At 44.1% G+C, this 121,896-nt stretch overlaps 1 protein-coding gene across 1 annotated transcript; it reads left to right on the top strand.

Annotated features, from left to right (window-relative positions):
- Window positions 1-18,103: 18,103 nt before the first annotated feature.
- PLTP (phospholipid transfer protein) lies at window positions 18,104-80,769 on the top strand. The gene is made up of 16 exons (XM_077251688.1): window positions 18,104-18,406; window positions 48,050-48,174; window positions 51,000-51,099; window positions 51,743-51,871; window positions 51,966-52,121; window positions 53,735-53,798; window positions 67,321-67,384; window positions 67,514-67,605; window positions 70,129-70,305; window positions 70,637-70,696; window positions 73,196-73,360; window positions 76,486-76,553; window positions 79,673-79,715; window positions 79,791-79,854; window positions 79,941-80,017; window positions 80,103-80,769. The coding sequence occupies exons 2-16, from the start codon at window positions 48,063-48,065 to the stop codon at window positions 80,223-80,225; spliced, it is 1,494 nt and encodes a 497-aa protein (XP_077107803.1). The 5' UTR covers window positions 18,104-18,406; window positions 48,050-48,062; the 3' UTR covers window positions 80,226-80,769.
- The last annotated feature ends 41,127 nt before the right edge of the window (window positions 80,770-121,896 follow it).

Raw genomic sequence — 121,896 nt, 5'->3', positions numbered from 1 at the left:
GCAATATTCTTTCTGCAGCCTCTTGCTTTCAGTCATCGGGCATTGGGGAAGTGCAGTGAGCGCTTACAGAATCCATTTACTGTGAGTGCAACTGTAAGCACTCTCCGGAGCATTGATTGACAGCTCTGCATACATATACACTACAGAACAGACTGTTAATAAAAGTGCCAGGGAGAGATTTTAGCCATGCTCACTGTAGTGAGTGATGACTGTAAGGCTATGTGCACACGTTGCGGATTCGGCTTAGGAATTTCTGGTGCGGATTCTGTCTCTCCTGGCAGAAAACGCACCTGCGGTTTTTTGTGCGGTTCCACATTTTTTTGTGCGTTTTTACCCCTGCGGTTTTCTATAATGGAATGAATTTCAAGAAAATGGGGGGCACCACAAATGCAAAACTATTGGGGCTCACCATGGACTGAGAAACTGGATAATGGTTAGAAGGAGCAAAAAGATCATGTCCATATGTGTGGGAGCAAATTCCATTCTATAATGGAATGGGTACAAAAACGCTGCAGATTCACAAAAAAAGAATTGACATGCTATTTCTTTTAAACCACAGCGTTTCCGCAGCGGATTTTCCGCAAAGTGTGCACATCATTTTTTTTTTCTCATTGATTTACATTGTACTGTATATCAATTGCGGATCTGCAGCGTTTCTGCACTGCAAAAAACGCTGCGGATCCGCAGAGAATCCACAACATGTGCACATACCCAAACTGCTTCCTGCACCAGAAAATGATTGTAACTGAACGGCCGCAGGGAGGAATAAAACCTCATTTTCTCCCTTTAGCTGCTGCTCCAATATGTCAGCTAAACAGGATTTAAACTTACCTTCAGATTACCGCTATATTTCTGTACATGACAAGTTCCGTTTAAAAGAGTTATCACAGGAAAACAACTTCTATCCATATGTTCTATCAGTATTTCAGGATGTCATAGAGGGGGAGTGCCAACATTGGACCTACCTTCAATAAACCACAACAGATAGCTGCTCTATAGCAGTTGCTCTCCAGTTCTGGAGAACATGAATGGTCATTGCTTTACACAACCTTTTATCTGTATAGCTGCCATGCAATACTGAGAAATGCAAGATTCTACATAAAAAAAAACAAAATAACATCTACAGAATAGGATAAATAGAACGAAGCAACAGCATGTGTGAAAAAGACTTGGGTATACAAATAGATCACAGACTGCACATGAGTCAACAGTGATGCAACAACAAAAAAGGCAAACACCATTCTAGGATGTATTAAGAGAAGCATAGAGTAGAATAGATTACGTGAAGTAATTATCCCCCTCTACTCCTCCTTTGTCAGGCCTCATCTGGAATATTGTGTCCACTTCTGGGCACCACTTTATAAAAAAGACATTGAAAAACTGGAGCAAGTTCAGAGAAGTGCTATCAGGGTGGTGAGTGGACTGCAAACTATGTCTGTCTCTATGAGATGGTTTAGTGAATCCTGCATTGAGCAAGGGGTTGGACACGATGACCCTTGAGGTCTCTTTCAACTCTAACATTCTACAGTATGATTCTATGAATACTGCATTTTCTGCCACAAATCAGTTGCTGCCAGGGGTTGTCAGGAACAGGATATGATCAGTTAGCGGCACCATTGTGAAAAGTGGTTGTCACTGATGAGCCAATGTCATTACTGTAATTTGTAAGGTAAATAGTGAAGATAAAATAGGAATAAAATGTTTATTGACAAGAACAAAAAAAATTGTAATGCTTTATTAATACGTATGACCAGCTGTTTATCTCAAGGTACTTAGAATTTGGGTTACAAAGTCAAGTTGAGGCTAGATGATCCTTCTTATTATTAACGCTATTGGAATTTTTCGGCTTTGCCCTTCCTGCAATATTGAGACATGAGTTTAATGCAGGTCATGAATGCACTGTGGGTCATGAAAAGGTGCAAGGTCATAAAAAAATGATGCCACATGTCAGCAGTACTCAATGTCTAGCCCTAGATGAGAACTTAAAAAAATTCTTAAATCAGACATCTTAGTAGTATCACATGTTACACTGTGATTATGCAGTCAGAAACATGAACTCTTTGGTACAGTATATTAATCATACTGCTAAAAAAAAAAAAGGGCATACACGAACAGATGTTTCACCAACAATCAATCTGTACTTGGAAGCCTCACCGTAGCAGTAACCTGTTCTAATTCTCCCCATTTATATGAAATATTGCCAGTATCTTTTGAGTAACGACTGACATCTTTCATAGGAAGGCTGATTAGCCACATTAGATGCTTGTATGGTCTACCGGCAGACCTTCTTTGCTATTGCTGGAATGATGAATAGAATATTCATTATTTTTTGGCCAGTGCAATCTACTTTAACATGTAAATACTTATATAACATGATGTGCTGTGAGTGACAAAGTGAATTTAAAAAAAATGATAAATCATGATGCTCACAGAGAAGATAGAGTGAACCCAGGTGAAGATGCTCCTGCATAGAGAGATAGGCTGATGGGTTGCTATGTTTAGTTACAGTATGTACATGTTCAATGTCCTTCCCATGTTGCATAATACAAGCAAATGTAAGAAATCTGCTTCTTTCTCCACTTATTAGCCACTTCTTTCCCTTCCCTCATACCTCCTTAAATCACTGTTCACTCCAAAAACAACAGCTAAAATCCATCTTGGTCAAAGCATGATCTTCTGCCAGTACAAATGAGGAGTCCGGTTCACCATTCTCTTAAACTCAATGGAGTTGTGTGGAGGACTGAGGAGCATACAGAACAGTGAGAGGTCTGGTAGACACAGTCAGATCAACCTACAGCATTAGGCTACTTTCACACATCAGGTTCTCAGCGTCAGGCTCAATCCGGCTAATTTTCACAAAACCTTAACCAGCGAATGTTGCCGGCGGATCCGGTTTTCTTCCCATAGACTTGTATTAGTGCCGGATTGCGCCTGATGACCTTGCGTTTCGTCTGGTTTTCGCCGGATCCGGCAAATCTACCATTTCCGGTTTCTTGAAAAAAACGTCCATTGCAACATTTTTTGTCTCGGGCGAAACAGCTGGAAGCGCCGGATCCAGCGCTTCCGGCTGTTTGCTAGAATGGAAGTCTATGGAAGCCGGAAGGTGCTGAATCCGGAAAATGACGGATTCCGGAGCCGGATTCCATTTTTTTAAACTGAGCATGCTCCAAAAAATTTTTTATCCAATAATATAGATATGTTAGCCGGATCCGTCGAAAAAACGGATCCATCACAAAAGTTTTTCACAATCTGCGCTGGATCCAGTTTTTCCAACATTCGCCGGATTGTGCCTGATGCAAAAAACCTGATGTGTGAAAGTAGCCTAAGTGTCACGATCTCCACTCTGTTCCTGTCTGATATGTTACTTTGTGTAGGAGTTGTGCTGGGTTTATGCTGCATAATCTGTGTTCACTTTCCTTGATTAGTCTTCTACTTAAGCATGCTAGCGCCTTCACTCTGTGTCATTCGTAAACACTTGCTGCTGCCTGTGTAAGTCTGATCCCTCTGTGCTCTGCGCCTGACCCAGCCTGACTTTATTCCCTTCCTGGATTTGACTCTTTGCTTGTGACCTGACTTCTCTTTTTCCTGCTCCCTGTAGACTTTATTTGCCTTTTTGTTTTTCCTGACCCCGGCTAGTGAATTGGATTTCGTCTCTGACTAGCCCCTGTTATACTGCGCCATTTCCTGGACCTGACCTCGGATCATTTGACCTCCCTTTACTAATCCAGTAAATAGTATTATATTACTATCTGTTATTGTAGTCTTTTTCTCCATTTTTGGGACTTATTAATACTATAGTGACTCGCATCACATTTAGGGTTTTTTATTGCAGTGCTGGAGTGGTGTTACTAATGTAAGGTCCCTGCTCTTACCAGCTGCCATTGTCACTTTTTATCAGCACCGCTGCAGTCGATCTGCAGCCGTTTGTGACCTGACGGATGGTTCCAGTGTTTGCTGGAGTGAGCCGGAGGTCACGTCTCAATGTAAGTCTATGAGAGACTCGTTCTGGCTCTCATAGACTTGCATTAAGAGCTCGTGACCGTTACCTCTGACTTCTGCACAGGACTAAAATGAGCGAATGTTGATTATAACATTAGGTCCAGGGATATTACATTACAGTAGTAGCACCACTCCAGCGCTGAAATAAAAAAAAATGCTGGAGTGGTGCTTTAAGCAAATGTATTTTACTTCAGTGCTGGATTCATGGCATGTGTGGGGGACAAATGACTGACCCTATTCGCTTTGTCCATGATGAATGCAGTAGCAGGACCCCATATGGCCTGTATCACTCTACTGTGCAGAGACATGGGTGTACTACACTTGTATAAGAATGGTATTTTAAAAGGAACGTCATCAGAAACTGACCTAGTATTTAATGCAGATTTTTAACAAAAATGCACTGTTTATAATAAAAATGCAACTTTTTTTTAGTTTCCATATTAGTGCATATGTAAAAAAAATATTGTAAATCTTGCAGTGTTCACATTAGCCACTAGACTGGTTCTACGCTAGGCGAAGATCATTGTGAAAGGAGGAGGAAAGTTATGACCATCATCTATTGTGAATGATGGATCCTGTACTATATACTATAAAGAGAGGCATTAACATTGATTGTAATCCTGCCTGTGATGATAGTGAGACTGCTGAAAAAAAACTTTTCAGTACAGAACAAGAAGTTTGAGGCTTTAGTAGGCAGTGAGACCAGTTTGTTAATTGGAATATTTCTGATTTTATTTTAAATATGGTTTCCTATTTTATGGTCATTGGCCTACTTTAGGTGATAATTGTAATATCCTCAGATGCTTTGCAGTCATTCAGACTTAGTGTTTGTTTAGAGCACTGCATAGTACAAATAAACAGGCTGTGCAACTTGTCCTTTATTTGGGAGGTTGGGAATGGTCAGGGCTGTCAGAGGATATTGCAGCCTAATTTTGGGGCTCAATACGATCTTTTAATAATTTTGCACCATCATTTAAAGGGGTTGACTCATAAAAAATGAGACACAAACAGGTAATGCCTAAAAATAACAAAGTATGAACTATGGTACTTATCTGTTGAAGCCGCTGTGCATTTTGTTAAGTTATATTTCAGTTTTTCTTTTTTATTAAATTTGCAAAAAATTCTACACTTTTTTTTTTTTCAGTCAAGATTGGGTGCAGAGTGCACATTAATGTGAAAAAAATGAACTTTTTTGAATTTACCAAATGGCTGCAATGAAGCAAAGAGTGAAAAATTTAAAGGGGTCTGAATACTTTCCGTACCCACTGTAATCTACCTCTGTTCCCTAGTAAATCAGAGTACAACATAAAAAAGTGCCATTAGACACTATGTTCAGCATCATCATTCAATCACTAGATAATTGCTGTGAATGTTATGTGGGTAGATCCAAACATGTGATCAGTCACATGCAGGCTGCTCTTTAAGGCGTTTAAAGAAAATAATGGTAGTTTCATTTTTGTGCACACATCAGCTTTTTCTAGAAATAAAAGATAAGGACATTTCAGAGAATGTCATTTGCACTGTATTAAGGTTACTAAAGTTGAAAAGAAAAGGAACACTACTGGAAATAGGGGTGATTACTGCTCATCGTGAAGGTATGCAAAGTGTAAGAGTCATGTCGGTCTGGTAGTCGGGGACAGGTATATCTCGCCCAGGTATTTGTCCTGTGTGAATTAGGCCGCTCAGTATCTTCAGGATACCGAGGGGTTAATAAGTGCAGGAATAAAGGCTGACCAGCTGGAGGTTTCAGGTGGCAGCCTGGGGCACACAGAATGCCTGTCTGTGTGAGACAAACGTGAGTGAAAGCTCTGCTCATGATCTGTGTAATGTTAGCTGGGAGGGAGAAGCCCCCCCAGTTGTTAGATAGCAACGTATTTGTTTAGTTAGCGCCGGACAGGCTAGGATTTATTTTTATGTTTTGTTTTCTGTATTTGCTTTCACTTTAATAAACCTGACCTGAGGTCAGTTAACTTGGAAACCTGCTGTCGCCTCAGAGTTCAATGCACAAACCACGTGACCTTTGACCCCAGCAAAAGCGATCCCGGAGTGTTTTGTCACATTGTGGTGGAGAACGCGGGCATCGCGTGGCACAGGCGACAGTATGGAAGACGTGGTGAAAGCCCTAGTACAGTCCACTGCCGTACAGCAGCAGGCCACTGCCGCACAGCATGAAGCTAATCGCTTGATGGCCGCACAGCTGAAGGAGTTATTGGACATGACGGTTGCAGACCGCCAGCTTCTCCAACAGGTGGCGCAGCGCCTGGTGAGCATGCCTGAGGTAGACCCGGAAGCAGAGTCCAGAAGGATCCATGTGAGTCGGTACTGGCAAAAGTTGACTGCAGAAGATGACGTCGAAGCATACCTGACAACGTTTGAGCGGACGGCGCTGAGGGAGAAGTGGCCGAAGGCACGATGGGCCGATTTGATTGCTCCGTTTCTCTCCGGCGGGGCCCAAAAAGCTTACCATGACTTGGACCCGGAAGTCGCTCAGGACTTTGAGAAGCTGAAAGTTGAGATCCTGGCCCGGCTAGGTGTGACGACGGCTGTCCGTGCGCAGAGGGTACACCAGTGGACATACCAGCCTGATAAACCGCCGCGGTCTCAGATGTTCGACCTGATCTACTTGACAAAGAAATGGCTGCAACCCGAGGTACTGACAACCCCAGAAATAATCCAGCGGGTTGTCCTGGACAAGTACCTGAGAGTGCTACCTCCAGCGCTGAAAAGGTGGGTAAGCCAAGGAAATCCCACGACAGCGGATCAACTTGTGGAGTTGGTCGAGCGTTATTCCGTGGCAGAAGGACTTCCCGACGAAACCACTAGCACCCGGTCTGTGCCTTCTCCTCGTGGAACCGGTAAGACTGTTCCAGCGACTGCGGGTGAAGGAAAATCGCCAAAAACTGTGGGGGAGGAACCCGGGACTGCTCGCACTCCGAGACCGAGAGTATGGGACGGTGGTCTCAGTAGGGGGCCTGTTAGGTGTTTCCGTTGCCGTGAGAAGGGCCATGTTTCTGCGAACTGTCCTGTTACCACTGAACCCATGCAGTGCGATGTTATAGACTCTAAGAAACGCATGTCTTTGGTTACACGGCTGGTGAATGTGAATGCGGGCCAAAATGATATAGCAAAACACCTGTGTGAATTATCTGTTGATGGGAAAAGTGTTGTGGCGTTACTAGACTCTGGAAGTGTGGTGACTCTGGTGAAAGCTAGTCTGGTGGCACTTCCGTCTGGTTCGTCTGACAAATTCTCTGTAACGTGTGTGCATGGTGACACCTGCTCGTACCTAACAGCAGTCATACCGATTTCCACTCCCTATGGGTCTGTGCAACACAAAGTGGGACTCGTTCCCGCATTGTTACATGATATAATCCTGGGTAGGGATTTCCCCCATTTCTGGCAGTTATGGGAGAATCAGTTTCTCCTTCACGGTAGCTGTGAACCTTCCCCCATGCCATCTGGAGGTCCTGAGTTCCTAGACGGGACCCCACAGGAAGATGTTGCTGGGGAGGTTATTGAATCTAACCTTCAGTTCCCCTTCTCAGTTATGGCGGGGGAAACTGAGGAAACTCAGCGAGAGGCGGAGGCAGACAGCCATCCAGCACCCTGCCTACCCGATTTGGGAGTCCAGTTGGATGACTTCCACAGCGAGCAAATGAGAGATCCTACCCTGACTCCGGCTAGGAAAAATGTAAAAATGATAGATGGGGTACCCGTAGAACCTGACACTAGGCTAGCGTACCCGTACATGGTTCTTGAAAATGATTTACTCTACCAGGTAGAGAAAAAAGGGGAAGATATTGTGCAACAGTTAGTGGTACCCAAACCTTATCGGCGGAAGGTACTGGACCTGGCCCACGGACATATAATGGGGGGACATCTGGGGGTACAGAAAACCACAGAAAGGATATCGCATTGTTTTGTGTGGCCCAGAATACATAATGATGTGCGTAATTATTGTGAGTCCTGTCCAGAGTGCCAAGTCTCTGCGCCTAAAACTCGGTTCTGTAGCCCTTTGGTACCCCTCCCTATCATTGGGGTCCCTTTTGAGAGAATTGGGATGGATCTGGTTGGGCCCCTTCCCCGGTCCGCACGTGGGCACCAACATATCCTCGTCATCATGGACTATGCCACTCGTTAACCCAGAAGCCATCCCTTTGCGTAACACTGCTACCAAAACGATCGCCAAAGAGTTGGTACAAGTGTTTAGTCGGGTGGGAATTCCAAAACAGATACTCACCGACCAGGGGACTCCCTTTATGTCAAGGGTGATAAAGGAGCTCTGCAGGCTCTTACAAATAGACCAGTTGCGTACGTCTGTCTATCACCCTCACACAGATGGGTTGGTTGAGCGGTTCAATAAAACCTTAAAACAGATGCTCCGGAAGGCGATAGACAAAGATGGGAAGAACTGGGATTACTTGTTACCCTATTTGCTGTTTGCATTAGGGAAGTTCCCCAGTCTTCCACAGGGTTCTCGCCTTTCGAGCTATTACACGCCCGTCGAACCCCTTGGACTGTTGGACGTCGCAAAAGAAACCTGGGAAGGTCAAGTCACTCCCTTTAAAACGTTGATAGACCATGTAACGCAAATGCAGGACCGTATTGCTGCTGTCATGCCCGTTGTTAGGGAACATATGTTACAGGCCCAGGGAGCCCAGAGGCTAAGTTATGATAGAGGCGCCAAGGTCCGTACGTTTGCACCCGGGGATAGGGTGTTGATCCTAATCCCTATGGTGGATAGTAAATTTCTGGCAAAATGGCAGGGCCCCTTTGAGGTCATGGAACGAGTTGGAGAAGTGAACTATAAAGTGCACCGGCCTGGTAAGAGAAAGCCAGAACAGATTTATCATGTGAATCTGATAAAACCCTGGAAAGACCGCGCTGCCCTAACAGCGGATCTGCCCCGTCCGGTTTGCTTACCTACCGTACCGGAGGTGCAGATTGCCGAGACTCTCTGTGAACGACAAAAATCTGAGGTTAAGCAGTTTTTGTTACAGAACCAACAGTTTTTCTCGGAAAAACCTGGCCAGACTAGGCTAGTGAAACATGAGATTGTCACAGAGCCTGGTGTCACAGTTCATGTGAAGCCATACCGGATTCCGGAAGCACGCCGTGAAGCCGTCTCCCGGGAGGTGAAGGCAATGTTGGACTTAGGAGTCATTGAAGAGTCGCACAGCGCCTGGTCCAGTCCAATCGTGTTGATACCTAAGCCGGATGGCTCTATACGGTTTTGCAATGACTTTAGGAAACTGAATGCGGTTTCTAAATTTGATGCCTACCCTATGCCCCGGGTCGATGAGTTGATCGATCGGCTGGGTAAAGCCCGATACATTACGACCCTGGACCTAACAAAGGGGTACTGGCAGATCCCTCTGGCCGAGGCGGCCAGAGAGAAGACGGCATTTGCTACACCGGAAGGGCTGTTCCAGTATATCTACATGCCGTTTGGACTTCACGGAGCCCCAGCAACGTTCCAGAGATTGATGGATCGAGTCTTGAGGCCCCACAGGCAGTACGCTTCTGCCTACCTAGACGACATCATAATTTACAGCGTGGACTGGGAAGCTCACCTCCGGAAGGTACAGGCGGTGATTGATGACCTGAGAGACGCAGGCTTAACGGCGAATCCCAAGAAATGTCACATCGGCCTTGAAGAAGCCCGATACTTGGGCTACGTGATTGGCAGAGGAGTGGTTAAACCCCAGATCGACAAAATACAGGCAATTCAGGGCTGGCCGCAACCAGTGAACAAGAAACAAGTTCAAGCTTTCCTGGGCATTGCCGGCTATTATCGCCGGTTCATACCCAACTTTGCGGCCATGGCTACCCCCTTGACGGATCTTACCAAAGGAAGGGATTCCGTCATGGTAAAATGGACCTCAGCGGCTGTAGAGGCCTTCCACAGTCTGAAACGGGCTTTGTGCTCTCAGCCCGTACTAGTGACTCCTGATTTCAGCAGCGAGTTTGTGGTGCAAACTGATGCTTCTGATACTGGTGTCGGAGCTGTACTTTCCCAGGTAAGGGACGGAGTCGAACACCCGGTCCTCTACCTCAGTCGGAAACTGAATGTACATGAGCAGAGGTATGCCGTGATTGAAAAAGAGTGCCTAGCCATTAAATGGGCTCTCGACTCCCTCAAATATTACCTGGCAGGTAGGAAGTTTAGGCTGGTCACGGACCATGCCCCTCTCAAGTGGATGCATCTCCACAAGGACCGTAATAGTCGGGTAACCCGGTGGTTCCTTGCCCTGCAGGCTTACTCTTTCACGGTGGAGCACCGCCCCGGGGTGCAGATGGGGAACGCTGATGCCCTGTCCCGAGTACACTGTTTGGAGAGTATTCTTGCTCGACCTGAGTGGTCTGAGCAGGGGGGGAGGATATGTAAGAGTCATGTCGGTCTGGTAGTCGGGGGCAGGTATATCTCGCCCAGGTATTTGTCCTATGTGAATTAGGCCGCTCAGTATCTTCAGGATACCGAGGGGTTAATAAGTGCAGGAATAAAGGCTGACCAGCTGGAGGTTTCAGGTGGCAGCCTGGGGCACACAGAATGCCTGTCTGTGTGAGACAAACGTGAGTGAGAGCTCTGCTCATGATCTGTGTAATGTTAGCTGGGAGGGAGAAGCCCCCCCAGTTGTTAGATAGCAACGTATTTGTTTAGTTAGCGCCGGACAGGCTAGGATTTATTTTTATGTTTTGTTTTCTGTATTTGCTTTCACTTTAATAAACCTGACCTGAGGTCAGTTAACTTGGAAACCTGCTGTTGCCTCAGAGTTCAATGCACAAACCACGTGACCTTTGACCCCAGCAAAGGCGATCCCGGAGTGTTTTGTCACAAAAGTCACAGCATGGCAGCAGGTGAACCATAATATGGATCCATACTACGAACCCACTATAGACCATGTACTGCTATATGCATCCATGCACTACTTATTCACTGCTCAAAAAAATAAAGGGAACACTTAAACAACACATTGTAACTCCAAGTCAATCACACTTCTGTGAAATCAACCTGTCCAGTTATGAATCTACACTGATTGTGAATTCATTTCTCCTGCTGTTGTGCAAATGGAACAGACAACAGGTAGAAATGATAGGTAATTAGCATTACAAGCCCTATAAAGGTGTGGTTCTGCAGGGGATGACTGAAGACCATTTCTCTGTTCTCATCCTTTTTGACTGTTGTTTTGGTCACTTTTGCATTTTGTCATTGCTCTCATCTCTACAGGTACAGTAGCATGAGGAGGTGTCCACTGTACAACCTACAGAAGTGGCTCATCCAGGATGGCACATCAATGTGAGCTGTGGCAAGAAGGGTAGCTGTGTGTGTCAGCACGGTGTCCAAATCATGGAGCAGATACCAAGAGAAAGGCCAGTACACTAGGTGACATGGAGGGGGCCGTAATAAGGCAACAACCCAGCAGCCAGACCACTACCTCCTCCTTTTTGCCAAGAGAAATAGGAGGAGCAGTGCGAGAACCCTGCAAAATGATCTCCTGCAAGTCACTAACAACCATGTGTCTGCTTAAACTGTCAGAAACAGACTCCATGAGGGTGGTATGAGGACCTAACGTCCACAAGTGGTTGTTGTGATTACAGCCCAACACTGTGCAGGACGATTGGCATTTGCCAGAGAACATCCAAGATTGGCAGATTCAACATTGGTGCCATGTGCTCTTCACAGATGAGAACAGGTTCACACTGAGCACGTGACAGACGTGACAGAGTCTGGAGATGCCGTGGAGCACGTCCTGCTGCCTGCAACATCCTTCAGCATGACTAGTTTGGCAGTGGGTCAGTAATGGTGTGGGGTGGCATTTCTTTGGAGGGCCGCACAGCCCTCCATGTACTAGCCACAGGTAACCTAATTGCCATTGTGTTTCGGGATGAGATCCTCAGACCCATTGTGAGATCATATGCAAGTGCACTGGGTCCTGGGCTCCTTCTGATGCATGACAATGCTAGACTTCAAGTGGCTGAAGTGTGTCAGCAGTTCTTGCAATATGAAGGTATTGATGCTGTGGCTGGCCTGCCCTTCCAATGACCTGAATAGAATCGACTGCATCTCGGACATCATGTCTCGCTCCATACACGAACGCCACGTTGCACCACAGACTGTCCAGTAGGTGACCGATGCTTTAATCCTGGTCTGTGAGGAAATCCCTCAGGAGAACACCCGCCGCCTCATCAAGACCATGCCCAGGCATTGTAGGAAGATCATACATCATTTACTTGAGTTATTTCCACTGGAGTTGGATCAGCCTGTAGCTTCATTTTCCACTTTGATTTTGAGTATCATTCCAAATCCAGACCTCTATGGGATATTAGTTGTGATTTACATTGATCATTTTTATGTTTTATTATTCTCAACACATTCCACTATGTAATAAATAAAGATTTGCAACTGGAATACTGAAGTCAGTGATATCTAGGATGTGGTATTTTAGTGTTCCCTTTATTTTTTGAGCAGTGTACATTGTCCCGGGCATGAAACCTTGCAGATACAAGAAGCAGAAATAGCTGTTTGCTAGACCTGGTGCTAATGTACTAGTTGTGAGAACGAATCACACATCATGGGCCTGTGAGCCACATGCAAAACAGAAAAATGACTGAGCACAGTAAACCCACTAACAAATCATTTAAATAATAATGACAATTGAATTTTTATTTATTTTTAACTAAACTGTACATGTGAAGATAAGAAACTTTGAAGTTGATCTTACAAGGGAAAATGCTTCTTTCTTCACTTATCAGTTACTTCTTCCTGCACTGATCATTCTCTCTCAAAAGCTGCAATAATGTGTCTACAAATCTGTCTTTAATGAGGGTATGTGCACACGATGTCCTTAGGGTACCGTCTCACAGTGGCACTTTGGTCGCTACAACGGTACGATCCGTGACGTTCCAGCGATATAGTTACGATATCGCTGTGTCTGACACGCAGCAGCGATCAGGGACCCCGCTGAGAATCGTACGTCATAGCAGATCGTTTGAAACTTTCTTTTGTCGTCAAGTGTCCCGCTGTGGCGGCATGATCACATCGTGTAACAAAGGTGTGCACGATATGACATGCCCGTACGACTGTCCCGTACGACTTCTACATCGCAAATACATCATGGAATTATCGCTCCAGCGCCGTGCATTGCGAAGTGTGACCGCAGTCTACGACGCTGGAGCGATAATGGAGCGACGCTGGAGCGTCACGGATCGTGCCGTCGTAGCGACCAAAGTGCCACTGTGAGACGGTACCTTTATTCCGACAGCAGAGTCATCAGTTGGTTTCATGGGCAAAGCCACTTCAGGAAAAAGCCAGTACATCACACTCCAGCGAGCCCTTCATTTGGATTGGCTTGGTCAAGACCAGTCTTAATGAATTTAATGAATAAAGTTTTTATCTGGCTGCAAAAAAAATGTTTTTTTTTCATCCAAACACCATCCTTTTTTATACATCGGCAGTTATTAAAATTCACAGGACCAAGCACAGTTTCCTATGTTAATCATAGAATCATAGAATGTTAGAGTTGGAAGGGACGTCCAGGGTCATCATGTCGCACCCCCTGCTCAATGCAGATTCACTAAACCATCTCAGACAGATCTCTGTCCAGCCTCTGTTTGAAGACTTCCATTGAAGGAGAACTTACCACCTCTCTTGGAAGCCTGTTTCACTCATTGATCACCCTCACTGTCAAAAAGTTTTTTCTAATGTCTAATCTGTATCTTCTCCCTTTAAGTTTCATTCCATTGCTTCTTGTAGCCAAGCCACTGTATAAACGACCTGGGAGACTGCATGGCACTCTGGGGCCTGGGCTAGTTACTTTACTTTGCTGTCTTAAGCCCTTGAGCCCCACTAACTCACAGCCAGAACTACTTACATTGTATGGCTGCAGCAGAGGAGGCCGGCCGCGTCTGACCTCAGTGATGCCAGGCACTGCCAATCCACCCTCTGTTCTCTGTTCCTAACTTGTTGGCATGCCCTGGGCCTTTGTTGCGCATTATATGCAAAAGTTGAGGACCTGAAAGTGATGAGGTGTGCGTCCGCCCACTCAGCCATCCAACCAGGGCCGGACTGGGACCAAAAAGCAGCCCTGGCACAAAAAAAATTCACCAGCCCACATACAATGAATTACATACACTTCATATATGATGTACACCGCACACATGCTGGACAACACAACCGCATTATATACACATCAAATAGTCACACAGACACACACATACATGTACACAGCACACATGCTGGACAACACAGACTCATTACATACACATCATATAGTCACACAGACACACACATGATACATGTACACAGCACACATGGTGGACAACACAGGCTCATTACGTACACATTACTCATTATTACACACACACATGTATTACACACAAACACACAAGTATTACACACACGCAAACACTACAGATACCACACACACATTACACACACTAGATACCGCACACACATTACACACACACACTACAGATACCGCACACACATTACACACACACTACAGATACCGCACACACATCACACACACACTACAGATACCGCACACACATTACACACACACTACAGATACCGCACACACATCATACACACACACACTACAGATACCGCACACACATTACACACACACTAAAGATACCGCACACACATTACACACACACTACAGATACCGCACACACATCACACACACACTACAGATACCGCACACACAAGTATTACACTACAGATACCGCACAGACATTACACACACACTACAGATACCGCACACACATCACACACACACACTACAGATACCGCACACACAAGTATTACACTACAGATACCGCACACACATCACACACACTACAGATACCGCACACACATCACACACACTACAGATACCGCACACACATTACACACACTACAGATACCGCACACACATTACACACACACTACTGATACCGCACACACACTACAGATACCGCACACACATTACACACACACACTACTGATACCGCACACACATCACACACACACACTACAGATACCTCACACACATTACACACACACACTACAGATACCGCACACACAAGTATTACACTACAGATACCGCACACACATCACACACACTACAGATACCGCACACACATTACACACACACTACTGATACCGCACACACACACTACAGATACCGCACACACATTACACACACACTACAGATACCGCACACACATCACACACACACTACAGATAACTCACACACATTACACACACACTACAGATACTGCACACACATCACACACACTACAGATACCGCACACACATCACACACACACACTACAGATACCGCACACACAAGTATTACACTACAGATACCGCACACACATTACACACACACACACTACAGATACCGCACACACATCACACACACTACAGATACCGCACACACATTACACACACACACACTACAGATACCGCACACACATTACACACACACTACAGATACCATACACTCATGTTTTACACACTCACAGACTACACACACACACACTTCTGTGGTGCAGAGCAGGCCGATGTCCATGCACGGCTCTTCAGGTTCTCCTGCTCACAGCAGCTCTGTCCCGGCACCTCCCCCGGGCTCTCCTTCTCTGCCAAATGAAAGCAGAGATCAGAGCAGGAGATAATGTCACCGCGCTGACTGTGTGCTTCCAGTGGGAGCTAGGGAAGCAGTTCCACCGGCAGGTATTACCGTTCATCTTGCGTGCTGCTGTTCTCTGACACTGGTACTTGCCACTCAGCCAGCATGCGCCGATCGAGCGGCCCACTACAAACACCGGCCCTTCTGGCATTTGCCCGAAGTGCCCGATGCTCAGTCCGGCCCTGCATCCAAACTTCCATTCTCTCCACCCTCTGGACCACCTATTCGCTACTCTTCTTGTGCCCCCTCCCAACTTGTGCAATGTGAAGTTGGAGGCCTGCTGCCTGCCTGCAAAGTACTAAGTACTACTAAGTCTAACCCTACTCACTGCTGCCTGCAATAAGGTGCAGTTGCCTGTCTTAAAGGAGATATTCTAGTAACCCAATACTTATCCCCTATACTCATCATATGGGACAATTATTAGGGCAAGTTCACATGGTGGATCTTCAAGCAGAAGCTTGGAGCGGACAGCCACGCCGACATTCTGCTGAATAACCACGGCGGCCTCTTTCTTCATGCCCCTTCATGCCTCCCATTTATCTTTATGGGAGACAGGAAGAGAAAGGAAATGTCTGCACCAAAATTCTGTCTTGTGAGCTGGCCTTTACAATCAAGTGGCTGCATGCTCAATCAGTTTATGTCACCCCTTCTATCATAAAATAATAAACAGAAACTGTTCTTCTAATAGACTGATACATCCAGAAGAGATCCATTTTTCAGCAGTCACCTCATTATCATACCATGAAGGATTACAATGAGAGATAACAAAATCCACCATTCACAGTAGTTAATGTCACAGCTCACCTCTTCCCCCTTCCTGCACAATGACATCTGCATGTCACTAAACATGAGAATATGTATAGAAAACTCTCCCAAGGAAATAGAGTCCCCTATAATGTCTTGTAATATACAGTATATATACATGTATATGTCCAATGTCCATATCTCCAAACATGCAAGAGAGCATCTTCCATAAATGTACAGAAATCAGAATACAATAATGTTCAATCAGAAGTACAGATTATAAAAAAAATCACAATCTGGTTTCAATTAGTCTAAAAAATCTATGTGACACATTCCCTTAAAGAAAAATAAAGAAAAATATACCTAAGAAGAGTACAGGAAGTTGTAAGAAAAGTTTAACAGGTTAGAGTGGAGTAGGTCCCTGACAAGAGCCTACCTTGTTGACAACTTGGCTATAACAAAAACTGTTGGCTATGTATGTGATCTGGTGTTTGATGGGAACTATTAATGTGTGATTGGTGAGGACATGGTGCAAAAGTGGAGTTTTTCCAAGAGTGGGACATGGGACTGTGAAAGGTTCACAGGGTGGAGGCGGAGCTAGGATGGAGCCTGGGTCAGGGTGGAGTCTCAAGGGGGCCCGAAAATATTGCCAGTGTGGGGTACTGAAATTCCTGATGGCAGCCCTGCCTGGATCCCATGACTTTTCGGAACCAAACATTATATCTCCAGAGAATTGTACAGCTAACTGACTTTTTTGTTGTGGTAGGGACTCTAAAATGCAGCAATTTCCTTGGGAAAGCAGTATGCGAAACGCGCGTTGGGGTGCAATAATCTCTTATGTGGTTCAGGTAATTATTTATTATAATAATGATCATGATTTGTCTGATATAGTATCACCTACAGATGTGCATATCTTCACTTACATTGTAAATTATTGGATTGATTATGTATTATTACTATTTATTGATTATTATTAATTATTACTACTTTTGTACTGCTCATCATGATTTATGTATCATTGATTATATGCACTGTTACTCTATTGTACTCCTATAGATTCTTTGTATTTTCCTGGCATATATGTGTTTGAATGTGATATAATGTTTTTTCAACAGTTCTAAAAAAAATAGTATATTTTTACTATCCCGAAGTGTGGTACATCATTTTTAGAATTTATGCTTTATTTGTACACACTAATCTGACTGTTTTGTGAATCAGTGATCCAATATTACAGACATCTAAAATAGGTGTAATGGTCCCTTTACATTGACCGACCGGCGGCATTAAACGAATGCTGATCAGTAATCCTTTACCGATCGGCGGCTGTGTAAACGATGCGTACAGAACGATGTATAATAGATGTGTAACAGATAGCTCAGTGCGCACTCTGCCATAGTACTTGGCAGTATGAGTCCTGTTCACACAGGACAATGCATTGCCGAGAAAGATGATCTTTGGCGCTACACAAAAGGTCATTTCACCCAATGAATGAGCGTTTTGCCTGTTAACAACCTGTTTACACAGAAAGACTATCGTGAAACGGGCACCCTTAACAACCCCTGTTCACGATTATCATTCAGTGTAAATGTAGCTTGATCCCGAGTGTCGTGGTCACCAAGAAATCTGGATAAGAAATCACATGCCATTGTGTGTGTGTTATCCTAGCTCCCAGCTGGGCTTCCATTGTGTGTTGCTATGTCTTTCTTTTGTGTGCAGTTTGAGCGACTCCTGCGGCTTTTTGCTGTATGCTTGCAATAATGTCTTCATGTGGTGTTTTTTCCTGTCCAAGTCTCTATTAGAAGATGATTTGCTGCCCCGGGGTCTGCTCCATGTCCAGCTGTGTGGTCTGTGGGAAGGAGGAGGGACTATGCGGTGTGTGTATGAATGTGTATGAGGGTCTGTATATAAGCCTCTGCAGGCAGTGTTCTGCTCGAGTCCCAGTGCAGGAACTGCGCAATCAAGAGAACCCAAGTGAGCGCAGGGGCTAGGTGAGTGTGCACAGGGGGCTGGAATGGGGTCTCCATGACATGGCTGTTCTTTCTGTCATCTCCCAACACTTCTCTATCTGGCCATCACTTGTCATGACAGAAATGAATGCAGCTTACTGTAATCATTCACTTTTCAAGAACCTGATGTCAAATCTAAATGTTAACATCCATAAATACTGATATTTTCACTAAAATGAGTCATTGCACCAAAGTGAGGGTTTGCCTGTGGGGTTACGGTATACATAGATGGGGGTTACATAGATTCCTTTACTATATCCAAATATATAACCATATAGATTGATAACATGTTCTGTTACATTAATGCAATATATATGCAGTGTTAAATCCCCTCGCAATCCCAACAAAGCCCTCTTTTTCCCAAATTACTTTGAAGTCACCCATCTTTTTTATTTAATTAATATGCTTTCTTATATAGCGCCATCCTATTCCACAGATATTGTCACGCATGCAACAGTTCTCCTTTATCCCTACACATTATGCATTTGTACTGATTTATTAAGATTTGTATTAAGACAAAACAGGCAAAACCACCCGTAGTTTCCTATTACCTTTGCTATATCAGTTCACTGTCATTATTTTGCTTTATAGGACATGGATGTCACGGTTTTGGTTACTAGATGATTGTGGAATCGACAGGACGCTATAAAATGATCTGTCTTTAGCCACGTTAACACATTCAGTATCTTACATCAGTATTTGTAAGCCAAAAAGAAGAAAGTATAATAGAAACACGTCACCACTTCTGTATTTATCACCCACTCCTGGTTTTGGCTTACAAATACTGATGTAAAATACTGACTGAATACTGAATGTGTGAACGTGGCCTTTGACTTACCCCCCAGGATCTACTATACACCAGCTCTGTATTCATTAATGCTAATGATCTATTATTCAGCCTGGTGAAAATGCCTCCTCTGGGAGCACATAAATAAAGCACTATTATCCGGGCGATGGACAGGTTCTCGTTTTCTAATCTACTTTTTAGACAGAGAGGTCCCGGATATGAGATTGTTTTTTGCTTATATCTTGCTCATTAATGAAGGATATGTTTGTTCATAGTGAGGGGATTTAATTTTTTCTCCTCGTCCCAAATGGCCATCATGTGTGGATTGGTGATCCGAGGATTTATTCTGATTAGATGGGAGTGGGAATGACTTATGCTTCTAAGGCTCTGTTCACACTTCCTCTACGTCATTCCGTTTGTTCTGTTTGTATTAATGAATTCCATTATGAGTTAGCCTTTAGAACAGATTCTGCATAGTAGGCTTTTTCTTCAATTCTAAAAAAGAACATGTAACAGACATACCACCATAATAATCAATGGGATCTTTCTGCTTCCGTTCTTGGCAGTTATGCAATAAATCCATGTGAACATTGGCTAAAATAAAAAAAATTGACTTTTGTCTTGTGGCATATTTGTCAAAATTGGAGGAGAATGGTCTAACCTAGATGGATTCATGTCTTTTTTTCAGCCTTTATTCTACTTTGCAAGCACTAGAAACAAATTTTTCATGCAGCCACACTAACACTCTTTTTGCTTAGGTATTTAATAAACCATGGCCCGACTCATTATTGCCCTTGCTCCTCTTTTTTTTGTCTAGTTTTGTGTCTCTTTTTGTTTGCACCCAATTCACTATTCTATTTGCGTCTTTTTTTCAGTCTATTTTATTTGTGCTTTGTGTTTCCCGTTTTGTGACGGAGTTTAGTGATTCCAGATGTTTTTGCCTGATTTCGACTTTCTAAAAATCTTGTAAGATTTGTCGCAACTCCAATCACCCCTGTTGTATTTTTAAGTATGCCAGTTTCTTAGGCGCCAATTTGCACAATATGCGACAACTAAAACCACAAGACAAAAAAGTAAAATGACTTTAAAAAATACAACGCACAAATGATGAATCTGGGCTCATTATTTTTTGCAAAGAATAATTGTAACATACGACATGGCAGATATATAATACCTCCATTGACATAGAGAAAATTCTTCACCCAGCACACATCACCAGACAGGAGTGTAGGTTGGTTCAAAGAAATAAGATACAAGATTGAACATACCCTGTAATTTCTAGACATGACTTGTGCTTTTCTAGGAATCCCAGTTCAGCATTCCAGACCAGTATCTGTTACTATATGGTGACTGTGGAATATTATGTATCAGAGTAGTACCGGCATTGGTAATAAGCACTATAGTCATGTAATTGTTCCCCTATAAAGATGTGGCCACATTGCATTCAAATTCATACACTGTAGAAGCATACATGAAAATTATGTCATAGACAGCCATGTGTTTTCACATCTTGCCGTAGGAGAGCGTTTGCCCAAGGCTTGTAATTCCAGAAAGCATCTGTAGATTCCATAGATTGTCAAAAGTCTTGCAAAAATATTTTCAGAATTTCCATAAGCAAGTATTTGTACAACCCATTATTGCTCTTTCTTTTTTATGACGAGTCCCACACTCTCTTGGCGACCTTCTTCTATAATGAGAACGTGTGTTGTCATCTGAAGGTCTAGGACATTGGTTTGTAGACGTTAGGCGCGTACAGCAGATATTTTATCTTTCCTGAGTTAAGGTACCTTCACACTAAACGATATCGCTAGCGATCCGTGACGTTGCAGCGTCCTGGCTAGCGATATCGTTGTGTTTGACACGCAGCAGCGATCAGGATCCTGCTGTGATATCGCTGGTCGTTGATTAAAGTTCAGAACTTTATTTGGTCGTCAGACCGGCATGTATCGTCGTGTTTGACACCAAAAGCAACGATACCAGCGATGTTTTACACTGGTAACCAGGGTAAACATCGGGTTACTAAGCGCAGGGCCGCGCTTAGTAACCCGATGTTTACCCTGGTTACCAGTGTAAAATGTAAAAAAAACAAACTACATACTCACCTTCGCGTCCCCCGGCGTCCGCTTCCCACACTGACTGAGCGCTGTAAAGTGAAAGTGAAAGTACAGCACAGCGGTGACTTCACCACTCTGCTGTTAGGGCCGGCGCTCAGTCAGTGCAGGAAGCGGACGCCGGGGGACACGAATGTAAGTATGTACTGTTTGTTTTTTTTACTTTTTTCGCTGGTAACCAGGGTAAACATCGGGTTACTAAGCGCGGCCCTGCGCTTAGTAACCCGATGTTTACCCTGGTTACCCGGGGACCTCGGCATCGTTGGTCGCTGGAGAGCGGTCTGTGTGACAGCTCTCCAGCGATCAAACAGCGACGCTGCAGCGATCGGCATCGTTGTCGCTATCGCTGCAGCGTCGCTTAATGTGAAGGTACCTTTACACTTCTGACAACAGTATTACACTCATGTTATGTATATTCACCACAGAACCTGCTTTGTGGGATTGCAAATGGAATTTGAAGTTCAAACTTGTGTTTTAAGAAGGCAAATTTTAAACCAGATGGTTTATGCCAATGACTGGCTTACTGATAGACAAAGCCTGTGACAGATTGGCAGAGGTTTAGGGGGACGTAGTGGAAAATTGTAGAACATGAGGTGAGATTTAGGTCGGTCATGAAACATCTGCTGCTCTGCTCCCCTTCCATTCTGATTTTTTTGTGAACTTCATAAGTAAAGATAATCTGACACCTGATTAATGCTGCCTGAACTATAAACAGCAAGAATTAGAGCTCAGCTCCTTCATTTCAGGCACCTATGATTTACTCTGAAATCCTTTTTAAAAAACATTGAAAACTTGTGAGGGAGGATGTGATGCAACTAGCACGGATAGTCCAAGAGGCAGAATCCAAGTGTTCTTTCCCTGCCCCATTTCCCCTGACTGACATATGTGTGCATAGGGAGGAACCTGTTATTCCAAAGAACAATTCAACTAGGATGAGTATTCTATGAGGCCGGTCCCTACTGGTTCCTTATTCCTACCCTACTCACCTAGCTTAATAGCTTTGTGTTTATATAGGAAGTGGCATGCCATTCCCAGGAATGATATAACTAAGATGAGTAGTCCAAAAGACCAGTCGATGGTGACTTTTCCCTGCTCCACAAGGGAGAAACCAGTTATTCAAGTGGACCAGGGCAAGGAGAAGCCAAGGTGGAACTGCTCTTGGGCTAGACATCCTAGTCGGATGGTCCACTGGCAGATTTTATATGTGTGTTTTTAGCTGAAATAATGGAGCTGTTCAGCTGTCTGGTTCCCTATAATTTTAATTATAATAGTAGATAGCAACTTACAGTGGGGAAATAAGTATTTGATCCCTTGCTGATTTTGTAAGTTTGCCCACTGACAAAGACATGAACAGTCTATAATTTTAAGGGTAGGTTAATTTTAACCCCTTCCCGACATGTGACGGAATAGTACGTCACATGTCGGGACCCCCGCTTTGATGTGCGCTCCGGCGGTGAGCGCACATCAAAGTCGCGACATGTCAGCTGTTTTTTACAGCTGACATGTGCGCGCAATAGCGGCGGGTGAAATCGCGATCACCCGCCGCTATTAACTAGTTAAATGCCGCTGTCAAACGCAGACAGCGGCATTTAACTACCGCATCCGGCCGTGCGGCCGGATATGAGCGCATCGCCGACCCCTGTCACATGATCGGGGGTCGGCGATGCTCCTCCATTGTAACCATAGAGGTCCTTGAGACCTCTATGGTTACTGATTGCCGGTGGCTGTGAGCGCCCCCCTGTGGTCGGCGCTCACAGCACACCTGCATTTTAGCTACATAACAGCGATCTGATGATCGCTGTTATGTAGCAGAGCCGATCGGGCTGTGCCTGCTTCTAGCCTCCCATGGAGGCTATAGAAGCATGGCAAAAGTAAAAAAAAAAAGTTTTTAAAAATGTGAAAAAAATAAAAAAAACATAAAAGTTTAAATCACCCCCCTTTCGCCCCAATCAAAATAAATCAATAAAAAAAACAAAAAACCTACACATATTTGGTATCGCCGCGTTCAGAATCGCCCGATCTATCAATTAAAAAAAAGCATTAACCTGATCGCTAAATGGCGTAATGAGAAAAAAATTCGAAACGCCAGATTTACGTTTTTTTGGTCGCCACGACATTGCATTAAAATGCAATAACGGGCGATCAAAAGAACGTATCTACACCAAAATGCTATCATTAAAAACGCCAGCTCGGCATGCAAAAAATAAGCCCTCACCTGACCCCAGATCACGAAAAATGGAGACGCTACGAGTATCGGAAAATGGCGCAATTTTGTTTTGTTTTGTTTTTTGCAAAGTTTGGAATTTTTTTTCACCACTTAGGTGAAAAATAACCTAGTCATGTTAGGTGTCTATGAACTCGTAGTGACCTGGAGAATCATAATGGCAGGTCAGTTTTAGCATTTAGTGAACCTAGCAAAATAGGCAAGCAAAAAACAAGTGTGGGATTGCACTTTTTTTGCAATTTCACTGCACTTGGAATTTTTTTCCCGTTTTCTAGTACACGACATGCTAAAACCAATGATGTCGTTCAAAAGTACAACTCGTCCCGCAAAAAATAAGCCCTCACATGGCCAAATTGACGGAAAAATAAAAAAGTTATGGCTCTGGGAAGGAGGGGAGCGAAAAACGAAAACGGAAAAACGGAAAAAGCTCCGGGGGTGAAGGGGTTAACATTGAGAGTGTGAGACAGTGACCCCTGTTACAGCTAGGGGGCACTGCTTGTTCTCCCCAGGATGCGCACAGAGGCGTAGTGAGGCCATGAGGGGGCGTTACAGTTGCAAGTGTGGCTGTGATTACAATTGTTAAAAGCCCTGTAGTATAGAGAGGTTTTAGAATTGAGTCTGAGGAGTCTCAGGTGTGTCAGGGCCAGAGTGAGGCCTGACAACCCACAGCATACACAGTGGTGCTGCTGTCCATGATGACTGGTCACTGATGTGGACAGGTCTTGTGCCTGGAGGTGAACCGGAGGTAGATTGTCCTGTGCTCGAAGGAAGGACTGGCGTGTGTCACAGCTGCAGACAGGAGGATGTCAAGGTCTGTGTACGGCTGTGAGTAGAGACTGTGATACAGCAGTGCAGGACACTCATGGAACTAGTCAGAGGAGGACTACCATGTGTAGGGACTGCAATCTAAAGGATGCTGTAATGAACTGGTGTGAACTGAACACTGAAGTTATGTGCATTGAAGTTATATGCTTGGAACCTTTTCTGTGTGAAGATAAAGCATTAAAGAGACTTTTATGTTTGAACTTTGTGCTCTTCAATGTTACCGGTGCCTCACAAGAGATAGAATATCAAAAATAAAATCCAGAAAATCACATTGTATAAATTATATACATTTATTTGCATTTTGCAGTGAGAAATAAGTATTTGATCCCTCTGGCAAATAAGACTTAATACTTATTATTATTATTATTTGTTTATATAGCACCATTAATTCCATGGTGCTGTACATGAGAAGGGGTTACATCAAAATACAAATATCACTTACAGTAAACAAACTAACAATGACAGACTGATACAGAGGGAGAGGACTCTGCCCTTGCGGGCTTACATTCTACAGGATTATGGGGAAGGAGACAGTAGGTCGGAGTTGCAGTAGCTCCGATGGTGTTGAGATGGCCGTGTGGTCATTTCAGGTTGTAAGCTTTCTTGAAGAGGTGGGTTTTCAGGTTTCTTTTGAAGGATCCAAATGTGGTGGATAACCGGACGTGTTGTGTCACAGAATTCCAGAGGATCCGGGGGTATTCTGGAGAAGTCATCGAGGCGATCAGGTGAGGAGCAAATAAGCGTGGAGGAGAGAAGGGGGTCTTGGGAGGACCGGAGATTACGTGAGGGAAGATATTGCGAGATTAGTTTGGAAATATACGGAGGAGAAAGGTTATGGATGGCTTTGTAGGTCAGTGTTAGTAGTTTAAACTGGATACGCTGGGAAATTGGGAGCCAGTGAAGGGATTTGCAAAGAGGGGAAAAAGGAGTGTAGCGAGCAGAGAGATTAATTAGTCGGGCAGAAGAGTTAAGGACGAAATGGAGGGGTGCGAGAGTGTTAGAAGGTAGGCTGTTGTGAACTCCATTTTCAGGCTCCCTCTTGTGGTCACAGATGGTATTGTGTGACTTTGGTTTTTTGGCTCCCCCTGGTGGTTTGGTTTATTATCCTGCGGGTCTGGCTGGATCAGCTGCCTCGTTATTCACCAGGGAGGCTCCTATTTAGCTCTGCTTCACTTCCACTTGTTGCCGCCTGTCAATGTATTCAGTGCTATTCTGATTACTCCTGATTATCTCGTTTTCTGCCTCTTCAGGATAAGCTAAGTTCTGTTTGAATATTTTTTGCTCATCTGCCTGCAATATGATTTCTGTGTATGATGAGTCTAGTCCAGCTTGCTAATATGTGATTTCTTTTTGCTGGTAAGCTCTGGGGTACGGAGTTGATTTCCCTGCACCGTTAGTTGGTGCGGGGGCTCGAGCAATCTCTGCGTGGATATTTTGAATAGGGTTTTTTTATTGACCGCACAGTTCCCTTCCTATTTTCTGCTATCTAGTATTAGTGGGCCTCATTTGCTAAATCTGATTTCATCTCTGCGTTTGTGCTTTCCCCTTAACTCACCGTTAATATTTGTGGGGGGCTATTCTATATCTTTGGGGTCATTCCACTGAGGCAAGAGAGGACTTTCTTTCCCTCCAGGAATAGTCAGTTTCTCAGGCCGTGAAGAGACGTCTAGGATTTTTTAGGTAACGTTCCACGGCTGCCTATAGTTGTTTGCGGATAGGATCAGGTTGCGGTCAATCTAGTTACCACTTTCCCAGAGCTAGTAGTCTGTTCAGTGACTTAGCTAGTCCGACCTGCGATCCTTGCCACTAGGATCATAACAGTACAGCCGGCCCGGTAAAGTGTTAATTGCATGGCAGAAGCAGGAGAAAAGAAGCTTGGAGATATATATTTTTTTTTTTGCTGCCGTGTGTCTAGCTGCTGTGTGTCTGGCTTCTCTCCTCCTCTTAATCTTGGTGTGGCTCTGAGTTCAGCTGCTGATATGGATATCCAGAGTTTAGCCTCCAGTGTAGATCATCTTGCTGCAAGGGTACAAAGTATTCAGGATTTTGTTGTGCACAGTCCTATGTCAGAGCCTAGAATACCTATTCCGGAGTTGTTTTCTGGAGATAGATCTAGGTTCCTGAATTTTAAGAACAATTGCAAGTTGTTTCTTTCTTTGAAACCTCGTTCCTCTGGGGATTCTGTTCAGCAAGTTAAGATTATTATTTCTTTCTTGCGTGGCGATCCTCAAGATTGGGCTTTCGCATTCCAGGGGATCCTGCATTGCTCAGTGTGGATGCATTTTTTCTGGCCCTTGGATTGCTCTATGAGGAACCTAATCTTGAGAACCAGGCTGAAAAAGCGTTGTTGGCCCTCTCTCAGGGGCAAGATGATGCAGAGGTGTACTGCCAGAAATTTCGGAAATGGTCGGTGCTTACTCAATGGAATGAGTGTGCCCTGGCTGCAAATTTCAGAAAAGCTCTTTCTGAAGCCATTAAGAATGTCATGGTGGGGTTCCCTATGCCTGCAGGTCTGAATGAGTCAATGACTCTGGCCATTCAGATTGATCGGCGTTTGCGGGAGCGCAAACCTGCGCTCCATTTGGCGGTGTCTTCTGAACAGACACCTGAGTCTATGCAATGTGATAGAATTCTGACCAGAAGTGAACGGCAAAATTATAGACGGCAAAATGGGTTGTGCTTTTACTGTGGTGACTCAGCTCATGTTATCTCAGCATGCTCTAAGCGCACAAAAAAGATTGATAAATCTGTCACCATCGGTACTTTACAGCCTAAGTTTATTTTGTCTGTTACCCTGATTTGTTCCCTGTCATCTTACCCGGTTATGGCTTTTGTGGATTCAGGTGCTGCCCTGAGTCTGATGGATTTGTCATTTGCCAGGCGCTGTGGTTTTGTTTTGGAGCCTTTAAAATTCCCTATTCCACTAAGGGGAATTGATGCTACACCATTGGCTACGAATAAACCTCAGTACTGGACACAAGTGACCATGTGCATGACTCCTGTTCATCAGGAGGTGATTCGCTTTCTTGTATTGCATAATTTGCATGATGTTGTCGTGTTGGGCCTGCCATGGTTGCAGACTCATAATCCAGTCCTGGATTGGAAAGCAATGTCTGTGTCAAGTTGGGGTTGTCAGGGAATTCATGGCGACGCTCCTGTGGTGTCAATTGCTTCATCCACTCCTTCTGAGGTCCCTGCGTTTTTGTCAGATTACCAGGATGTATTTGATGAGCCCAAACTCAGTTCTCTACCTCCTCATAGGGATTGTGATTGTGCTATAAATTTGATTCCTGGTAGTAAGTTTCCTAAGGGACGACTTTTCAATTTGTCAGTGCCGGAGCATGCTGCTATGCGGAGTTATATAAAGGAGTCTTTGGAGAAAGGACTTATTCGCCCCTCCTCCTCCCCTCTTGGTGCGGGGTTCTTTTTTGTGGCTAAGAAGGATAGTTCCTTGAGACCTTGTATTGATTATCGCCTTCTAAACAAAATCACGGTCAAATTTCAGTATCCTTTGCCATTGTTATCTGATCTGTTTGCTCGCATTAGGGGGTCTAGTTGGTTCACCAAGATAGATCTTCGTGGTGCGTATAACCTTGTGCGTATTAAGCAGGGTGATGAATGGAAAACTGCATTTAATACGCCCGAAGGCCATTTTGAGTACTTGGTGATGCCTTTTGGACTTTCTAACGCTCCTTCTGTCTTTCAGTCCTTTATGCACGACATCTTCCGCGAATATCTGGATAAATTTATGATTGTGTATCTGGATGATATTCTGGTTTTTTCGGATGATTGGGAGTCCCATGTTAAGCAAGTCAGGATGGTGTTTCAGGTCCTGCGTGCCAATGCTTTATTTGTGAAGGGCTCAAAAAATGTATTTTTGGAGTCCAGAAGGTCTCTTTTTTGGGTTTCATTTTTTCTCCTTCTGTTATTGAGATGGACCCAGTCAAGGTTCAGGATATTCATGACTGGACTCAGCCTACATCTATTAAGAGTCTTCAGAAGTTCTTGGGTTTTGCTAATTTTTACCGTCGCTTCATCGCTAATTTTTCTGGTGTTGTTAAGCCATTGACGGATTTGACCAAGAAGGGTTCTGATGTTACTAATTGGTCTCCTGCGGCTGTGGAGGACTTTCGGGAGCTGAAGCGCCGGTTTTCTTCGGCTCCGGTCTTATGTCAGCCAGACGTCTCCCTTCCTTTCCAGGTCGAGGTTGATGCTTCTGAGATTGGAGCGGGGGCTGTTTTGTCGCAGAGAAGCTCTGATGGCTCTGTGATGAAGCCATGTGCTTTCTTTTCAAGAAAGTTTTCGCCTGCCGAGCGGAATTATGATGTTGGTAATCGGGAGTTGTTGGCTATGAAGTGGGCATTTGAGGAGTGGCGACATTGGCTCGAGGGAGCTAAGCATCGTGTGGTGGTCTTGACTGATCACAAGAATTTGATTTATCTCGAGTCGGCCAAGCGGCTGAATCCTAGACAGGCTCGTTGGTCGTTGTTTTTCTCTCGTTTTGATTTCGTCGTCTCATACCTGCCTGGTTCGAAGAATGTGAAGGCTGATGCTCTTTCTAGGAGTTTTGTGCCTGACTCTCCTGGTGATTCAGAGCCAGCTGGTATCCTCAGAGAAGGGGTAATTTTGTCTGCCATCTCCCCAGATTTGCGACGAGTGCTGCAGGAGTTTCAGGAGGATAGACCTGACCGTTGTCCACCGGAGAGACTGTTTATCCCGGATAGATGGACCAGCAGAGTTATTTCCGAGGTTCATTCTTCGGTGTTGGCAGGCCATCCTGGGATTTTTGGTACCAGAGATTTGGTGGCTAGGTCCTTCTGGTGGCCTTCCTTGTCGCGGGATGTGCGTTCCTTTGTGCAGTCTTGTGGAATTTGTGCTCGGGCTAAGCCTTGCTGTTCTCGTGCCAGTGGCTTGTTGTTGCCTTTGCCTGTCCCGAAGAGGCCTTGGACGCACATTTCCATGGATTTTATTTCAGATCTCCCTGTCTCTCAGAGAATGTCGGTCATTTGGGTGGTGTGTGATCGTTTTTCTAAAATGGTCCATTTGGTGCCCTTGCCTAAGTTGCCTTCCTCCTCCGAGTTGGTTCCTCTGTTTTTTCAAAATGTGGTTCGTTTGCACGGGATCCCTGAAAATATTGTTTCCGACAGAGGATCCCAGTTTGTGTCTAGATTTTGGCGGACCTTTTGTGCTAAGATGGGCATTAATTTGTCTTTTTCGTCGGCCTTCCATCCTCAGACGAATGGCCAAACCGAGCGCACTAATCAGACTTTGGAAACCTATTTAAGATGTTTTGTTTCTGCTGATCAGGACGACTGGGTGACTTTTTTGCCATTGGCTGAGTTTGCCCTTAATAATCGGGCTAGTTCTGCTACTTTGGTTTCTCCTTTTTTTTGTAATTCAGGGTTTCATCCTCGTTTTTCCTCGGGTTAGGTGGAGCCTTCTGACTGTCCTGGAGTGGATGTTGTGGTGGATAGGTTGCATCAGATTTGGAATCATGTGGTGGACAATTTGAAGCTGTCACAAGAGAAGGCTCAGCGCTTTGCCAACCGCCGTCGCTGTGTGGGTCCCCGACTTCGCGTTGGGGATTTGGTGTGGTTGTCTTCTCGCTTTGTTCCTATGAAGGTCTCCTCTCCTAAGTTTAAGCCTCGGTTTATCGGTCCTTATAAGATTTTGGAAGTCCTTAACCCTGTGTCATTTCGTTTGGACCTCCCGGCATCATTTGCTATTCATAATGTGTTCCATCGGTCGTTGTTGCGGAGGTATGTGGTGCCTGTGGTTCCTTCGGTTGAGCCTCCTGCCCCTGTGCTGGTTGAGGGAGAATTGGAATACGTGGTGGAGAAGATCTTGGATTCTCGTATTTCTAGACGGAGGCTTCAGTATTTGGTTAAGTGGAAAGGCTATGGTCAGGAGGATAATTCCTGGGTTGTCGCCTCTGATGTTCATGCGGCCGATTTGGTTCGTGCCTTCCATGTGGCTCACCCTGATCGCCCTGGGGGTTTTGATGAGGGTTCGGTGACCCCTCCTCAAGGGGGGGGTACTGTTGTGAACTCCGTTTTCAGGCTCCCTCTTGTGGTCACAGATGGTATTGTGTGACTTTGGTTTTTTGGCTCCCCCTGGTGGTTTGGTTTATTATCCTGCGGGTCTGGCTGGATCAGCTGCCTCGTTATTCACCAGGGAGGCTCCTATTTAGCTCTGCTTCACTTCCACTTGTTGCCGGCTGTCAATGTATTCAGTGCTATTCTGATTACTCCTGATTATCTCGTTTTCTGCCTCTTCAGGATAAGCTAAGTTCTGTTTGAATATTTTTTGCTCATCTGCCTGCAATATGATTTCTGTGTATGATGAGTCTAGTCCAGCTTGCTAATATGTGATTTCTTTTTGCTGGTAAGCTCTGGGGTACGGAGTTGCTTTCCCCGCACCGTTAGTTGGTGCGGGGGCTCGAGCAATCTCTGCGTGGATATTTTGAATAGGGTTTTTTTATTGACCGCACAGTTCCCTTCCTATTTTCTGCTATCTAGTATTAGCGGGCCTCATTTGCTAAATCTGATTTCATCTCTGCGTTTGTGCTTTCCCCTTAACTCACCGTTAATATTTGTGGGGGGCTATTCTATATCTTTGGGGTCATTCCACTGAGGCAAGAGAGGACTTTCTTTCCCTCCAGGAATAGTCAGTTTCTCAGGCCGTGAAGAGACGTCTAGGATTTTTAGGTAACGTTCCACGGCTGCCTATAGTTGTTTGCGGATAGGATCAGGTTGCGGTCAATCTAGTTACCACTTCCCCAGAGCTAGTAGTCTGTTCAGTTACTTAGCTAGTCCGACCTGCGATCCTTGCCACTAGGATCATAACAGTAGGCCACAGAGGAGGATGTTGCAGTAGTCGAGGCGGGAGATGATTAGGGCATGCACAAGCATTTTGGTAGAGTGAGAGTTGAGGAAAGGATGGATTCTGGAAATGTTTTTGAGCTGGAGGTGACAGGAGGTGGTGAGAGCTTGGATGTGTGATTTGAAGGACAGGGCAGAGTCAAGGGTTACTCCGAGGTAGCCGATTTCAGGGACAGGGGAAAGTGTGATTTCATTTATTTTGATAGATAGATCAGGTAGGGAAGATATGCGAGATGGAGGAAAGATAATTAGTTCAGATTTGTCCACGTTGAGCTTGAGGAAGCAAGAAGAGAAGAAGGAGGATATGGCTGATAGACACTCTGGGATTCTGGAGAGCAGAGACGTGACATCTGGGCCAGAGAGGTAGATCTGAGTGTCTTTGGAGAGAAGATGAGCAAGCTCCCCTTTCGTGATTTTGGAGAGGGAAGTTATGGGGTTTGGACATTGGTCTGGTATACAAAGGGGTTGTGGTGGTTTGTCAACATATACTTGGTGGCAAAACCCTTGTTGGCAAGCAGAGCAGTCAGACGTTTTTTGTAGTTGATGATGAGGTTTGCGCACATGTGAGGAGGAATTTTGGTCCACTCCTCTTTGCAGATCATCTCTAAATCATTAAGATTTTGAGGCTGTCACTTGGCAACTCGGAGCTTCAACTTCCTCCATAAGTTTTCTATGGGATTAAGGTCTCGAGACTGGATAGGTCACTCCATGACCTTAATGTGCTTCTTTTTGAGCCACTCCTTTATTGCCCTGGCTGTTTGTTTTGGGTCATTGTCTTGTTGGAAGACCCAGCCACAACCCATTTTTAATGTCCTGGGGGAGGGAAGGAGGTTGTCACTCAGGATTTTACGGTACATGGCTCCATCCATTCTCCCATTGATGCGGTGAAGTAGTCCTGTGCCTTCAGCAGAGAAACACACCCAAATCATAATGTTTTCAACTCCATGCTTGATAGTGGGGACGGTGTTCTTTGGGTCATAGGCAGCATTTGTCTTCCTCCAAACACAGCAAGTTGAGTTAATGCCAAAGACCTCAATTTTTGTCTCGCCTGACCAAACACCTTCTCCCAATTACTCATAGAATCATCCAGGTGTTCATTGGCAAACTTCAGACAGGCCTGCACATGTGCCTTCTTGAGCATGGGGACCTTGTGGGCACTGCAGAATTTTAAACCTTTGCAGCGTAATGTGTTACCAATGGTTTTCTTCATGACTGGTCCCAGCTGCCTTGAGATCATTAACAAGTTCCTCCGGTTTAGTTTTAGGCTGATCTCTCACCTTTCTCATGATAAAGGATACCCCATGAGGTGATTTTGCATGGTGCACCAGATCGATGGCTATTGACAGTCATTTTGTATTTTTTCAATTCTCTTACTATTGCACCAACAGTTGTCTCCTTCTCACCCAGCATCTTACGTATGGATTTGTAGCCCATTCCTGCTTTGTGCAGGTCTATGATCTTGTCCCTGACATCTTTATAAAGCTCTTTGGTCTTGCCCATGTTGTAGAGGTTAGAGTCTGACTGATTAATTGAGTCTGTGGGCAGGAGTCATTTATAAAGGTGACTATGTAAGACAGCTGTCTTTAATGCAGGTAATGAGTTGATTAGGAGTGTCTAACTGGTCTGTAGGAGCAAGAGCTCTTAATGGTTGGCAGGGGAACAAATACTTATTTCTCACAGCAAAATGCAAATACATTTATATAATTTGTACAATGTAATTTTCTGGATTTTATTTTTGATATTCTATGTCTTAGTGTTAAATTTTACCTACCCTTAAAATAATAAACCGTTCATGTCTTTGTCAGTGGGCAAACTTACAAAATCAGAAAGTGAACAAATACTTATTCTCCCCACTGTATCAATAAAAACGTCTAACACTTGTTAAAATATAAAATAAGAAAACTACGCATATATCTTTATGTCAATTTTCACTTGTTAAAAGTTAAAAGATGGTAAAAGAGAGAACTGTACACATTCTATACCGTAAGGGACCTTATTTCACTATCTAAGCATACTGGCAGCTCATCAGAGAACACATCCTTTATCCCAAGGCCCAGGACTTAAGCCAAAGTCTGACTGAGTCTTTTACTGTTTTGACTCCAGAAAACTAAAACATTCAGTTCCTTGTAAAGATAATATCAATACTCGTGAACAACAAAACATATTTTGCTTACTTTTTCCGGATGGATAAAAAAAAACCATACATGATGCAAAAATAGTTATAGTCCCCAAAATTGTTTTACTTTGCTTTTTTATTTTCTTTCAACTGGGTATTTTATAACCTTTCCGTTTCCCTTTTATTTTGCTCCCAAGGCAACTTTTCAAAGATCCAATTGTCATTTCTTACCCTGACCTTAGAGGTCATAAAAATATTTTCCTTTAAAACATGACTTCAATAGTAAAATAAAGAATAAATAAAAATTATGATTCAAAATCTACAGTATGTATCCATTACAACTACTAGAGTGCACATATTTGATATCTGTATAGAACCTACAGTATATAAATAAGGCTGGCTCCAGGACTTTTGGGCAAGAATTCTGACCATGTCATTATACTTAACTTGTCACATGAGTTTTCTCCTGTAGGGAAACACTTAGGAAATGTCATGATTTTACCCCCACTTTTGGACAACCCATTGTCGTAGTGGAGATCTGTTAACAAAGGAATCATGAATTGTGTTCTGTTGACGATATTCTTTTATTTTCATGACTATTATATATTCATTGGCTTAATTCTAATTGACCTATTTTGCCAGTCAATGGTAAACAAAACCCCACAAAAGTAAGGCTACATATAAATGGCAGAAAAACAAAATTTAAATTTCAGATTGCCAAGTCAACGTCCTGACTTGAACTCAATAAAGAAGCTTTGGCAAGACCTGAATTGAGCAGTGGGCATAAAAAATACCAATGTGTCTGAATTAGAGGGGTTGTACAAATAGGTCAGGGCGAATATGTATTGTAAGGTTTCTCTTACTGAGAGTGTTGGGGGACACTCACTTGGCCGCGATATTCAAGCACACGGGCACGGGTTTATAAAACAAAGCAGTCCATGCGGTTTATTAAGCCTCATAAACCGGGGTACGCACAGTTCATAACATGAAACACAACAGGCACCAACTGGTGATATTTACTTGCAGCTTCTAACACTTCAGTGTGCGGCTTTGCCTTACGGCCACTAACACGCTGGTCCTCCCTTAACCAGTTCCCAAGGGAGACCACACAGTTCATAGAACTTCACAAGCACTACCGGCCTGTACGATACCTGACGGGAGCTCCGGCTCCACCTGCTGACTCCTTGCCAGTCCGCACCTCCGGGTAAGCTGCCTTACAGGGATCACCAACTTGCCTGGCCGGCACGCACTAGTCAGTCCAGACCTCACAGAAGGACTCCAGCTTCCCCAGACTCCATTAACACTCTTCTGGGTAAGCTGCCTAACAGGGATCCCCAACTTGCCTGTCCGGCATACAGTAGTCAGTCCAGACCTCACCGAAGGACTCCAGCTTCCCCAGTTCCACTGTGCACTGCTCCGGGATCCGGTCCTCCTACTAGGACCACCCACGCCAGCAGGTGCTTTCCAGGAAGCCTCCTCTCAGGCTTCCAACACAGGAACACACCGAGCCCTCAGGAACTCCCTCAGGGATTTTGCACTTGGACCCTTCAGGTCCACACACTGGAACCACACAGGAACATGTGACCCACACCCTGGTCACGTTATGTACCTGTAACCACACCCACAGTAATGGATCACATGGGCTGGTCACGTGATCCTGACATCACTGCAGGTCAATTCTCACGGCCTCAATACAACTCCGTGCACATCCCGGGGAGACCATGCAGCGCCCCCTACCTGTTACAGGGGTCACTGCATCACATATATCACATATCCCCCCCCTCTGTTCACACCTGTAGGGTTGAACACCTGTCATACACGTGGGATCACGGGATATGTCATGCACGTTGCCTTGCTCTACCTGTCGAGAGAACCGTCTCAGTCGGTTCTGAGCATCACACAGACCCATCCAGTTGTTGAGTTCACCCCGCCCCCAGCGGCCAACACGTAGGCCCTGAGCTTTGGCCCCTAAGTCACAGTCTGTCCGTGACACCAAACCCCCAGTCAAGCCCGTCTCCCTACTCGACCTTTCTCTCCAGGGTCGCCACCCACGGTTGTCACGGACATTAGTCCCACTTACAGTCGAGACCAGCAACTGATCAGAGTCTGACCCTCCATCACTACGTCCACTACTGTACATGTCCCTTTTGCCTCCTTTTCCTTGGGAAGAAGGCGGCCGCCACCTTATGTTCTGCAGCTGTTCATTGACCTGCCGTCTGTACAGTCTTAGCTGCTCTATTTCTCCCAAGTAGGCCACGCGAGTGCGACACCCCAGGAGCATCCGGATATCTGCCAGACTCTCCCCGGACCCGACAACCAGGAACGACACCACTCCATCTTCACCCACCTGGGCCCCGTCCCCAGCCGGAATCCTCAGTCTTCTCACACCCGACACATCCACCATCTCCTGCATCGCTCCTCCAAACCGGCCAATGAGCCTCGCCACCAGAGCTCCGGGCACTTGGACCGCGTCCTCTACCAAGCCCAGACGACTCCGAGCCTTCCTGGCTTGCTCCAAACAACGAGTGGCCTCATCATTCTCCCACAGGACCCTCTGCTTCGTGCGGAGGCACCGTAGGTGCATGTCCCTCAGGACAGCCACCCTCTTCACTGTGACTTCCTTAGTAGACAGTACCACCAACTGTTTCGTCTCCAGTGCCCAGTGCACACTAGACGCTTCCACTGCCTTTTTAAAGGCCTCATGCACACCCTCGCGGGTACATGCATCTTGCGCCTCTACGGGTACATCTATCACGCACTTGAAGAGCGGAGTCTCACTTCCTTCAAGAACAGATGGCTCCTGCCTTGCCATGGACCTTTCCATCAAGACACCTGTCACAACCGGGTGACCATCTTGTTCTGCTTTTAGCGCCAACTCCTCTTCAGCTTTACTCTCATTACCACTCTGGTACTGGCACGAGAAGTCTGCGACCACCACCTCTTTTCCTTGTAGAGGGCCTTTTAGTGCTTCACTAAGCACTACAATGTCTTCCTTTAGGGTCTGATACACACTTTGCCATCCGAACAGGTGGCCTCTGAGCTCAGAGACTTCCCTTTCTAGCTCATCCACTCTGCGCTCAGCCGCTTGTCTCAGGACCCTTTCTCGTTCGACGTGGTCATTCACCGTCTCTATAACCAATTCCATCTCGCTTCTCCCATCCTCCGGACTGGTGAAACATCCATCACTTGAGGAGGTATTCACTTCCGGCACCATCTCCTTGGTGGCCTCCTCCACTTCCGCACCCTCCGACTCTGCACTGTCAGGGTCGGCCCTCTCTTGGGTCTCAGCGGTGACGTCATTAGGTTCGTCCCTTTTCCCTGGGACTACAGAGTACTTCATACACCCCAGGTCCTCAGCATCTTCTGTCAATTCCTCACACGGAGCAACGGGTTCAGCCCCTTTGGCTCTTTTACGTCTCCAGCGACGGGAGGAAGAATTGCCTGAGTAAACCTTATTACACTCTTTTCCACTGGCGTCACCGTCTGAAGGGGAGTCGCCACCAATTGTTACCACAGGTCCTGGACCCCGTCCTCCACCCGTCAGCACAGGTCCTGGACCCCGTCCTCCACCTGTCACCATAGGTCCTGGACCCCGTCCTCCACTCGTCAGCACAGGTCCTGGACCCCGTCCTCCACCTATCACCATAGGTCCTGGACCCCGTCCTCCACCCGTCACCACAGGTCCTGGACCCCGTCCTCCACCCGTTACCACAGGTCCTGGACCCCGTCCTCCACCCGTTACCACAGGTCCTGGACCCCGTCCTCCACCTGTCACCAGGGCATACGCGTTTGTTACTGGCCATGACTTGTCACAGTCACCCCCAGAATCTGTGTCACACCCCACAGTCTGAGGACCCTGCAAGTCACTCTCTGTCTGGGTGTCAGCTCCACATGTTTTATCCAGCAGACCACTACCAGTCGTATTGTGGCACACTTCAAGTGACGTCAGGTCAGTTAGTTGGGCAGTCGAACCTTTCCCTCTGGTCAGGCCTGCCTTCTCAACCTTACTAACTGACATCCACATTATATCCACAAACACTTCAGCCTTTTCCCACAGTGCTACCAAATCTTGTCCTATTACCATAGGAAACGGCAAGATCGGGTCTACAACCACCTCATGGTATGTGGAAACCTCCGCTGCGACAATGTAGATAGTGGCTACCTGGAGATATTCAGTGTCGCCAGGTGACACAGAATCTCCTGGACGGGTTCTCAGCACAGACGCTTCTCTCCCCGGGTCTATCAACCCTTGCACACACTTTCCATCCAGCCAAAAAGGACACAGTCGTGACACCTCACTGATTGCCGCCCCTTTTTTGGCTCCGCCCCCTTTCTGGGCAAGTGCTCCGCTTTTTGATACCACCCCGGTTCGAGATTCAGCCCCCCTTCGGGATTCCACCCCTTTTTGGGCCATTACCCCTATTCGGATTACCGCCCCTTTTTGGGTCTCCGCCCCCTTTTGGGCAACCATCCCCGTTTGGGCCACCGCTCACTATTAGGGATAATCCCCTCCCTGGGATACACCCCATGGACTCCCCCACGGTACTCAAGCCCCAGTTCACACAGTACACCCCAATGTCTCTGGGCTTGTACTGGCCCTTTAAGAGTCTGCACAAAAAGAGAAAATTTTATTTTTTTTTTCTCTATGTCACTTTCACCAGCTCCTGCTGGTACCGCCACAGCTCCCGCTGCAGTCACACACAACCGGCACCTCCAGCTGCTGCCAACCACAAGACACTACAGCTCCGCCTGCTGTGGAACCTCTCGCTGCAACCACGGCTACTCTCCACACGGCTCTGCACGGGTCCACCGCTGCCGCTTGTCACCTTCGTGACCCCGCCGAGTCACAGCAGACGCTTGTCACTTTCGTAACCCCGCCGAGTTACCGCTAGACGCTTGTCACCTTCGTGGCTCTGCCACAGCAATTAACTCCACGTGTGCGTGCTGGATCGATGCCAAAATTCTCCACCAATTGTAAGGTTTCTCTTACTGAGAGTGTTGGGGGACACTCACTTGGCCACGATATTCAAGCACACGGGCACGGGTTTATAAAACAAAGCAGTCCATGCGGTTTATTAAGCCTCATAAACCGGGGTACGCACAGTTCATAACATGAAACACAACAGGCACCAACTGGTGATATTTACTTGCAGCTTCTAACACTTCAGTGTACGGCTTTGCCTTACGGCCACTAACACGCTGGTCCTCCCTTAACCAGTTCCCAAGGGAGACCACACAGTTCATAGAACTTCACAAGCACTACCGGCCTGTACGATACCTGACGGGAGCTCCGGCTCCACCTGCTGACTCCTTGCCAGTCCGCACCTCCGGGTAAGCTGCCTTACAGGGATCACCAACTTGCCTGGCCGGCACGCACTAGTCAGTCCAGACCTCACAGAAGGACTCCAGCTTCCCCAGACTCCATTAACACTCTTCTGGGTAAGCTGCCTAACAGGGATCCCCAACTTGCCTGTCCGGCATACAGTAGTCAGTCCAGACCTCACCGAAGGACTCCAGCTTCCCCAGTTCCACTGTGCACTGCTCCAGGATCCGGTCCTCCTACTAGGACCACCCACGCCAGCAGGTGCTTTCCAGGAAGCCTCCTCTCAGGCTTCCAACACAGGAACACACCGAGCCCTCAGGAACTCCCTCAGGGATTTTGCACTTGGACCCTTCAGGTCCACACACTGGAACCACACAGGAACATGTGACCCACACCCTGGTCACGTTATGTACCTGTAACCACACCCACAGTAATGGATCACATGGGCTGGTCACGTGATCCTGACATCACTGCAGGTCAATTCTCACGGCCTCAATACAACTCCGTGCACATCCCGGGGAGACCATGCAGCGCCCCCTACCTGTTACAGGGGTCACTGCATCACATATATCACAGTATTGATGTGAAAGACTGATATCAAATTATAGAAAAATCTTTAAATGAGAAGGTGTGTCCAAACTTTTGGTCTGTACTGTATATACCAATAAAGGAGCATGAACCGCACTTCCCAAAATACGTTTGATCTAAAGCCGCTAGGCAAAAATATATATAATTGAACATGAGGTTCGTAGTTTAACATTCTGATCAGATTCTGTATGAAGCCCACTGCCATGTCACGGCTAACCTCGTAGTGGGTTCCTACGGCCCTAACGGAGAGGAGCCGCGCACCGACCACCGCCACAGCGGCAAAGCACAGGCAGCGCAGATGGCCCGGTGTCTTCAGATCGTGCCACCCCACCAGCACAAAACCACAGCAACAATGGCCACCACCCAGCACCAACCCCAATGAAAGGAGTCACTGTTAGGGCGGTAGGGACCCACTACGAGGTTCGCAGTGACATTGCATTGTCCGTCATACAGTCTGATCAGAATGATAAACTATACGGAAACTAAACTGCGCATCTATTTTTATTTTTTTAAAGACTGATCAATTCTAAAACAGAAATTTGTGGTTCTGTCCCATTGAAGTTTTAATACTTTAAAACGCGTTGACAAATAAACCACAATACTTGAATTCCTGTCTTCTCATCAGTCTTCAACGACAGTACAGGTTATCCTATTTGTTTCACCATTTTCTTCCTCGATTTCTCCTCATGGGTCTGTAGCAGCCTAAGTAGTGTGAGCACAACCTTAGCAGGTGAGCTCAATTGTGCATTTGTATTCATACATTTTACCCTGATAAAACCTTATTTGTCATTCTCTAGTTTTACTATTACGTGGGTTTGGTCGGCTTTCCTGCAGAACACATTTTGGTATGTGCTGTTTTGTCATGGTTGTGTTCTAAGTTGAAGAAACAGTTCTAGGAATTTCTACAGACAACTATAATTGTGGTATTGAATGAATGCCATGTTTTTAATCCACAGAAAACAGGGATGGAAACCACAGTAAACTGGGACCTGTCATCAGGTTTCCCTGTTCTAAACTGGGTTGTTCGCCCTGAAAGAAGCTTTCTAACGGTGTCTTAAGTTCCCCACTGCAGCCCATCCTCAGCACCTCCTGCAATCCTGACAATAAAGCCCCTTTGCCTCTGATTGCTGAATATAACGTTCTCTACATCCTCCACACCGGGTTGATTCTTACTGTCGCCATTGAGCTGAAACCTGTTGCCTACATACAGGGCAGCACCTGTTCTGGGCTTCAGCTCACTGGCAACAGAGCCAGGCAGCTTGGTATGGATGATGTAGGGAATATCATCCACAGCAATCCGAGACAATGGGGTTGATTTATTAAGGACTGTCTGAGCCCACCCATTGGACTACTCAGTGTTGATTTTCAATGGACAACTTTTATTAGTTATGACGAGACGCGGTGTTTAAATGAACACACTTATTAAAAAGAAGCTATCATCAAAAAATTACCTATCTAAATGAGGTTTTTGTGTTCAATGTTGGTAAGGGTTTTTTTTTACATATGACAATCTGTATTAAAAATTAAAAATTAAAATTTTCACACTGGCCAGTGGGGCTTTGTTTTTTGTTTTTTTAGATTCCAACTTCATTTATTTCAGAAAATAACACTGGTACATTGGCCACCATGGTCAAAAACCCCAACCCTATATTTTGTATTGAAGTCTAATGAGCAAATGCAAAGGCCATTGTGAAGGGGAGCAGAATAAGGGGTGATGTCACCTATTGTGATCAGTGGATCCAGTGTTATCAGCTGTGTAAATAGGTGTCACCTGTCATTCTAGTTCTGCCACTGATGGTAATGAGCCTGCTGAAAACTCTTCCTGAAAGGACAGGAAGTATAACTCTAAAAAGCTCCAGTGGCCAGTATGAAAATTGCAAGATTGCTATTTTTTTAAGATATTGATATGAAAAAAATGAGCTCTTTTTATTGAGAACTGCCTTGTAGCAACAGTTTAAGTTAAAAAAATTACCTTTCAAATTAAAATGTAACAGTATGCCCCAAAAATATTACTAGATATAACTTGAATCTCCTAGATCCTACTGCAAAATCTTTTACACAGCTTCACCTATTACATACTACTGTGTCTTCATATGTGGTAGTGGGAACTTTGGGCTCACTCAGGCTCTCAATCCGGTAGCAATTGCTACATCTGCCCCCTGTATCTATACCCTTGGATAAATCCATAAACAAACACATTTTAGAATAGAATACAAGTACAAGAATCTGTATGCCCTTCATTTTGCAGACAGGATGACTTTGAAATGAGGAAATATTCAGATCCATGTGTTGGTAGTCATATGATTTCATGGTCTATCTTTCCTTTCAAGCGTAGGTAGGTCACGCATTTGTACTCTGCTTCTCTTCAAGGTCCTTTGTGGGCGATGGACCGTAAAGACATAACACTGGAAAGCATATGTCACACTACAGTATTGTGCGTCAGAGTCTGAAAGACAAACAAGTTATCTTTTTAAAAAGTTTATGAACACTATATTATTGCATTAAAGAAACACAATAAAAGCTAAGATACATAAATTAAACCAGTCATGTTAATTTATATTACTGAAGGCAAACACTTAAAGGGGCTGACCACTTTATTATTTTTTTTAACAGATGTGATGGAGACATTATTTTGTGGCACCTACTAATATATAAATATTACAGGTACTCCTTCTGCACTTGTTACTGCAGCCTTTTTAACAGACTGTCCACAAAATGGCGGCTGATGGAGGAATATGTGACCGGACTTGCCCGTTAGCCTTGTACAATTGAAAAACATTTCACATGGGAAAGCTGTTTTTCTGTTGGAGGAGGCTGATGGATAAGTGTTCTGCCTTCCTCCATGTATGATGCGGTGTGGATTCTAGCATACGGCTAAACCTTCATCCATTTCCTCAGTAAACAGACTATATAGGTTCTTAAGTCTATATTTATTGAGATGTGAACGATGAATAACAATAGTAGATGATATTGTGAGATATGCGATATAATGGACGATCAGGTAAAAACTACAAAGGAAATAACAGTGCCTCAGTACTTGGCCCATTACAGCATGTTACAGGATACAATAACATGAATAACAGAGATTACAGAGCTAACACAGCATAAGGCGGATACACAATTATCATGGCTATCTTAGGGCAAGTTCAGGCTGTCAGCATTGTATTACTTTATACAGGCAAACATCTATCTGCATAAAGAGAAACAGCAATATGAAACAAAGCACAACATGCCTAACTACACACTCTGCTACACAGTGGCTACATAACTGTTCTAATGTAACACACACATGTAAGTACATTTGTGCCTCACCGGAATCCACTTATAAAGAGCAATGATCTGCAGGAAGAGAGCCAGGAACATGTGTGTAAGACTCAAGGTTTGGGGGAAAATGGCTACTTTTGCCCGGGAAACCAGGGGGGCGGTTCTAGTCAGAACACAGGCTTAAAGCAAAATGCTCCTGGATACAGGAACAGGATAAATGTGTACCTAATGACCTCTAATGGTGACAATTGGTACTACATTATGAATTAACTTGCTGCACATTAATGGGCAGAACAATAAGTGTGGTCCCAAGTTTCTCCATTGCAGCCGTTTTGTGGACAGGAGAGCTTTGCAGTCTCTGAGGAAGAAAATGAGTCGCCCGCCAGGGCAGTGGGGTACTCGATACCGGGTCCAGTCGGCTATTAAAGGGGATGTCACAGTGGCTGCGACCCGGTTTGTGGCCCTGGGACTCACTGTAAAAGGGGAACGGTCTTTAAAGGGGAATTGTGAATAAGTCTGTCGTGACGCCACCTGTGGTGTTCGGTCAATAGGGGGACTGACACTGCTTTAAAGGGGTCCTCTGGGGGATGTTGTTGCAGCAATGATGGTGACGCTTCCCACAGGTGAAGCGGGGTCCCCAGGGGTCCTAGAATGTATGGTGATGATGGTGTTTGCCAGTAAAATGAGTAAAGGACACAAGTTGTAAGTCTTTACCTGGTTTACTGTAGTTAGCAGGCCACAGTCCAGGGTACCAGGCATGGGTGATGGTATGGCCCGGCCGGCTCGGAGGCAATAGAAGATTCCCTTTTTCCAGTCAAGGTCCATGAGCTTTTCCAACTAGTGCTAGCTGTATATGCAGTCCTTGCTGCCTGGAGCTTTCTGCGGAGTCCTCTATTCCCCCTGTCCTGAGACAGGTACCTGCATGATGGACAGCTTGAGCCTTTTTATAAGGACTCTATCATGCCCTGGGCTCCTCAGGTGCTGCTGCATCTCAGGTGTGATGTGGGCCAATCTCATAAAGTTCTCTGCCCTTTGGTTCTGCCAAGTGTCCTACAGTTCCACTAAGGCCTCGGGCTCCCGATACCCGGTACTGCGCTTCGACTCTGAGGGTGCCCGGTCACAGTTCCCCTCTGAGCCCTGTTCCTCTCCTCTGCTCCTTCCCTCTGCAGCTCCACCACATACAACCATTCGGGTCTTTCTCCTTGCAGAGGCTGCAGCTCCCTCATGGCTGCTAGGCCTCTCTGTCTGCTCTCCCAGACTTCCTTTTCCTTCTGTGTCTCTCTCAGACTGGCTAACTCCTCCTCCAGATCAGGACATATATCCATATTTGAGGAAAACTCTCCTGAATCCAAGTCTTAAGCTCCTCCTCCTGGCCCGGATTCGGAATGTGTTGCATGAGGGTGCCTTACCTGGTGAAGAGAATTCCATTGCCTCTGAGCATGATATTACCCTCCCCGAAAGGAAGGCAACATCACTGCAACAATCGGCCACCTGGGGTGTTGCACATATGCAGGAGGAAAACTTGTAATACTTACATACAATCCCAATTTTAAAAAAGCTGGGACGTTGTGTTATATTTAAAAAAAATTAACTCCAATAGAAATTCATGGCAGCAACACATCTCAAAAAAGTTGGGTCAGGGTTAACAAAAGGCTGAAAAAGTAACTGGTACTAATTAAAAACTGCTGGAGGATCACATGGCTGTAGATAAATTGAGCATGTTAGAGAGGCACAGTCTCTCAGAAGCATTGATGGTCAGAGGTTTACCAATCTGGGAACAACTGTGTCTTAAAGTTGTGGAACAATTTCCAAAAAATGTTTCTTGAAAGACTCTGAATATCCCTCCATCCACAGTACATAATATCTGTAACAGGAGTGGTGGAACCACTGTGCTGTGATGCGAGGAAAGCCTGGAGTTTGATCAGAGTGTGATCAGATTTTCTTGGAGGTGGAGAGAATTTTTTTTCCCACCTTCTCTATAATGTCAGTCTGTGAAAATCAGACCTCACTCAATTGTCATCTAAGTGCAGTCCGATTCTTTGCCGTGGAATCATAGAGCTGAATGGCGAGTGCCATTCGATTATCGTAGACAACCTTTGCATATTGCAATTTTTTAATTTTTTTTCCTCCGAGGGAAAAATTGGACATGTGCACAACCCCATAAAATAACATAATGACGAGTGCTATCTGTCAAAACCACAGATGGCACTCGACCGAGTTATACCGTCATCTGCACAAGGTCTTATGGACTGCAAAAATGTATGTTTGCCTTGAAAAACGCTTTTCACAATCATCTGGTCTAACCTTTATGAGAAAAGAATCGTCATTTCATGGTAAATGCACATATTTCCTAAAATAGACACATAAGGAGTGCTGTGATGGATTCTTTTTAAGTCTTTTTTTTTGGGGGGGGGGTTCCTATTTTTCCTATTTTGAGTAATTGCTCTGTATGTCTCTCCATACTTTATTTACGATGCATACAAATTACATGGTTGTAAATGGGGGGCCCAGAGTAAAAGCTGGCATTACGTAAGGTGTACATTGTGTACCTATAAAGAGTGGGTTGTAAGTATCTCATATGGGTTTGGTTGCCCACACACGTTTTATAAGGATAATGACAGGGACTGGAGCAGCTAACGTTTTGCTTTTGAAACTTATGATGTGGTTCTGTCTAAACCTCAATCTATAACTGAGATCTAGACAGAGTTTCCATGCCAGTTAACTTTTCACATACTCATCTGCAGACAGTTATCAAAGTCCTAAATCAATGTTGTAATTCTTATTGTGAAACTTTCAGGTTTTGTTTTTCATAAGAACAGATCACAGGGTTCTGACATCTGTTATTTACTGAATATAAACTGACCACATCTGCTGAAGTACCGTAACCGTAAGGGATGATCAAGACCAAGTGACCACTCCATGACGTAGCTCTAGACATGGGTGGCATTTCCGGGCAAACATTCATTAAGAGCATTTCTATCTCATTTCACCAGTCAATCTACTAGTATATATAATCATTTGCTTTTTCTTTTGGCTTTTTAAAAATTCTGTTTAGCTTTTGGCTATCACTACAGTTTCTATAGGGGATGACCAGAGCTCTTATGAGTTGCCCAGGTCCACAAGTGGAATTAACTCTGGGGGACAAATGTGCAACATCAACCTCCTATAAAAACTTACTTTTCACCAGTCATTTCCATAGCACTTTTACAAACACAAAATTGTACATTTAATATATTAACAAAAAAACTTTTATACATTATAGAGTCAAAAGTGTTGGGACACCTACATATTACACCTACAGGAGCTTTTATGACATTGTATCTTAAATCCATAGGCAATAATATGGAGTGGGGGAGTGGGACCTTCTTTTCCAGCTAAAACAGATTCCACTCTCCTGGAAAGGCCTTCTACAAGATTTTGGAATGGCCAAACCCTTAAGGTTGGAAGAGAGGTCCAGTCTCGCAGTCCCTGTACTAATTCATCACAAAAGTGGTCAGGATGCTGGGCAGGCAAGTCTAGTTCTTCCACTCCAAATTTACCCAACCATGTATTTATGGGCTTTCCTTTTTGCCCTAGGGCACAGTCATCGGGAAACATAACTTTCCCCACTTTCCCACAAAGTTGAAAGCATATTATTGTCCAAAATGTCTTGGTATGCTGAAGCCTTTGGATTTTCTTTCACTGGAACTAAGGGGCCTAGGCCAACCCTTGAGAAACAACACTATACCATTATCAGAGTATGTGCACACGTTGCCTTTTTTTGCATTTTTTCGCTATAAAAGCGCAATAAAAACGCATAAAAAACGCATACATATGCATTCTATCATTTAGAATGCATTCTGCAATTTGTGTGCACATGATGCATTTTTTTTTCCGCGAAAAAATGCATCGTGGTAAAAAAAAGCAGCATGTTCATTAATTTTGCAGATTTTTAGCGTTTTCCCGCTGTTTAATGCATTGGGAAAACCGCGAAAAGAACGCACAAAAAATGCACACAAAACACGCAAAAAATGCATAAAAAACGTGAAAAAACGCATGCGGATTTCTGGCAGAAATGTCCGTTTTTTGTCAGGAAATTTCTGCAAGAAATCCTGACGTGTGCACATAGCCTCACTCCTCCGCCAAACTTTACAGTTGATATAATGCAGTCAAGCTGGTATCATTCTCCAGGCATTCGCCACATGCAGACCAGTCCATCAGACTGCCAGATAGAGAAGTGTGATTGGACGCTCCGCAGAACACATTTCAACTGCTCCACAGTCCAGTGGTGATGTGCTTTACACCACTCCATCTGACAATTGTTATTGTGCTTGGTTATGTAAGGCTTACATGCAGCTCCTGGGGCACAGATTTTGTGCTGTGGAGGTTTGAACACTGCGGTTATTGAATCAGCAGAGCTTTTTAAGTACTTTGTGCCTCAGCATTCACTGTTACCTCGTTTTAACTTTATGTGGTCACCTCTTTGTGGCTGGGTTGCTGTGGTTGCTAAATGCTTCCATTTTTCAAAAATGCCACTCATTTGATCATGAAATATTTGGGAGAGAAGTAATTTCATGAACCAATTTTGTTGCAATGGTGGCATCATATTTCATAGCCAATTTCATATTTCAGACCCCGCTCAAATTCCACAAACTCTTTAGAACAGCCCATTCTTTTACAAATGTTTGTATAAGCAAACTGCATGGCTAGGTGCTTTATTTTTTTTTACACCTATGGCAATGAGACTGAATGAAAATCTGAATTCATTGATGACGAGGTGTGTCCCAATAATTTGGTCCAAATTGTATGTTTACCAATAATAATTTACCAATCTTCTACAGTGACTATATTCTACAGAGTAGATATTGTAGACTTTATAAGAGTTTAATGCTTATCAGAAACAATTCTTGGAAGAATGAATAAATAACTAATTTATCTGGTGACTCATAGATGAGAACTTTTTTTTAGTTAGGGTTGTCCACTTTGTTTTACTTTTCTATCTGACCCAAGCAGCCGTGACAACTTCTCCTGATTACTGCAGAAATGTAAATGGTTAACCCTTTTTGGTTCCCTAGATTTGCAGTCCATCTCTAGATCAATATAATCCTCTTTATCCATTAATGCTACCATCCAGCTGCCTACCCAAATGTCGCCTTATAGGTGAAAGCAGTGACACACAAAAAAAATGCTGATCCCGACCAGACCCTTACATTTATCAAGACCCCAGACCTGACCCCTAAACAAATCAGTCCCTCATTAATTCAGACTCCAGACCAGACAACACTTCTCAATCCATTGGTGTCTTCTTCTCCAAATGCTCCAGCAGAACATTGGGTCTAGTTTCTAACCAACATCAGAATATTGTGCGTGGCAACCCCCACCTCACCCTAATGCTTAATGTTCAGGCACCTTCAAAAGGCAGCATTTTTATGGGGCCTGCACACATCATGGTTACTTCATGCAGTGTCTTTAAATGTTTTACATTATGTATGTTGTTGAAGTTTTGTTTTATTGTAATTTTTTTTAGGCTATAAGGAAATATGGCGGTGTTGGTGTACCTTCTTTTACTTGTCCTACCTGTTGTGTTGTCAAAGTCATCTTCACAGAACCCTGGTTGCAGAATACGGATCACTTCCAAAGGTCTTCAGTTTGGTGAGTAGTAATCATCATGAAGAATTTTTCAGTCACTATGTCCACAGGTCAACCATTTAAAATATAACAAATGTGTATTAACACTAAGTAAAGCCATGACAGCTAATATAACTACTATAGAAGATATATTGAAAAATGTTTGGTTTTGTACTTAACTATTGAGACAATATATTGATGTCGCAGTTCTATATTTTGAGGAATCTTCTAAGCAAGTTCCTTGCTGCATTCTTTTTTCTTTTAACTTTGACAAATATAAGTGAAAATTTCTGGTTTAAAAAGGTAGCCTATTATGTGAATACCATATTTGCGTAATGGCTTGCACTTTTTTTATTCTAATAATTGGAGCTTAGAGAAAGTGATCTTTGCCTTAAATTTGAGTTTCCAATGCATAAATGCTGGCAGATGCAAATTTGCATATTTAATTTCTTTAAAGGCATGGCTTAACACTGGTGCATAAAAAGAAAATTCCCCTTTATATATTCAAATTAAAGTATATTCAGCAGTAAACAAGTTGTTCTAGTATATCTGTTCTCTCCTTGGCCATAAAACAATTCTAATACTGAGATAAAGAGAAAACAGTCAGCATGGATTTGAGTGTAACTATAACATGCACTTGATAAATTGCAGGTAAATTGCATTTTAAATATGTTAAATACAGTGAGAGTGCTGTAATCGCTTTCCTTGCACCTTAACTACCATACTGCTCCATGCACACACTGCAAGGGAGTCTTTCAGTCTATTAGCAGAAACAAGGAGCTGCAGCGAGAATATAACTTAATTTTCTCCCTGTAGCCACACTTCCCATGCTGAACATGTGTAAAATGTTTGCTGATCACTAGAACAGGAGGAAAGGGTGATCAAGAATTCTGTTCTAGTTATCAGTGGGGCTCTGTGGTGGTGATCCACAATTATCATGTACCTTTTGGGTAAGTGATAATTTTTTGTGAGAATAACTGCTTATGGTCCTCATTTTCCATAGAGCAAAATTTACCAAAGCTGCCAATTTCAGCTTGACCAGATGACTATCATACGTGGATGAGGGCCTCCCAGATCTCTTCCCTTCATAGCGGGAGATCTGCCTCCACCAAAGATATCTGTTAGCAGCTTACTTCCCCCTTCCCATTGAAAACACATACCTACTTGGCCAAGCTGAGCATGCATATGTATAGAGGGTTTGAAAGAAAAGATTTTGCTTTTGATAGCTGTAGGAGGTGTATGGGCACCTTAATGCTCAATTTTAGGCAGTGGCTTTTATGTGGTTTTCATGTATAACTCTGCAGAGGAAATATCTAGGAAACACTGATTCTATATATGCCTTAGATATGCCTTATATTATCCTTGGAAGAATATTTGAAAAATGTATTTAAATGTGTATGGTATGTGAACATATCTTGTAAAGTATGTCATAAGCCATCAGCCCCAAAAGGTTACCTCTGACAGATTTGGATCAAGCCACTCTTTCTAGCATATCCTAGGGGAACCCTGCCTTCACGCTTTAACCACCATACAGGCATCAGGACTTCCTGAGGTCCACTGGGTTGCATGCAACAGATGTTGGCTGTCTTGTCAAAGACAGTTGGCATAATATAATGCATGTAGTCAGGTTACAATCTGGGTCAGGAAGCAGATCAGGGTCAAGTTCAAATTTAGCACCAAAGCACAATGTAGAAGCCAAGCAATAGATGGCCACAAGCGACAGCAGGGAGCTGATTACACCTGCTGGGCTGCCAGAGAGCACACAAACCCATTAGCCCAGCGATAGTGGCCATATCATCTCCTCTATCACCTTCTTGCAGAGTGAATACATGGCATCAGAAGAAGACTTTGCTAGAGCAGATCCAGGTAGTGATGTTGTAAGCAGGTTGTGGGATGCAGTGGCGGACAGGAGGCAAAGCAAGGGTTAACAATTTTAATTAACACTGGAATACTCCTCGCAGGGAGATAAACGGTTAACGGGGGGTAGACAGTTCAAAATTTAAATAGTATGCAGGGTTAAAGAAAAGTAGAAAAGGTATTAACAGTTCTTGTTGGGTCAACTTATCCTGTCAGTCATTTCTTAGGACGTGGTGGATCACAGAGCAGGTGATGGTGACCACAACGGCTGGAGTGGCACTTATCCAATGAGGTCCTAAAGGCAACAACGATCCATCTTCTGGCGGCAGCGGTTAGTCTCTGGTACCTTCCGCTGAGCCCCTAGTACATATACTGATGTGGCTGCAGGAGCATGGGCCACTGCACTGTCTGAGCTCACTGTAGTCCGGCAGATATACACTGGGGAATCGGGGCACAGATGGCGATCCTGCACCCAGTATATCTTAGCTGTGCGCTCACACAGTATTCACGGGCTCAGAGCTTTTGGCCGCTTGCTTCATGGTGGCTAACGGACACACAGAACGCCTCTCCTCACAGTCTCTGTCAGCGGTGATGGCGATGCGCGGGCCTGCGCTGTAGTGATACTCACGGGCCAGAGCACTCACTTCTCCCTGCTGCGCGATGCCTGTTCCCACCAAATCTGCCTGTTTCCGCGTACGCTGAGGCTGTGTACCCTTAGCCACACCCCTCGCTTCCGCCTGCAGGGATTGGTCCGGTCCCTTAAGCTTTCCCCCGGACAACAGAGAAGATAGCCACGACAGTTCCGGGACCGACACAGAACAGGTATCCACGGCACGGTCCCTCTTCTTACAATGTGACAGATGGTAGACTGATCTATGACCACAAATAGGATAGCAATAGCTCCAAAGGCAAATGAATATTATGTACATATAGAATACATAATGGTTTTGTCTCGTACTGTGTGGGACTAAATGAACATTTCTTTGAATTAGTGAAACATGAGGGACTGAAGTTTGTGGAACAGGAGCTGGAGAACATCACAATTCCAGATGTGAATGGAAGTGAGGGGAGATTCAGCTACAGCATAAACAAGTAAGTAATCTTAGATTGAATGAATGTCCCTGTCAAATTGTTTATGATCTTGTGAATCATAAATGTCAATGTAAATTCTCCATTGTCGTTGAATATATTATGTGCAATCACATTCTGATTTTGGAACTTGATGATTATCCTGAGATGAGTGTCACTAAACAGCTGCTGCTCATCTTATTGTAGTCTGTCACAGGTTGCTTTTGCAGTTGGCTTCATCCGCTGTGCCAACCACAGATTGATAAACAACATTGGCATTTCATATGGCAGTTTTTTTTAAAAAATGACCAGCCACTGAATGTTAAAGAATTAAAATCTCAGAAAACTGTAAAATAAAAATGATCCCTTACCAATCCCCCACTGTCACTATACCAGCTCATTCACCATCCGCAATGTTATCTCGTGATATATGTTATGATGAGTCAAAAGTTAAGTTAAAGGAAAAAATCCTTCCAATTTTGGAAGCCACTGGTAGATATACTTTTACATGTTTCTTGACTTTCAACATTGGCTTTTCCATTTGCAGACTTATTCCATAATAAACAGTAGTAACTAGCTACATGTAGGTCATCATGTAGGTGTTGAGTCCTGAAATGTCTGTAGGCATTATCTCATAAATGAATAATTTTTGATCATTTCTTCCCAGCGTACGTGTCACAAACTTACAGCTGTCCCAGTCTGAGTTGTGGTTTCAGCCGAACAGACAACTGGTTTTAGACATTAATAATGCATCTATAAGCCTCAACTTCCAGAGAAAACTTCTCTACTGGCTCTTGTGAGTATCATCCAGATATTAGTGCTACCTTATCTCTTATCTCTCCCACATGTTGTGGTCAAATAAGAGAATGATGACGTTATGTGCTCTTCAGCTATGACGTGGGGATGATCAATGCCTCAGCGGAAGGAGTGCATATTAAAACTGATCTGGATCTTGCCAGAGATTCAAAAGGACGTTTGAAGATTTCCAATATGACATGTAATGCATCAATCAACAGAATGCTGGCTGGATTCAGCGGTACACTCAAGTAAGCGGACTACCATATTATGAGATCAGCTAAAACACAATAGTACAAATGTACATTACCTCGAAATTACTACTATGTTCTTGTTATGGTACAAAATAAATATGTTCAAACTGATGAACTGCTAGTAAAAAGAGCCTGATGCCCATATTTTGTTGGTTGGGCTTTCACTTAAATAGTCCATTATGCAGGTAATAGTCCATAATCAGTGTAGAGGTCAAAACGAGCTTTTCTCGGCAATAACTGCTTATTGCCGTTGGTTTCCGAAGTGGATTTACAATTATCATTTGATCATCAATCTGGATTCAATTTAATAGGAATCTGTCAGAACCCCCAACACTTTTAAACCACCACCATTATATGTTACAGCTTTATCTGCGCATAAAAATGTTTTTTTTATGTCTGTATATAGTGCCACTTGAGCAGGACTAGTCCAGCAGGACGTCTATTCACCCAGATTGGTCCAGCTTCAGTTGCTGTAATGTGAATCTCGTCCATGTTTACCCCATCTTTGCTCCTTGGGCATGCGCAATGAAGTCGGGTATACTGTCCCCAGGTTCAATGGCGCATGACCAGGCAGCAATTATCTCATGTATACTAGCTTCACATCTCTGTTGGTGGCAATGTTGCAGATTCATTGATTTTTATAGGATCAACTACTGTACCTTGCTGAGCTATTTTTTCCAGTAAGATGAAAGAAACCACGACAGAACCCTGATTGACCCACTATAAATCAATGAGGCCTGTCTGGCTCTAATCATGTCTGTCACGTGATGGATTCAGCCCTGGTACAAATTCCAGAACAGATTAACAATTCATAACACTGATGTAAACCCAGCTTAATGCATTATGCCCAGTGTTGCTAAACTTTCTGTAAATTTGAGGTACCTAATTTATATTAACCTAAGTAATTCCATATAATGGACAAGATTCGTTAGATGTTCAGCGATCATCTCAGGGTTATTAGCAACTTGCCAAGTGATCACCTATCCTGTGTGACATGTAGTAGGAAATTGAGCATGGCAGTCTTAAAGATATCGTGCAGCCAATGAAAATTAAAAAAATAAATCTCAGTAAGCGGTACTATAAAATAAATATTCACCTTATAGTTACAGTTCACATGATACCTGGGTCTCTCATCTGTCTTTAGATTTATTGTTTGGTCCAGAGGGACATGTGACCTCTGCCACCAATCACTGACTGCAGTTATGGCATGTTGGTCCCATTATCTGGCTACATTGGTGACGTGTTGATCAACATTGTGACTAGTGAATGGCTGCAGCAGTCATATGTTTGTATAGATTGAGCTTGAAGTAAAGACTGGGGGGAACCCAGGCAACGTAGGACTTGCTGAAACCTAAGGGAGTGACTACTGGTACCTACAACTATCCTGAGAACAGCACTCTGAAATGACCCATTGGAATAAAGCAATGGTCCCTCATGCATATCACTGCTCCATTCATTGTCCGGCATAGTAGCATATGTGGCCAGTCCACCTCTCTATTCTGATCAGTTCCATATTTAAATTAAACAGATTGTACACTTTTAGCCCACTCCATTAATGTTACACTTACCATTTCTCTGGGTCTCATGTTCTTGTGTTCCTTGTATTTCAGAAGGGTGTATGACTTTCTGGCTTCTTTCATAACTACTGGAATGAGATTTCTACTAAACCAACAGGTAGGTACAAGTGCTGCCTGTCATAATGTAGCACAATATACAGTATATTCTTCTACCAATACATCAAACTTTCCAAACACTAATCTGACTGTAAACTAGAGGAGGCCTACCAAAAGATCCTTTGGGTAATGCCAACATATGCTGTGGTATCAATCTTTGGCCCGGGAAAGCTGGTAGTCTAACCACGTTCATAAAATCCAGGCAGTTGGCAAGAAGCTCAATTCACTCCCATAGAATCAAATAAACCCATAGCCATGAACTAATGCCAAAGACGAAGTGTAGGGTATAGATTTAAATATACATTAGCATCAAAGTGTGATGATGGGCATGCCTGTACTGTTAGGCCGGCGTCACACTCAGCGTATGTAAATACGGTCCGTTTTTTACGGCCGTAATATGCAGAAAAGTCCCCAAAATAGTGATCCGTATGTCATCCGTAGGCAGGGTGTGTCAGCGTATTTTGCGCATGGCATCCTCCGTATGTAATCCGTATGGCATCCGTACTGCGATATTTTCTCGCAGGCTTGCAAAACCGACATCTAATGGATTTATCTGCTCAAATGTTCGTTAAAACATATATACAGTATATATACAGTGGGGCAAAAAAGTATTTAGTCAGTCAGCAATAGTGCAAGTTCCACCACTTAAAAAGATGAGAGGCGTCTGTAATTTACATCATAGGTAGACCTCAACTATGGGAGACAAACTGAGAAAAAAAAATCCAGAAAATCACATTGTCTGTTTTTTTATAATTTTATTTGCATTTTATGGTGGAAAATAAGTATTTGGTCAGAAACAAACAATCAAGATTTCTGGCTCTCACAGACCTGTAACTTCTTCTTTGAGAGTCTCCTCTTTCCTCCACTCATTACCTGTAGTAATGGCACCTGTTTAAACTTGTTATCAGTATAAAAAGACACCTGTGCACACCCTCAAACAGTCTGACTCCAAACTCCACTATGGTGAAGACCAAAGAGCTGTCAAAGGACACCAGAAACAAAATTGTAGCCCTGCACCAGGCTGGGAAGACTGAATCTGCAATAGCCAACCAGCTTGGAGTGAAGAAATCAACAGTGGGAGCAATAATTAGAAAATGGAAGACATTCAAGACCACTGAGAATCTCCCTCAATCTGGGGCTCCACGCAAAATCCCACCCCGTGGGGTCAGAATGATCACAAGAACGGTGAGCAAAAATCCCAGAACCACGCGGGGGGACCTAGTGAATGAACTGCAGAGAGCTGGGACCAATGTAACAAGGCCTACCAAAAGTAACACACTACGCCACCATGGACTCAGATCCTGCAGTGCCAGACGTGTCCCACTGCTTAAGCCAGTACATGTCCGGGCCCATCTGAAGTTTGCTAGAGAGCATTTGGATGATCCAGAGGAGTTTTGGGAGAATGTCCTATGGTATGATGAAACCAAACTGGAACTGTTTGGTAGAAACACAACTTGTCGTGTTTGGAGGAAAAAGAATACTGAGTTGCATCCATCAAACACCATACCTACTGTAAAGCATGGTGGTGGAAACATCATGCCTTGGGGCTGTTTCTCTGCAAAGGGGCCAGGACGACTGATCCGGGTGTTGTGAATCCGCTTTTGGGCTCCCCTGGTGGTTGCTGGTGGTACTGATGACTTGTGTGTGCTTTGCGGTCTCAGTTCACCTGCTCCCATCAGTGTTTGGGAGTTTCCTATTTAGCCTTGCTCTCCAGTCATTTCTTTGCCGGTCATCATTGTAACCAGAGCCTTCGGTTGCATGTTCCTGCTACTAGTCTGCTGATCAGCTAAGTGGACTTTTGTCCTTTTGTTTTTGTATCTTTGTCCAGTTTGCAGTTTTGTTATTCTCTGTAGCTGGAAGCTCTTGTGGGCTGAAATTGCCACTCCTGTGTCATGAGTTGACACAGGAGTCTTAAAGTAATTTCAGGATGGTTTTTTGAAAGGGTTTTCAGTTGACCGTGAAGTCCTCTTTTGTATCCTTCTGCTATCTAGTAAGTGGACCTCTCTTTGCTAAATCTACTTTCATACTGTGTATGTAGTTTCCTCTGAACTCACCGTTATTATATGTGGGGGGCTTCTATCATCTTTGGGGTATTTCACTAGAGGTAAGCCAGGTCTGTTTCTTCCTCTACCAGGAGTAGTTAGTCCTCCGGCTGGCGCGTGGCATCTAGGGATAATCGTAGGTATGCTCCCTGGCTGCTATTAGTTGTGTGGTAGATTTAGCTCACGGTCAGCTCGAGATTCCATCACCCAGAGCTCGTCCGTTATTTTTGTGTTTTGATGTTCCCCTGCCATTGGGAACCATGACAGTATGACCGGCCATGTGTTAAAGTTATTGGCAGAAGAAAGGAGAGAAAAAGAAGTCTGCAGATTTTTTTTTTTTTTCCTCCCCTATGCTTGCTCCATAGTTGGATCAGTTGTGTTTCAGCTCTAATTACAGCCTTTGCCTTTCTCTCCTTCTAATCCTTGAATGGCTCTGATCTCACCTGTTTAAAGATGGATCCTCAGAGTTTGGCTGCAGGTTTAAATAATCTTGCTACTAAGGTTCAAAATTTACAAGATTTTGTTATACATACTCCTACGTCTGAACCTAAAATTCCTACACCAGAGGTGTTTTCCGGAGATAGATCTCGGTTTCTGAATTTCAAATATAATTGTAAATTATTCCTTTCTCTCAGACCTCACTCCTCTGGAGATCCTGTCCAGCAGGTTAAGATTGTAATTTCTTTGCTGCGAGGTGACCCTCAAAATTGGGCATTTTCATTGACACCAGGGGATCCTGCGTTGCTCAATGTGGATGCGTTTTTTCTGGCTTTAGGGTTGCTTTATGAGGAACCTAATTTGGAGATTCAAGCTGAAAAAGCTTTGATAGCCCTATCTCAAGGGCAAGATGAAGCTGAGATATACTGCCAAAAATTTCGTAGATGGTCTGTGCTTACTCAGTGGAATGAGTGCGCCCTAGCGGCAAATTTCAGAGAGGGCCTCTCTGATGCCGTTAAAGATGTTATGGTCGGGTCCCCTGCGCCTACAGGTCTGAATGAGTCCATGACAATGGCTATTCAGATTGATCGGCGTTTGCGGGAGCGCAAGCCTGTGCACCATTTGGCAGTATCTTCTGAAAAGATGCCAGAGAATATGCAATGTGACAGAACTCTGTCCAGAAGCGAGCGGCAGAATTATAGGCGTAAAAATGGGTTATGCTTCTATTGTGGTGATTCTGCTCATGTTATATCAGCATGCTCTAAACGCACAAAGAAGGTTGACAAGTCTATTTCAATTGGCACTTTACAGTTTAAATTTATTCTGTCTGTAACCTTGATTTGTTCATTATCAGTTATTACCGTGGATGCCTATGTGGACTCTGGCGCCGCCCTGAGTCTTATGGATTGGTCCTTTGCCAGGCGCTGTGGGTTTGATTTAGAGCCTCTGGAAGTCCCTATACCTCTGAAGGGTATTGATTCTACACCATTGGCTAGTAATAAACCACAATACTGGACACAAGTGACTATGCGTATGACTCCAGACCATCAGGAGGTGATTCGCTTCCTTGTGTTGTACAATTTACATGATGTTTTAGTGCTTGGAGTACCATGGTTACAAGCTCATAACCCAGTCCTTGACTGGAAAACAATGTCTGTGATAAGCTGGGGATGTCGGGGGGCTCATGGGGATGTACCTTTGGTTTCCATTTCGTCATCTACTCCCTCTGAGATTCCGGCATTTTTGTCTGATTATCGTGATGTTTTTGAGGAGCCTAAAATTGGTTCACTCCCTCCCCACAGAGATTGTGATTGCGCCATAGATCTGATTCCTGGCAGTAAATTTCCAAAGGGTCGTTTGTTTAATTTATCTGTACCTGAACATACTGCTATGCGAGAGTATATCAAGGAGTCCCTGGAAAAGGGACATATTCGTCCTTCTTCATCTCCTTTAGGAGCCGGTTTTTTCTTTGTGTCTAAAAAAGATGGCTCTCTGAGGCCTTGTATTGATTATCGACTCCTGAATAAAATTACAGTCAAATATCAGTATCCGTTGCCCTTGCTGACTGATTTGTTTGCTCGCATAAGGGGGGCTAAGTGGTTCTCTAAGATTGATCTTCGTGGGGCGTATAATTTGGTGCGAATTAAGCAGGGGGATGAGTGGAAAACCGCATTTAATACGCCTGAGGGCCATTTTGAGTATTTAGTAATGCCTTTCGGCCTTTCTAATGCACCTTCAGTCTTTCAGTCCTTTATGCATGATATTTTCCGTGAATATTTGGATAAATTTATGATTGTGTATTTGGATGATATTTTGATTTTTTCTGATGACTGGGAGTCTCATGTTCAACAGGTCAGGAGGGTTTTTCAGGTTTTGCGGGCTAGTTCTTTGTGTGTAAAGGGTTCAAAGTGTGTTTTTGGGGTTCAAAAGATTTCTTTTTTGGGGTACATTTTTTCCCCTTCTTCTATTGAGATGGACCCTGTCAAGGTTCGGGCTATTTGTGACTGGACGCAGCCTACTTCTCTTAAGAGTCTTCAGAAATTCTTGGGCTTTGCTAATTTTTATCGTCGATTTATAACTGGGTTTTCTGGCGTTGCTAAGCCTTTGACTGATTTGACTAAAAGGGGTGCTGATGTTGCCGATTGGTCCCCTGCTGCTGTGGAGGCCTTTCGGGAGCTTAAGCGCCGCTTTTCGTCTGCCCCTGTGTTGCGCCAGCCTGATGTTTCTCTTCCCTTTCAGGTTGAGGTCAATGCTTCCGAGATCGGAGCAGGGGCGGTTTTGTCGCAGAAAAGTTCCGACTGCTCAGTGATGAGACCTTGTGCGTTCTTTTCTCGAAAATCTTCGGCCGCCGAGCGGAACTATGATGTTGGTAATCGGGAGCTTTTGGCCATGAAGTGGGCGTTTGAGGAGTGGCGTCATTGGCTTGAGGGTGCCAGACATCAGGTGGTGGTTTTGACTGATCACAAGAATCTGATTTATCTAGAGTCGGCCAGGCGCCTGAATCCTAGACAGGCACGCTGGTCGTTGTTTTTCTCTCGGTTTAATTTTGTGGTCTCATACCTACCGGGTTCTAAAAATGTGAAGGCAGATGCTCTTTCTAGGAGTTTTGAGCCTGACTCTCCTGGGGATTCTGAACCTGCTGGTATCCTTAAGGATGGGGTGGTTTTGTCTGCTGTCTCCCCAGACCTGCGACGTGCTTTGCAAGAATTTTAGGCGGATAGACCTGATCGTTGTCCACCTGGTAGACTGTTTGTTCCTGATGATTGGACCAGTAGAGTCATCTCGGAAGTTCATTCTTCTACGCTGGCAGGTCATCCTGGAATTTTTGGTACCAGAGATTTGGTGGCTAGGTCCTTCTGGTGGCCTTCCCTGTCTCGAGATGTGCGTGTTTTTGTGCAGTCTTGTGATGTTTGTGCTCGGGCTAAGCCTTGTTGTTCTAGGGCTAGTGGGTTATTGTTGCCCTTGCCTATCCCGAAGAGGCCTTGGACGCACATCTCTATGGACTTTATTTCTGATCTCCCTGTTTCTCAGAAAATGTCTGTCATCTGGGTGGTGTGTGACCGCTTTTCTAAAATGGTTCATTTGGTACCTTTGCCTAAGTTGCCTTCCTCATCTGAATTGGTCCCTCTATTTTTTCAAAATGTGGTTCGCTTGCATGGTATTCCGGAAAACATCGTTTCTGACAGGGGAACCCAGTTCGTGTCTAGATTTTGGCGGGCATTCTGTGCCAGGTTGGGCATTGATTTGTCTTTTTCGTCTGCATTCCATCCTCAGACTAATGGCCAGACGGAGCGAACTAATCAAACTTTGGAGACTTATTTGAGGTGTTTTGTGTCTGCGGATCAGGATGACTGGGTTGCCTTTTTGCCGTTGGCAGAATTTGCTCTTAATAATCGGGCTAGTTCTGCCACTTTGGTTTCCCCTTTCTTTTGCAATTCAGGGTTTCACCCTCGTTTTTCATCTGGTCAGGTGGAATCTTCGGATTGTCCGGGAGTGGATGCTGTGGTGGATCGGTTGCATCGGATTTGGGGACAAGTGGTGGACAATTTGAAGTTGTCCCAGGAGAGGACTCAGCAGTTTGCTAACCGCCATCGTCGTGTTGGTCCTCGCCTTCGTGTTGGGGACTTGGTGTGGTTGTCTTCCCGTTTTGTCCCTATGAGGGTTTCTTCTCTTAAGTTTAAGCCTCGGTTCATCGGTCCTTATAGGATTTTGGAGATTCTTAACCCTGTGTCCTTTCGTTTGGACCTCCCGGCATCTTTCGCTATCCATAATGTATTCCATCGGTCGTTGTTGTGGAGGTATGAGGTATTATTATTATTATTATTATTATTTATTGTTATAGCGCCATTTATTCCACGGCGCTTTACAAGTGAGGAGGGGTATACATAATAAAAACAAGTACAATAATCTTGAACAATACAAGTCATAACTGGTACAGTAGGAGAGAGGACCCTGCCGCGAAGGCTCACAATCTACAAGGGATGGGTGAGAATACAGTAGGTGAGGGTGGAGCTGGTCATGCAGCGGTTTGGTCGATCGGTGGTTACTGCAGGTTGTAGGCTTGTCGGAAGAGGTGGGTCTTCAGGTTCTTTTTGAAGGTTTCGATGGTGGGCGAGAGTCTGATGTGTTGTGGTAGAGGGTTCCAGAGTAGGGGTGATACGCGAGAGAAATCTTGTATACGATTGTGGGAAGAGGAGATAAGAGGGGAGTAGAGAAGGAGATCTTGTGAGGATCGGAGGTTGCGTGTAGGAAAGTACCGGGAGATGAGGTCACAGATGTAAGGAGGAGACAGGTTGTGGATGGCTTTGTACGTCATGGTTAGGGTTTTGTACTGGAGTCTCTGGGCAATGGGGAGCCAGTGAAGGGATTGACAGAGGGGAGAGGCCGGAGAATAGCGTGGGGACAGGTGGATTAGTCGGGCAGCAGAGTTTAGAATAGATTGGAGGGGTGCGAGAGTGTTTGAGGGGAGGCCACAGAGCAGAAGGTTGCAGTAGTCAAGGCGAGAGATGATGAGGGCATGGACTAGAGTTTTTGCAGATTCTTGGTTGAGGAATGAATGGATTCGTGCAATATTTTTGAGTTGAAGTCGGCAGGAGGTGGAAAGGGCTTGGATATGTGGTTTGAAGGAGAGATCAGCGTCAAGGATAACCCCGAGGCAGCGAGCTTGTGGGACTGGGGAGAGTGGGCAGCCATTTACTGTAATGGATAGGTTCGTTGGGGGGGTCACGTGAGATGGGGGAAAGATGATGAATTCTGTTTTGTCCATGTTAAGTTTCAGAAATCTAGCGGAGAAGAAGGATGAAATAGTGGACAGACATTGAGGGATTCTGGTTAGTAGGGAGGTGATATCTGGTCCAGAGATGTAGATCTGTGTGTCATCAGCATAGAGGTGATACTGAAAGCCATGAGATTCTATGAGCTGTCCCAGGCCAAAGGTGTAAATGGAGAAAAGCAGGGGCCCAAGGACTGAACCTTGTGGGACTCCGACAGATAGGGGGCGAGGTGAGGAGGTGGTGTGTGAGTGGGAGACGCTGAATGTCCGGTCTGTTAGGTATGATGAGATCCAGGATAGGGCCAAGTCTGTGATGCCAAGGGATGAGAGGGTCTGTAATAATAGGGAATGGTCCACTGTGTCAAAGGCAGCCGACAGGTCGAGGAGGAGGAGAACAGAGTAGTGTCGCTTGCTCTTGGCGGTTAAGAGGTCATTGGTGACCTTAGTTAGGGCAGTTTCAGTGGAATGGTGTGACCGGAAGCCAGATTGTAAGCGGTCAAAGAGAGAGCAAGAAGAGAGATGGGAGGACAGTTCAAGGTAGACGTGTTGTTCCAGTAGTTTTGAGGCATAGGGGAGAAGTGATATAGGGCGATAGCTAGATACAGAGGATGGGTCAAGAGAGGGCTTTTTGAGGATAGGTGTGATGGAGGCATGTTTAAAGCTTGAGGGGGAAAACACCAGTTGTTAGTGATAGGTTGAAGAGATGGGTTAGGGTTGGGATGAAGATTGTGGTGAGGTTTGGGATGAGGTGGGATGGGAGCGGGTCAAGTGCACAGGTGGTGAGATGCGATCTTGAGAGTAGAGTGGCGAGTTGATCTTCTGTAAAGGTGGAGTAGTTGGTTTTGGAGGTGGAGGGTAGGGAAGTTGGGAGGAAGGGCTCTGGGGCTTGTTGACCAAAACTGTCTCTGATGTTATCAATCTTCTGCTTGAAGAATGAGGCAAAGTCTTCAGCAGAGATAAGTGGGGAGGGAGGAGGTGCTGGGGGACGGAGGAGAGAATTGAAGGTGTTGAATAACTGTTTAGGGTTGTGAGACAGGGAGGATATGAGAGATGAGAAGTAGGTTTGTTTAGCTGTGGCGAGTGCGGTCTTGAAAGTAGTGAGGGACTGTTTGAATGCGATTAAGTGGTCGTTGCAGTGGGATCTTTTCCATCTGCGCTCATCAGCCCTGGAAGCTCGCCTCAGTTCTTTGGTCAGGCTGGTGTGCCAGGGCTGTCTGTTGATTTTGCGAGCTTTGGTATGTGTAAGTGGGGCAGCAGATTCCAAAGCTACAGCTATTGTGGTGTTATATAGAGCGGCAGCGTCATCCGCATTGTGTATGGAACTTATGTCTGTGAGAGGTAGGAGGGATTCAGAGAATGAATGTAGGTCAAGATGTTTAAGATTTCTGCGAGGGTGTGAAAGTTTGTGGGGTGGGGACTCTAGACATGGAGTGGAGAGAGATGAGAATGTGAGAAGGTTGTGGTCAGAGAGAGGAAGAGGTGAGTTAGAGAGGTTAGATAGGGAGCAGAGGCGGGTGAAGATGAGGTCCAGTGTGTGACCATCTTTGTGAGTGGCTGCAGAAGACCATTGAGTGAGGCCGAAGGAGGAAGAGAGAGATAGAGGTTTAGTGGCAGCTGAGAGGGAAGTGTCAATGGGGATGTTGAAATCGCCCATGATGATAGTGGGGATGTCTGCAGAAAGGAAATGAAGTAGCCAGGTGGTGAAGTGGTCAAAGAAGATGGTGGCTGGCCCTGGGGGGCGGTAAATGACAGCCAGTTGGAGGTTGGAGGGGGAGTAGATGCGCACAGAGTGCATCTCAAAGGAAGGGAGGGTAACAGAGGGTGGCAGATAGGAGAAAACCAACTCCTCCACCATGCTTGCTGCTGGGGCGGGGTGTGTGAGAAAGGTGGAAGCCACCGTAAGAGAGTGCAGCAGGAGAGGCTGTGTCAGAAGGGGTGAGCCAGGTTTCGGTGATAGCGAGGAAGGAAAGTTTGGTAGTAACAAAAAGATCATGGATGTAGGAAAGCTTGTTACAGACAGAGCGAGCGTTCCACAGAGCTCCTGTTAGTGGGTACCGGTGGTTCCTTCTACTGAACCTCCTGCTCCTGTGCTGGTTGAGGGTGAATTGGAGTACGTTGTAGAGAAGATCCTGGACTCCCGTATTTCCAGACGGAGACTTCAATATCTGGTTAAATGGAAGGGCTATGGTCAAGAAGATAATTCTTGGGTAACTGCCTCTGATGTTCATGCCTCGGATTTGGTTCGTGCCTTTCATAGGGCTCATCCAGATCACCCTGGTGGTTCTCGTGAGGGTTCGGTGCCCCCTCCTTAAGGGGGGGGTACTGTTGTGAATCCGCTTTTGGGCTCCCCTGGTGGTTGCTGGTGGTACTGATGACTTGTGTGTGCTTTGCGGTCTCAGTTCACCTGCTCCCATCAGTGTTTGGGAGTTTCCTATTTAGCCTTGCTCTCCAGTCATTTCTTTGCCGGTCATCATTGTAACCAGAGCCTTCGGTTGCATGTTCCTGCTACTAGTCTGCTGATCAGCTAAGTGGACTTTTGTCCTTTTGTTTTTGTATCTTTGTCCAGTTTGCAGTTTTGTTATTCTCTGTAGCTGGAAGCTCTTGTGGGCTGAAATTGCCACTCCTGTGTCATGAGTTGACACAGGAGTCTTAAAGTAATTTCAGGATGGTTTTTTGAAAGGGTTTTCAGTTGACCGTGAAGTCCTCTTTTGTATCCTTCTGCTATCTAGTAAGTGGACCTCTCTTTGCTAAATCTACTTTCATACTGTGTATGTAGTTTCCTCTGAACTCACCGTTATTATATGTGGGGGGCTTCTATCATCTTTGGGGTATTTCACTAGAGGTAAGCCAGGTCTGTTTCTTCCTCTACCAGGAGTAGTTAGTCCTCCGGCTGGCGCGTGGCATCTAGGGATAATCGTAGGTATGCTCCCTGGCTGCTATTAGTTGTGTGGTAGATTTAGCTCACGGTCAGCTCGAGATTCCATCACCCAGAGCTCGTCCGTTATTTTTGTGTTTTGACGTTCCCCTGCCATTGGGAACCATGACATCCGGGTACATGAAAGAATGAATGGGGCCATGTATCGTGAGATTTTGAGTGCAAACCTCCTTCCATCAGCAAGGGCATTGAAGATGAAACGTGGCTGGGTCTTTCAACATGACAATGATCCAAAGCACACTGCCCGGGCAACGAAGGAGTGGCTTCGTAAGAAGCATTTCAAGGTCCTGGAGTGGCCTAGCCAGTCTCCAGATCTCAACCCTATAGAAAACCTTTGGAGGGAGTTGAAAGTCCGTGTTGCCAAGCGAAAAGCCAAAAACATCACTGCTCTAGAGGAGATCTGCATGGAGGAATGGGCCAACATACCAACAACAGTGTGTGGCAACCTTGTGAAGACTTACAGAAAACGTTTGACCTCTGTCATTGCCAACAAAGGATATATTACAAAGTATTGAGATGAAATTTTGTTTCTGACCAAATACTTATTTTCCACCATAATATGCAAATAAAATGATAAAAAAACAGACAATGTGATTTTCTGGATTTTGTTTCCTCAGTTTGTCTCCCATAGTTGAGGTCTACCTATGATGTAAATTACAGACGCCTCTCATCTTTTTAAGTGGTGGAACTTGCACTATTGCTGACTGACTAAATACTTTTTTGCCCCACTGTATATATACAGTATATATATATATATATATATATATATATATATATATATATATATATATATATATATATATCATTGAGACACATATACATATATATATTCTGTATTTATATTTAATTCAGCGCGATATATGTGAAAAGCCGGTAATTCAATTGCCGGCTTTTCATTTCTCCTTCCCAAACCCGATAATTAGAATAAATGTGTACACACACATATATATATATATATATATATATATATATATATATATATATATATATATATATATATATATATATATATATATATACCTATTCTATGTCAGTGAGACACATATATATATATATATATATATATATATATATATATTTATATTTATATTTCATACAGCGCTAGATATCATAAAAGCCGGTAATTCAATTGCTGGCTTTTGCTATCTCCTTCCCAAACCCAACATGATATGAGACATGGTTTACATACAGTAAACTATCTCATATCCCTTTTTTTTGCATATTCCACACTTCTAATGTTAGTAGTGTGTATGTGCAAAATTTGGGCACTGTAGCTGCTAAAATAAAGGGTTAAATCGCGGAAAAATTTGGCGTGGGCTCCCGCGCAATTTTCTCCGCCAGAGTGGTAAAGCCAGTGACTGAGGGCAGATATTAATAGCCTAGAGAGGGTCCATGGTTATTGGCCCCCCCTGGCTACAAACATCTGCCCCCAGCCACCCCAGAAAAGGCACATCTGTAAGATGCGCCTATTCTGGCACTTGGCCACCACTCTCTTCCCACTCCCGTGTTGCGGTGGGATATGGGGTAATGAAGGATTAATGTCACCTTGCTATTGTAAGGTGACATTAAGCCAGATTAATAATGGAGAGGCGTCAATTATGACACCTATCCATTATTAATCCAATAGTACGAAATGGTTAATAAAACACACACACATTATTACAAAGTCCTTTAATGAAATAAAGATACAGGGTGTTGTAATATTTTATTAGACTCTTAATCCACCTGAAGACCATCGTCCTGAAACAAAGTTAAAAAAACAAACAACAATATTCCATACCTTCTGTTGTTATGTCCCACGATGTAAATCCATCTGAAGGGGTTAAATCATTTTACAGCCAGGAGCTGTGCTAAAGCACTCGCTCGTGCCTGTAAAACCCCGGGTACTGAATGGAAAGCAGTTTGATCTGTAGTTACCTTGAGTCGCGGTGATGCACCTTCTGCTGGATGTCCTCATATGAACTCGAGCGTGGGAACTTTTCCAAGGCTCCAGTTCATGAGGACATCCAGCAGAGGGCGCATCACCGCGACTCAAGGTAACTACAGATCACCCTGCTTTCCATTCAGTACCCGGGGTTTTACAGGCAGGAGCGAGTGCTTTAGCACAGCTCCTGGCTGTAAAATGATTTAACCCCTTCAGATGGATTTGCTTCGTGGGACGTGACTGATCATCGGAAGGTATGAGATATTGTTGATTTGTTATTTTTACTTTGTTACAGAACGAGGGTCTTCAGCTGGATTAAGAGAATAATAAAATATTACAACAACCTGTGTCTTTATTTCATTAAAGGACTTTGTAATAATGTGTGTGTGTTTTATTAACCATTTCATACTATTGGATTAATAATGGATAGGTGTCATAATTGACGCCTCTCCATTATTAATCTGGCTTAATGTCACCTTACAATAGCAAGGTGACATTAACCCTTCATTACCCCATATCCCACCGCTACATGGGAGTGGGAAGAGAGTGGCCAAGTGCCAGAATAGGCTCATCTTCCAGATGTGCCTTTTCTGGGGTGGCTGGGGGCAGATGTTTGTAGCCAGGGGGGGGGCCAATAACCATGGACCCTCTCTAGGCTATTAATATCTGCCCTCAGTCACTGGCTTTACCACTCTGGCAGAGAAAATTGCGCGGGAGCCCACGCCAATTTTTTCCGCCATTTAACCCTTTATTTTAGCAGCTACAGCGCCAAAATTTTGCACATACATACTACTAACATTAGTAATGTGGAATATGCAAAAAAAAAAAAGGGATATGAGATGGTTTACTGTATGTAAACCATGTCTCATATCCTGTCGGGTTTGGGAAGGAGAAATGAAAAGCCGGCAATTGAACTACCGGCTTTTCTCTCTAACACCGCTGCGTATTTCTCGCAGGTCACACTGCTGGTCCGTGTGTAATCCGTATTTTTCTCGCCCCCATAGACTTTCATTGGCAATTTTTTTGCGCAATACGGTGACAAACGCAGCATGCTGCGATTTTCTACGGCCGTACAAGACCGTATAATACGGATCAGTAAAATACGGCTGATAGGAGCTGGGACATAGGGAATCATTGTACCGTGTGTTATGCGTATTTTACGGACGTAGTTTATGCGCTCATACGTCCGTAAAACTCGCTAGTGTGAGGCCGGCCTTATACTTTTGGAAATTCTTATGGGAAGTCCATAGCTAACATTTCCTGCAATCCTCTGACTCAATTATAATGACCTTTGTAATAGATAAGTAAATTCAGCATTTTTGCTCCATGATTTGATATACATGTATATCACTTTTTGTAAGTATTTTCTAATGTGGAGAGGACCCCATAATTAGAAATGATGTTCTGTTACAGATTTGTCCAGCGCTGAGACACGCTGGGATGGTGCTGCTAAATTCCATGCTTAACACTGTCCCAGGTGAGTAGGAAGACAAGCCCCTGGTGTAACGTCTGAATGTTGAGGTTTGCTCTGCCGCAAATTTATGTAAACTTGAGCGTTTGGCTACGATGTCTTGATGTGTTTTTATTATTCATTGTTCTTTTGCAGTAAAGAATCCAGTGGATGATTACATAGGCATCGACTATTCTCTTCTTAGTGATCCCGATGTGTCAGAAGACAGTTTAGATATGGATTTTAGGGTAGGTATACCATACTACATCGTCTGTGTGCCTCTACATCAGGGATGTTCAACCCAAATACACAGAGGGTCAAAATTAAAAGGTTGGACAAAGTTGCAGGCCAACCTTGATATTAATTAAAGAAATGTCTACAATTGAGGAAGTGTTTTCTTATCAAATATAACGATGAACCTTTTCATATGGAAACAAACTTAAAGGGGTTGTCCCAGAAACAAAGTACATTTTCATTGATAGATTTTAGAATAAAAATAAGTTACTCACTTGTGTTTAATAAAAAAAGGAAACGTTAGGAAAGAATGGTGGTAACAAGTAGTCAGAGTTATTAACTCTGGTTCAAATGACTGACATAAGGATCAAGAGGTTGGAGTGTAGACCTGGAAATGAAGACAAGGTAGAACTCAGAAAAAGGAAGGTGAAAATGATAAAAAAATAATTGATTAATGGGAATCTGTGTAGTGCATAGGTAAATATATGGGTGAGGGGATATGTATGAGTAATGGGAGATGAGACATGTAATGAGGAGGAATGCTGATATGTAGGCATGAGTGCAAGGCAGTACGTAGTGTAGGCAGAATGGCGAAAATTGTATGTAGTCACGGAGCAGGCTTAGCTGTAGGGAAAGTCGGGATAAGACCAGTGGTGAGGCATAGTGATGATGGAATATGCAACAGGAAATAGGAGGCTTACCTATTTTAAGAGCCGGAAGAGGGTCAGTGGATGCAGCACTGAGCATGCCGTGGGAAGGAGTGGGGGAGCCATGCGTGTATTTGTGTGTGTGTGAGTGTCGGATGAGTGCACCAGAACCCAGGCACCTAAATACAGTATGAGCCCCCACACAGCCTCTCCATATACAGTATGAACCCCTACAAAGCTCCCCATATACAATATGAACCCCTACATAGCTCCCCATATACAATATGAACCCCTACATAGCTCCCCATATACAATATGAACCCCTACATAGCTCCCTATATAGAATATGAACCACTACATAGCTCCCCATATACAATATGAACCCCTACATAGCTCCCTATATACAATATGAACCCCTACATAGCTCTCTATATACAATATGAACCCCTACATAGCACCCCATATACAATATGAACCCCTACATAGCTCCCAATCTACTATATAATCGTCTAATTCTGTCTGTCTGTAACGGAAATCCCGCGTCGCTGATTGGTCGCCACATAGTTCAGTCACGTTTACTGAACAAGTTCTGTCAGTCACAGTGCCATGCAGTTCCGTCACGTTTACTGAACAAGTTCTGTCAGTCACAGTGCCACGCAGTTCAGTCACATTTAGTGAACAAGTTCTGTCAGTCACAGTATGATGTAGCTCAGTCACGTTTACTGAACAAGTTCTGTCAGTCACAGTGCCACGTAGTTCAGTCACGTTTACTGAACAAGTTCTGTCAGTCACAGTGCCACGTAGTTCAGTCACGTTTACTGAACAAGTTCTGACAGTGCCACGTAGTTCAGTCACATTTACTGAACAAGTTCTGTCAGTCACAGTGCGACAGTTCACTCACCTTTATTGAATAAGTTCTGTCAGTCACAGTATGACGTAGTCCACTCATGTTTACCGAACAAGTTCTGTCAGTCACAGTGCCATGTAGTTCAGTCACGTTTACTGAACACGTTCTGTCAGTCACAGTGCGACATAGTTCACTCACGTTTACTGAACACGTTCAGTCAGTCAATGTGGTGTACAAATATATTTTGGGTTGATATTCTTAACAAATATATTATAGTGTCGATGTCCTTCTTTCGTCCGATTATTTATTTAAATACAGTTAGATATTCATGTAATGGTTTACATATTTTGATGATCTGTTTAATAATTTTGTTCAGTTGTATTAAGTTCTATGAGCAATAAAATTTAATGATAATGTATATATTTTACCTGGAAAATCTTGTGTATTCATTGCATTATTCTTAAATCTTCATAAATAAACTACATACATATCGTAGAATACCCGATGCGTTAGAATCGGGCCACCATCTAGTATACAATATGAACACTAACATAGCTAACTACATAGCCTCGCAAGATACACAATAAGCATGTCTTTGGATCTATAAAAGGTAAAGGTATCCATTCCCCCAACTGTCTTTCAAACTTCTTGGACTGGTCTATGTAAGGCATCAGAAAATGATGTAGAAGATTATTTAGGTCCCTCTGTGATATCTTGATATCTGTAAAAAATAAATGGTTTCTTATGTCAACTAAAAAAAATAATTGAAAAATGTGTCTACTTCATTGCAATCAGCTTTCACAGATTACAAACTTAGCTGAGCTCATTTTTCTCATAATACAATAATACAAAAAAATCAAGGTGGTAGATTGAGCTCTTCCCCTGATAATCTCAAAACGTTTTTCAGATGTCTAAACAGAACTAAGCAGAGAACCATCATGGACCAACGACATCTAAAGTGGCACACTACGCTCCATTAAGGGTCAAATTTCTGTTGCATGCGTCATATCGGCACCACTAAATCTGTTTCTCATCATTTTCAGGGCATGTTCTACTCCCTAAATGCGGAGAATGACACAATCCCCAACACATCCCCAGCACTCCATATAAAGCAGAAGGAACGCATGGTCTACATCGCCCTTTCTGAGTATTTTTTTGATTCAGCCATGTACGCTTACTATCGGTCAAATATTCTCAGTTTGGAAATTGCAAATGAACAGGTAAGTATTTATTCTATTTCTTGATACATACAGTACTACTCTAGGCAATGATCAATGTCCCTATAGGTCCAGCACGCCATGAAATAGCACCTCCAGCTACGCAGGTGGGAAACAGAAAATATTTAGAATCTTTAAAGAACAAACCCCTAATATATTGTCATTGACGGCAACTGACTTGACATTGGAGAAGAGGAGCCTACTATTTTATGGAAGTCTATAGATTGCACAGGGGAACAAAGCTTTATATAGTAATAAGATACTGCCCCCTAATATAACACAATTTACTGGAATCTATGGGACATTTGTTACTTAAATCATCTCTGTTATTCAGATGCCTAAGGACTTGGAAGTCTTGCTGCGGACTTCATACTTTGGAAGTCTTATGCTTCTGGTAAGGAATTTTTTTTAACCTTGTGTTGTATTGTAAAGATTCAATTTAGTAAAATATATAAGAAAAGAGGAAGGGAGCGCACCATCAACTAAAATCAGCAAATGGGATCATCCTGAAGCATGTCAGTATACAGTAGCAAATTTAAAAAAGAAAAGAAACATGCCTTGATATATCCCTTAATACCAATTCAAAATATCTATGTATACATAGAGTTTTATCAGTTTATAACATGGGTAAATAATTTAGAATATTTGTGTCCTTATATACTTTATTAAAGAGAAAAACATGCTGGAAAGACAGGGACCACCTATAAGATTAGTATTTATTAGTTTAAACACCACGCCAAAACACTAAAACCATTTAAAAACAGAAATGTGAAATTTATTGGGTATGCCCACCGCACTTGAATGTACCACAAGACAAATGTAAACATGCAGAGAATAGTTGAAAAAACCCTGTACAATGGACTAATAGTTCTATCGTTAGAGCCCTGACACCTATTGCATGGTAATACAATATTTTGACACCCTATATATAAAGAGGGGGTATTCAAATCAAAAGGTATATAAATGTATAAGCTCTAGAACATAATAGGGGTATTAAAGGCTGGGTAAATATCTACAAATGTTAACAAGAGTGTTACCCAAAATTAGCATGTTTTTCTTTTTAATAACGTATATAAGGACACAAATATTATAAATGATTTACCCATGTTATAAACTGATAAAACTCTATGTATACATAGATATTTTGAATTGGTATTAAGGGATATATCAAGGCTTTTGGTCATGTTTTGCATGCTGTTTTTATGCAGTTTTACACCAAGTGGACATGGTTGGCAAAGTAAAGCCAGATATAGGAAGCGAGAATTTAAAAAGTTGCAAATAAGTCAAAAATCTTACTCTGGTAGCAGAGGGTTGTGCTGGGGAGAGTAGAAAAAACTGGCTAGACAGTATTCTAAGGATTTTATGTAAAGATGTGCCAGTTTTATCCAACAGCATGCAACACTTTTTGCTGCAAATAAAGGCAACTCAGTCACAAGCACAAGCAAACCTAAATTCCCCTTATGATTAATTCCCCCAAAAACAGAAATGTTGTATTTCTTAGGTAATATGGCACATATTATGTGTATCTTATTGCCATATGCAATAACATAACAAAAATCTATCCATACTAACAAAAAAAAATAGTTTTAAGAATGGGTAAAGTAAACTGTTGCCGTGCAGCGCTGTGGTCCTGGGTTCAAATCCCACCAAGTACAACATCTGCAAGGAGTTTGTATGTTCTACCTGTGTTTGCGTGGGTTTCCTCAGGGAACTTTGGTTTCCTCCCAAACTCCAAAGAAATACTGATAGGGAATTTAGATTGAGAGTCCCAATGGGTACAGTGATGATAAATATAAGGCAATGTGGAATATGATAGCGCTATATAAGCAATACAAAATAATAATAATAATAATAATAAAAATAAAAGTAAGCAGCATCAGATCATTGCGAGATTGGCGAATCGATTCTCTGGACTTTGGTCCATCGGCCATCTCTGTAAAGTGGGCCCACCACAGTTGATGTGAAAGACCAGATTAGAGGTGTTATGATATATGAGCTTGGAGAATAAATACAGTACACACAAACACAGTAGTATCCAGCATAAAATTCTGCTTTAATGAAATGCATCTCTGTTGACCCGGTGCATCAGCGCATCCTGTGCTGAGCGGACTTGTGGTACCGCTCATTAAGGTAATGAATATGCATGTGTCTCCACTCCCATAGATGTGGAGCGCATATTCATTACCTTAATGAGCGGTACCACGTGACTGCTCAGCACAGGAAGAACTGCCATCTGGACAATGGAGATGCAGGGACGTGCAGCGACAGTGCAAAGAGGGTGAGTATGACGGGGGAGGACAGGGGAAGCCCAGCCATGCATACAAGGATGGGACGGGGAAGCCCTGCCATGCATACAAGGATGGGACGGGGGAGCCCAGCCATGCATACAAGGATGGGACGGGGGAGCCAATCCATGCATAAAAGATGGGATGGGGGAGCCATTCATACATGGATGGGATGAGGGAGCCATGCATACAAGGATGGGATGGGGGAGACCAGCCATGCATACAAGATAGGACAGGGGGAGCCATGCATATAACGAGGGGACCGGGGGAGCCATGCATACAACGAGGGGACTGGGAGAGCCATGCATACAAGAATGGGATGGGGGAGCCGCGCATACAAGGATGGGATGGGGAGCTATGCATACAAGGATGGGACTGGGGAGCCCAGCCATGCATACAAGGATGGGACAGGGGGAGCCATGCATACAACGAGGGGACCGGGAGAGCCATGCATACAACAGAGGGAGCCACACAGAGCAGTGCAATATAATGAGTGCAAGTTGTGCATTACTAGTGACAGTAGTATGCCCGCTTTGTGCATTCCTCAATGGGCCATATCATGTAGCATACTGTTCATGTTTCACAATTCTATTTCATTAACATTACAGGATCCTGAGGTGGCAGATGCCCCAATGAAATTAGATCTGCGTGTTTCTACCCCTCCGAGGTTCACCATAAAGCCATCAGGAACCAGTGTTTCAGTGAATGCAATTCTGAATATCTACCTGATTCCTGAAGACCAGCCCCCGGTGCAGCTAAGCAGCATGACTATGGTAGGACCCTCAGCTTCTACGCTGTTTTTTTTCCATTCTAAGGCTATGTGCACATGTTCAGGATTTTTAGCATTTTTTTTAGCGTTTTTTCTTGCGTTTTTCGCCGAAAAAACGCTAAAATAAATCGCTTACATAAGCATCCCATCATTTTTAATGCATTCCGCATTTTTTGTGCACATGCTGCAATTTTTTCCCGCTGCGGAATCGCATTCCAGAAAAATGCAGCATATTCATTCTTTGTGGGGATTCCGCACACATACGGTAGGAATGCATTGATCCGCTTACTTCCCGCATGGGGCTATGACCATCAAGCGGGAAGTAAGCGGATCATGTGCAGTTGGTAGCCAGGGTGGAGGAGAGGAGACTCTCCTCCAGGCCCTGGGAACCATATACCTGTTAAAAAAAAGAATTAAAATAAAAAATCATGATATTCTTACCTTCCGGCGGCCCCCGCAGCCTTCCTGCTCCTCGCGATGCTCCCGTTCCCAATAATGCCTTTCGACAATGACCTGTGATTATGTAGCGGTCTCGCGTGATGCTATGCCATCTGGGGTCATTGTCGCGAGGCATTACTGGGAATAGGAGCTTACGGGAGCATCGCGAGGAGCGGGAAGGCTGCAGGGGATGCCGGAAGGTGAGAATATCACAATTTTTTATATTTTTTAAATTATTTTTAACATTATATCCTTTTACTATTGATGCTGCATAGGCAGCATCAATCGTAAAAAGTTGGTCACACTTTTACATCTGTTAGCCAGCATAAGTACATGTGGGGGTTGCCTGGTTGCTAGGGAATCCCCACATGTACTTATGCTGGCTAACAGATGTAAATCATTTAGCTGCGGCAATAAAAACTAAATTTCCGAGCACTAAAAAATACTCGGAGGACACCCAAGCATGCTCGAGAAATCTCGAGTAACGAGTATATTCGCTCATCACTAATAGCAGTCTCTCAGCCAAGAAAATTGCCAAACTGCATCATATGAGTGCCATAACAGTTGTAAGAATACAAAATGAAGTCTGTTCATCCATTCAGAATCCAAAAGATGGACATCCAGGCAAAATATCGGAGGCAACAAGTTGGTTCATCCCAAGGTTTATCAGTTCTGGTGTGACAAACACAGCAGTGGTGGTGGCTCATATGCTTTGTAATAGTGAGATCACAGACGTTGATGCAAGCATCATGCGACGCACATTACACAAGTCTGCAATGGTGGCCCGAAAAAAGTGAAGAAGCTTCAACTTCAATGTTGTCATAAGAATAGTCGGTTCAAGTTTGCAAGCAAGTACGAAAAGTTGACATTTAAAGATTTGAAACAGGTGATTTTGAGCGATGACACGAAAGTCAATAGACAAGCTCTGATGGTACAAATGGGTCTGAAAGAAACAATAGAAAAGAGGCTAACCAATTGAGAAATTGAAGGAAATGTCAAGTTTGGTGGAAGAAGTCTAATGATAAGGGTTTGTTTCACAGCCAAAGGCATTGGATACTTGACCAGGATTGATGGTGGTCTCAATGCTGAGCTATATGTGAGTATCCTACAAGATGTGTTACTTCATACACTCAAATACTAAGGGTATGAAAAGGACAACAGTGTTCCAACAGGACAACAACATGAAGCATACATCGAGATTGGTGAAGAAATGGTTCAATGACAATGAAGTAGAGGTGCTGGAATAGCCCCCACAGTCCCCAGACCTCAGCCCAATCAAACATTTGTGGGTATAATTGGAGAAAAAACTGTATACATACCCTAGTGAGTCGACCAGTATGCACCAACTTTGAGAACGTGTAGAAGAGGCCTGCGATCAAATTTCATTTGACATGTGTTTGAGTCCGATCGAGAGCATGGCCAGAAGGAATCAGGCAGTGTTGAAAGCCAAAGGTGGATTTACAAAATACTAAAAATTTAAATTTACATCTTTAGGAGAAAAACAGTAATCATGCAGTGACATGACAAGAATCTGCATAAGTAATCATATGCTAAATAGTTGCAAGTCAAATTTAAGTATTAGATATCCAAGATGATTGTCTGTAAAGTGATTGTAGTCTCAAGTTCAAAGCAGAAGTGGATAATGAGAGATGGAGCCTAAAAGTCAAAAGTTACCCTTTTGTTCTTCACTGTATATGCAATGTTCTTACCCTAATTATTAGCAGGTCAGGTCCAAAGCTTTGACGCAACAATGCACACACTCAGTTCAGTGTCATACATAGTCATACATACATACATACATACATACACTGACAACTGGGATATCAAAATTCCTGCTATCAGCAACCACGATATAACATGATAGAACCGCCACTGGTCCGCTGATCCATGCAGCCGTAGACCACAAGGAACACCACCAGTGAAAGGACAATTACTATAACTAATATGTACAGGGTGGGCCATTTATATGGATACACCTGGGTGGGCCGTGTATAAAGTTGCATTCAAAAATGGCCAACTTCAAAATGACCACCATGGTCAACACCCATCTTGAAAAGTTTCCCCCCTCCCATATACTAATGTGCCACAAACAGGAAGTTGATACCACCAACCATTCCCATTTTCTTTAGGTGTATCCATATACATGGCCCACCCAGGTGTACCCATATAAATGGCCCACCCTGTATATTCATCACACATGAAACTTTTACTCCCTTACAAAATATACCCTAATCAAATTCTTTTTTTGTCCCTGCCAATCACAACACAACCATCACTGTTATTGAAAATTGTACTAATAGTGTTCCTGTGACTAGATAGCCTCTGACTAATGCATTCAAATCTCTTGGAAAAAGCTGTGAAAAAAAAATCTCTTCTTCATTAGTTGTAAATCATGAGTGCAGGAAAATTAAATCAATTGATGAACCTCTCTGTAAGTATGTCAATGAAAACTAGCTCAATTCCTGAAATGTTATTCTCTGAACTGACTCGGAATAAAAAGCATTTTTAGCCAATTGGTCTAAATGCATAATATTTTATATCTATCTTATACATCTTTTCAAAGAGGTGCTCTCTTGGAGAAGTTCATATCACATATACACATTTTTTATTTTAGGAATTGTTTTTTATTATTATACCTATGTATTTTTTTATTATTGTAAAGTTTAATTTCAAATGCTTATGTCTCCATAGGAATCACGCCTCAGTGCTAAGGTGACTCTGAAGAAGACCACTTTACAGGTTCAGTTGGACCTCAAAAGGTAATCAAACCTAAATTGTAATTTTATGCTTCTTCCTCTGTCAAAGGTTTTGATTTATTACATGCAGTATACATATGTTATTCATCTCTGAGGTATGCAGTCTGAGTGATTTTAGATCTAGATATGTGTAAAATCAAGGCAAATTAGTACTATTATTTGAGACTGATTACACATGTATACAAGTATTGGTTTATGAACATTTTTTCAAATCCAATGAGTGATTCTTATATTTTCTTATGCCTTGGTTTAAAAAACACTTCTATTTGTAACGATCACTTATGGATTTTGCACAAAAAGTGCGTGAAATTATGTATAACTGAGATTAACCAGAAAAATTTTATTGAAGCCAAAAATGTACACTATATTTTATATGAACATGTATGAAACATTCATTCTGCAAATTTATTTCACTAAGTATCACACAACTTTTCTGAAAGGCCACAGAGGCTGAAACACCATTAAGCAAGAGGCACCACTAACCAAACAACACCATGAAGACCAAGGAGATCTCCAAACAAGTCAGGGACGAAGATATTGAGGAGCACAAGTCAGGGTTGGGTAATAAAAATATATCCCAATATCTGATGATCCCCCGGAGTACCATAAAATCCATTATCATCAAATGAAAAGAACATGGTACCACAACAAACCTGCCAAGAGAGGGCCAGTCACCAAATCTCTCAGCCTGGCAAGTAGGGCATTAATCAGAGAGGCAGTAGGTGGTGTATCTGTTCATATGACCATAATAAGCCGTGCACTCCAGAGAGGTGGGCTTTATGGACGAGTGGGCAGAAGAAAGCCTTTAGTTACACACAAAAATTGTAAGGCTTATTTTGAGTTTGCCAAAAGACATGTGGGAAACTCCCCAAATGTATGGAGGAAGGTGCTGTGGTCAGATGAGACCAAAATTGAACTTTTTGGCCACCAAGGTAAATGCTATGTCTGGCGGCCAAACCAACACCGCTCATCACTCCAAGAACCCCATGTTTTTCAGCAGCAAGGACAGGGAAAATGGTCTGAGTTGAGGGGAAGATAGATGGGTTGAAATACAGGGATATTCTTGAACAAAACCGTTTTCATTCTGTCAGTGATTTGAGACTGGGCAGAGGTTCACCTTTCAACAAGGCAATGACCCAAATCATACTGCAACACTCAAGTGGTTTAAGGGTGTACATGTGTAAATGTTTTGGAGTGGCCTAGTCAAAGCCCAGAGTATAATCCAATTGAGAATATGTGGTCAGACATGAAGATTGCTGTTCACCAGAGGAAACCATCTAACTTGAAGGAGCTGGAGCATTTTTGCCTTGAGGAATGGGCAAATATCCCAGTGGCAAGATGTGGAAAGTTCATAGAGACTTATCCAAAGCAATTTGAAACTGTAATTGTTGCAAAAGGAGGCTCTACGAAGTATTGACTTTAGGAGGGTGAATAGTTATGAACACTGAAGTTTTCAGTTATTTTGTCACTAGTGTTGAGCGATACCTTCCGATATGCAAAGGTATCGGTATCGGATTGGATCGGCCGATACCGGCAAAATATCGGATCTCACCGATACCGATACCCGATACCAATGCATATCTATGGGACACAAGATATCGGAATGGTTCCCAGGGTCTGAAGGAGTGGAAACTCTCCTTCAGGCCCTGGGATCCATATTCATGTATAAAATAAAGAATAAAAATAAAAAATATTGATATACTCACCCCTCCGGCGGCCCCTGCTCTTAGCGGTGACTCCGTTCCTAAGAATGCCGAGTTAAGGACCTTCGATGACGTCGCGGCTTGTGATTGGTCGCGTGACCGCTCATGTGACCGCTCCTGCGACCAATCACAAGCCGCGACATCATCGAAGGTCCTTCACTCGCTCATTCTTAGGAACGGAGGCTGCCGGTTGCAGCGGTTATAACCAGGGCGCGTCAGAGGGTGAGTATATCCCTATTTTTTATTTTTATTCTTTATTTTACACATGAATATGGATCCCAGGGCCTGAAGGAGAGTTTCCTCTCCTCCAGACCCTGGGAACCATACACTGGGAACTTCCGATTCCGATATCACAAAAATATCGGAACTCGGTATCGGAATTCCGATACCGCAAATATCGGCCGATACCCAATACTTGCGGTATCGGAATGCTCAACACTATTTGTCACAACAAAAAAGAAAACCAAATGTTAACAGTTGTTGACATGTTCTTTACATGAAATAGTGCAGACCCTCAAAAAAACTGTGAAATTCCAGGTTGTGAGGTAGCAAAACACAGAAAATGCCAAGGGGCTGAATACTTTTGCAAGACACTGTACCTTGGTATCGTTGTTCCGTCTCCTTCATATCCTGATGAAATCTTTCTTCTTGCTCTTCACTAACAGCACCAAGGTTTTCAGGAAAGTAGTCCAAATGGAAATGTAAAAAATGTAACTCCAAGTTCATCAGACAACTCAAGGCTTTAGAACGTTTCAGTATGTTCTCCGCAATGAACTTAAATTTTAGATCTTTGCTGTTACCTAGAAATGTATTTATGACTTCTTTAAAAGAATCTCAAGTCTTTTTTTCAACAGATTTCATTTGTGTTTAGCAACACAGCATCCATTAGTTTTTTATCCAATCTAATTACACCAAAATCATCCACGAATCGTCATTCAGAGGGTGAAAGTATGGTGCAAGAAAATACCTATGGAGTCAGTGTTTGTGAAAAACTGTATGTGTTGAAAATGTTTCCATATTTTGATTGAGTTCAGCTATCAAAAATATATAAAAATCACCTCTTACTTTTCAAACAATTTTACCTTTAGAGACCTGTGTTATTGGCTCAGTGGTTAGCACTGTAGTCTTGCAGTGCTCTTGTAATGGGTTCAAACCCCACCGGGCCAACATCAGCAAGGAGTTTGTATGTTCTCCCCGTGTTTGTGTAGGTTTCACCCAGGTTCTCTAGTTTTCTCAAACACTGCAAACACTGAGAGGTAATTTAGATTGTCATCACTGTCCGCATTGGGGCTCACAATGTCTTTAAAGATGAATAATATGTTGGTGCTTTATAGGCAAAGTTAAGGAACAAATTGAGTGTCATTGTGGCTTTTATATTTATGATATATATTTAGTATTTCTATCCCTTTTGACTTGTAGGTTTAGAATATACTCCAACAAGTCAGCTCTGGAGTCTCTGGCAGTAAGTATAGTTCTGGACTCAGCATTTAAATCTGTTTGTCGCTAATTATAATAAACTTGCCATTTTATATTTTAGCTCATACCCTTACAAAGCCCATTAAAGACCCTTTTACAGTTGACAGTGATGCCCGTCCTTAATGGTAAGGCAATAGATTCTACACCGCTCATAATGTTGCTGGCTTTGAGGATTACAAGGTCTTACTACTTGTTTAATTATGTTTTGCAGAGAGAACAAAGAAAGGCGTTAGTATCCCTCTGCCGGAAGGTTTGGATTTTACTCGGGAGACCACTACTCACCATGCTGTAAGTATTGTCATACCTTTAATATTACTGTAAGGATGAGATTTCAATGTAGTCATCATTCATGGCATTATTTTTTTCTCTCCAGGGATTTATTCTTATTGGTGGTGATTTGCACTTTTCTATGAGTCTCCGAGAAGTCATTGAGAAAAACCGTCCTGTCCCAACTGCCCCAGCAGAAACAACCCAAGGAACTAATGAGGCCATTTGAGCTCCACAATACAGCAACATTCCATGTTGGTCACTAGAGGTTCATCTAAGAGATAGTTCTGTGTTGGATTATCACAAGCCTAAGGTGTCTCTGACTTAAGGTGATCCCTCAATCTCAATCAAATCAATACCACAGTGTAGAGGACATGCCAATGGATGTGGTTAGACTTTATAAGGGCACCAATCGTGACTGGTAGGAGGCAATAGCTTCAGAGAAACCTTATGTATCATGATCAAGTAGAAACAGACACAGAGAAACATTTATTGCTACCAACTTAAAAAAGACTATTTAATAATTCTAAAAAGAAGTCAACTGCTTGAGGAATTTAACCATCACTGAGAAAAAAAATCTGTTTAACACGTGTGAATAATCTTGTAACAATCCTTAACTAACAGGTAACATACTGTACAGTCAGTTTTGGCAGAGATGGTTAAGTTTGACTTGAGCAGAACATCTGCAAAAGCTCACTATTGATGTAGCGACTGTACATGTCTGCTAGCACTATGTGAATCATATAAAAAATAAAAATATTCATAATTTTAAATTTGTGGATATGCTTATTTAGGAGGTAGAAGTTCAGGAAAGAGTTTTCATAAAGATCAGATGTGAGGATTACACTCTGGAGAAAATGTTACAATGATCACTATGGGAATGGTTAAGACTTTGGAGTTATAATAAAATAATATCATATATCAATATTTTATTATTATACTGTTCATAATCTATGTTAACAATTATATCAGTTGAGCCACAATCACAACTTATTGCCTTTCTACACAATAGGTTATTAATATTAATGAATAATTAAGATATGGTGGCTGATCTATAAGGTATTAGTGCATGTGATGTCAGGCCTGCCATCAAGGTATTACTACCCTTAGTGGTGTATGAGGCTTGGTGAGAAGAAGCACAAAGGGGGAGGAGAACCTCTTTTGCTTATGCTCACTGTTGTGGATTCTGTTTGTGGGCTCCCTCTGGTGGTTACTGCTGGTACTGGGTGACTTTGGTGGGTTGCGGCCTTTGGTTTCCACCTGTCCATCAGAGGCTGGGTGTTTCCTATTTTACCTGGCCTTTCTGTCATTCCCTTGCCGGCTATCAATGTATTCAGATGTGCTCTGTTTGGTTCCTGCCTACCTGCTCCCAGATCTTTCAGGATAAGCTAAGTGCTGATTTTCAGTTGTTTGGTTTTTTGTCCAGCTTGCTTATTATGTCTCTATGCTAGCTGGTAGCTCTAGTGGACTGAGGTTCTCCCCATGTGCCATGAGTTGGCACATGGGTTCTTGTAATCTCAGGATGGTTTTTTTGATTAGGGTTTTTTGCTGACCGCTCAGTCCCCTTTTGTATCGTTCTGCTTTCTAGTTTACAGCGGGCCTCAATTTGCTAAAGCTATATATATCATCTCTATGTGTGTGCCTTCCTCTCATTTCACCGTCAATACATGTGGGGGGCAACTATATCTTTTTGGGGTTCATTCCTCTGGAGGCAAGTGAGGTCTTTATTTTCTCTGCAGTGCTAGTTAGCTCTTAGGCTGGTGCGTGGCGTCTAGAACCAACGTAGGCACGCTCCCTGGCTATCTCTAGTTGCGTTTGTCAGGCGTAGGGCAGCGGTCAGCCCAGGTTCCATCACCCTAGAGCTCGTCCGTTATTTATTTGTACTTTGCTTGTCCTGTGCTATCCCTAGCCATTGGGGATTCATGACAGTATAGCCGGCCCACAAAGTGTTAATTGTTTGGGCTGAAGCAGGAGAAAAAGAAGTGTTTAAGGGAAATTTTTTTTTTTTTCCCTTCAGAGTTTTGCTGCCAGGCCCTTAATTGCTGTCTAGCTGCTTCTTACCTCCTCTTAACCCTTGAATGGCTCTGATCTTAGCTGTTTAAACATGGATGTCCAGAGTTTGGCTTCCAGCCTGAGTAATCTTGCGGCAAAAGTTCAAAACATACAGGATTTTGTTGTTCACACTCCCATGTCTGAACCTAGAATTCCTATTCCAGAGTTCTTTTCTGGAGATAGATCTACCTTCCTGAATTTCAGGAACAATTGTAAATTGTTTCTTTCTTTAAAATCTCGCTCCTCTGGAGACCCTGCTCAACAGGTCAAGATTGTAATATCTTTCCTGCGGGGCGACCCTCAGAATTGGGCATTTGCATTGGCACCAGGGGATCCTGCATTGCTCAGTGTGGATGCATTTTTTCTGGCATTGGGATTGCTCTATGAGGAACCTAACCTGGAGATTCAGGCTGAAAAGGCTTTATTAGCCCTCTCTCAGGGGCATGATGAAGCGGAAATATATTGTCAAAAATTTCGGAAATGGTCGGTGCTTACTCAGTGGAATGAGTGCGCCCTGGCTGCAAACTTCAGAAATGGTCTTTCTGAGGCCATTAAGGATATTATGGTGGGGTTCCCTACGCCTACAGGTCTGAATGAGTCTATGGCTATGGCCATTCAGATTGATCGGCGTTTACGGGAGCGCAAACCCGTGCACCAGTTGGCGGTGTCTTCTGAACAGGCACCTGAGACTATGCAATGTGATAGAATTCAGTCCAGAAGTGAACGGCAAAATTATAGGCGGAAAAATGGATTGTGTTTTTATTGTGGTGATTCAGCTCATGTTATATCAGCATGCTCTAAACGCACAAAAAGGGTTGATAAATCTGTTGCCATTGGTACTCTGCAGCCTAAGTTCATTTTGTCTGTGACTCTGATTTTTTCACTGTCTTCCATTTCCGTCAATGCCTATGTGGATTCGGGCGCTGCCCTGAGTCTTATGGATTGGTCATTTGCTAAACGCTGCGGTTTTAGTCTGGAGCCTCTGGAAGTTCCTATTCCTCTGAAGTGAATTGACTCTACACCATTGGCTATGAATAAACCGCAGTATTGGACACAAGTGACCATGCGCATGACTCCCGTTCATCAGGAGGTGATTCGCTTCCTTGTACTGTATAATTTACATGATGTACTAGTGCTTGGTCTGCCATGGTTACAAACTCATAATCCTGTCCTGGACTGGAAAACAATGTCTGTGTTAAGCTGGGGATGTCAGGGGGTTCATGATGATGCACCTCCGATTTCAATCGCTTCATCTACTCCTTCTGAGATCCCTGCGTTTTTGTCTGACTATAGGGATGTTTTTGAGGAGCCTAAGCTCAATTCGCTCCCTCCTCATAGAGAGTGTGACTGTGCTATAGAATTGATTCCTGGCAGTAAGTTCCCTAAGGGTCGTTTATTTAATCTGTCACTGCCAGAGCATACTGCTATGCGGAATTATATTAAGGAGTCCTTGGAAAAGGGACATATTCGTCCATCTTCGTCCCCTCTGGGAGCAGGTTTTTTTTTTCGTGGCTAAAAAAGATGGTTCCCTGAGGCCTTGTATAGATTATCGCCTTCTGAATAAGATTACAGTCAAATATCAGTATCCATTGCCATTATTAACTGATCTGTTTGCTCGCATTAAGGGGGCTAGGTGGTTCACTAAGATAGATCTTCGCGGTGCGTATAATCTGGTGCGGATAAAACAGGGTGATGAGTGGAAAACCGCATTTAATACGCCTGAGGGCCATTTTGAGTATTTGGTAATGCCTTTTGGACTCTCCAATGCTCCGTCAGTCTTTCAGTCCTTTATGCACAATATTTTCCGTGAATATCTGGATAAGTTTATGATTGTGTATTTGGATGATATTTTGGTGTTTTCTGATGACTGGGAGTCTCATGTTCTACAGGTCAGGAAGGTGTTTCAGGTTCTGCGGGCCAATTCTCTGTTTGTGAAGGGCTCAAAGTGTCTCTTCGGAGTCCAGAAGATTTCTTTTTTGGGGTACATTTTTTCTCCTTCTACTATTGAGATGGATCCCGTCAAGGTTCAGGCTATTTGTGACTGGACACAACCTACATCTGTTAAGAGCCTTCAGAAGTTCTTGGGGTTTGCTAATTTTTATCGTCGGTTCATTGCTAATTTTTCCAGTATTGTTAAACCTTTGACTGATTTGACTAAAAAGGGTGCTGATGTTGCTGATTGGTCTCCTGCGGCCATGGAGGCCTTTCGGGAACTTAAGCGCCGGTTTTCTTCTGCTCCGGTGTTGTGTCAACCAGATGTTTCACTTCCTTTTCAGTTTGAGGTTGATGCTTCCGAGATTGGAGCGGGGGCGGTTTTGTCACAGAGAAGTTCTAATGGCTCGGTGATGAAGCCATGTGCATTCTTCTCTAGAAAATTCTCGCCCGCCGAGCGCAATTATGATGTGGGTAATCGGGAGCTTTTGGCCATGAAGTGGGCATTTGAGGAGTGGCGTCATTGGCTTGAGGGTGCTAAACATCGTGTGGTGGTCTTGACTGATCACAAGAATCTCATTTACCTTGAGTCTGCCAGGCGTTTGAATCCTAGACAGGCTCGTTGGTCGTTGTTTTTTTCTCGTTTCAATTTCGTGGTTTCATACCTGCCAGGTTCAAAGAATGTGAAGGCAGATGCTCTTTCCAGGAGTTTTGTGCCTGACTCTCCTGGAGACTCTGGGCCTACTGGTATCCTTAGGGATGGGGTAATATTGTCCGCCGTATCCCCAGACATGCGACGTGCATTGCAGGAGTTTCAGGTGGATAAACCGGATCGTTGTCCACCAGAAAGACTGTTTGTTCCGGATGATTGGACCAGTAGAGTCATCTTCGAGGTCCATTCTTCTGTGTTGGCTGGTCATCCGGGTATATTTGGTACTAGAGACTTGGTGGCCAGGTCTTTTTGGTGGCCTTCCTTGTCTAGGGATGTGCGTACCTTTGTGCAGTCTTGTGAAGTGTGTGCTCGAGCTAAGCCTTGCTGTTCTCGGGCCAGTGGGTTGTTGTTATCCTTGCCCATCCCGAAGAGGCCTTGGGCGCACATTTCCATGGATTTTATTTCTGATCTCCCGGTTTCACAGAAAATGTCCGTTATCTGGGTTGTGTGTGACCGCTTTTCTAAGATGGTTCATTTGGTGCCCTTGCCTAAGTTGCCCTCCTCCTCTGAGTTGGTCCCTTTATTTTTTCAGAACGTGGTTCGGTTGCATGGGATTCCGGAGAATATCGTTTCTGACAGGGGATCCCAGTTTGTGTCTAGATTTTGGCGGACGTTTTGTGCCAAGATGGGCATTGATTTGTCTTTCTCGTCTGCATTCCATCCTCAGACGAATGGCCAGACGGAGTGAACTAATCAGACCTTGGAAACTTATTTGAGGTGTTTTGTTTCTGCTGATCAAGATGACTGGGTTGCTTTTTTGCCACTGGCCGAATTTGCTCTTAATAATCGGGCTAGTTCTGCCACGTTGGTCTCTCCTTTTTTTTGTAATTCGGGGTTTCATCCTCGTTTTTCCTCTGGTCAGGTGGAGTCTTTGGATTGTCCTGGAGTGGACGTGGTGGTGGACAGGCTACATCAGATTTGGAATCAGGTGGTGGACAATTTGAAGTTATCTCAGGAGAAGACTCAGCAGTTTGCTAATCGCCGTCGCCGCGTGGGTCCCCGACTTCTTGTTGGGGATTTGGTGTGGTTGTCTTCTCGTTTTGTCCCTATGAAGGTCTCTTCTCCTAAGTTCAAGCCTCGGTTCATCGGTCCTTATAGGATCTCGGAGATTCTTAACCCTGTATCTTTTCGTTTGGATCTCCCAGCATCGTTTGCTATTCATAATGTGTTCCATCGGTCGTTGTTGCGGAGGTATGAGGTGCCCGTTGTTCCTTCGGTTGAGCCTCCTGCTCCGGTGCTGGTGGAGGGAGAATTGGAATATGTTGTTGAGAAGATCTTGGATTCTCGTGTTTCCAGACGCAAACTCCAGTATTTGGTTAAGTGGAAGGGTTATGGTCAGGAGGATAATTCCTGGGTGGTCGCCTCCGATGTTCATGCGACTGATTTGGTCCGCGCCTTCCATAGAGCTCACCCTGATCGCCCTGGGGGTTCTCGTGAGGGTTCGGTGACCCCTCCTCAAGGGGGGGGTACTGTTGTGGATTCTGTTTGTGGGCTCCCTCTGGTGGTTACTGCTGGTACTGGGTGACTTTGGTGGGTTGCGGCCTTTGGTTTCCACCTGTCCATCAGAGGCTGGGTGTTTCCTATTTTACCTGGCCTTTCTGTCATTCCCTTGCCGGCTATCAATGTATTCAGATGTGCTCTGTTTGGTTCCTGCCTACCTGCTCCCAGATCTTTCAGGATAAGCTAAGTGCTGATTTTCAGTTGTTTGGTTTTTTGTCCAGCTTGCTTATTATGTCTCTATGCTAGCTGGTAGCTCTAGTGGACTGAGGTTCTCCCCATGTGCCATGAGTTGGCACATGGGTTCTTGTAATCTCAGGATGGTTTTTTTGATTAGGGTTTTTTGCTGACCGCTCAGTCCCCTTTTGTATCGTTCTGCTTTCTAGTTTACAGCGGGCCTCAATTTGCTAAAGCTATATATATCATCTCTATGTGTGTGCCTTCCTCTCATTTCACCGTCAATACATGTGGGGGGCAACTATATCTTTTTGGGGTTCATTCCTCTGGAGGCAAGTGAGGTCTTTATTTTCTCTGCAGTGCTAGTTAGCTCTTAGGCTGGTGCGTGGCGTCTAGAACCAACGTAGGCACGCTCCCTGGCTATCTCTAGTTGCGTTTGTCAGGCGTAGGGCAGCGGTCAGCCCAGGTTCCATCACCCTAGAGCTCGTCCGTTATTTATTTGTACTTTGCTTGTCCTGTGCTATCCCTAGCCATTGGGGATTCATGACAGCTCACCAGGCCCCAGGGCAGGGGTGGGTGGGGTGCATGTCTCATTGGCACAGGTAGCTTTCCTGGATGTGCTGGGGACGGCCCTACATGATAACGCATTGTGCAGGTGCTGGCGTGTACGCGTGCTGCTGACTATCAGAAGTGGAGCTGCAGTGGATCATATGAGGTAAGTATGAAAAGCTTTTTTATTCCTTTAATAAAGTGAATTAAATGGAGGGGGCAAATGATAATGCATTGAGGGTGGGAGATGAGGGACAGTCAGCAAATCATGATGAATTGAGGGTGGGGGAGAGTAACGGATTATGTATTGAGGGTGAGGGAGAGAAAATGATGCTATACTGAGGGTGGGAGAGGGCAAATGATTATGAATTGATATTGGGGAAGGGAGACATTCAGCAAATGATGATGAATTGAGAGTGAGGGATGGGGGACAGTCAGCAAATGAAGTATTGAGGGGGGTGGGGGAGAGCAAATGATAATGAATTGAGGGTGAGAAGAGAAAATGATGATGAATTGAGGGTGGGGTGTGGGAGAGAAAATGAAAACGAATTGAGGACGGGGAGAATAAGTGATGAATTGAGAGTGGAGGACGGGGCAGCACATTATGATGAATTGAAGGTGGCGACAGTCAGCAAATAATGATGAATTGAGGGTGGGGATGGGACAGTCAGCAAATGATGAGGGTGGGGGGAGCATATAATCATTTGAGGGTGGGGGACGTGGGACAGCAAATGATGCATTGAAGGTGGGGGATGGGGAGACCAAATGATGATTAATTGAGTGCGAGGGAGAGCAAATAATGTTGACTTAAGGGTGGGGGAGAGCAAATAATTATGATTTGAGGGTGGGTGATAGTAAATGATGAATTGAGGGTGGGGGAGGGTAAAAGTATGTATTGAAGCTGAGGAGGGGAAATGATGCTGTATTGAGGGTGGGGGAGAGCAAATGATGGAATGAGAGTGGGAGACGGGGACAACAAATGATGAATTGAAGGTGGGGGGCGGAGAGAGCAAATGATGATGAATTGAGTGTAGGGGAGAGCAAATATTGATCCATTGAGGGTGAGGGAGAATAAGCAAATAATGATGAATTGAGGGTGTGGGAGAGTAAAGGATTATGTATTGAAGGTGAGGAAGGAAATTGTGACAGCTGGAAGCAGTGATGATGGTCTGCGCTGGATGAAGAAGTAAAGCAAAGAAGGACTTCAACTAGAGACATCACTGGTGCGTCATTGTTTTACCTGTACGCTGACACTATAAACTGTATACTATGTACAGAGCTCCTGTATATAATGTCCCCGGTGATCCCTGTATTACTTGTATACTGACACGATGTACAGAGGTCGTGTTTATAATATCACCGGTGACCACTGTATTATCTTTACACTGACACTATACACAGAGCTCCTGTGTATAATGTCACTGGTGATCACTGTATTACCTTTACACTGACACTATATACAGAGCTCCTGTGTATAATGTAACTGCATTACCTTTACACTGACACTATACACTGTATATTATGTACTGAGCTCCTGTGTATAATGGTGCTTATGGTAATATTAGTATTGTAGTTTTTAGTAATTATCAGTATTGTAGTATTCGGTCGCTATGTGGTGGTGATATGTGATCTTCATCGTGTGGCAGTATTTGTTCTTTGTATGTGACATTATTCGGTCATTGTCTAGTGGTAATATATGGTCCGGCCAAGGTGTTTGTCCCTTGTCTTTGATATTATTGGGGATGAGGGCGTTGTTTGCAGTGATATCACAAGGGATGCCATCCCTATTAATTGCTCTCTAGGATCTGCCCCTAGCTGACAGCAGTGGTGACTACATCCAGGAGCTGCAAAGGTGCAGCTTTTATGCATCCCTTTAACCCCTTCGCCCTGAAGCCTGTTTTCACTTTCCTGATCAGGCCGTTTTTTTCAAATCTGACCAATGTCTGAAACAATTTGTAATAACTCTGGAACACTTCAATGTATCACAGTGATTTTGAAATTTTGTGATGTATTGTACTTCATGTTACTGGTAAATTTAGGTTAATATCGTTCGAATTGATTTGTGAAAATATCGGATTTTGGCAAAAATGTGAAAAATGTCACAATTTTCAAACTTTTTATTTTTATGCCCCGAAACAAGACAGTTATATAACACAAACTACTGTATATACTCGTGTATAAGCTGAGTTTTTTAGCACATTTTTTTGTGCTGAAATCGCCCCCCTTGGTTTATGCACGAGTGATTGTCCCAGAAAGCCGGCGGGGAAGGGGGAGTGGCAGGTCACAGAGGCAGGAGCTGGTGGCTGTGGCTAATAATATTATTATTATTATTATTATAAAGCCTGTGCCGCTGCTAAAGAGAAATGAATATTCATTTCTCTTATAGCGCACATAATGACAGTTGCAGCTGCAGCCGCCGGCTTCCAGAAGACATCCTATTCACCTTCCAGAGTGCCCTCACAGCATATTGTTGCGGCCGGCTTCCAGTTGCTCTTCCCATGCTGAACGATCGCGAGGCATCACTCATTAAGGTAATGAATATGCACACATCTCCACTCCCATATGCATGGAGGGAATATTAATTACCTTAATGAGCAGTGCCAAGTGATCGCGACAGGGGGAGCCACGCATACCAGGACAGAACGGGGGAGCCACGCATACCAGGACAGCGACGGGGGAGCCACGCATACCAGGACAGCGACGGGGGAGCCAGGCATACCAGGAGAGCGACAGGGGAGCCATGCATACCAGGACAGGGATGAGGGGACAATGCATACTCGGCTTATACTCGAGTCAATAAGCTTACCCAGTTTTCCGTGGCAAAATTAGGTGTCTTGGTTTATACTCGGGTCAGCTTATACTCGAGTATATACAGTAGTTAATAAATAAAATTTTCCTCATGTCTACTTTACATCTGCATCATTTTTTAAACATACTTTTTTTTGCTACAAAGTTAGAAGGGTTAAAAGTTTATCCGCAATTTCTGATTTTTTCCAATAAAATTTACAAAACCATTTTTTGTAGGGAAGGGACTACAATACATTGGAAGTGACTTTGATGGCCTATGTGACAGGAAATACTCAAAAGTTACAGCATTTTAACCCCTTCACCCCGAAGCCTGTTTTCAACTTCCTGACGAAGCCATTTTTTTCAATTCTGACCACTGTCACTTTATGAGGTCATAACTCTGAAACGCTTCAACGGATCTTGGTGATTCTGAGAATATTTTCTCGTGACAAATTGTACTTTATTATAGTGGTAAAATTTTAGATTTGACTTGCGTTTATTTGTGAAAAAAATGGAAATTTGGCGAAAATTTTGAAAATTTTGCAATTTTTAAACTTTTAGTTTTTATGCCCTTAAATTAGAGTCATATCATACAAAATAGTTAATAAATAACAATACCCACATGTCTGGTTTATATTAGCACAATTTTGGAAACGTAATTTTTTTGTTAGGAAGTTATAAGGGTTTAAAGTTGACCAGCGATTTCTCATTTTTACAACAAAATTTGCAAAACCATTTTTTTTAGGGACCACCTCACTCTTGAAGTGACTTTGAGGGGCCTATATGACAGAAATTGCCCAAAAGTGACACCATTCTAAAAACTCCACCCCTCAAGGTACTCAAAACCACATTCAAAAAGTTTATTAACCCTTCAGGTGCTTTACAGGAATTTTTGGAATGTTTAAAAGAAAATTTGAACATTTAACTTTTTTCACAAAATTTTTACTTCAGATCCAATTTGTTTTATTTTACCAAGGGTAACAGGAAAAATTGGACCACAAAAGTCATTGTACAATTTGTCCTGAGTACGCCGCTACCCCATATGTGGGGGTAAACCACTGTTTGGGCACATGGCAGAGCTCGGAAGGGAAGGAGCGCCATTCGACTTTTCAATGCAAAATTGGCTGGAATTGAGATCGGACCCCATGTCGCTTTTGGAGAGCCCCTGATGTGCCTAAACAGTGGAAACTCCCCACAAGTGACACCATTTTGGAAAGTAGACCCCTAAGGAACTTGGAAGTAATAACTTACATATTATAAGAAAAGGCGATGGAAAAAGTGGCGCATAGTGTCAACAAATTCTCACTGCACAAATCCATACATAATGTATCAGGTATAGGGTAAGAGCCAAAAAGACAATATACATAATCAATTATGGTATAATATATAACAGTGCACATAATGCATATTGATCCACTACCAATAATCAAGAGAACAGAGTTTAATACAACAAACTGGGAAGTATCCACATCATAATAAAATTGTATTGTCACATGTTATGAGTAAAAAAGGGACAGCAAACCCAGAATAATCCACGTCATGGAGTCAGATCATTTTAGGGATAGTTAGCCAAATAGGGGCATCTCACTCATTATAACCTGTGTATGGAAGTGCCAATGGATGCAGCCCCGATGCGCGTTTCGCGTTGGCTTCCTCTGAGCAGGCGCCGGCAAGCCACCTCAGTGAAGGACCCAATAGGAGCCCCTTGGCCATTTTGGATCCGGGGACTCCTTCCAGAACACCGGAACAACGCGATCACATCACGTTGTTCCGGTGGGAGAGCGTAGGGACCCTCCGTCCCTGTGCGATGCCCCTCTATGTCGCTGTCACTACTGACAGTGGCATCAGAGGGGTTAAATGCCCACGATCGTGGGCATTGCTGCGGAGTGTCAGCTGTCACATACAGCTGACACCCTCACGCGATCGCCGCGGTGCTCACTGTGAGACCACGCGATCGTGCCGCCGTACTAGTACTTAGGTTTGCGGGAACTCAGTTCCCGTAGAGCAGTACTAGTACGGCGCATGTCGGGAAGGGGTTAAAAACTGCACCCTTCAAAGTGTTCAAAATCACATTCATGAAATGTATTAACCCTTGAACACTTTTACCAACAAAAATGTTAATTTAGCCCCAATTTTTTTAAGTTAAAAGGGTAACTTTAGAAAATGAACTGTAAAATTTGTTGGACAATTTTTCCTGTGTACGCCGTACCCCATACGTGGAGGAAAACTACTGTTTGGGAGCCCAGCAGGGCTCAGAAGGGAAGGAGCCCCGTTTGAGTTTTGAAGTGCAAAATTGGCTGGAATAGATAGCGAACACCATCTCTTGTTTGGAGAACTCCTGATGTGCCTAAGCAGTGGAAATTTCTCACAAATGACCCCATTTAGGAAACTACACCCATCAAGGAATGTATCTAGATTTGTGTTGAGTACCTTAACCCCTTAATCCCATTGGACGTACTATCCCGTCAAGGTGACTTGGGACTTAATTCCCAGTGATGGGATAGTACGTCCAGCGCGATCGGCCGCGCTCACGGGGGGAGCGCGACCGATCGCGGCCGGGTGTCAGCTGATTATTATAGCTGACATCCGGCACTATGTGCCAGGAGCGGTCACGGACCGCCCCTGGCACATTAACCCCCGCACACTGCAATCAAACAAGATCGCAGTGTTCCGGCGGTATAGGGAAGCATCGCGCAGGGAGGGGGCTCCCTGCGTGCTCCCCTGAGACCCTCGGAGCAACGCGATGTGATCGCGTTGCTCTGAGGGTCTCTTACCTCTTCCTCAGTGCACAGCAAAGTGTCAGATCAGCGATCTGACCTCATAACATGATGCCCCCCACCCTGGGGCAATGTTATAAAGTAAAAAAAAAAAAAATTATATATATATATATATATATATATATATATATATATATACACTCACTGGCCACTTTATTAGGTACACCTGTCCAACTTCTTGTTAACACTTAATTTCTAATCAGCCAATCACATGGCGGCAACTCAGTGCATTTAGGCATGTAGACATGGTCAAGACAATCTCCTGCAGTTCAAACCGAGCATCAGTATGGGGAAGAAAGGTGATTTGAGTGCCTTTGAACGTGGCATGGTTGTTGGTGCCAGAAGGGCTGGTCTGAGTATTTCAGAAACTGCTGATCTACTGGGATTTTCACGCACAACCATCTCTAGGGTTTACAGAGTATGGTCCGAAAAAGAAAAAAAATCCAGTGAGCGGCAGTTCTGTGGGCGGAAATGCCTTGTTGATGCCAGAGGTCAGAGGAGAATGGGCAGACTGGTTCGAGCTGATAGAAAGGCAACAGTGACTCAAATCGCCACCCGTTACAACCAAGGTAGGCCTAAGAGCATCTCTGAACGCACAGTGCGTCGAACTTTGAGGCAGATGGGCTACAGCAGCAGAAGACCACACCGGGTACCACTCCTTTCAGCTAAGAACAGGAAACTGAGGCTACAATTTGTACAAGCTCATCGAAATTGGACAGTAGAAGATTGGAAAAACGTTGCTTGGTCTGATGAGTCTCGATTTCTGCTGCGACATTCGGATGGTAGGGTCAGAATTTGGCGTAAACAACATGAAAGCATGGATCCATCCTGCCTTGTATGGAGCATCTTTGGGATGTGCAGCCGACAAATCTGCAGCAACTGTGTGATGCCATCATGTCAATATGGACCAAAATCTCTGAGGAATGCTTCCAGCACCTTGTTGAATCTATGCCACGAAGAATTGAGGCAGTTCTGAAGGCAAAAGGGGGTCCAACCCGTTACTAGCATGGTGTACCTAATAAAGTGGCCGGTGAGTGTATATGTATATATTGTTCCCATAAATACATTCCTTCAGCTAAATAAAAAAAAAAACATAAAAGTACACATATTTAGTACCGCCGCGTCCGTAACGACCCGACCTATAAAACTGTCCCACTAGTTAACCCCTTCAGTGAACACCGTTAAAAAAAAAACAATGGAATAGCACGCGATCAAAAAAACAGATATAAATAATCATGGTACCGCTGAAAACGTCATCTTGTCCCGCAAAAAAAACGAATCGCCATAGAGCATCATCAGCGAAAAAATTAAAAAAAATTATATAAATGAGGTATCGCTGTAATTGTACTGACCCGAAGAATAAAACGCGGAACGGTATAAACGCCCCCCCTAAAAGAAATTCATGAATAGCTGTTTTTTGGTCATACTGCCTCGCAAAAAATCGGAATAAAAAGCGATAAAAAAAAGTCACGTGCCCGAAAATGTCACCAATAAAAAGGTCAACTCGTCCCGCAAAAAACAAGATCTCACATGACTCTGTGGACCAAAATATGGAAAAATTATAGGTCTCAAAATGTGGTAACGCAAAAAAATATTTTTTGCAATAAAAAGCGTCTTTTAGTGTGTGACGGCTGCCAATCATAAAAATCCGCTAAAAAACCCGCTTTAAAAGTAAATCAAACCCCCCTTCATCACCCACTTAGTTAGGGAAAAATAAAAAAATGTAAAAAATGTATTTATTTCCATTTTCCCAATAGGGTTAGGGTTAGGGCTAGGGTTAGGGCTAGGGTTAGGGCTAGGGCTAAGGTTAGGGTTAGGGCTAAGGTTTGGATTACATTTACGGTTGGGATTAGGGTTAGGGGTGTGTCAGGGTTAGGGGTGAGGTTAGGGTTATGTGTTATGACCCCAATGGCAGGGGGTCTCAAGACAAGTAGCGAAGTCTGCAAACATAAAACCCAGCTCATAGGGCAGTGGTAACTGGGCTGACCATATACCTGAACCTAGCACACAAATAACAGCAGCCGGGGAACGTACCTACGTTGATTCTAGACGTCTCGCGCCAGCCGGAGAACTAACTAACCCTAGCAGGGAAAAGAAAGACCTTTCTTGCCTCCAGAGGAAATACCCCAAAAAGTTGGATACAAGCCCCCAACAAATAATAACGGTGAGGTAAGAAGAAAAGACAAACGCAAGAAATGAACTAGGTTTTAGCAAAGAGAGGCCCACTAACTAATAGCAGAATATAGGAAGATGACTTATATGGTCAGCAAAAACCCTCTCAAAAACTCCACGCGGAATATTCAAGAACCCCCGAACCGTCTAACGGCACGGGGGGAGAACATCCGCCCCCTAGAGCTCCAGCAGTATCAGAAATCACATTTAGTACAAGCTGGACAAAAATAGGAGCATAGTAAATAACCAAAAACAAGAAAGCAGGACTTAGCTTAATTTTGCAAAGAACCAGGACCAGCAGGAAGGAGCAATCAGAAGGATCTGATTACAAAGATGCCAGGCACCAGACTGAAAATCCAGGAAGTTCAAATAGCGACACCCCTGGACTAACGAGGCCAGGTGGGTGCCAAGCAAGGGAAGGAATAACAAAGTGTCATATCACTAGTGACCACAAGAGGGAGCCAAAAAGTCTAATTCACAACAGTACCCCCCCCTTAAGGAGGGGTCACCGAACCCTCACCAAGACCACCAGGGCGATCAGGATGAGCAATGTGAAAGGCACGAACCAAATCGGCCGCATGCACATCAGAGGCGACCACCCAGGAATTATCTTCCTGACCATAGCCCTTCCACTTGACCAGATACTGAAGCCTCCGCCTGGAGAGACGAGAATCCAAGATCTTTTCCACCACGTACTCCAACTCGCCCCCAACCAACACCGGAGCAGGAGGCTCAACAGAAGGAACCACAGGCACAACGTACCGCCGCAACAAAGACCTATGAAACACGTTGTGAATGGCAAACGACACAGGAAGTTCCAAGCGAAAGGACACTGGATTAAGAATTTCCAAAATCTTATAAGGACCGATGAAGCGAGGCTTAAATTTAGGAGAGGAGACCTTCATAGGAACAAAGCGAGAAGACAGCCACACCAAATCCCCAACGTAAAGTCGGGGACCCACACTGCGGCGGCGGTTGGCAAAACGCTGAGCCTTCTCCTGTGACAACTTCAAGTTGTCCACCACATGATCCCAAATCCGCTGCAACCTATCCACCACGGAATCCACCCCAGGACAGTCAGACGGCTCCACATGTCCCGAGGAAAAACTAGGATGGAAACCAGAGTTGCAGAAAAATGGCGAAACCAAGGTAGCGGAACTAGCCCGATTATTAAGGGCAAACTCAGCCAACGGCAAGAAGGTCACACAATCATCCTGATCTGCAGAAACAAAACATCTCAAATAAGCCTCCAGAGTCTGATTTGTTCGCTCAGTTTGGCCATTAGTCTGAGGATGAAAGGCAGATGAAAACGACAAATCAATGCCCATCTTAGCACAAAAGGATCTCCAAAACCTGGAAACAAACTGGGATCCTCTGTCAGACACGATATTCTCAGGAATGCCGTGCAAACGAACCACATTCTGAAAGAATAACGGAACCAAATCGGAAGAGGAAGGCAGCTTAGGCAAGGGCACCAAATGGACCATCTTGGAAAAGCGATCACATACCACCCAGATGACAGACATGCCCCGAGACACTGGAAGATCCGAAATGAAATCCATGGAAATGTGTGTCCAAGGCCTCTTCGGGACAGGCAAGGGCAAAAGCAACCCGCTGGCACGAGAACAGCAAGGCTTAGCCCGAGCACAAGTCCCACAGGACTGCACAAATGACCGCACATCCCGTGACAAAGAAGGCCACCAAAAGGACCTAGCCACCAAATCTCTGGTGCCAAAAATTCCCGGATGCCCTGACAACACCGAGGAGTGAACCTCGGAAATGACTCTACTGGTCCATTTAACAGGGACAAACAGTCTGTCAGGTGGACAAGAGTCAGGTCTACCAGCCTGAAATCTCTGCAACACACGTCGCAAATCCGGAGAAATGGCCGACAAGATTACTCCCTCTTTAAGAATACCCACTGGCTCTGAGGCTCCAGGAGAGTCAGGCACAAAGCTCCTAGAAAGAGCATCAGCCTTAACATTCTTTGAACCAGGTAGGTACGAGACCACGAAGTCAAAATGGGAGAAAAACAATGACCAACGGGCTTGTCTAGGATTCAGGCGTTTAGCAGACTCGAGATACATCAGATTTTTGTGATCAGTCAAAACCACCACACGATGCTTAGCACCCTCGAGCCAATGACGCCACTCCTCAAATGCCCACTTCATGGCCAACAACTCCCGATTGCCAACATCATAATTCCGCTCAGCAGGCGAAAATTTCCTGGAAAAAAAAGCACATGGTCTCATTACTGAGCAACCAGGGCTTCTCTGTGACAAAACGGCCCCTGCACCGATCTCAGAAGCATCCACTTCAACCTGAAAGGGAAGCGAGACATCAGGCTGACACAAAACAGGCGCCGAAGTAAACCGGCGCTTCAGCTCCTGAAAAGCCTCCACGGCTGCAGGAGCCCAGTTAGCAACATCAGAACCTTTCTTGGTCATATCCGTCAAAGGTTTAACAACGCTAGAAAAATTAGCGATAAAACGATGGTAGAAGTTAGCAAAACCCAAGAACTTCTGAAGACTCTTAACTGACGTGGGCTGAGTCCAATCATGAATAGCTCGGACCTTGACCGGGTCCATCTCCACAGCAGAAGGGGAGAAGATAAAACCCAAAAAGGGAACCTTCTGCACACCAAAGAGACACTTTGAGCCCTTAACAAACAAAGCATTCTCACGCAAAACCTGAAACACCATCCTGACCTGCCTTACATGGGAGTCCCAATCATCAGAAAAAAACAGAATATCATCCAGATAAACAATCATAAATTTATCCAGATACTTCCGGAAGATGTCATGCATAAAGGACTGAAACACTGAAGGAGCATTAGAGAGCCCAAAAGGCATCACCAAGTACTCAAAATGACCTTCGGGCGTATTAAATGCTGTTTTCCATTCATCTCCCTGCTTAATGCGCACAAGGTTGTACGCACCACGAAGATCTATCTTGGTGAACCACTTGGCACCCTTAATCCGGGCAAACAAGTCCGACAACAGAGGCAAAGGATACTGAAATTTAACAGTGATTTTATTCAGAAGTCGATAGTCTATACAAGGTCTCAAAGATCCTTCCTTCTTGGCCACAAAGAAAAATCCCGCACCAAGAGGGGAAGAGGATGGACGAATATGTCCCTTCTCCAGAGACTCCTTGATATACGAACGCATTGCGGTATGCTCAGGTACAGACAGATTAAATAATCTTCCCTTAGGAAACTTACTACCCGGAATCAAATCTATAGCGCAGTCACAGTCCCTATGAGGAGGAAGAGCACTGGACCTGGACTCGCTGAATACATCCTGATAATCAGACAAATACTCAGGAACATCCGAAGGAGTAGAGGAAGCAATAGACACCGGCGGAGTATCGCAATGAATTCCCTGACAGCCCCAACTTGACACAGACATAGCCTTCCAATCCAAAACTAGATTGTGAGTTTGTAACCATGGCAGACCCAAAACGACCAAATCATGCATTTTATGCAAAACAAGAAAACGAATCACCTCTCGATGTTCAGGAGACATGCACATGGTCACCTGTGTCCAAAACTGCGGCTTATTTTCCGCCAATGGTGTAGCATCAATACCTCTCAGAGGAATAGGATTAACCAAAGGTTCCAGAACAAAACCACAGCGCCTGGCAAACGACAGATTCATAAGACTCAGGGCAGCACCTGAATCCACAAACGCCATAACAGGATAGGAAGACAATGAGCAAATTAAAGTCACAGACAAAATAAATTTAGGTTGCAAATTACCAATGGCGACCGGACTAACCACCTTTGTTAAGCGTTTAGAGCATGCTGATATAACATGAGTAGAATCACCACAGTAGAAACACAACCCATTCTGACGTCTATGATTTTTCCGTTCAATTCTAGTCTGAACTCTATCACATTGCATTAACTCAGGTGTCTGTTCAGACAACACCACCAGAGGATTAGCGACTTTGCGCTCCCGTAAACGCCGGTCAATTTGAATAGCCAACGCCATGGAATCATTCAGACTTGTAGGAATGGGGAAACCCACCATCACATTCTTAATGGCTTCAGAAAGGCCATTTCTGAAATTTGCGGCCAGAGCACACTCATTCCACTGAGTAAGCACGGACCATTTCCGAAATTTTTGGCAATAAACTTCAGCTTCATCCTGGCCCTGAGAGATAGCCAGCAGAGCTTTTTCTGCCTGAATTTCAAGATTGGGCTCCTCGTATAGCAACCCAAGCGCCAGAAAAAACGCATCAACATCTGCCAATGCCGGATCGCCTGACGCTAACGAGAAGGCCCAATCCTGAGGGTCGCCCCGTAAAAAAGAGACAACAATTTTTACTTGCTGAGCTGAGTCTCCAGACGAACGAGGTCTCAGAGATAGAAACAATTTGCAATTATTTCTGAAATTTCTAAACTTAAATCGGTCTCCAGAGAACAATTCCGGAATAGGTATTTTAGGTTCTGACATAGGACTGCTAGTAACAAAATCTTGAATACTCTGCACACGAGCAGCAAGCTGATCCACACTAGTAATCAAGGTCTGGACATTCATGTCTGCAGCAAAGCTCCAGCCACTCTGAGATAAAGGGGAGGAAAGAAAGAAAAAAAACAAAAAAAAAAAACTCAGAATTTCCTTTCTTATAATCCCACTTCTGCAATGCATTAAATATTCACTTATGGCCTGACATACTGTGATGACCCCAATGGCAGGGGGTCTCAAGACAAATAGCGAAGTCTGCAAACATAAAACCCAGCTCATAGGGCAGTGGTAACTGGGCTGACCATATACCTGAACCTAGCACACAAATAACAGCAGCCGGGGAACGTACCTACGTTGATTCTAGACGTCTCGCGCCAGCCGGAGAACTAACTAACCCTAGCAGGGAAAAGAAAGACCTTTCTTGCCTCCAGAGGAAATACCCCAAAAAGTTGGATACAAGCCCCCAACAAATAATAACGGTGAGGTAAGAAGAAAAGACAAACGCAAGAAATGAACTAGGTTTTAGCAAAGAGAGGCCCACTAACTAATAGCAGAATATAGGAAGATGACTTATATGGTCAGCAAAAACCCTCTCAAAAACTCCACGCGGAATATTCAAGAACCCCCGAACCGTCTAACGGCACGGGGGGAGAACATCCGCCCCCTAGAGCTCCAGCAGTATCAGAAATCACATTTAGTACAAGCTGGACAAAAATAGGAGCATAGTAAATAACCAAAAACAAGAAAGCAGGACTTAGCTTAATTTTGCAAAGAACCAGGACCAGCAGGAAGGAGCAAACAGAAGGATCTGATTACAACGATGCCAGGCACCAGACTGAAAATCCAGGAAGTTCAAATAGCGACACCCCTGGACTAACGAGGCCAGGTGGGTGCCAAGCAAGGGAAGGAATAACAAAGTGTCATATCACTAGTGACCACAAGAGGGAGCCAAAAAGTCTAATTCACAACAGTTATGGTTGGGATTAGGGTTAGGGGTGTGTTTGGGTTAGGGTTTCAGTTAGAATTGGAGGTTTCCACTGTTTAGGCACATCAGGGCTCTCCAAATGCGACATGGCATCCGATTTCAATTCCAGCCAATTCTGCGTTGAAAAAGTAAAACCCTTCCCTTCCGAGCTCTTCCGTGCGCCCAAACAGGGGTTTACCCCAACATATGGGGTCACTTGTGGGGGGATTTCTACTGTTTAGGTACATCAGGGGCTCTGCAATTGCAACGTGACGCCTGCAGACCAATCCATCTAAATCTGAATTCCAAATGGAGCTCCTTCCCTTCTGAGCTGTGACATGCGCCCAAACGGTGGTTCCCCCCACATATGGGGTATCAGCGTACTCAGGACAAATTGGACAACAACTTTTGGGGTACAATTTCTCCTGTTACCCTTGGGAAAATACAAAACTGGGGGCTAAAAATTAATTTTTGTGGAAAAAAGAAGAATTTTTATTTTCACGGCTCTGCGTTATAAACTGTAGTGAAACACTAGGGGGTTCAAAGCTCTCACAACTCATCTAGATAAGATCCTTAGGGGGTCTACTTTCCAAAATGGTGTCACTTGTGGGGGGTTTCAATGTTTAGGCACATCAGGGGCTCTCCAAACGCAACATGGCGTCCCATCTCAATTCCAGCCAATTTTGCATTGAAAAGTCAAACGGCGCTCCTTCCCTTCCGAGCTCTGCCATGCGCCCAAACAGTGGTTTACCCCCACATATGGGGTATCAGCGTACTCAGGACAAATTGGACAACAACGTTTGGGGTACAGTTGTTTCTGATACCCTTGGGAAAATAAAAATTCGGGGCGAAAAGTTCATTTTTGTGAAAAAAATATTTTTTATTTTTACAGCTCTACATTATAAACTTCTGTGAAGCACTTGGTGGGTCAAAGGGCTCACCACACATCTATATAAGTTCCATTTGGGGTCTACTTTCCAAAATGGTGTCACTTATGGTGGGTTTCAATGTTTAGGCACATCAGGGGCTCCCAAATGCAACATGGCGTCCCATCTCAATTCCAGCCAATTTTGCATTGAAAAGTCAAATGGCGCTCCTTCCCTTCCGAGCTCTGCCATGCGTCCAAACTGGTTTACCCCCACATATGGGGTATCCGGGTACTCAGGACAAATTGTACAACAACTTTTGGGGTCCATTTTCTCCTGTTACCCTTGGTAAAATAAAACAAATTGGAGCTGAAGCAAATGTTTTGTGAAAAAAAATTAAATGTTAATTTTTTTTTTTTAAACATTCCAAAAATTCCTGTGAAACACCTGAAGGGTTAATAAACTTCTTGAATGTGGTTTTGAACACCTTGAGGGGTGCAGTTTTTAGAATGGTGTCACTTTTGGGCAATTTCTGTCATATAGGCCCCTCAAAGTCACTTCAAGAGTGAGGTGGTCCCTAAAAAAAATGGTTTAGCAAATTTTGTTGTAAAAATGAGAAATCGCTGATCAACTTTAAACCCTTATAACTCCCTAACAAAAAAAAATTGTTTCCAAAATTGTGCTGATGTAAAGTAGACATGTGGGAAATGTTACTTATTAAGTATTTTGTGTGACATATCTCTGTGATTTAAGGGCATAAAAATTGAAAGTAGGAAAATTGCGAAATTTTCGCCACATTTCCGTTTTTTCACAAATAAATGCAGGCAATATCAAATAAATTTTACCACTATCATGAAGTACAATATGTCTTGATAGAACAATGTCAGAATCACCGGGATCCGTTGAAGCGTTCCAGAGTTATAACCTCATAAAGGGACAGTGGTCAGAATTGTAAAAATTGGCCCGGTCATTAACGTGCAAACGTCCATCGGGGCTTAAGGGGTTAAACCCCCAGGGTGCTTTACAGAATTTTATAATGTTGAGCTGTGAAAATGAAATACATTTTTCCGACAAAAATGTTGGCTTAACCCCAAATATTCTATTTTCATAATAGTATCAGGAGACCATGCATCATACAACTTGTACAATTTCACCTGAGAATGCCTCTACCCCATATGTGGTAGAAAACTACTGTTCAAGCACTTGCCAAGGCTTGAAAGGGAAGGATCTCCATTTGGCTTTTGAATGGCAAAATTAACTGGAATAATTAGCGAACGCCATGTAGCGTTCTGCAAAGCCTCTAATATGCCGAAACCATGGAACCATGGAACCCCCCCACAAGGAATTTATCTTGAGGTGTGTTGAGCAAGTTGAAGCCACACATGCTTCATAGAATTTTATAACATTGAGCCGTGAAAATAAAATAATACATTTTTCCCACAAACCTGTTGCCTTTAGCCCAACATTTTTTCATTTTCACAAAGGTAAAAAGATTAAATACACTGTACAATTTGTTGAGCGTTTTCTCCTGAGTAAACTGATACCCCAATATGTGGTGGAAAACTACTGTGTTTGGGTGCATGACAGGGCTGTTAAGGAAAAGAACACCATTTGACTTTTGGAGTGGAAAACTGGCTGAAATAGATAGTGGATGTGATGCTGTGTTTGCAGAGCCGCTAATGTGCCTAAACAGTGGAAAGCCCCCACAAGCATCCCCCTTTTGGAAACTACCCCTTCAAGGAACTTATCTAGAGGTGTATTTAGCACCTTGACCCCACAGGTGCGTCACAGAATTGGATAACGTTGAGCCGTGAAAATGAAAAAATATATTTTTCCCGCAAAAATGTTGCTTCATTTTCACAACAGTAAAATGGAAAATGGACCATAACATTTGTTGCGGAATTTGACCTGAGTAGTGATGCGTGAGTATACTTCTCGCTCGGGTTTTCTTGAGCACACTCGGGTGACCTCCGAGTATTCATGACTGCTCAGAAATTTATTTTTCATCGCAGCAGCTGAATAATTTACAGCTACTAGCCTGCTTGATTACATGTGGGGATTCTCTAGCAACGAGGCAACCCCCACATGTACTAAGGCTGGGTAGTAGCTGTAAATCATTCAGCTGTGGCAGATGAAAACTAAATCTCCGAACACTTACAAATACTCGGAGGTCACCCGAGCGTGCACTGGAAAACCCGAGCAACAAGTACACTCGCTCATCACTAGTCCTGAGTACACAGATACCCTATACGTGGTGGAAAACTACTCAGAAGGGAAGGAGCACCAATTGAACTCTGGATATCAATTTTGGCTGTAATAGATTGCAGATGCCATATCACATTTGAAGAGTCAGACATGCCAAAACAGCAGAAACCCACACCAGTGACCCAATTTTAGAAACTACACCTCTTGAGGAATTCATCCAGGGGGGTAGTGAGCAATTTTCAATAGGGATAATAGGAGAAAATAAATAGAACAATTTGTTATGCGATTTCTCCTGAGTGCGCCAAAACCCATATGTTGTCGAAAACTACTTTTGAGGCACAGTGGAAAGCTCAGAAGGATCACCATATTGTGGAGATTTTGCTGGAATGGTTTGCAGGAGTCACATTGGCAGAGCCCCTAAGGTGCGAGAACAGCTGATTCCCCCATAAATATCCTCAATTTACAAACTACACCTTTCAATGAAATCATCTAGAAGTGCAGCGATCATATTGACACCACAGGTGTGTCACAGAGTGGTTTACCATTGAGAAGTAAAGACAAATATAATTACAGTGCATTTTTGCAACAAAAATTCTGTTTTAGCCAAAGATTTTACATTTTCACACAGGGAAATTGGTTAAAATTGCACATAAATTTGTTACACAATTTCTGCTGAAAGCGGCAATACCCCATATGTGGCTATACAGTACTGATTAGCCACATGGTGAGACTCGGAACAGAAGGAGCGCTATTTGACTCTTTGAGAACAAATTATTGTAAAATAGTTTTCAGACTCCATACACAGAGCTCCTAAGTGCCAGAAGAGCAGAATTCACCCTAAAGTGACCCCATTTTGGAAATTACACCCCTCCAGGGATTTATCCACAGGTTTAGTGAATATTTTGACTCCATGGGTGTTTTCCAGAAACAAGCAGCAGTGAATGTTGCTGAGTGAAAATTGCAAATCTGCCATTGTAGTGCCCTTACATTGAAGTGCCCATACATTGTAGTGTCCACACATTATGCCCAGCTCGTGCAAAATTTTGAGATCTTTTTCTACCAATGACTGAAATAAATCCAGGGATTGTACTCTGAATTGCAAGAGATAATATGTGTTCTGGACCTGGTGGTTAGGAGCACCCGGAATGACCTGATGAGTAAACTCAAAATCGGGACTAGCTCTGGGAAAGTGGGAACTCTGCTGACCGCAAACCCTACTCCTATCACACACACTAGAAATAGCCGTGGAGCGTACCTAACTCTCCCTAGACGCCTCTTCACAGCCTAAGAGCTAACTACCCCTAAAGATAGAAATAGAAGCCTTACCTTGCCTCAGAGAAATTCCCCAAAGGTAAAGGCAGCCCCCCACATATATTGACTGTGAGTTAAGAGGAAAGTCACAAACACAGGAATGAAACAGGTTTTAGCAAAGGAGGCCAGACTTAACTAAATAGTCAGAGGAAAGAAAAGGGAACTATGCGGTCAGCACAAAAAACTACAAAAAAAGCCATGCAGAGTAAACAAAAAGACTCCCCACACCGACTCACGGTGTGGAGGTGCCACTCTGCACCCCCAGAGCTTCCAGCTAGCAAAGGAATGTCATGATAGCAAGCTGGACTAGAATTTAGCAGTACTAAGAAATATATTCAGGAAGCAGTAACAACAAATGAACTAGCAAAGACTTAGCTTCTGCTGGAGTAGACAGGTCCTCAGAGAAGTCCAAGAACTCGGCTTCAGGAAAATGGCCGCCGTGATTTCCATCTGCGCACGTGCGGCACCCCGCACCCATTTTCCTGAAGCTCCGGGCAGCAGAGCGCTCCATCTGCGCATGCGCGGCCTCAGGAAGATGGCCGCCCCCACCGATCACCAGGGGAATAGCGCAGATCGTGCTCTTTTTCCTCACCTGTGCAGTGGATTCGGCAGTTGGGCATGCGCAAACCACTACGCCACCAACGGAAAAATAAGCAAGATCTGGGGGAAGAAACAGCGATGTCACCACGCCCATTTGACCAGACCAGCCTGATTGACAGGCGAAAACGGCGACTTTGGTAACGTATATTTCAGCATCATAGGTGGGGAATCAGGGTACACAAAATACACTATTGTAACGCACAGCTCAGGCCCTATTTAACTGTATTTTTAGCTCATACGGAAAAATGGGGTGACAGGTTCCCTTTAAATGATGATTGTGCACCAATATGGTCAGTGAAGAAATGTCTTTTAACCGTCAATAATCTTGTAAATCTGTTTATGTCTTTTATAGTCTGGAATAAATCATATTTCTTGGTAGGCAAAAAATTCAGTCCCTTTTTCAAAACTCCCAATTGAGCCTAAGACAAAACAATAGGTGTCAAAACCATGACACTGGTTTTGGAGGATCTCTGAATCCTCTTTTTGTGCTTTTAGCTATTTTAGAGTTAGGACTCATGAGTGTGGGGACCCTTGACGTGGGTCATGAGCTTCTTTATTTTGGCCAAAATATCAACTAATACCTCACATAAAAAAATTTTTTATGTGTTTTTTGCACTTTTTTCCGGGGTGCAGTTGGGCCCATTTTTCTCTTGTAAACTGTGGTGTCTGTTCACATGGGGTGCATTTGGATAGCGCTGGGCAGGCCCGCCTGATCTAATAGAAGGGTGTCACTATTAGGCCTGCCTGGATGCTGTGCATCTCCATTGTGTGAACAGCGCCACATACAAGTCTTTTTTGTGCAGCAATGTGCCAAGCAGCCACCCCCTCCATTAGTTTGGTAGGTTGTGAGTGGCTGCCTCATCGGTTATGCTGCACCTGTGTTTTTTCCACCACATGGGTCCACTGCATCCTGATAGTGCATTTGTTTGGAGGCCTAGGCAGGTAAGCATCTCTGCCATGTTTTGCTGTTTTTTCTCATTTTTGGAGGATCTCTGAATCCTCTTTTTGTGCTTTTAGCAAAACCATGACACTGGAAATGGATTCTAATACCTTGTTCGCCTGTTTCTCACAGGATAACGTTTCCAGGTGTGTTGTTCTCTTCCTCCGACCTCCTCTCCTGTGCCTCCTGAGTTTTTTGCCTGAGTAGTAGAAGGGTATCATGATTCATGTTGGTGGTTATCATGTCCATGTATGGAATTATCAGAATCAAATTCAGAACTGTTGAATTCAGATGAGGAAAAAACAACAGAGCTCGTGCTGAAAGGGATACTGAAACTGGTAGGATTGTGCCTCTTCTGTGCATAAAGTTTGCACTGGGAGAAAGGACTGTATTCGGTTTGGGTGTGCCCTCACAAACATATATGATCATGATTAAATGCACAGGCCATGACCAGAGAACTGAAAATATCAGTGGTCGCTATGGACAATAACTGTTTTATTGACCGAGCTGGGGCTAGTTCAGTCATGTATGAGTAGCCAGATTCTCTACTATTTAGTTAGCACCTGGACAAAGCTAGAGATTTGTGTTTATAACTTAGCTTTTAATGCTGGACAACCTGTGGAAAGCAATAAAAACTGCATGTGTTTGAACGAAAACTGCATTGCCTGTGTGAACACTACCTAAGTACTAATGCCTAGCAGAGGGAGTCAATAATTACAATTGGTGGAGAATGCGGGCATGAAGTGCCAGAGACCACAGAAAATTGGAGTATAAGAATTGGATGTTATGGATAAAGATGGCTACAACGTTGAAGAAGAGGTCTGAAAGGATGGAGGAGCAGTCTGGCTGGAAGGTGACATTGCCTCAGTGTTATGGGGTCACTGGTATAGCTCAGAGTAGCATTGAGAACCATCTCTTTAAGTGGAGTTGTGTGGACTACAACCGGGGTCGACAATGCCATGGGCCGGTGAACTGCAGCATTGGTTGGCACGATGACTATTTTGCCTACCCTGCCTGCCGGGCTGTTCCTGCAGGTGATGACACCACCATTGTGATATTAGATGGGTTAATGATACTGCCTTGGTAGCCACTGCTAATAATATCAAGATGGTGGCAGATGAGCATATCCAAGGTCAGGGGCTGGTGGGTCTTCTAAAATATGTCACAGGGATGTCACAAACAGGAGTGTACACAGATAGAGGAGAGCCCTTGTGTAATAACAGTATATGGGCTTATTGCAAACAAATCCATTATAATGCTGCCCTTTATGTGTCTGTAAGACATACTGCTTGCTGCTCTGGAGGTGGAAGTGGATCTCGTTACTTCTTGGGCCCATACGCAGCAGCACAGGCTGCATCAATGGTATGACCTCCTCTGGCTACACAAGCAAGATATCATACAGGGAGGAGGGAAAGGGATTGGTGGTGTTGTGGCACCTCAGGAGTCCGGTTGTCACAATGGCATTGCCTTCCTCACAAGGGGGGGTGATGTCATGCCTGGAGGTAAGGAGGGATCCCCTTAACAGGTAACACGCATATACAACACCTTCCTGACTCCAGACCAGAAGGGGGAGCTCTAAACCCGGTGTCAGGCGAACTTCCTTATAAGTTCTGGTCTGGAGGCAGGGTTAGTTAGTTTAGTGTGGGACACTGAAGGTAGAGGAAGGATGTGAGGAAAGAGATTGGGAGCAGAGCTGTGCCTGAGCTCTTCCCAGGCTTAAGCGCAAAAGAAACCAGACACCGGAGTTCGTGGTTGCATTGGTACTAAAGGCCCAGCAGCTAGAACCGGAGGGCTGGAGATTGCAGGTCTCCTGGCCCATCAAGTACCTGGAGGCACCACAGCAAGTGAGGAGCCTGGGGCTACCAGTGAGAAGACAGTGCCCATGAAAGGCTCATGCTGTTAACCATACAGGTTAGGAGTAACAGACACTGAGAGGAACTTGTGTAAAGCTTCAGGCAGCAAGGGACAGAGAACTCAGCACAGAAGGAAGGCCTCCGAACCCACCTGGCTAAGTGGATCCCAAGTTACTCCCAAGCCGCCCGGACCCCATTTACACCTGTAACCTGTGCCCTGGAATGCACCTGAACTTCACCAGTAAAAGCTCAAGGAAACTGCAAACCCTGTGTCCTCCCATTATTTCCTGCACCCACAGTCCTGCATCCCACCATCTATCATCCCTTACCAACAGCACCGGTAGCCCTGGGGACTAAGCTCTACCTGTGGGGAGCTATACCAACTCTACTGCAACACCATCAGCCCCAGTGGACCCCTTTAAGCAGCGACGGCCATCCCTGGCCGAGTACCAAAGGCGTTGTCATGGACATTTCTACATATACTTTATTTCCCACTACACTTCATCCCCTTAAATTGGACGCCCAGGGCCACGGACCGGGTCACCGCTGTCGTGACCACCCCTTTAAGTACCGCTGGACCCGGCCCGAGTACCCCACGGTCCTGTGGAGTGCTCCAATCTCTCACCGGAATCCAGGTGAACGCAGGTGCCAGGAACAAGTTGCTGGATACCACTCATAGTCATTAGCAATAGCAAAAAGGAAAAAAAAAAATCAGCACCAGGCATCTCATGAAAATTTTCAATATTTTATTTTCATGTCAAGGGAAAAAACATAATGCGGGGACGCCGCCCCTAAACGCCTGACGCGTTTCAAACAAAGTTCTTAATCATAGGCATATGATATGAACAATACATAAAAACATCCTTATATACCCATTTCATTACGGAAAACCACGTACACCTGTTATTTGACATTAATGGATTACATTCATTACAAAGACAAATGTGAGACAGCCTACCAAAAATCATGATGCCTACACAGATTATCACCTCCTTGTCCACACAAAATAAGTTTGTAAAAGACATCTCTGCTTACTCAGTATAGCAATTCTATGTATTAAAAACAAAACAATAACATCCAATACAGCCGGTGTATAGTATGTGTCACAGCTGAGCTTCTGTTATAATAATATCCATTACAGCCTGTGTATGCTGTGTGTCACAGCTGAGCATTTGTAACAAAAACATCTAATGTAGCCTATGTATGCTGTGTGTCACAGCTGAGAAGGACTTGGGGATCCTAGTTAATGATACACTTACCTGGAGCAGCCAATGCCAGGCAGCGGCTGCCAAGGCAAACAGGATCATGGTGTGCATTAAAAGAGGTCTGGATATACATGATGAGAGCATTATACTGCCTCTGTACAAATCCCTGGTTAGACCGCACATGAAGTACTGTGTACAGTTTTGGGCACCGGTGCTCAGGAAGGATATAATCGAACTAGAGCGAGGACAAAGGAGGTTAACAAAATTAATAAAGGGGGTGGGGAGCTACAATACCCTGAGAGATTGGTGATAATTCTATGCGGTATGTGTGGAGAAAACCAGGCACTGCTCATCACCTGCCCAATACAATCCCAACAGTGAAAGATGGTGGTGGCACCATCATGCTATGGGGGTGTTTTTCATCTGCAGGGACAGGGCGACTGGTTGCCATTGAAACATGAATGTGGCCAAGTACAGAGATATCCTGGATGAAAACCTCTTCCAGAGTGCTCTGGACCTCAGACTTGGCCGAAGGTTCACCTTCTAACAAGACAATTACCCTAATCACACAGCTAAAATAACAAAGGAGTGGCTTCAGAACAACTCTGTGACCATTCTTGACTGGCCCAGCTAGAGCCCTGACCTAAACACAATTGAGCATCTCTGGAGAGACCTGAAAATGGCTGTCCACCAATATTCACTATCCAACCTGACAGAACTGGAGAGGATCTGCAAGGAAGAATGGCAGAGGATCGCCAAATCCAGGTGTGAAAAACTTGTTGCATCATTCCCAAGAAGACTCATGGCTGTACTAGCTCAAAAGGGTGCTTCTATTCAATATCGAGCAAAGGGTCTGAATACTTATGACCATGTGAAAGTTTTTCTTTTTGAATAAATTTTCAAAAATAAATTTCTAAATTTCTGTTTTTTTTTAATCAAGATGTGGTGCAGAGTGTACATTAATGAGAAAAAAATGAACTTTTTTGAATTTACCAAATGGCTGCAATGAAACAAAGAGTGAAAAATTTAAAGGGGTCTGAATACTTTCTGTACCCACTGTAGATATTAAGTAATCTACTGAAGCGGAGTTGGATTCAGATTTGTCACCCCTATTTTTTTGGTATTGGTTGAATGAGTAAGACTGCCTAGTCGACTGGGTCATATCGACCATGTACATTTTACTTTTGCATTTCTTTTGAAAAAGAAAAGGAAAATCCAGTCCTGTTAAGCCGGAGTCCAATTTTTTCTATTTTCATTGGTTGAATACCCCTTGGTGCGCCCAGTTATCACAGATAAGTTTGTCTAAATATTATTAATATTGAAGGTGTTTTTTCAAGTGGTGCACTTCTTTCCTGCTCCTTGGCTTCCTGCGGGTAGTGGTATGCTCCTGAAGATGAACCACTCAGGTCAGTCTTAAGGTTGAAATGCTGGTCAGAGCTATTTGCTCTTCAATCTACTATATAATTGTCTAAGGGTCACTTCCGTCTGTCTGTCTGTCTGTCCCGGAAACCCCGCGGCGCTGACTGGTTGCGGCCGCTAGGCCGCGACCAATCAGCGACGAACACAGTCCGGCCGAGAATTAGTCCCTCCCTACTCCCCAGCCGTCAGCGCTCACACAGGGTTAATAGCAGCGTTAACAGACCACGTTATGCCGCGGTGTAACGCAGTCCGTAAATGCTGCTATTAACCCTGTGTGACCAACTTTTTAATATTGATGCTGCCTATGCAGCATCAATAGTAAAAAGTTCTAATGTTAAAAATAATAAAAAAATAAAAAATAGTTACATACTCACCGTCCGTCGGCCCCCCCCGTATCCAGAACAGTTCTTTCCAGCTCCTCGCCATGCTCCGGTGACCGCTCCATGCATTGCAATCTCTCGAGATGATGATGTGCGGTCTCACGAGACCGCTACGTCATCATCTCGCGAGACCGCAATGCACTCTTGGGACCGGAGCGTCGCGAGGAGCATCAGTAAACGCCTCGCCTGGATCCGGAGGGACGACGGAGGGTGAGTATATAACTATTTTTTATTTTAATTCTTTTTTTAACAGGGATATGATGCCCACATTGCTATATACTACGTGGGCTGTGCTATATACTAGGTGGCTGTGCAACAAACTACGTGGCTGTGCAATATACTACGTGGTCTTTGCAATATACTACGAGGGCTGTGCAATATACTACGTGGGCTGTGCAATATACTACATGGGCTGTGCTATATACTATGTGGCTGTGCAATATACTACGTGGGCTGTGCAATATACTACGTGGGCTATGCAATATACTACGTGGCTGTGCAATATACTAAGTGGGCTGTGCAATACACTATGTGGCTGTGCAATATACTATGCGGGCTGTGCAATACACTATGTGGCTGTGCAATATACTAAGTGGCTGTGCTATATACTACGTGGCTGTGCTATATACTACGTGGCCGGCCGTGAACAATCAGCGACAGGCGCAGTCTGGCCACAAAGTGGAGCGGGATTTCAACCACACTTCGCTAATTGGTCGCGCCCGGCCAGCCAAATCCTGTGTATTCAATGTATTATTCGAAAATCTTCATAAATAAACTACATACATATACTAGAATACCCGATGCGTTAGAATCAGGCCACCATCTAGTGCTGCTATAAGCAGCTTTGCCTCTGTCTGCAGTATGAGGGAGTGCAGAAGTAATAATGCTGGGTAGCTATAAGCAATCTTGACAACTTTAGAGGACCGCTTTCAAGATCCATAGCATAGAACTTAAAAGCGCAGCATTCCTTGGTTGTAAGACTGGCCTCCTCAGATAGACTTTGGAGGTGACCATTTCCCTAGGCCACGAGCAGTAAATTATACGATTAAAAATCCCTCTGTTCTTGAGAATGGAAGGGATTTTTAATAGCAAGTAAAATATAGAGTTGTGTTTTTACAAGCATTTTGTTACTTTATTTATCATGTTCAGACAACCCCTTCAAATAAAATTAAATTCCTATCATTACTTAAAGACTATCGACATGTTTCTGAATCCAAGACCAAGTTTGTGTCTTCTAATTATAGAGTATGTGCTTGACGTATCAGCAACTCTATAATTAGACCAGAAAATTGTGGTTGTCCTATATCGTAACATACTGAAATTCAAAAGGAATATATTTACAGCCCTATGTCCAATTTAACAATTTTCTATGTATATCTATAGCCCACAACACAGTAAAAATGGTTGTCCTGTAAGATGGGTAATACATACTGTGACGCAGTGACCCCTGTAACAGGTAGGGGGCGCTGCATGGTCTCCCCAGTATACACACGGAGGCATATTGAGGCTGCGAGAGTGCACGGCAGTTGCATGGATGTGACAAAGTCCGGCATTGTGGTGAATGGTCGATATATGTGTCGCAGAGGAGGAGACTCTGCGCTGCCAGCCTGAAGCGATGTGGTGTTCTGGGACCTATAGTCCCACAAGTATTTTGTGTTGTATAATAGTCATGGGAGGATGGCAGGGCTAGTTATGTGAGATGGGCGGGACAAACTAGCCACACACACACACACCCACACTCCCACCCAGGGGAGTGGTTACACCCAGATAATGTGACCAGGGTGTGGGTCAGGGAGTTCGCTGTGAGTTTCCTGTTTGAAGCCTGTGTTGGAAGACCTGGGAGGAGGCTTCCTGAAGAGCACATGGTGGGGCTTCAGACCTGGTGGCCTGGGGTGTTGGACTAACATCCTGAATAGCACCCGGACAGGTCATATGCCTGGGGTGTTGGACTGATGTCCTGAACAGCACCTGGACAGGCCACATGCCTCTGTGTTGGACGGTCCCAGGTGGGATGGACGTCCTGAAGAGCACAGTGTGATCGTGGTTCTGAGTCTGTTGACCTGGACGATCGGTGTTGGGGAAGCTACCGTCCTTCAGTGGGTCTAGACTGACTAATGTGTGCCGCCCAGGCAAGTTGGTGATCCCTGTGACGCAGCTTACCCAGAAGAGTGGACTGACAAGGAGTCAGCAGGTGGAGCAGGAGCTCCCGTAAGGTACCTCCATAGACTGTTGGTGCTTATTGTTTCTATGAACTGTGTAGTAACCCACGGCAACTGGTCAGGAGAGGATCAGCGTGATTAGTTGCTGCAACCATAATGTCGTATGTTGGTGCCTGTTGTGCTCCATGGACATTAATGAACTGTATGGCGTGCAGTCACCCACGATAACTGTACACAGAGGTTCGGCGTGTTTAGTGACCGCGTTTCAAAGCCGTATACTATAATGTGAAGATTGATGTACAGACTGTTTGCTTGTTGTTCATATTTCTGTGGTTTATGATGCCATAATAAACCATGTGGACTTTTTAAGTGGAAAAACTGTGCCAAGTGCTTGAATCCCGTGCCAAGCGAGTGTCCCCCAATACACTCAGTAAGTGCAATCTTACAATACACAAAATATTTATGGCTTGCTTGGTAATGTAAGGAGGTGGCAGAGACCCTCACGTGCCTCTTCTCACCTGGTCACTGTTCACATATTACATGCGGCACACCATGGTGTATTAATGAGAAATGTAACGTTTATACATGTTTACTGATGTTTGTGTATTGTAATATGATGCATTTGTTACATACTGTGTGCAATCGTAGGGACAGTATAGGACCGTAGGGGGATTAGAATAGAGGGGGCATCATAGAGATAGGATAGTATAGAATAGATAGAAGTGTTAGTAAGGTACAGGCAGCATGGGAGTTGGTTAGTGGGGCGGAGTAAGAACAGAGCAGGGCAGAACCACAGGGATATAGGAGAAGTACTTCCTAGATAGGCAGCAGAGCCCAGGCAGCTTTGCCCAGGGTGAGATGTGAGGAAGAATGACACAGACAATAGGCAACTATGGGGGATAAAGCTGTGATGGCAGTAAGGGGCCCCAGGCAGAGAATAGTGCAGTCAAGCGCCAGCTCAAAAGGACCTTCCCCAAGAAGGATTTGGGGTCTAAGACTGGGGCGGGAGCAGCTGAGATCACGTTCCTGGCACCTTTCCCAATTGGAACCGGACGAGAGACTGACAGGGAGCTGATGACGTTGAAGGTACTGATGGGACACGGACTGTCCAGAAATACAGAAGGGATTGCCAGGAAAAGGGAGACAGAGCTGAAGGAGAGGATAGGAGCTGCCCGGATTGCAGGGAAAGATAAGAAGGTGTCTCTGTGTTTAACCTGTGCTGCCTGTGATGAATGCGCTGCTGTCCAGTAAAGTCAATTTCTTGGAAAAAGACCTAGACTCCGAAGTGATTTATGGGGCTCATGGATTCGGAGCTGGCACGACAGCAGCCAAAGGAAACCTGATGGTGACTGTGAGTGTTCTGCTGTGCATGCTCCATATGCACCAAAAAGGACACTGTATGCTATCTATGAGGTGTGTGTGTGTGTGTGTATGTGTATATATATATATATATATATATATATACAGTGGCGGACACTGACAGCTTTGGGCCCCTGTGCAAGAAATGTGTCTGGGCCCCCCTCCCTGCCCAGCATCATACCTCCCAACTTTTGAAGATGGGAAAGAGGGACCAAGCTTGCGGCGCGCAACGTGCGCCGCGGCAAATTTTAGGCCACGCCTCTGGCCACACCCATTCATAACTAGTCACACCCATATCCACGTCCCAACCACACCCATTTAGCACTGCTGATCACACTTTCATAAAGAATAATTATAAATAAAAAAATATGGCCACACAGTGCTCCATACTGTATAATGGCCACACATGATGGTCAATACTGTATAATGACCGCAGATAATGCTCCATACTGTATAATGACCACACATGATGCTCCATACTGTACAATGGCCACACATGATGCTCCATACTGTATAATTACCGCACATGATGCTCCATACTGTATAATGACCGCACATGATGCTCCATACTGTATAATGGCCGCACATGATGCTCCATATTGTATATTGACCGCACATGATGCTCCATACTGTATAATGACCGCACATGATGCTCCATACTGTATAATGACCGCACATGATGCTCCATACTGTATAATGACCGCACATGATGCTCCATGCTGTATACTGACCGCACATGATGCTCCATACTGTATAATGACCCCTCATGATGCTCCATACTGTATAATGACCGCACATGATGCTCCATACTGTATAATGACCGCACATGATGCTCCATACTGTATAATGACCGCACATAATGCTCCATACTGTATAATGACCCCACATGATGCTGCATACTGTATAATGGCCACACATGATGCTCCATACTGTATATTGACCGCACATGAGGCTCCATACTGTATAATGACCGCACATGATGCTCCATACTGTATAATGACCGCACATAATGGTCCATACTGTATAATGACCGCACATAATGCTGCATACTGTATAATGGCCACACATGATGCTCCATACTGTATAATGGCCACACATGATGCTCCATACTGTATATTGACCGCACATGAGGCTCCATACTGTATAATGACCGCACATGATGCTCCATACTGTATATTGACCGCACATGATGCTCCATACTGTATAATGACTGCACATGATGCTCCATACTGTATATTGACCGCACATGATGCTCCATACTGTATATTGACCGCACATGATGCTCCATACTGTAGAATGACTGCACATGAGGCTCCATACTGTATATACTGTGCACTGTACTATGTGCACATATATAGTGTTATATACACTGAGCACTGACCATTATAATATACTATATTATAATGTGAGTTCCTGCAGCCTGGTCAGTGCTCAGTGCACATAAAGGTACCTTCACACGAAGCGACGCTGCAGCGATAGCGACAACGATGCCAATCGCTGCAGCGTCGCTGTTTGATCGCTGGGGAGCTGTCACACAGACCGCTCTCCAGCGACCAACGATGCCGAGGTCCCCGGGTAACCAGGGTAAACATCGGGTTGCTAAGCGCAGGGCCGCGCTTAGTAACCCGATGTTTACCCTGGTTACCAGCGTAAAAGTAAAAAAAAAAAAACAGTACATGCTCACCTGCGCGTCCCCCGGCGTCTGCTTCCTGACACTGACTGAGCTCCGGCCCTAACAGCAGAGCGGTGACGTCACCGCTGTGCTTTCACTTTCACTTTAGGGCCGGCGCTCAGTAAGTGTCAGGAAGCAGACGCTGGGGGACGCGCAGGTGAGTATGTACTGTTTGTTTTTTTTACTTTTACGCTGGTAACCAGGGTAAACATCGGGTTACTAAGCGCGGCCCTGCGCTTGGTAACCCGATGTTTACCCTGGTTACCAGTGTAAAATATCGCTGGTATCGTTGCTTTTGCTTTCAAACACAACGATACACGGCGATCGGACGACCAAATAAAGTTCTGGACTTTATTCAGCGACCAGCGACATCACAGCAGGATCCTGATCGCTGCTGCGTGTCAAACGAAACGATATCGCTAGCCAGGACGCTGCAACGTCACGGATCGCTAGCGATATCGTTACAAAGTCGTTTCGTGTGAAGGTACCTTAACACTATATATGTGCACATAGTACAAATATATATCTGATATATAATGTGGGATGTCCTGGAGCCGGGCTCAGGGTCACACAGTGCAGGGTGAGGATCACTGTGACTTATTGCTGCAGCTTCAGCTTACATGCAGATCGGGTGACGCTGGAGCCGAGACCTTATCTGTATGTAAACTTAAGGTGGTGCAATAAATCTCACAGTACAGAGATCCTCTACAGAAAGCAGATAAGAAAGCAGGAGTGAGATGAAGCCCGTCACATACCTCCTGCCCGGGACCCCATGGCTTTCTACTAACACTAAGCGACGCTGCAGCGATACAGACAACGATGCCGATCGCTGCAGCGTCGCTGTTTGGTCGCTGGAGAGCTGTCACACAGACCGCTCTCCAGCGACCAACGATGCCGAGGTCCCTGGGTAACCAGGGTAAACATCGGGTTGCTAAGCGCAGGGCCGCGCTTAGTAACCCGATGTTACGTGCGATGTTACCGCGCTGTCGGCGCGTGTGCAGTGCGTCCCCACAGGTCCTAGCATCCAGACAGAGCGTCAGGCATCACTGCGCATGCGCAAGGGCCTTAATGAGTCTTTGAGCTTTGCTTAATTTCTATGAATAATTAGTCTCTCTTCTTTTCCTGATTTATGCTCATATATTCACCCATTGATGGTTCTTTTGTGTGTGGTTTTATTATTATTGTTTTAACTCTTTCTATGTATTCTCTTTATTTTTAGTTATATTTTTATGTGGTTATTCGTCTCTGTTTTGGACCCTATTATGAACATTCTGCCGTGCAACCCATCACTGAAAAACAAGCGGAGAAATATATTGTGCCATCATTTTATTATATTTATATAGTATACTGTCCTCTTTCTATATCAGAATTTGTATGCCACCTTATTATATTGATAATATGTATGGATTTTATGTGTACCAACATGATTTGATATTCTGGCACATCTTGTAAGTTCAGATACCTCCCCTTTGTTTATATGCGGCCGTGCGCGTGTGCGCTGTTGTCCCCCGCTTCCGGCATTCAGTCGGGCGTCTTTATCAGCCTCCTGTGTGTGACCTAGGTGAATTTTTCACCGGCGCATACGCAGTGATGCCTGACGCTCTGTCTGGATGCTAGGACCTGTGGGGACGCACTGCACACGCGCCGACAGCGCAGCTTCTCATAGGGTGATCACAACCATGTGATACACCCTGTGACCCATTGTCATGGCAATATAAGGTCCTTCTATTCACACTTACATCACACCCCCTGAGGAAGTGTCTGGTATAGACGCAAAACGTACATCGGGGGTCACCCGCCATCATTTGGGGCTCATTACCATCTGAGTAGTGTTGTGCACTGGGCTTGGTAAGTTTTGCCCTTAATTTATGATACAGTCCCTTTACTCTGCGGATCTCCAGCTGGGCTTGATCTATGTTGATTTACCCTGACCCTTTTTTTTTGCCTTACTTTTGGCTTTAAACCTTGCTATAGAGCTCCCGCTGCTTCTGTGGATCCCCGCATTGTTATACAATATTTGGGCTTTATTTATTGTGCCTTATTTTTGGCTCTACTTACCTAGCACATGGACAAGCATTCAAATGTAAATCAGATAGATGTACTACCTCTGAACTCCCATGTGCACCTCACTACTGTATGTACTTCCGGGTCCTTGTCCTGATTGACTATTTTATTATATGTGTTTTCCTTTGATTTTTTGAAATAAATGTTGTACTTTCTTACTTATTTATTGGTTACTCCAGTTTTTCTCCTATTTATATAATTACATTACGGAGTCAATAAAATATTGTGAATGTGGGTTGATACTACTTAGTATCCCCACTTTTGGCATATTAAATATGCAATGGGGTTTTTTTCTTCTGTGTCTAGCTATCTAAGGTGCCAGGGTGTGGGAACAGAACAGCCAGTTGCCCCGACTACCACCCTGGTTGTCTTACAGTAACCCAACTAGACCTTACTGCATGATGACTGTTGTTGGATGTAGCCAGTCTGCAACCTTGGGGGTATTCCCAAGTTTGGAAGTTACCCTCTATCTGTGGATTAGGGAATAAGTTCCAATTTGCTGGAGATTTGACTGCTGTGAACCCCCGATCCTGAGAAACAGGGCTCTGAAGAGCCACGTGTGAATGGAGTGGTGTTTGATCATGTGCACTATCACTCCATTCATTCATATGGGAGTATCAAAGAGTATATCTCCTGGGGTCCATCAACAATGAATAGTGCAGGAGTTTGACCAGTACTCCATTCACACAGGGCCCTTCAAGCCTCGGTTGAAGGGATTAGTGATTGGCCTCCCAAAAATTATCCCCTATCTAATGGATGGAGGATAACTTCCAAACTAGACAACACCCCTCGAAGTCTACACTAAAATAATAGGACACGAACGGAGAAGAGTAGACTTTGATAAACAGTATATATTGTAAAAGCAAAGTCAGAAACTCTTGGAACGATTATAAGGCATTGCAGCCCATATACTTGAAGTAAACTAGGCTGGGGTAAATGGCCAATCTAATATGTATGGGGGCTGCCAACTCTCTCCTGAGGAAAGGTGCTGGAGGTAAGAAGCTTGTCATCCGCAGGAAATAAAGGTGAAGCATTTTGGATTTCGTCATATCAAATGCTTTGTTTCCCTTGTAGACAAACCACAGCCACTGAAATAAATATGAATAGTGTATATTTTGTGATTAGATTTATGGCATGCTGTATTGCAGGAGACAAGAAGGCACTACTATCAAGCCACGTGCACACGTTGCGGAAAGTGGTGCGGATTTTTCCTGACTGATTTTGGTAAATCCACAGGTAAAGCGCACTGCGGATTACTTACGGAATTACCACTGATTTACCGCGATTTTTTGCAGATTTTGTGCGGATTCCACCTGCGGTTTTATACCTGCGGATTCCTATTATGGAGCAGGTGTAAACCGCTGCGGAATCCGCACAAAGAATTGACATGTTGCGGAATAAACAACGCTACGTTTCTGCGCCTTTTTTTCTGCAGCATGTGCACAGCGTTTTTTGTTTTCCATAGGTTTACATGGTACTGTAAACTCCGGGTAAAAGTGCTGCGGATCCACAGCAAAATCTGCAACGTGTGCCCATACCCTCAGGGTCTAGATTATGTACAGGGAAAGGCAGGGTCCTAACCAGTGGCATAACTAGAGTCTGATGGGCCCCGGTGTAAGATTTGGACTGGGCCCCCTGCCATCCTGAATAAATTATATGCACCCTCCATCCTGGTATATATGTGCCTTATCCTGGCCCCATTCTGGTATATATATTGCCCATTCTGCTATATGTCTCTTATCCGGTGCCCCATCCTGGTATACATTTGTCCCCCATTCTGCTGCTGTTCTGTAATGTATAAAACAAAATAAACCATTATACTCACCAGTGGCTTACATAGAAGTCATGGGAATCCATATAAGAAGTATAATGCACCCCCATAGTCTTCCATATAATATAATGCACCCCGATAGTCCTTTATATAATACAATATAGAGTTCATAGTCATCCGTGTAGTATAATCAAATGCACCTCCTTAGTCATCCATAAAGTATAATGCACAGCCCATAGTCCTCGATACAGTATAATGTACCCCATAGTACTTCATAGTAGTAAAATGCACCCCATAGTCTTCCTATAAAGTATTATGCACCCACATAGTCATCCAATAAAGTATAATGCACCCCATATTCATCCTATAAAGTAATGTACCCCATAGTTATCCATAAATTATAATGCACCCCATCATCCTATATGATGATTATGAGGGTGCATAATATTTTGTGAAGCATAATGTTCGGACCAGCCAAGGTGTAAGAATCGGGTGTTCATGTAATGCTGCATGAACCGGTTGTCAGACTAAGTATGTAACAGTACAGACACAGAGGGCTATTAAATACATTAAGCATGTGAGAACATGATGCAAGGAACCTGGTTATGGTAAAAATTTTGAATGGGCAACAGAGGGATAGTTAGGTTAATCTGTTGAGACGGTATGCCAGTCTGAACAAGTGCGTTTTTAGGGCATGCTTAAAACTTTGGGGATTGGGGAGTAATCGTATGCACCTGGGTAGTACATTCCAAAGAATTGGCGCAGCACGTGAAAAGTCTTGGAGATGGGAGTGGGAGGTTCTAATTATGGAGGATGTTAACATCAGGTCATTAGCAGAACGGAGGGCACTGGTAGGATGGTAGACTGAGACGAGGGAGGAGATGTAGGGTGGTGCTGAGCCATGGAGTGCTTTGTGAGTGAGGGTGATAAGTTTGTAATAGATTCTGGAGTGGATGGGTAGCCAGTGTAATGACTGGCACAAGGTTGAGGTATCGGTGTAACGATTGGTGAGGAATATGATCCTGGCTGCAGCATTCAAGACAGATTGGAGAGCGTTTGGTAAGAGGGAGACCGATTAGCAGAGAGTTACAATAGTCCAGACGAGAATGAATAAGAGCAACAGTGAGAGTTTTTGCATAGTCGAAAGTAAGAAAGGGTTGAATTCTAGAAATGTTTTTGAGGTGCAGATAACAAGAGCGAGCCAGTGATCGGATATAGGGGGTGAATGAAATTAAAGCTCGGAATCAAGTATGAGACCAAGACAGCGGACATGCTGCTGGGGAGTAATGGTGGAACCACACACAGAAATGGCAATGTCAGGCATAGGTACATTAGTAGAGGGAGGAAACACAAGAAGTTCAGTTTTTGACAGGTTCAGTTTCAGCTAGAGGGAGGACATGATGTTAGAGACCGCGGTAAGACAATTACTGGTGTTTTCTAAAAAAGGCAGGCGTGATATCAAGAGAAGAAGTATATAATTGGGTGTCATCAGCATAGAGATGGTATTGGAAACCAAATCTACTGATTGTTTGACCAATAGGGGCAGAATACAAAGAGAAGAGGAGGGGCCTAGAACTGATCCTTGAGGAACCCCAACAGTAAGGGGAAGATGAGAGGAGGAGGAGCCAGCAAAATATTCAGTGAAGGAGTGGTCAGAGAGATAGGAGGAGAACTAGGAGAGAATGGTGCCCTGGAGGCCGATGGAGCGGAGCATAGTGAGGAAAGCTGATGATCCACAGTGTTGAATGCTGCAGAGAGATCGAAGAGAATTAGCAGGGAGCAGTGACCGCTAGATTTAGCTGTTAGTAGATCATTAGAGACTTTAGTAAGGGCAGTTTTGGTAGAGTGTAAAGAGCGGAAACCAGATTGTAGAGGGTCGAGAAGAGAGTTATCTGAGAGAAAGTGGATAAGACTGGAGTGGACTAGGCATTCCAGTTTAGAGATGAAGGGAAGATTAGATACAGGTCTATAGTTAGCGGCACAGTATTGATCGAGGGATGTTTTT

The sequence above is a fragment of the Ranitomeya variabilis genome, chromosome 4 (genome assembly GCF_051348905.1).
Source record: "Ranitomeya variabilis isolate aRanVar5 chromosome 4, aRanVar5.hap1, whole genome shotgun sequence".
NCBI lineage: Eukaryota > Metazoa > Chordata > Amphibia > Anura > Dendrobatidae > Ranitomeya > Ranitomeya variabilis.
The sequence above is the reverse complement of the archived record's forward strand: the minus strand, read 5'-3'. Positions and strand labels throughout refer to the sequence as shown.

What these genes read in the sequence shown, in the direction of transcription:
- PLTP (XM_077251688.1), top strand. Translation starts at nt 48,063, where the DNA reads ATGGCGGTGTTGGTGTACCTTCTTTTACTTGTCCTACCTGTTGTGTTG. An exon ending in TGGAAATTGCAAATGAACAG is followed by an intron (nt 70,306 to 70,636) that starts GTAAGTATTTAT and finishes TCTGTTATTCAG; the next exon opens with ATGCCTAAGGACTTGGAAGT. An exon ending in AGCTAAGCAGCATGACTATG is followed by an intron (nt 73,361 to 76,485) that starts GTAGGACCCTCA and finishes ATGTCTCCATAG; the next exon opens with GAATCACGCCTCAGTGCTAA.